The 124,673-nt window shown below is 39.4% G+C and overlaps 6 protein-coding genes across 6 annotated transcripts; 4 read left to right on the top strand and 2 right to left on the bottom strand.

Annotated features, from left to right (window-relative positions):
* Positions 1–17,097: 17,097 nt before the first annotated feature.
* LOC139741509 (uncharacterized protein F54H12.2-like) lies at positions 17,098–18,366 on the bottom strand. Its single transcript, XM_071652092.1, has one exon. The coding sequence runs from the start codon at positions 18,364–18,366 to the stop codon at positions 17,098–17,100; it is 1,269 nt and encodes a 422-aa protein (XP_071508193.1).
* A 12,286-nt stretch (positions 18,367–30,652) lies between these two features.
* Positions 30,653–32,644, bottom strand: LOC139741508 (uncharacterized). Its single transcript, XM_071652091.1, has one exon. The coding sequence runs from the start codon at positions 32,642–32,644 to the stop codon at positions 30,653–30,655; it is 1,992 nt and encodes a 663-aa protein (XP_071508192.1).
* A 2,386-nt stretch (positions 32,645–35,030) lies between these two features.
* LOC139741507 (adhesion G-protein coupled receptor G2-like) lies at positions 35,031–69,034 on the top strand. The gene is made up of 13 exons (XM_071652090.1): positions 35,031–35,045; positions 36,506–36,734; positions 38,024–38,145; positions 38,815–38,961; positions 39,374–39,559; positions 41,422–41,574; positions 42,926–43,192; positions 43,530–43,739; positions 45,293–45,408; positions 45,850–46,127; positions 47,408–47,474; positions 48,086–48,618; positions 68,781–69,034. The coding sequence occupies exons 1-13, from the start codon at positions 35,031–35,033 to the stop codon at positions 69,032–69,034; spliced, it is 2,577 nt and encodes an 858-aa protein (XP_071508191.1).
* LOC139741506 (IgGFc-binding protein-like) lies at positions 64,383–84,035 on the top strand. Its single transcript, XM_071652089.1, has 4 exons — positions 64,383–64,515; positions 80,714–80,849; positions 81,321–82,376; positions 83,932–84,035. Exons 2-4 carry the CDS (start codon positions 80,789–80,791, stop codon positions 84,033–84,035), a joined length of 1,221 nt encoding a protein of 406 aa, XP_071508190.1. The 5' UTR covers positions 64,383–64,515; positions 80,714–80,788.
* A 7,987-nt stretch (positions 84,036–92,022) lies between these two features.
* Positions 92,023–96,278, top strand: LOC139741505 (uncharacterized). The gene is made up of 5 exons (XM_071652088.1): positions 92,023–92,037; positions 92,295–92,480; positions 93,297–93,437; positions 93,994–94,260; positions 96,222–96,278. The coding sequence occupies exons 1-5, from the start codon at positions 92,023–92,025 to the stop codon at positions 96,276–96,278; spliced, it is 666 nt and encodes a 221-aa protein (XP_071508189.1).
* Positions 96,279–96,668: 390 nt separating this feature from the next.
* Positions 96,669–100,998, top strand: LOC139741527 (adhesion G-protein coupled receptor G2-like). Its single transcript, XM_071652109.1, has 4 exons — positions 96,669–96,773; positions 97,317–97,594; positions 98,878–98,944; positions 99,948–100,998. The coding sequence occupies exons 1-4, from the start codon at positions 96,751–96,753 to the stop codon at positions 100,447–100,449; spliced, it is 870 nt and encodes a 289-aa protein (XP_071508210.1). The 5' UTR covers positions 96,669–96,750; the 3' UTR covers positions 100,450–100,998.
* The last annotated feature ends 23,675 nt before the right edge of the window (positions 100,999–124,673 follow it).

Below are 124,673 nucleotides of genomic sequence, written 5' to 3'. Positions count from 1 at the left end.
GTCGGAGGGAAAAATTCTTACTTTTGAGGAAATTTGTAAAAGAATAATAAGTTTTCGGGATGAAGAAAAAGAAATTGCTTTAAAAAGAAATAAGTTGGGATTACATTTGTTGAAATGGGAAAATGTTTCTGAAAAGAGAGCTTAAGTATTGTTTTGTTTTGTTTTGTTTTGGTTTTTTAATACAGTGTAGTTATCAGTGGTGAAGGCAATATAATGTGTCATTGGCCGCGCGCGGGGAGGGGTAAGTTTTTTTTTTTTTTTTGGCATAAAGGTTATAGGATTCTATCAGCAGTTAGGAGTCTGATGAGTTTTGTTTGATGAATTTGAACGTGTATTTGGAGCGGTATTTGGGTGCGGGCGGACGATGCTTTTCTACATACGGTCCATTACACGCTTGTATGTTTTACATATCAATCAATATTTGGAAGTCGTTTTCATTAGGAAGGAAGGTGGTATCGCTTCGGGTGTGTTTGTGTGTGGGGTGTATGTGTGTATGTGTGTTTGGTGTTTGGTGTGTATGTGTTGGTGTTTGGGGTGTGGTGTGTATGTATGTTTGGTGTTTGGTGCGTATGTGTGTTGGTGTTTGGGTTGTATGTGTGTGGTGGTTGTGGATGTATGTGTTTGAGGTTGTGGGTGTGGGTGTGGGGTAGGTTTAAGTGAATCGGGGTTGGTGGGGATGGGGATTTGATTTCCAATGAAATGATTTCATTCTAGTTTTGTATAACGTATTTTTGTTGCTTTTTGATGTATATACCCTTGTGAGTGTGAGTAACATGATTAAGTATAGTCAAAGAATATATATATATATATATATATATATACATATATATACTGCGTACATGTCAATACTTTCTCGTGAAGAAATGGTCAGTAGGATTGATTTATAATCGAGTTGTTATGTTGAAGAGAGATGATTGTCAGTATAAGTACACACCTACGTACGCACAGTATAAGTTGATAATGGACTTGTGTTTTGAATGGCATTTGTACCGTTTTATGTTCATGTTACACCCAGAATGGGTTGATTTATGAATGGTTTGAATAAATAAAAACAATATCATTGAAAAAAAAGTGTGTGTGTGTGTGTGTGTGTGTGCATGTGTGTGTGCATGTGTGTGTGTGTGTATGCATGTGTGTGTGCGCGGATGTGTGTGTGCATGTGTGTGTGTGTGTGTGTGTGTGTGTGTGTAACGGCATACATGTGTGCGTGCGTGCGTGCGTGGGAGTAATGGCAGGGTTAGATTTTCGGGTTGGTGCACCAACGTGTCTGCGCCAAGTGGCCTGCATTGTGTGTACGTACGTAGACGTGTGGGTTTGTAATTATTATTTTCTTTGGGGGGGGGGGGATGGGTCATTTCACTTTTATTCTATGTAAAGACATATATTCATTGGGATGATTTTATTTGATTCTGATTGTTTGTATTATGATAAGTATTCATGTGTGTAGATTTTAATGTTTTACTGTTCAATAATGTATGAAGGTTAATTTTGTGTTATGATGAATGTTTATGTATTTTTATCATGGGCAGGGCTCTCTGGAAGAGCAGGACCTGCTTGTCTTGATGAGACTACCCTGTGGAAATAGAACTGAAATAATAAATAAATAAATAAATAAATAATAATACCTGTATAGATGATCATGACCAACATGATCATGAAGCTTTTTCCAAAAATAATTATGTTAACTGGTTTTGTGTAAAGATGTCAAAGGTTAGAATAAAAAAAAAGATACACAGGAAAAAAAAGTAAAGGTGAACTAATTAAGAATGTCAGAGGTTATACATGTGTGCATCAAAATTAACTTTCATTCTACCAGGTGCTGTTCGTTATTCCGAAGGTTCGCTATTCCGAAGGTTCGTTATTCCGAAGGTTTGTTAATCCAAAACACGCAAATTCCCTATACCTAGAGGTTCATTAATCCGGAAATGAAAAAGGGTTCGTTAATCCGAATTTTTGTGGCGTTATTCTGAAGGTTCGTTATTCAGAAGGTTCGGTAACCCGAAAATGAAATAGGGTTCGCTATTCCGAAGGCTCGTTTATCCGAAAATGAAATATGGTGCGTTATCAAATGAAATAGGGTTTGTTATTCCGAAGGTTCGTTGATCCAAAGTGATATAGGGTCCGTGACGAACCTTCGAAACAACGAGTTTTGTTTTATTTTCAGATTAACGAACCTTTGGAACAACGAACCTTATTTCATTTTCGGGTTATTGAACTCTCGAAATAACAAACCTCATCAAATTTTCGGATTAACAAACCTTCGGAAAAACGAATCTTCGGAATAACGAAACTTCCGAATAACGAAGCTTCGGACTAAAGAACCGTCGGAATAACGAACCTTCGGAATAACGAGCTGTAACGCATGCGACCCATACATTAAATGCAATGACGGTGATGACTATACGATGTCAATGACTTCCATGTCCTTTCCTACTTATCAAGAGGAAACAAAAAAAACTTTAAGAGAGGGGAAGGCTTAACATTTATTCGACAATCAACAAGGGAATCACTGTCAGGTAGAACATGATTTCATAATGCCTTGATTCACATTCAAGATATGGAAGAATAAGTGAAATATGGCTCTTTCATCAGAGCTTTGACCTTTTGGCAGGGAATTTCCTAGAGAATCTCCATTACGTAATACATGTTTATATTAAATTTCAAGAAAAATCCTACAAGCATTGCAAAAATATGAGGGAAATAGTGAAATCTTGAGGGCCAAATTGACCTTGATCTTTGACCCCCTGACCTTTTACAAATGACCCCTATATTCCCCAGAAAATCCCTGCTAGTACCAAGGTCATGAAGAATAAGCATTTGCGTGATGCGGAGATAAAAGGCAAAATTTTAACGTTTTCACCTGACCTTTGACATCTTGACCTGAAACTCTCTGGAGAATCTTATTTTTGGTAGTACGTGTATCCGGTCATTATTTTTCAAGAAAATACCTCCAGGCATTGCATAGATATGGGGGAAATAATGAAATTTCAATCATTGACCTTGAAGTTTTTGCCCTTTGACCTCTTGCTGATTTTACTTAAGACTGCTTGATTAATTGCCTATCATAGTTATACGTCATCCTTGGACAAAGTGTGGTGAAATTTGCTTTATCCAATCAAACTGATACAGTTTCTTAAGTCGACCTTTACCATTCTGGTAATTTCGGGTATTAATATGCACAATATGTTAATTAGATATTATTTGCATAGAGATATAGTGTTTTGATATAAGAAACCATTTCCCTTTGACTAAATGATATGCATACTACTTTGGTATTTTTTATCACAAAATTCGAAGTTCTTAGACTGTAAGAAAAACTTTAAGAAATATGTTTTTACTTCACTTTCTTTTGTAATTATGTAAATTAGCTGGTAATGATGGATCAATTATTCAAATTATTTTCTCATTTTGTTTCATAGAGTGTTTCTTACGGATTATACTTATCTAAAGTGAGATTTTAGAGTGATTTCATTTTTTAAAAATCAATTTGCATAACTTGCATAATTATGCAAATTTTATGTTTATTTACATAGGTTTTGAAATCAGTTTTGACAGGAATTGTTTCCACTTACTCTATAGAATACTTCTACCAAATTAGGTATTTCTGCTGGATGCACATATATTTTATAAAATAATTTTCATATGTATTTTTGCATAATTAAGGCTTATTTGCATAGATACAGATTGTCTCTTTAGATGAAAAAATTCCAATTGTAACGAGGAACATGTGTGCCAAATAGGACATTTGTACTGTAAAATGCAGTGATTGCCCCTTTTTTCGCCATTAGCAAGCCTATTATGGGAATAGTAAAAATCATTATTATTTGAACAGGTAATCACCAACATGGGAGGCCAGAAACTACTGAGGGTGATGTGCGTAGGATTGCTGTACTTTCTCCGAGATTGTGTAGGAGTTCAAAGTTGTAAGTTTAATGACAGTTTATGTGATATCCGCAACGAGATATTCATAACTAAACACTAAACAAAAAAGTAAGTTCCCCCGAGAACAAACCTCTATATTTTATGAATCAGGACACTTTGAGGAAATCTGAATACAGGAACTTGTAGCTGTATTTCTCGGCTACCTTTCATGTGAAATTCAGTGGACATCACTAGGTCACGCTTGAGAGAGAATGACTTAAAGTCAAAATGGTCACTTTTTGAGTTCACAAGCCCAATTTTGCAACTTTGATGTGGTGATATCGGAACAAATTTCAATTTTCCAGGATAAAAATTCATGCTTTATCATTCGCATTATTTACATTCACGTTCACGTTCACATTCACATTCACATTCACATTCACATTCACATTCACATCCACATCCACATCCACATCCACATCCACATCCACATCCACATCCACATCCACATCCACATCCACATTTACATTCACATTCACATTCACGTTCGAATTCACATTCACATTCACATTCACATTCACATTCACATTCACATTCACATCCACATTCACATTCACATTCACGTTCACATTCAAATTCACATTCACATCCACATCCACATCCACATTCACATTCACATTCACACTTTACCATTTTTACTACTAAATTACATTTTACGTAAAAGTTGGCAGAAATGACCAAATGTAAGTTCTGAAAGTACTGTTCTAAGTGAGTAATTCATGAATAGTTAATTTGAAAAAAAAAGAATAAACGTTATTTATATAGATAAATATCATTAATTCATTATTATAAGTAGAGTGTGTACCACTGCAGCTAACCCCAATCCATAGTCTCCCGAAGATATTGTCCCTTCGGAGCTTTCCGAGCAAATTTGAAAACTTAATAGCCTCCCGTCCATAACCATTTTGAATTTTACGCTCATAACAATTACTATAATAATTACATTTTGTTACAATTGTACCGATTAGTGATAGGGTGAGAGTAAGGATTGGGGTTAGGCAGGGCTCCACAGCAAATTTCATTTTTTGTGGTCCAAAGGCAAACATCCGACCTTATTTTGTTGGCCCGATCAGCCACCAAATTCTTCATTTCTGAAATTTTGGTGGCCCGACGTGCGTTTTTGGTGGCCCCGGGCCACCGGGCCACCGTTAGTGTCGAGCCCTGGGTTAGGGTTAGGATTAAGCAGGGAGACCACCTCCCTGGGTTAAGATTTAGATTTAGGTTAGGGTCAGGGGAAGGGTCTGGGGTTATATGTGACCGTGCATCACAAAACGAACAAAAAGTCGCACCCCCTGATTTTACATGAGGACTCAGAAAAGGTGAAATGGGTCAACTGAGTCAATCTTGAGTTTATCATATTTTCTGAAAGAGCTATCCTTCTTCTACATTATTATTCAGTTTGGAATCTTAACATGAATGGGAAAGTGTGTTTTAAGCGGGTTTTTTTACAACCCTTTTGGGGGAAGAGTAGAATGATCAGGTATGTCTTAGAGGCCATTTTCATGTCTTGAAATCTTTTACAACTCTTCAAATTCAAGTCTAATTACTTTTGAAAGGATGAGGCTACTGATTTGAAAGTCAGCACTGATCATGGGAAGAATGTGTTGATAGAACGTGCTCAATTTCAGCTTAAGCTGATAATCCCTTCATTGTTGTTGATCCAGTGGTTTATATCCTGTGTTTTGTACCTTTCATGACACAGCTACCATGGCTTGGTAAAGATTAAGCGCTTGAATAGACCGGTACTTCAAAGCCTCTTTTCTCAGTTCACACTTTTCCAGAGTGTGCGCTTTCTTTCCAGTATTTAGGGGGGTTAGCGGAGTCCATTTGAATTGAGTTATACACCATTTTAAAGCTGAGAGTCTGTTCGTTCAGAATCTGCCCCTTAACTAAATATCCATGTCTGGCGACTTTTTGTTGGTTTTGTGGTGCAGGGTCACATAATATGTCCAGGGGTTATTTTCCTACAACCGTTCTCGAAAATGTGATTTTATTTGTCAATTTACCAACTTTGGACTCCTGTGCGTAACAGTTACCAACTGTTTTATACGCTTTATGACCATACCATTATTTTCCTATTTAGCCTACATTGATTAGCGTTCGGATCAGATTGTTTCAGAACAGTAATCATCCTTTTCACATCTTCCTGTGTTTGTTCGCATGACCTCATAGCAGAAGACTCTTTCTGACCATTATTATAAGCGATCCACTCAGAAAGTAGGAAGATTACGTCATGAATTAGCCTCGCTGACGGTCACTTTCAGTTTCTCTTTCCTAGCTGTTAATTTCATCAAGTAGTAGCAGTAAGCTTAGGAAAATTCCAACATTACATATTTGAGTTTTGGGTTTTACAGCACGATTACATCGTTGTAACGGCGAAGGGTTCCGACTGGGAGAACAATGCTTCTGTAACCCGGGATTCTTCGGCAACACATGCGAAAAAGGTATGCTATGTATTGTAAGCCACACCGGCAGCATTACTATCTCACTGTTTATTGATGACCAATGGTCGGTACCTGAAACTTCATCATGAATTATTAGGTGATGTTCGTTATTCCGAATGTTTGTTAATATGAAAATTAAATAAGGTTTGTTATTCCGACGTTTCGTTTTTCCAAAGTACTCAAATTACGTATACTTGCACATCTGTATAGATGTCCATAGTAGTATAGGTGTACGTATAGCGTCATAAAAATATGATTCATATTTCTATTGTTCTAGAACAAAAGAAATATGAAAAGACAAAAGAATTATGAATTATGAAATATGGATTATGATATGATTTATGATAAAAAGATGGATTATGATATGATTTATGATAAAAATATGGATTATGATATGATTTATGATAAAAAGATGGATTATGATATGGATTATGATAAATCGATGAATTATGATAATAGATATGAATTATGGATATTTACATAACAATAGAAATTGGAAAGAACAAAAGAATGTATGAAATATGAAAAATGAAAGATGAATATTCATGAGATATGAATTATAGATATGAACGATGAATGATGATTATGAAATATGAATATTTATGGATCGATATGAAATATGAAGAATGAATTATGAAAAATATGCTATTGTTTTAAGAATCCGCGTCATTGTTTCATCATATTCTTTTGTTCTCACATCGAGAGATATTTTCGAAGGCAATGGTCGAAATGGTCATAATGACGATTGCAATCGTATTCATGACATTTGTTTGTTTGATGACGTCACTCCGACAAGTTCGGACCTGTCCTCTGACCGACGCTCGCCCGATCGAAAACAAAAGAACTTTAAAAAACAAAGAAATACATAAAAATGGGGGCGTGTCCTCTGACCGACGCTTGCGCAATGCTTGCGCAATCGAAGACAAAAGTCAGGGCGTGTCCACTGACCAACGCTCGGGGACTTAAAGACAAAAGACTGGAAAAACAAAGAAATACATAAGACTGGACCTCAAGTTCACGATAAGTTCGGACTTGTCCTCAGACCGACGCTCGCACACTCAAAGACAAAAGACTAGAAAAACAAAGAAATACATAAGACTGGACCTCAAGTTCACGATAAGTTCGGACTTGTCCTCTGACCCACGCTTGTACGCGAGCGAAGACAAAAGAATTTTTAAATAAAGAAATACATAAACTGGACCTGGAGCCAGTGACGGGTTCGGACTCGTCCTGCATAAAACAATAGATGCCTCATACATATTCAAAGAGATGGTGGCGTCCTTTGCAAAGCAAAAGAATAAAAACTCGAAGAACATGCGAGAGGGACACATTTCAATTTGAAACCTTCCGAGAGCATCACATGTTACAGAATGTCTCAGCCGAATATCGCCAACACCTGGTGTCCCGAAATGCAGAGGACGGTGGAGAAGGTGGACTTGCTGATGTTGACGGAGTATCTAACTCTCATCGAAGTCTTGAAACGGGTGCAAAACGTGCCAGATTCTCCAATAGACGGTACTCCCGAAGATCCACAGCGCAAAGTGTTCCAGGCGGTTCATCATTTGGACCCAATGACTGTGGAGAGAGTGTACCCTTACGTTGGCAGGGTGCTCTGGATGAGACCAGATCTCGTCGAGTGCGGTTTTTTCCTGGAGTACATCAAATTTATTCTGAGGGGAGAGACTCAACAGCAGCTGGAACAAAGAAGAGTCAACATAGGGAGACACGTGGAGGGGATAGAGGCCGCTGTGAGAGTGGTCTACAGGGCCTTGGGGCTCGAGACCGGCCTGCCCGACATTGTCTTGACGGACCCTCAGTGGAACGTGCTTTAGACGAACGACTGCTATTAACGGTGATAAAGGACACATTTCCTTCCGACTTTCACGCCGTAGACACCGAGACAATCTTACGCGCATGTCGGACAATTGCAAGCGAGGAACAATTTTCCCGTGTGCGACGAATCAAGCTTCGAGGCAATGAGAGGTTCGACGATTGTATAGAGGCCCTGCTCAAAAATTGTATAGAGAACCCCAATCATCCCAACAAGTACAAACGTTCGCTGATGGCTCTATGCTATTTTGTCAACATCTACCAATATGCCTGCATACCGGACGAGCGGAAAGAGGAATTTCGCGCGCAATTCGTGGAAGGACTCAAACGCTACAAAGTGCGCTGGTCGGAACACGCTCCGAAAATGACTGTTGGACTAATGTCGCGATACGTTTTACATTTTTGTCTGTATATGTTGTATAATGTATGGAATGTAGATGTTAATAGAATGTGAATTGATTCAAGCAACGAAATTCGCTGCACTGTGTGTATGCGTGTACAATAAATGATGCGTTTCATTTTCAAATGATTTTTTTTACTCGTTACCTTGTCTATCATTGATGCCTTTTATGTCATTGCAACGTGAAAGGAATGCCATTTCTGATGTTTGCTTCTGCAGTGTGTGGTTGCTGAGACGAATAATGTCTAATTCATTTGAGAGAGCGTTAGAGGAAATCTATTACGATCCTCAACATCCAGCTAGTTTCGGTGGTGTCAGTAAGTTGTGGAATGCGGTGAGAGAGGTGGAAACTGAAAAAGCGAGCTTGCAGGGTGTCAGAGACTGGTTAACGAAACAAGATGCGTATACAATGCACGCACCGGCGAGAAAGACATTTAAGAGAAATGTTGTGAAAGTGAGAGGAATCGACGAAATCTGGGAGGCTGATCTTGTAGATGTTCAAAATTTGAAAAGGTTTAATAATGGTTATCGCTACTTACTGACGTGTATAGATGTACTGTCGAAATATGCTTGGGTGGTTCCTTTAAAAAACAAAAAATCAAAAGACATTGTCGGGGCATTCGAAAGCATCTTGAAAGAGGGCCGAGTGCCTGTAATGCTACATACAGACAAAGGTTCGGAATTCACAAACAGACATTTTCAGAAATATCTCGAGAAAGAAGGCATTCACTTCTACACAACAGAAAATGAAACCAAAGCCAGCGTTGCTGAACGATTCAATAGAACGCTGCGAACAAAAATGTGGCGCTTCTTCACATTCAAAAACACTTACAGGTATCTCGGTGTAATAAAAGATTTGGTCAAAGGCTATAACAACACCATTCATTCTAGTATCGGCATGAAACCAAAAGACGTGAATATTGAGAATCAAAAGCGTGCCATAAAAAGTCTCTACGGTAGGGCAATGCGAGGGAAGAAGCGTACAGCTCCACGATTCAAGTATGAAATCGGAGATCAAGTTCGTATTAGTAAAAGCAAACTAAAGTTCGAAAAGGGTTACGAAGCAAATTTTTCGAGGGAGGTCTTTACAATCAGCTCCCGCGTCAATAGGAGGGTACCTGTCTACAGACAACACCGTGTGTAAGGTGCGTGGATTTACCTTGAACGAGGCAAACTCCCTCGTTATAAACCATGACTCTATGCGCGAATTGATACAAGGTGAACCGGGATGTCTGAAGACTATTGTGGAAAATAGAATTCTCGGAGACGTAAAAAGCAAGTCCGTGTACACTTCCGAGAGAAAAAAAGACTACAGGGTAGTCTTCACGAAACGAGTTAGATTACCAGGTGGCACGACACTGCCTTATGGACACGCGGACATTCCTCGCTTATAAAGACCTCAATGTGTCTAATTGCCAATCATTCGCTGTTTATACATTGTCGCAGAAGGTGGTACTTTCTCATCAGCTCTGTACCTACCGCTGGCATTGTCGTTGCTAGGAAATCATGGATAAGTCGCGCGCATCATATATGTCCACAGTGCTCAGAAATGTACTGAAAAGTACCAATGCTGGTACAAATGTATTTTGTTTGGCGCTTTTTGTATTTCTCTTCTTTCTATTGTTTTATCTCGAGTCTTTGCTCACTAGAGATGCCCATTTGTCAAATGGAACGGATGGGTTTGATTTTTCCTTAAATAAAACTGACGTTATCCCCGATGTCAGTTCTTTCGCGGGCGCTTGATTGCAGCGCATTATACCGTTATGTTGCTCTTGAATATACCGCGTAGTTTTAACAGTTTGCTTCATATCGTCGTCTTATTCTTTTAAGAAACTTAACTGAACCCACATCTCACGTATGATAGAGTATTCCGTTCACTTACTTCGTTTGACATTTGCTCTAATTTCATTTACAGAACTTAATATCTTATTGTGTTATTCATATAGCTATATTTGTACTATTTGATGCCGTTAATTACAATGGATGCCCGACTCAAACATAGTTTTTCATGTATGGTGGTCGGACCGAGTTTTTCAGGGAAAACCGAATTCGTGAAAAGATTACTGAAAAATGCCTCGGAAATGATCGATCAACCTCCTCGCAAAATTATATGGTTTTACGGGGAGTATCAACCGTGTTACGCGGCAATGACACGATCCTTTCCGAATATTGAATTTCATGAAAATTTACCAGCAGATTTCAATGATTTGACCGACCCCTCCCGACCAGTGTTATTTGTCATCGATGATTTAATGGATGTGGCTGGTGATGACAAGAGAGTAGCCGCCTTGTTTACTAAAGGTTGTCATCATAGAAACGCGAGCGTTATTTATATCACTCAAAATCTCTTTCATCGTGGAAAGGAGTCTAGGACTATTTCATTAAACACGCAGTACTACGCTTTATTCAAAAATTGTAGAGACAAACAACAAATTGCTTGTTTAGCTAAACAGATGTATCCCTCGAAAACAAAGTTTTTTCAAGAGGCATTTATGGACGCCACAGCCGATAAATGGGGTTATTTATTCGTAGACCTTAAACCAGACACGCCGGAAGAATTTCGTCTCAGAACGAAAATATTTCCCGGTGAAGTTCAATATGTATATGTTCCTAAGATATAAATTGTCGCGTTCGTGTATTAAGTCATTTATTAGTTAAAAATGTCGCGCCGAGTGAAGACCCACGCAGTCCTGCTCAAGACCCTCGCACACTGCTCTCCTGATCAACGGAAACTTCTCATCAAGACAGCTAACAAGAACTTCATTGACGCCATCTGTGAATGTGTTTTGAACGTGATCTGCGGTAATGTCAAGCTGTCGCAATCCCACAAGAAAACTTTGACTAAGCACAAGCGAAAACTCCGTAAATTAGCGGATCGTCGTACATCTCTGGCAGAGAGAAAACGAATCTTAAACCAACGCGGAGGATTCATTGGTCTCATTGCCAGGTTGATCACGCCTGTACTCGGAACTCTCGCTTCTAACCTCTTTGCATCGCCAAAGTAGACACTGTATAGAGGTACCGCGTTGATAATGGAGAATGCGCGCAAGATGGTGCTTGTGCCACAAACTATGCTTCATTCTCTCAAAAGTCAATCTTCATCACCTACAGAGCAGCGAATCAACGAATTGGACGATCAGATTCGTTCGGTGTTGGACAGGCCCGATCTACCAGAGTATGACAAGGCGTTGTTGTATTCGCAATACTTACAGCGGTTTTTGAAAGCGACGGACAACGTTAAGAAGCCATTGTCTATTGAAGTCGTTAGCGACAGCTCAAGAGACAATGACAGCACGCATCTAGTAACTCATGGACAGAGGGTCGCGCCAAAATCTGAGGACGCAGTGGAGCGTGACATCTTGCAGCACGTGCCTAAGAATTTTGTGAAAAGAGCTTCGCAGTTGCTGGAAAAGATGAAAAGGTGCGACGATGTGGGATGGACGGACAAAGGGGAGCTGATTGTGAGCGGGGAAAGTGTGCCTGGCAGTAACATTTGCGACTTAATGTACGACATTTTCAGAGAGCGAAGTGGTTATATTCCTACTGGTAGTGAACATTTTATTCGTGCGCTGGCTCGTTTGAACATTCCAGAGACTGCGTTGACCAATCTCAGCCGACGTGACCAACTTCAACGTGTTAAGAGGGGGAAAGATTTGGAGACCCCGATTCATCGTCGTTTAGATTCTCCAGACCCCAAAATGTACACAACCCCTACTACAACTAAAAGTTATACACGTACAAGGCGTACAAGAGCTAGTGATGCTAATGGTTCTCAAACCCCAAAGTGGCAATCTTTTTAAAATACGGCTTAAACGGTATGACCACAATCCTCGTTAACCCGAGCTGTTCTCGTTAATTCGTGTAATGATTTTATTGTATGTTAATTTACTACTCTTCTATTTCAAACAGTTATGTACAATTTTAAATAGTAGCCCTTACCATTATGATCTGCGTGTTGATCTAGGTGGGTGTTGAAGTACGCCATCGATGTTGCGTATGGGGTGATATGAAAGTGTGTACACAAGCATTTACATACTTAATATGTATCATTATATTTTACGAACGATGATTTTGATTGTATTAACGTTAACATCGTTACATATCCCCAACCAATTATTTCATCAGGTGACCCGCAATGTGTATATAAGATTGTACGGTCTATGTTCAGATGTGAAGGAGTGTATACATACATAATATTCTGTTTGAATGTATTTGAAATTTTGATGCTAGCTGTTCTTTTGAATTTGTCCGCATGATATAACGATTGACTATACTATCTTAACGTTTCTCCACTTCAACATTTCATCGTCTGAACATTTCGACTAGTTGCTATGTAAATATTGTAAATATAAGTTCGCGTGACGTTTGATTTTATCTGTGGTGTTTACCGAATGTGTCATACATTTTATCTCCTGGCGTAGTTGTACATAATATGTCTTACTTCATGAAACGATGTAAATAGTCAAATCCTGCCTGGTTTATGCATTAGTACATTCAGTGGTGAAAGTAGTTGTTTTTATTATTATTCGTAGTTAATTCCATAAAGACCGTCATATTGTACATATATCCACCACTTCGACGTTTCGTCGATTCGTCATTTTGTCATTTCGTCATTTCGTCATTTCGTCATTTCGTCATTTCGTCATTTCGTCATTTCGTCATTTCGTCATTTCGCTGTTTTAAATCTGTGCATGTAACGCATGCAAATTTCTTTTTTTTTTAATGTCTGTTTACCTAGAATTAATAACTTTGACGAAACGGAAATACACTGTAAAATGTCTCACGCAGATTCTGCAGATTGATGACTACATCACCTCAATGGTTTATAAGTTGTTAATTATTCTTTCATCACCATGTATGATTTAAGCCATGCTTGAACATCGAAACATAATTGAATAATGTATTGTATTTTTTATATGAGGAATAGTTCTTTACGTATCCAGTGGAAATGTATATAGTTTGTTCGTTGCACGGTGTAATGATTTTTTTCTCACAATCACAAAACGTAGAAGGAAGCAAAGAAAAACAAGTACAACAAGGAGTAATTTATTTACATATTTATAGTCTGTTGTTTTATTGGAGAAAATAAAACGGGTACCACGTACAATATTCTTACGATACAAAACGCACTCGTTACATCTTATTTTTGTTTTGTCCTGTGTGATATGTGTTATACAGCGTGACTGAGGAAAAGAGAAGCGAGAAAGAAAACGAAGAGCGAAAGAGAAAATGAGACATATACTCGTAACGAAAATAACAAAGTGTGTATTACTATGAAGAACGAAACCCAGCCCAAGTTTAATCTAATATATATATATATATATATATATATATATAGGTTACCTAATTTTACAAAGTATTCAAGCGGTTGTTACGCTAGGTACGCTAACCTAAGTAATATATGGTCTATGAATTGTAAATGATAATATATTCCATTGGTAACAAACTGTCACAATCACTCAACGTTTCGACATAAAGGTACAAACTTAATTCTCTTATTTTCAAACTAGCTTTCCCAGACATGAAAGAACATATATTCATGATTTGGAGTTATATGATATATATATATATATATATATATATATATATATATATATATAATAAAAGAGAGAGAGAGTGAGGGAGTGAGAGAGAGAGAGAGAGTGAGAGAAAAAAGGTAATAGTACAGGCTTGCACATACGATATATACAAATTACTACTAAGTTAAATACTGTTAGATATCTAGCAATCCACATCAAGAGAGAAGTTTACACTACGTTATACACGCTATTACAATATCTTCTTACAAACTATCGAAGCTACGTGCGATTTGTAATAGAGTAAAAGATGTATCATGAACACGATGGGAAACATCAGAACGTCGATTAAACCAATCATTCACTCTCTTATCATTTCTCGTATAATCCTTGCCAAACACATTTAATACACTTCGAGTTGTTTGACCCCCTACTCGTTTCGTCACGTAATAGATACAATATTGTCCGCAAACTGTGGATACAGTTCCTTGTAGCCGTTTGGAATTAGAGGACCATGCCGAGGCATTATTGTCCAAAAACTTTACAAAGTCAAGACTGTAAGTTAAGGGTTCATATCCGTAAGAGTCAAAGAATTCGCCTTTTCCGTTGCAAAAGTAGAAAGCCACCCAGTGTGTTCCTGGTTTATCGCTAGGATCGGTATTCGCGATGAAGCATTGCTTCGCCCCACTAATTGATCGCGGTAGACAATTTGACGCATATACTCCTTTGAAATAGGGCTTGACAATAGGATCGTTCTCTAAGAAACGTTGAATCTGCGATGTATCCATAGTCGATTAGAATATTTCGGCAGTCGGTTGTCCGGAAGAGGTTTTATTGGTAATCGTAGATGATGTTTCTGCTTTTATCAATCTGAATCAGTCCTTGTCCTTCCGAGTAGACGATACAGTTGACGGTGTTTGGAATGGCCACGTCGAATTGTACCCAGGTCGAAAAACCAGTAGAAACCAGTAGAAACCAGTAAGCATTTTTAACTGGTCTTTACTGGTTTTAACTGGTCTTAACTGGTTTCAACTGGTACCAGTTGAAATCAGAAGTTAACTCCAAATTTCCAGTAACAAAATAAGCAATTCTAACTGAAACCAGTTGATACCAGTTGAAGATGTACTGGTACCAGTTGATACCAGTTTAATCATACTGGTACCAGTTTATGCCAGTTGAAGTTGCACTGCTTACAAGTTGAAACCAGTACAAGTCTACTGGTACCAGTTGTAGTCTTACTGGTACCAGTTTATACCAGTTGAAGTTGCACTGCTTACCAGTTGAAACCAGTACAAGTCTACTGGTACCAGTTGAAGTCTTACTGGTACCAGTTTATACCAGTTGAGGTTGCACTGCTTACCCGTTGAAACCAGTACAAGTCTACTGGTACCAGTTGAAGTCTTACTGGTACCAGTTTATACCAGTTGAAGTTGCACTGCTTACCAGTTGAAACCAGTACAAGTCTACTGGTACCAGTTGAAGTCTTACTGGTACCAGTTTATACCAGTTGAAGTTGCACTGCTTACCAGTTGAAACCAGTACAAGTCTACTGGTACCAGTTGAAGTCTTACTGGTACCAGTTAATACCAGTTGAAGTTGCACTGCTTACCAGTTGAAACCAGTACAAGTCTACTGCAGGGCTGCCAACTCTCACGCATTGAGCGTGAGACTCACGCATTTTGGTCCTTTCTCACTCTAAAACTTTATTTCATTTGCATGCATTTCTATTGATCTCACTCACTTTGACTCCTAAATTATAGCATTGGCCAATGGGAGTCTCACTCTCAACTAGTTTCCAGTGTTGGCAGCCCTGTCTACTGGTACCAGTTGAAGTCTTAATGGTACCAGTTTTATACCAGTTGAAGTTGCACTGCTTACCAGTTGAAACCAGCACAAGTCTACTGGTACCAGTTGATACCAGTTCATATCTCATTGTGTACCAGTTGACACAAGCTGAAGTCTACTTTTTTGAATTCGATTAGTTCATCAATTAAAACTGAATTAAAAGGTTAACAAAACTTAGTTAAAACGTTACATTAAAAAGCAAACAAAACACAATCAAACAAAACGTTTGACGTGATTGAACTTGGACTCTTAGTGACTTCAACTAAATGAAACTGGAACCAATTAAGATCAGTTGACTCTTTAATTGACAGACTGTATTTTGACCAGTTTGTGCGTGTGTTTGTGTGTGTATGTGTGTGTGTGTGCGTGTGTGCGCATGTGTGCGTGTTACGGTGTGTGTGCAAATTAGTTTACACAATTTGATACCAATGTAAAAGACTGGACTTGCTTATAACTTCATTGCATATAAACACCCACTAAATCATTGAAATTCAAATACCAGTTGATACCAGTTGGTTTCTATTGGTTTTTACTGGTTCTTTTGCTCGTGAATATTCATAAGCTATTCAAATTATCTTCGTGAAAATGAGAAATTATTTGTTAAATTTATCTTTTTTATGATTTGAATAAACATAGAAATGTCTGAAATGCATTAGAAATTTATCTATTATTATTGCCGTGATATTCACAATTTCAACTTGTACCTCTGATGAGGTATTTTCATATTTTTATAATAAAAGTTTAATCTACTTGGTAACCATGTCTTAAATCATTACAGCAATATAGCCCTATATATATGAATGAAATGTCCCTGATACTAACTATAGGTCTAGGATGTAGGCTAAGTCTAAATGTAGTAGTAGGTATATGTTTTAAGACTAGCTGTAGGATTATGTTAGGTTAGATATTAACAATGTCCTGACATACACCAAACACCCATACACCAAATAATTCAACACCAAATTAATTTTGTCAACTGGATCCCAGTTGATTCCAGTTGATATCAGTTGACAACTGGTACCAGTTGATACCACTTGGACGAATACCAGTTGATACCAGTTGAATGAATACCAGTTGATACCAGTTGATTTCTAGTCACTCATTCCAATTTCCATATTGAAACCAGTTGCCTTTACTGGAATCAACTGGTACCAGTACCAGTTGCCAACTGGTTTTTCGACCTGGGTAGCTCTAAGCGCAGATTTCCTTGCTTGATGAGATTCAAGTGACATCCGTCAGATAGGTCGGGCGTAAGGTCGAATGCAAAAAGGGTATAACCTTCGCAGTATTCTTCTCGATTGATGTTAATTCCCTTGTCTACAAACAGTCGGTTGGTTCCCATGAATAGTGAATTGTAAGCGTGAATGTAACTTTGTCCAGCTCCCGCTGCAAAGCTAGGACGTAATGGTCTCATCGGCACCGTTTCTCCGTCAATAGTGAGGGAGATGAAGTTGAGGCGTAAATGTTTAAAGTTGAAGGGGTTCTTGCCAAAAGTACCGTTAAAGGCGTCTGTGTCAACGAATCCTACGACCACCCGATTTGGTAACTGTCCGTGAAATAGATTGTCTTTATTAATCGACATGCTTCCTGCAGGAATGGAAAAGGACTTCACGTCTACTTTGTTGACGGGGTATTTCGCGGTTGTCTTCTCCAAGGCCTTGGCGTGGTTTAACATGATGGTAGGACTGGTCTTTACTCTGCGAACGTAGAGGGCAGCAGATTCTATTTTAATTTTATATCGGGCATTCTCCGTCGAAGACAGAAGACAAAATGCGTCTTTGCTACGATTTAACTTGATTTTCAAATCAACCCCCGGGAGTAACAGTCTTTCTTGAAAAAAAATGTCGGCGTAAATCGGACCAAGTAGAGAAAGTAATTTACTCTCGACGATGAATCCATGTCTTTTCGCCAGACCGGGATTAGCTTCTGCAGAGCTTGCCAGCGGGTTAACGGCATCCATTTTCCCCGCTTTGTCCTTGTAATATAGTTGTTGAGTGAGTTGAGACTCTTTGGTCTCTCCTCCATAGTGCAGCAGAGATTCGATGTACGCTCTGTAAGGGTATGTATTCGACGGCTGAGACACTAGTTTTTCATTGAGCATGATATCAACTTGTGCAAAGAGAGATGGGAGAAACAGGTTTACGGGACCAACTGGGGCATCAGCTGGTAAAGCCGTGTTATCATTGTTCGTAACTTTGACTGTCACTTGAAGCATGGTCTGAGAGAGGTCCAAGTATTCTTCCGACGTGCCGAACACGTTGAATTCAATGGGCCCTTCATCGGTGATGCTGCTAACGGGGTGATATTCTACCCATGGTCCTTTAACGATGCTCATTTGAGTGTGTGGTACCGTGAACAAATCCAATTCGGACTTGCAGCAGACATCGCTCTTGTCGTGTAGAAGCGCCATGTTCAGCAAAGACAGCAAGGAGTGTATGAGACTGGTAAACGAATAGTCCGAATTAATCGAAGATGTCGCGCAAGCGAGCTCTTTTCGCTGGAGAATTTCGAGACCGAATGATACGCTTCCTTCCTCGCCTCCTTCTTTTAACTCTTCCTACAACTACTAATCGCGCTCCTCCAGTCTGATTCCCAATTTTTTTCTTTACTGCTCGAACAGTCTTTGAGGCCAGGTGTTTTCCCGCCCGAGCCACATTTTTTCTAGTTGCGCTTTTAAAAGATTGTCCGTTGATGGTGTCCTGAACAATGTTCATGCCTGTATGCATAGCTTCTTTTCCCAAAGCAACAGCCCCTCTTTTTAAGAGAGGAGTTGCAACTTTGAAGAGCCCCTTCACCAGACTACCCAGCCCGTGTCCTCTCTGCATGGATGCCCCGCGGAAGACGGGTAATCCCGAGCCATATTGGTCGTGAAAAATCCTTGCCGGTGCGCGAAATACCACCATAGTTAGACGTATCGCTGTGTAAATTTAGCGTCCAGCTAGTTCGTAGAGCGCTCTCTAAAGTGTAACTTCACGATCACTTTCCCGCGTTCAAATGGTACCACTTCACCCGATTCGGTTGTTAATATAATCTCTATCGTTTCAAAATTGTAAAGCTTAAGAGGGACGTAATGCGGAGTGATATAGGTATTGACGATATTATCGCGATCCTTGTCCGGAATGACTGCTATCGTCCTCAGTAAAGGTACAGCAGCGTCACCTACGTGTTGAAACTGAACGATATCAGAATAGACATAAAATGTATGAAATTTCATGTGTACATCCATTGGCATGGGACTCAGTGTTGATTCCGTGAGATGGCATTCCCCTTCAAACCCGAGCATCATAGCCAAACCACAGGGAATGAGGAGCGCCGTATTTCCTTCTAATCGGATGAAACATTTTCGTTGGGTCCTCTTGTAATAAAATGTGATGCTTTTACGTAATTTTCTCCGGAACTGTTCGTTGATCGAGTCAATGAGTTCCTCTCCAGAATTATAATATCCCGCAGGAATCTCAATTTTTTTCATCAATGGAACAGCGTCGTCCTCTACTTCATTATCGTAAATAGTGAGGGTGTTGTTATCATGTCGTACATTATACCACGTGCACTGAAATTGAACTTCTGCCAACCCCACCTCGTAATCTTCGTTGAGTGAGAGAGGTGCGTGAAGCCGCGTCGTAAACTGACACGTTTTGTTATTTGGATAGTACGACATGGAACTATTACTGGGCAGCGTCACGTAAAATTGAGAAGCCATGTTCGATCAGCCTCTTCTCCTTTGTTCAAAGCGAAGAATGATAACGAGAGTAACGTGAATCGTGTTTTTAACGCGGAGTTAAGTGTCGAACCCAACTATCAAATTCTTTGCCATACCCTGACCAACGAACTAGGTATTCTTTCTGCCCATTGCGCATGCGCGTGCGTAAAACCTTGTCCACGTTGTAAGTAGTCTCCTTGTCTTTCGAAACTCTTATCAATTCCCTTTCATAGAACGTACCCTTCACTCGTTCCCCGTTGTAATCCTTTATTCTGTAGACAGGTACCCTCCTATTGACGCGGGAGCTGATTGTAAAGACCTCCCTCGAAAAATTTGCTTCGTAACCCTTTTCGAACTTTAGTTTGCTTTTACTAATACGAACTTGATCTCCGATTTCATACTTGAATCGTGGAGCTGTACGCTTCTTCCCTCGCATTGCCCTACCGTAGAGACTTTTTATGGCACGCTTTTGATTCTCAATATTCACGTCTTTTGGTTTCATGCCAATACTAGAATGAATGGTGTTGTTATAGCCTTTGACCAAATCTTTTATTACACCGAGATACCTGTAAGTGTTTTTGAATGTGAAGAAGCGCCACATTTTTGTTCGCAGCGTTCTATTGAATCGTTCAGCAACGCTGGCTTTGGTTTCATTTTCTGTTGTGTAGAAGTGAATGCCTTCTTTCTCGAGATATTTCTGAAAATGTCTGTTTGTGAATTCCGAACCTTTGTCTGTATGTAGCATTACAGGCACTCGGCCCTCTTTCAAGATGCTTTCGAATGCCCCGACAATGTCTTTTGATTTTTTGTTTTTTAAAGGAACCACCCAAGCATATTTCGACAGTACATCTATACACGTCAGTAAGTAGCGATAACCATTATTAAACCTTTTCAAATTTTGAACATCTACAAGATCAGCCTCCCAGATTTCGTCGATTCCTCTCACTTTCACAACATTTCTCTTAAATGTCTTTCTCGCCGGTGCGTGCATTGTATACGCATCTTGTTTCGTTAACCAGTCTCTGACACCCTGCAAGCTCGCTTTTTCAGTTTCCACCTCTCTCACCGCATTCCACAACTTACTGACACCACCGAAACTAGCTGGATGTTGAGGATCGTAATAGATTTCCTCTAACGCTCTCTCAAATGAATTAGACATTATTCGTCTCAGCAACCACACACTGCAGAAGCAAACATCAGAAATGGCATTCCTTTCACGTTGCAATGACATAAAAGGCATCAATGATAGACAAGGTAACGAGTAAAAAAAATCATTTGAAAATGAAACGCATCATTTATTGTACACGCATACACACAGTGCAGCGAATTTCGTTGCTTGAATCAATTCACATTCTATTAACATCTACATTCCATACATTATACAACATATACAGACAAAAATGTAAAACGTATCGCGACATTAGTCCAACAGTCATTTTCGGAGCGTGTTCCGACCAGCGCACTTTGTAGCGTTTGAGTCCTTCCACGAATTGCGCGCGAAATTCCTCTTTCCGCTCGTCCGGTATGCAGGCATATTGGTAGATGTTGACAAAATAGCATAGAGCCATCAGCGAACGTTTGTACTTGTTGGGATGATTGGGGTTCTCTATACAATTTTTGAGCAGGGCCTCTATACAATCGTCGAACCTCTCATTGCCTCGAAGCTTGATTCGTCGCACACGGGAAAATTGTTCCTCGCTTGCAATTGTCCGACATGCGCGTAAGATTGTCTCGGTGTCTACGGCGTGAAAGTCGGAAGGAAATGTGTCCTTTATCACCGTTAATAGCAGTCGTTCGTCTAAAGCACGTTCCACTGAGGGTCCGTCAAGACAATGTCGGGCAGGCCGGTCTCGAGCCCCAAGGCCCTGTAGACCACTCTCACAGCGGCCTCTATCCCCTCCACGTGTCTCCCTATGTTGACTCTTCTTTGTTCCAGCTGCTGTTGAGTCTCTCCCCTCAGAATAAATTTGATGTACTCCAGGAAAAAACCGCACTCGACGAGATCTGGTCTCATCCAGAGCACCCTGCCAACGTAAGGGTACACTCTCTCCACAGTCATTGGGTCCAAATGATGAACCGCCTGGAACACTTTGCGCTGTGGATCTTCGGGAGTACCGTCTATTGGAGAATCTGGCACGTTTTGCACCCGTTTCAAGACTTCGATGAGAGTTAGATACTCCGTCAACATCAGCAAGTCCACCTTCTCCACCGTCCTCTGCATTTCGGGACACCAGGTGTTGGCGATATTCGGCTGAGACATTCTGTAACATGTGATGCTCTCGGAAGGTTTCAAATTGAAATGTGTCCCTCTCGCATGTTCTTCGAGTTTTTATTCTTTTGCTTTGCAAAGGACGCCACCATCTCTTTGAATATGTATGAGGCATCTATTGTTTTATGCAGGACGAGTCCGAACCCGTCACTGGCTCCAGGTCCAGTTTATGTATTTCTTTATTTAAAAATTCTTTTGTCTTCGCTCGCGTACAAGCGTGGGTCAGAGGACAAGTCCGAACTTATCGTGAACTTGAGGTCCAGTCTTATGTATTTCTTTGTTTTTCTAGTCTTTTGTCTTTGAGTGTGCGAGCGTCGGTCTGAGGACAAGTCCGAACTTATCGTGAACTTGAGGTCCAGTCTTATGTATTTCTTTGTTTTTCCAGTCTTTTGTCTTTAAGTCCCCGAGCGTTGGTCAGTGGACACGCCCTGACTTTTGTCTTTGATTGCGCAAGCATTGCGCAAGCGTCGGTCAGAGGACACGCCCCCATTTTTATGTATTTCTTTGTTTTTTAAAGTTCTTTTGTTTTCGATCGGGCGAGCGTCGGTCAGAGGACAGGTCAGAACTTGTCGGAGTGACGTCATCAAACAAACAAATGTCATGAATACGATTGCAATCGTCATTATGACTATTTCGACCATTGCCTTCGAAAATATCTCTCGATGTGAGAACAAAAGAATATGATGAAACAATGACGCGGATTCTTAAAACAATAGCATATTTTTCATAATTCATTCTTCATATTTCATATCGATCCATAAATATTCATATTTCATAATCATCATTCATCGTTCATATCTATAATTCATATCTCATGAATATTCATCTTTCATTTTTCATATTTCATACATTCTTTTGTTCTTTCCTATTTCTATTGTTATGCAAATATCCATAATTCATATCTATTATCATAATTCATCGATTTATCATAATTCATATCGTAATCCATCTTTTTATCATAAATCATATCATAATCCATATTTTTATCATAAATCATATCATAATCCATCTTTTTATCATAAATCATATCATAATCCATATTTCATAATTCATAATTCTTTTGTCTTTTCATATTTCTTTTGTTCTAGAACAATAGAAATATGAATCATATTTTTATGACGCTATACGTACACCTATACTACTGTCCATTAATCCGAAATTAAACAGGGCTTGTTAATCTAAACAATTTTGCGGCACGAATTCCGAAGGTTCTCTATTCCGATTGTTCTGATTCAAAATATTATGAAATAAGGCTCGCTAATTCCGAGGGTTCGTTTATCCAAAGAAGAAATCATGTTTGTTACTCAGAAAATGAACAAAAAAAAAAGTGCATGCTTGCGAACCTTCGGAATTCTCCTCTGGATTGTAAACTTCTGCGTCTAAAAAATTTATTAGCTAAGATCTTGCATGACTCGCAGATCTTTGTGATGCAGGAATCATGATGACGTACATAATTTAACCTTTTTCATTGCTATAGTTATGTTGTGTGTTGTATTGTTCTATATCCGCTGAATAGATTTGCTCCGAACAGGCAGACCTATAATAATTATTTGTTCCATAACAAACTATGCATGTATTGAGAGGTCCCACTCAAAATCATGCATTCTGAGGTGACTGATAAAGGACTCTTTGATGAGGGGTGCAGCCCCGAAGAAAATAACGACTATTGACAGTTTACCATTTTTACTAATAAATTACGTTTTACGTAAAAGTTGGCACAAATGACCAGGTGTAAGTTCAGAAAGTACTGTTAAGTGAGTAATTCATGGATAGAAATTTGAAAAAAGAATAAATGTTATTTATGTAGATAAATATTACTAATTCATTATTATAAGTAGAGTGTGTACCACTGCAGCTGACCTCAATCAATAGTCTTCCGAAGATATTGTCCCTTCGGAGCTTTCCGAGCAAATCTGAAAACTTAATAGCCTACCGTCCATAACCATTTTGAATTACTTTTGTATCATTTGGTAGGTTGACTTTCAGGCATGCTTTTACTCGGTTTGTTCTTGCAGGACATCCTTCTTTGTTGTGTGTGAAATCACAACTAATTACGCTCATAACAATTACTATAATAATTACATTTTGTTACAATTGTACCGATTAGTGATAGGGTGAGAATAAAGATTGGGGTTAGGGTTAGGGTTAAGCAGGGAGACCACCTCCGTGGGTTAAGATTAAGATTTAGCTTAGGGTCAGCAGAAGGGTCTTGGGTTATTATGTCCAGGGGTTATTTTCCTAAAACCGTTCTCGAAAATGCGATTTTATTTGTTAATTTACCAACTTTGGACTCCTCTCCGTAACCGTTACCAACTGTTTTATTCGCTTTATCGCCATAACAATAATTAAAATTCCTAATTTAGCCAACAATGATAAGCTTTCGAATCAGAACGCGATTAATCATCCGTTTCACATCTTCATGTGTTTGTCCGCATGACCTCATAGCATAAAGACTCTTTCTGACTATAAGCAATCCACTCAGATAGTGGGAAAATTACGTCATGAATTAACCTCACTCATGGTCACTTTCAGTTTCTCTATTCTAGCTGTTAATCTCAACGAGAAGTAGCAGTGAACTTAAGAAAACCCCAACTTTACATATTTGAGTTTTAGTTTTGGGTTTTACAGCACGATCACATCTTTGTAACAACAACGGATTCCGACTTGGAGAACAATGCCTCTGAAACCCGGGATTCTTGGGCGACACATGCGAAATAGGTATGCTATGTATTGTAAGCCATATCGGCAGTATTATGATCTGACCATGCTCACTGTTTATTGATGACCAATCATGCCAATGGTCGGTACCTGAAACTTCATCATGAATTATCGGGTGATGTTCGTTATTCCGAATATTTATTAATCTGAAAATGATATAAGGTTTGTTATTTCCGACGTTTCGTTTTTCCAAAGTACTCAAATTGCGTATACTTGCACATCTGTAGATGTCCATTAATCCGAAATTAAACAGGGTTCGTTCATCTAACAATTTTGCGGCAAGAATTCCGAAGGTTCTCTATTCCGATAGTTCTGATACACAATTTCGAGGGTTCGTTTATCGAAAAAAGAAATCATGTTTGTCACTCAGAAAATGAAAAAAAAAAAAGGTGCATGCTAGCGAACCTTCGGAATTCTCCTCTGGATTGTAAACTTCTGCGTCTAAAAATTAGCTAAGATCTTGCATGACTCGCAGATCTTTGTGATGCAGGAATCATGATGACGTACATAATTTAACCTTTTTCATTGCTATAGTTATGTTGTGTGTTGTATTGTTCTGTATCCGTTGAATAGATTTGCTCCGAACAGGCAGACCTATAATAATTATTTGTTCCATAACAAACTAATCATGTATTGAGAGGTTCCACTCGAAATCATGCATTCTGAGGTGACTGATAAAGGACCCTTTGATGAGGGGCGCAGCCCCGAAAAAAATAACGACTATGAAAGCCACCGGAGAATCCATAATTTCAGTGGTACCTCGAAAGAGTACCAGATCAAGATAGATGATAATGATAATGATAAGTTACATAGCACATTTCTATAGCACATAAGGGCCCGCAGAATGTTTATTTGTTGTTTGTTTGTTGTTGTTGTTGGAGTTATTGTGGGTTTTTTTTTTTTTTTTTTTTTTTTTTTTGGGGGGGGGGGGAGACTGCGAGCCGGAGGATTTGTCAAGATTAAAAGAAAAAAAAAAGAATTGTTCATGACGAAATCTTTTGGCACCAGTGCATCTGTGTGTGAATGTGTGAATATTTTGCAGCACACGACCCATGCAGTTATCCAAACAACTGTCCGAAGATCAGCACGTGTATTTCAATCTCGCATGACCAATACTCATGCGAGTGTCCGTCTGGGACTACACTGCAGGACTACGCATGCTCAAACATCAACGAGTGCGCGGACGCTGCGCTGAATTCTTGTCATCGAAATGCCTTGTGCCGAGACACCTTCGGATCTTATTTCTGCGTGTGTGACGACGGTTACTCTGGTAACGGTACCCACTGTGAAGGTAGGGGAATATTGTGTTACTATACTCACAATTAATGCAGCATCCACTGAATGGTCTAATCCTTCTTTTTTTCAATATTCCGGAAGTAAATGTTACCAGAACCTATATAGTTCTTTTGAGCGTTAACATGTTTTCAAGGGTTCTGATTCAATCATCAGTATGTTAGTGCAGCAAAACAAAATAACGTAGTATATCCTAATACACAATTCCAAAGAGAGTAGGTCCTACAAAGTATGATTTAATACCATATGTTACAGCACAGTCAAAGACAATTTGGAGCAAATTCAGATACATATGTTAGATCTATCTGTCTATCTAAATATATATCAATATATTTACATAAATTTTGAATCAATAATGTGTTATAGAATAATACAATGCCTGTTAACTCTATGCACTCAAATGAAACATTGCAATTCTTTTGCAAACAGAACGTGCTTTCCATGTATCTAACTTATGAAGCATCTGGAAGTGAGAATAAAAATAGATGTTATTTACTGCAGTATACTAGAATTGCTGAACTGAAATAAATCCTTTATTGACTTATATAACCCATTCCAAAAGGCTAGCCGCAAATGTTGCACATTTCGTCTTTCGGTCTATCACATTTTCACAGTTTTTGTTTGCTTGCTTTTTGTTTTCTTTATTAAGCGCTGCCAAGCCCCTGCTCATCGCGCCCCTGTCTTAATGGAGGGACGTGTTTTGAATCCACTGGCTTATCATACATTTGTCAATGCCAGCCTCCTTACGAAGGCATAGACTGCAGTGACGTTAACCTACGTAAGTGTGCTGATTGACGTTTGCGCTCGTCAATCTACATTTATCGCAACAAAAAGAATCATGTTCTATGGTACTATTGAGAACAATGGAAAACACGGATATCTATTAAAATCGAATTAGGACAAGATATCGTAAGGCAATCTAGACAATATACTTGGATCAATGCTTAACGATTTTGCTTTTAAATAAGTCCCATCATATTCTTTTACACTGAAATTTTCGTAAAATGTCAATTTCATGTTACAGCCAAACTGCATATTACATTCTATAGATGGTGACTGGCGGGGGAGGGAACATACAGAATGTGCCACCCGAAGGGTATGGAATGCTATTGAGGGACTTATCTTCAAACCCTGAGGTTGGAACGTTTGGTACATGTTCCCGACAACAAAAGTCATCTGTTATATTATATGGGTTTAATAGTCAAATACGTCAAATACGTCAACGTCAACCACCACCAGCACAACGCGATTGCTCGTTCGCGATCGCGTGTTGCAGAATCAAATTCACTGTGCGCGCGCGGTCCTACTTCTGTCATGTGAAAATGTTTTCCCATGGGAGAACATTACAAAAATGTTCGCCTATGGGCGAACATAACCAATTTGCCTCCATCACGTGAATATGCTTAGCTAATCACTAACCGGTATTTGACTAACCCATTTAATATTATCATTCTATGTATCTTTTCATCGAGAACTTTGAACATGAATTAAAGGTGAAATAGAAACAGGTATATCACTTTTACGTAATGCTTTCATTATTATTGGGATATAACAGAGATAATCATTTTGTGTGCCTTTCTGATCGTTTTAAACTCAAAGTTCCTGTACAGGTCCGTCTGAGTCCCTTGAGCCAGGAAGTCAGTCAGTTCGAGAGAGTCGAATTGACGTGTGCCTTCAACCATGTTGTAAGCTTTGACTGGCAGAAAGATAACGTCACAATCGAGATGACGACAAACCGACAATCGTATGTCATCCCCGCCATGACGTCACAAGATATTGGATATTACCGATGCGTTGGGCAAGGAAGAGAGGGACCAAGCGTGGCTACCACTCAAGCAGCCGTCACCATTGCAAGTGAGAGTAAACGATATTACAATAGATTGAAGCAAACGTAGCGCAGTACGTTTTCTTGTGCAATCGCCTGTGATTTCTGATACAAAAAAAAAAAATGCTTACCTCGTAATCTCATCATCTACATTGTCAGTAGGTACAGTTTCTTTGTTTCCCTTTCACGGGAATGTCATTCTTAAAAGCTTCCTCGGGGTCAGTAAGTGCCATCATGTCTTGTATTTTTCCTGAAATTTCCCAATTTCTTCTCAATATCTTTAATTATAGTTGAGCACCATGCACATATTGGCTTAAGTAAAGAGAATGAAATCACAAGGAAAGAATGGTATACATCTCCCATGGCAATCGGTACTAAAATATAAGAGTTATGAAATTTGCAGTTCCATATGACTTTTTGTGTTCTTTGAAATAATTGGGCAGTAACAACTTCTAGGAGGAAGAAATTAAAGGGTTGTAGTTGCTCAATGAACAACCCAGAGAAATATGTGAATACATGAAAACACCACGGCAGCTAACATCTTTACTCAGTGGTGACCTGTATCAGCTTTCCCTTAACGCGTGTGGATAATATTTTCATGATTTCTGCAAGTCAGTTAATGATAAAAATGATGAGACTATCCGTTAGCGGTGAAATATTTCATTTTGTTTTGAATGTTGTTATTGTTACGGTTGCTGGAAGACGTTATTTGATCTTGAAGTGAATGATGAAATGGGTTCTAATACTTAAATGTTCAGGAATTAACACACTCCATCTCACCCTTTTCCCCAGACTTGTCCAACGTGGCCATCAGCAACCTTGTTTTTAACCAGCAAGTAGGACGCCCTCAAGACCTCTCCGACTCATCCTCCGAGACCTATATGAATCACAGCCAATTCATCACTGACTTCGTAAGCCGAAATAACCATCTTTACTATTAGGCAAAATGCTATTTATGATGGGATATGATATTAATACCTACATATGCTGGCCTCGGATTTCTAGGTAAAACTAGATCCTATCCAGTCAGCTAACCGCCGTACACACAATGTACAACAAGAATAAAATTGCAGACAGTCGAGTCGAACGTTGCACTCTTGTCTTTATTGAATTATCCTTCTTGCTGTGCATGCGCATGCCCAGTGCGTGTGCGCATGTATGTGATGAACGAACGAACGGTAAAACTGCAAATGAAACAATGAATGATACACTGTATGAACATATCAAACATACATTTCTTTGAATCACAATAAATTGAATGCATATGGATATAATGCTCCATTAACACACACACACACAAAAAAAGGTTTGCTTCTTCTGAACAAACAATAGTACACTGTCTTGTACTGCGTCATTATACGTACACATTTTGTATCCATGCATGTATTCACTACACATTATGAAATGGCAGCTTTATAATGTCATTATCCATCCATTGTTACACTGTATCAATGTTATTACACTTTGTAGGTGACACTGTGGCAATATTCATGTTCTATTGCAATGTCTACAAAAAAAATAATACATGTATTTAGAGGCCGTGATATGCATGTAAAGACCCTATACCAGACTTACAGACTTGTGATCTTCCAAGCCTAGAAGCTTAGCCCTTCTGGATGCATTCTGATTGCGATCCTGTCCCAAGCTGTGAAATAATACAGTAAGTTGCAAAGAATTGTATGGAAAATGCAAAATAACTTACATCACACATTATATGCCTACATATGTGGCACTACGCTTGCCTTCGTACATTTGAGCAAGGCATATTATACTTTCCCTTAAGCCAGAGTTGCTTAAGATGCCTTAATAACGTACGCTTCATATCACATGAAAATGAAATATTTCAGCCTGTACGCTACCATATACATCAAACCACATACATGTACTTATGAATGTAATACGTAAAGCACGTACCTCGAAACACAAAAGACAGTCTTTTATTCATACACTTGTATTGACGTCTAAATGCATTATTTAGACTGGAACTGCCTAAACAACAAAATTATCACTAGTCTTTATCATTACTAGTATCAAATCCAACCTCATATTTACTTTTGAATCTTCACCTGGCAATGTTACTCAACAAACTGAGTTGCTTAACTGTCATATTCTGTCTTACAGGAGTTGTGAATTAATTCTGAATGTATTACCACCATATAAATCAAGTTCTGCTTACTGCTCTACACATCATATCAGCTCACGGCCAAATGATAACACAAAGTCAATGCGAGTCTACGGCGCTACAATTACTACAATAACTCTTTACACGTAAAGTACAATACGCAGTGCGTAGCTGTCAATCCTACGCTATATCAATATGCACCGTACATAACCTACACTAGCGTCACTTACGCTAGACCGTTCATAATATCCGGACACACAAAAAACATTTAAATTCTCTTTTATCAAGAACTGTGAAGAACGTAATAATCGTAAACTTACGCAGAACCATCAGATGCAAGACTTCCATCCGGGATTCTTTGATCATCGTGTGATAATCTTACACATTTTCTGCATTTTGGCTAGACTCACGAACGAGCAAACCGTCGGTTCGTGCGCCATCTTTCTAGCCATTATGGAAGGCGCTATATATTGCGCGCGCGCATACATTTGACACACAATCATCGCTGCATTTGATGCGCTAACACTAGCCTACGTATGAGAAGCCGAAATTGCAAAAACAATTCAGCGCGAACAGCACACTCCCCCCCAACGTCCGATGGACGTTAAAATTTTCAAAACTTAAAATGTTACCTAGGATGTCCACAACACATCCACTATTGATTAAATACAAAGACACCTAACTTATGGTACACATTACATGCGAAATGTAAACTCTAAAACTGAACAATTGTCAACAAGTGGCCTTCAAACTGACCATGAACAGGCGTTTACTCCGCCTCAACCAACAAAATTAACTCCTGGATTGGCCTACAATAGGTTTTTCCAGTTGCAGGCAGACGGACTTCAACTTGACGGACTAAACCATCATCTCCAGAACCAACACTCTCAACGATCCCAAGAGGCCACTGGTTTCGTTTGACCTCCCTGTCCCTCAACAGGACTATGTCACCCTTCATGACATTCCTCTCCGTACTTGTCCATTTGCGCCTCTGCTGGAGGCTTTGCAAGTAGCGGAGTCTCCATTGTTTCCAAAACCTGTCGGCCAGGATTTGGACGCGTTTCCACTGAGCAGTGTACATGTTACGCTTGCAATCCTCGACAAGCACCTCTTCAATGCTCCCATGTTTCTGAGTCAAGAGCACCGAAGGTGAGAGGAAAGATGTGTCCTCTGGATCAGAACTCAGTGGAACAAGAGGTCTAGCATTCACGATGGCCATAGCTTCCATCATGAATGTGACCAAAGTCTCATGGGTGAAACTTTTCTCTCTAGTCTCGAGCAGAATGCCATTGAGAATTCTCTTGAATAGTCCTACCATTCTTTCCCAGGCTCCTCCCATGTGTGGGGCATGGGGTGGATTTAGCTTCCACTCTGTGTTGTTCCTCTCAAGAAAGGTGCGAAACACCTTGTCGTTCAAGACTCCCACAAAATTTGATCCTCTATCGGACCAAAAGGTTTCCACTTTGCCTCGCACGGCCATGAATCGCCGCAGTGCATTGATACATGACGAAGTGCTCAGTTCCTCAAGAACTTCGATATGAAGAGCTCTGGAGGTCAAGCAGGAGAATATCATTCCCCATCTCTTGCTTTTCGCAGCACCTCCTCTGGTCTTCCTGGTGACTACTTCCCATGGTCCGAAGCAATCTACACCAACCTGGGAAAATGGAGGTCCGATCTTTAGACGCTCTTGAGGGAGGTCAGCCATGCGTTGGAGCACAGTCTTCCCTCTGAGTTTGCGGCAGATCACACAACGGTGGATAACGGCAGATATGACTCTCTTGCCCCCGATAATCCAAAACCCAGCATCACGCAGAGAACCTTCTGTCAACTGTCTGCCAGGATGCCCGTTATTGTGATAGTGCATCACAAGGAGCTTGGCAATGTGACTCTTGCCGGGGATTAATACCGGGTGCTTCACTACCACAGGAAGTGAGGACTTCCTCAACCTCCCACCAACGCAAATCAAACCATCTTGGTTCAGAATGGGTGCTAAGTCCCGTATTGAGGAGTTAGAAGGTAGAGGTACTCCCTCTCTGAGACATTCATATTCCTCATGAAAGATCTGCTTCTGTACTTCCTTCAAGATCATCATCTCTGCATGACGTACAGATTCAACATCTGTGCTGCTACATGTGTGCCAGCCATGGCAACCATTGCCACTCCTGGAGCTGAATGAGTGAGCAATGTGTATGAGCAAACGAAACGCTCTGACTAGGCTTTTCCAGGTTGAGAACTTTTCAAACCTTGGAACAAGTCCTTGCAGTTCCACACTGGTTTTGGTGACCTGGATGTTCACATCTTGCTTTATCTCTTCATCTAGGTCAGGATCTACAAGTGTAAATTCTGACACTGGATTCACTACTTCCTGAGTAGCTATCTTCTGAGGACCGGTAAGCCACGATGAGCCTTTCATCTCATGATGAACCTTATTCAAGGAGTATCCCATGAACTCCGTTGAGGAATCGAGGACTCCTCTGATTTTCCCTTTCTTTTTGGGATGATAAACCCCAACTAGTGGTAGGTAACAGCACTCTTCATGTGCATTAAGAGGTGGTGACACCTCTGCATGACCTTGGGAAATCATCCCTTCCATGAATGTCAACATGTGTTCTCTCTTGATTGGATCCCTCTGCATATTTGTCTGGAGGAATTGAGCTCTTTTCAAAGCTTGTGAACGATTGTTGGGAAGACGATCCCTTTGCTCTTTGAAGGGTAGTGGAGCTGTCCACTTGCCATTTTTCAGGCCTCCCTTCTCTACCATCAAATGGACAAACTGTTGTTCCTTGATTGACAGACTGATACTGTCATCTTCGTTGTCAAAGAGGTGTTTCAACCTGACCTCGTTCGGACAGGGTTCAAGACATGTGGGCCGGCCCGTAGAAAGAATCTGAGTGCGCAAGGGAGAAATCCTCACTGTCTGTCCAGCACTCCGGTGGACCCCTCGAAGGCACACATCACCAATGATAACCCAGCCAAGGCATAACTTCTATGCAAATGGTGAGTCAGATGGCCCAATCTTTTGGTCTAGCACATGGTGCGCTTCAACCACATCCCTGCCTATCAACAGAGTTGCTGAGCAATTGTGATCAACTGGTGGGATCTCAACGCTCCTCAAATGATCATATGCCTGGACTATCTCCGGAGTAGGAATTTCATCCTTGAAATCCGGAATGTATGAACACTCTGTGACTGTTGGCAACTCCAAACAGACAGTGCCGTGGATGTCTTCCACCACAAAATCGTCAGCACATCTGCCGTGGGCAGACACCTCTCCACTGCATGTGCGTAGAGTGTAGCTAATTTCGTCATAGGCAACATCGAACTTATCTAGGAGTTTAGATGTGGCTATGGTCTTATTGCTTTGGTCATCTATGACTGCATATGTCTTGACCACAATACTCTTATCCCTCTTTGACCTCACAAGTACTGGTACAATCTTTGCACAGGATTTTCCTCCTATGCATTTAGAACCCTTCATCTTAGAGCATGCACTTGTGATGTTGGTTCGAGGATTGTCTTTGGGAGGGTCTTCAGGTTTCTGCGTACTCTTCGCAGGTTCGTTACTATTCTCCCAATGAAGAATCGTTAAGTGGCGTTGACTTCCACATGATTCGCATTTCACCCTTGCCTTGCACTCCCGGGCTGCATGTCCCGGGAGGCAGCACCTGAAACACAACTGGTACTGCTTGAGAAGATTCTTCTTCTCAGGTACCGTTTTTGCAAGGAATACCTTGCACTCAACGATCGAATGTGGCTTCTTGTGGATAGGACAAAACTCCTTTGAAGCCGAAGGACGAACCTCCTTCACGTCAGTAGCCCTGACACTGACCGTTTCCTTCGCAACCTCCTGATGCTTCATGTCACGAGGCAACATGAAGCTGGGATCATTGCGAATCTTCGCGTGATAGCGAACAAACTCGCTGAACACCTTGAAAGGAGGGAAAGTCACCCGGTACCTTTCCTTGTACCGGGATCCCTCCATTACCCACTTCTCCTGGAGATTGTACGGCAACTTCTGCACTAAGGCCTGCAACCCTCTGGCAGAATCCAGATGCAGCAATCCTGGGAAATCCCCATTCTCTTTAGCATACTCGATCTCCAGGAGCAAATGACCAAACTGCTCTAGTTTTTCGTTCTCCCTATGCGTTAGTCTAGGGAAATCTTCAATCCTCTGTTGAAGATCGTGTTCTACAGCCTCTGGGGAGCCATACTTCCTGTCAAGGAGTTCCCACATTCTACTCACACCAACATTCGGTCGGTCAACATGAATGTCATGAATGGCAGAGACCAGTTGGGAAGATTCCTTACCCAACCACTTCATGATCAAACCCATCTCTTGGGATTGTGTCAGCTGGAGCTCTGTGATAACGCGTCCGAGCGTAGCTTTCCAGGATCTGTAACTGAATGCACGGTCATTGAATTTAACCAAGCCACTTGACACCAATTCCTTCTTAAGCAATACATTACTTATGTCAGAAACTACATTTACAGTGTCTAAGTTAGGTGGGATAGCAGTGCCTTCCCTACGATTAACACTCTTTGTTTCATTGTCACACTTGGACATCCCAACATACTGGGATGAATACACACCATCTTCAGGAGGTACACCAAGTTTTGTTTGTACTTGACCTTCCCGATTTTCTTTTACAAACTTAGGGGAGGGAATTGAACTCCCCTGGTTGATGTGATTTCCATCAACTGGAATCTTACCATCTACATCAAGTGAGGACAAATAATCCTCCACACGTTCATTGACATCTTTTTGCATAAGATTCAATTCAACACCTTTTACAGACTCTTCGCATTCGTTTAAGCCTGCTTCGAGGACAGAAACCTGCACTGCTGCTACAGCAGCATCTCTTTCTGCCTCTAACACTACACGTTCTGCATCCTGCTTCGCAAGATCTGCTTCCTGAGCAGCCCTTTGTTTTGCAAGATATGCTTCCTTTCTAGCAAATTCTAACCTAACTCTAGTTGCCTCTGCTTTTGCACGAGCTAGTAGTGCTTCAGAGGCCACTGACGAATGTCTACTCGCATTAGACGGTCTCGATGACACGCTCCTCGTCTCAAGTCTGTCGCCCTGCGTGGACAGCGACGGCATTTGCGGTGACTCCGCTCCTTGTTGCCGAGGTTCTGTTTTTGTCGACATGATGAATCCTTGCGTACAGTAAGCGATGTGAAATCTCTTCACTCTGCCTGACGATTCAGTCCTTTACTTCGCCTAAAGATAAAGTCCTTTTCTCGGCCCGAAGAATAAGTCTAAGACAAGAGTGCAACGTTCGACTCGACTGTCTGCAATTTTATTCTTGTTGTACATTGTGTGTACGGCGGTTAGCTGACTGGATAGGATCTAGTTTTACCTAGAAATCCGAGGCCAGCATAGTAAAAAGACTTACATCACACATTATATGCCTACATATGTGGCACTACGCTTGCCTTCGTACATTTGAGCAAGGCAAATTATACTTTCCCTTAAGCCAGAGTTGCTTAAGATGCCTTAATAACGTACACTTCATATCACATGAAAATGAAATATTTCAGCCTGTACGCTACCATATACATCAAACCACATACATGTACTTATGAATGTATTGGAAAGCACGTACCTCGAAACACAAAAGACAGTCTTTTATTCATACACTTGTATTAACGTCTAAATGCATTATTTAGACTGGAACTGCCTAAACAACAAAATTATCACTAGTCTTTATCATTACTAGTATCAAATCCAACCTCATATTTACTTTTGAATCTTCACCTGGCAATGTTACTCAACAAACTGAGTTGCTTAACTGTCATATTCTGTCTTACAGGAGTTGTGAATTAATTCTGAATGTATTACCACCATATAAATCAAGTTCTGCTTACTGCTCTACACATCATATCAGCTCACGGCCAAATGATAACACAAAGTCAATGCGAGTCTACGGCGCTACAATTACTACAATAACTCTTTACACGTAAAGTACAATACGCAGTGCGTAGCTGTCAATCCTACGCTATATCAATATGCACCGTACATAACCTACACTAGCGTCACTTACGCTAGACCGTTCATAATATCCGGACACACAAAAAACATTTAAATTCTCTTTTATCAAGAACTGTGAAGAACGTAATAATCGTAAACTTACGCAGAACCATCAGATGCAAGACTTCCATCCGGGATTCTTTGATCATCGTGTGATAATCTTACACATTTTCTGCATTTTGGCTAGACTCACGAACGAGCAAACCGTCGGTTCGTGCGCCATCTTTCTAGCCATTATGGAAGGCCGAAAATCACACTACTATATATATTGCGCGCGCGCATACATTTGACACACAATCATCGCTGCATTTGATGCGCTAACACTAGCCTACGTATGAGAAGCCGAAATTGCAAAAACAATTCAGCGCGAACAGCACACTACATGAGGTCGGAAAGAAGTTGAGAAATATACTTGTCCTGGACTACTTCACCTCCAGATTTGTTATTATGATGGTGCTCCAATCTTTCACATTTTTTTTTCTTTTTAACTGTACGATAAAACATGCATATTGGGCGTGCACACTCGCTCACACACCTCATAAGATCGCCATCGACTATATACAACACGTCACATTATCTTGCATTATACAGGTGATAAATGGTCTTGTGAACAGTGACGATTTCGACAACACTTCGCCCTCCGTGGTCGTCTCTAGTCTGCGACCAGGCAGTGTCGTAGCCGACGTGGCGATTTACGCCAGCAACGATGACGGCGTGTCAGCCACAGAGGTTCAGCGACAAGTCAGCAGCTCTCTCACCAACATCGCCCAGTCCTCCGACGGTCTCCTTGATGCAACACGAGCGACGATTACCAGTACGAGTGAGTAGATCAGTCGCGGATCTACAGGGGGGTGGGTGGGTTCGGGGGTTTAAACCCCCTCCTTGGGCTGCCAAGTAAAAAAAAACAAACCTCACAAACAACAAATAATTAATCAATTAATCAATTATTTTAAGACCAAAATGAACATAAAGGCACTTTTCTTGTCTAAAAGTTGTCAATTTCATAACTGAAATGATTCACCCCGTTATGACATAACGGGGCGAAAATTATAACACACTGACAATATACATTGTCATATCTATACACTAATATTACTAAATTTTACTTATGAGTAAATTTAGTTTATATCAAGATGTAGCCTCGCGTCCTCGAGCGTGCCCCTTGGAACATAACTTTAGTAAACCCTACACTTTTCCTTTTCTTCTCTGCTTTCTAGCAATATGAGAATAATTCTTATTGCTCGAACAATGCGATTACGTCTTAGCTTTTAATGAATACATTTCAGACGAATGGCAAAGTGAGAGTGGCTCGCTCGTTCTGTCCGTACTTATACCGTAGTAAAATGAATAATTATAATTATCATTATCAAATTAGTTATTTTTTCCTAATGCAGCAAAAAGCAATAAGAATTGTATTTCTATTTAACACCTGTTCTTTGAAATACAGTGATTTGTTACCCTTCAACCTGGACTTCAGAGTATGGAGATGCGTCCTTCCCACAAGGAGAGCTTGGCTTTATGACGTCATCCAACGAAACGTGCCCGTTCTACACAACTAATGGTTATAGATATTTGCCTTTATACTGATAAGCCTTACTGTTACCGAAGGATTAGATGAAAATCACTAGAGTGTTCACGAAACTTCTAATCGATACTTTATCTACGGCATAAATGACACTACAAATGCATTTTGGCCGTAATCGTCTATCAAGTAATGTTTCGCTATTTCTCCTAATAATCTGTTTTTACCGATATCCATTCTTGTCTCAGATTCAAATGGATTAGTAGCATTACTGGAAAATTCTACCCACGCATTTTGGCTTGTAACTTTGATCTTCCTATTTTTTTTTTAATATCTACAGTATCTTCAGACCAATGGCGTCGATAATTTTGTTTGTACGTGTGTATGTCTATGTGCGTATGTGTGTGCGTGTGTGTGTGTGTTTTGCCTGAAGAGCACCTGTATTGTATATTCATGGAAAGTGAATGAAATATTGCCGTCACTGTAACAGCGGTGATTGCTTGGAATTTGTTAGTTATCTGGAACAACTTTGATCCTTGATTGTACATTTCATTGCCTATTTCACTCGAATGGATCCGTTATTTTAGCCGACCAGCCAATAGCTACAGCTGTCTGCACCGGAGACAAAATTTCTCAGGCAACATGGAAACCGTCCGAAAACTGCGGAGACGTTAGAAATGTTACAAAAGTTCTTACAGAAATCCAACAGGTAACTGTCTCTATCTGACGTACGCTCCGTTTTTTTCTAACCAGTTATCGCGACAACGTCCGGGCAGCCTCTTTTAAAACGGTCCCTGCAAAATGTTGCTAGGACATTATTTGCGAAAATTTTATCCTAGCGAGCTAGGGCGATTACCCCGACGCTACTTCGACATTACCGCGACATTACCCCGACAACCATTCTGTTAAAACACTCTTGTAGTAACATTTATTTGATACATTCAACATGCATGCGACATAGTCCAAAATTCCTCAAGAGTAGACCTACAAGCACACATCCCTTCCACTTGTAACTGACATAATGTCGAAGGTAATACCACCTCCCCGCCTTCTGAAAGCGGTAAACAAAGTGCTCTGCCACCGTGTCCTAGAAAACAAAATATGTTCCATATATGTTTTTACTCATATTATTGCCTTGTGTGACGTCACGAATTGCTCTAGTCTAGTTATCCCGCAGTGGCTTTATTTTAAGCTTTAAAAAGTCATAACTTTTGAACTGATCACCCAATCTTCCTCAAACTTCAGTGATGTGTTCTACCACTATTTTCTGCATTCACTTTATCGACATAAATGTTTGGTTTCGATCGCTTTAAAATCTGCAAAACTTGAAATTTCTATTAATTTACCTTAATCAAGGGAAATCTTTATTTACCCCTAGATTGGTGTCACTGGAGACACTGTAGATGAAGTGAGCAGTCACGTGGCCATTGTAACAGCTGATTCGAGCACGATCACAGCCAAGGATGTGGCGGTAGTCGCAAATATCATCGCCGACATCGCCAACTTGAATACTGGAGAGCCTCAGGTGTGAATGATACGAAATCATAGCAAATACATCAAACGCAAAGCATTATCCCCTCCTCCCCATCTCCGCCAAAAAAGAAGGAAATCAACTGCGATATTTTCTCGGATGTCTCAATATGCACACTACTGCGTATTTATGACGGGCAGTAAATATCTATCCAAAATCACCATGACGACGGTCCTTTACGCTTTATGGAAGATGCTAATGAAATAATGGTCAATTCGTTATGACACTTTAAGACTGTACGTCTACAATTACTGTATGCCAGTATAAACAGTTCCTTAGACGTTTTAAGGTCATAATTTCTCTGATAAAGTGTTGATGTATCATGATTCATGTTGACGTGGGTAATCAGCGCAACTCTAATAGAAAAGTCGTGTTTCTCTCTCTTCCTAATCGAATTGACACCAAGGTGACCAGGAAAGTAGTAAGAATAGTCAGCAACATCGCCTCCGTGGAAAGCTCTGAGCTAGAGAACGCAGAGGAAGACAACCACGCCATCTCCGACATTGTCACCGCCTTCGAACAGCTGCTGAGGAACACGGAGCTTGCTGAAGGAGAAGCACTGAACGTTGCAGAGGAAAATATTGTAGTCCAGGTATTATTGTAAACAAAATCTATAGTATAATGTAATGCACACAGTAGAGCAGACGCAAAACTACACGAACGCGTACCTATAACGTGTATAAGTCGGGTATCTCTATCGCTCCCCGCCTATCAACTATGGAACTCCCTTCCATCTTTTCTCCGTGAAATTGACAAACTGGATCACTTCAAAAGTCTCACTCAGAACTCACATTTTTCACCAGGCATTCAATTCCGTACTCTCTCGGAGGAGTCTGCGCCTTTGAATGTTTCTATAACAGATATATGGCGCTATACGCTTTGGATCATCATCATCATCATGATCATCATCATCTCACTGAGCAGCGAATGTTAGCGAGCGTTGCGAATTCTAAGGAATTTCAGGTTTCGTGAACAGTTGCAATCAAATTCGTAAACAATTGCCAATGTTCAAAATTTCTTTGTGACAAGAAAAATGTTAACGACACTGAAAACTGCTTGCAAATTTGTTTACAATTGTTCTATCTGAATATAGAAATTTTTGAAAGATTTTGTTTTCAATTGTGAACACGCATATAGAGATTAGCCGATGGTATTATGCGTTGTAAGAAATGTTATTATTATCATTATTATCATTTTGTTATTATTACAGGTTTCCCACTTTTATAAGATTTGCATTCGAATTAATGAAAAGGCGTTCAAATTCAAACAATTACGGTCACTGCTCTATTCTCACCATGCTCACGGTTGATTTTAATTCTTTGAATATTCATTTTTATGTCATTCCTTTTAGATTTTATTTCATTCAATTGAGAAAGAAATTCATTCAATATCAACCACTCGAAGTTGGCATTCAATTTCGCTCCAGCTAGATAGACGTTAGAATTCGTGCCAAAATACCAGTTTCAATTCCATTTACATGAACAGAACTTCGCACTTTGAACATTCGAATTCGATCAACATACACATCTTCTTCGGGGTTCTTTTTTTTCAATGCATATTATTGGATGATATGATTGCATTTTCATTTCAAAGTCTCATTTGATTATCTCCATCGTATTGGATGTATTTCATTCCTGTCGATATTTCTGTCACTTTCAATTCATCCCTAACATACCCAGTATGAATGTAACATTTAGCAAAAGTCATATCCCAGAATATTTTAGGGGTCCTATACGTCCAAATTCATATTGATACATTTTGTTTCTTGTCCTTAGTTCCCTGTATCCATATCATATGCAAGTTGCCGCAATCGGATCAGCTGTAAATAGACCTATAGTTCACCATAGGGTTATATCGCCACTTTTGCTGGCTGTCAAGGCCATGCTTCATCCACTAATTCTGTTCGTATTATTTTGATCAAGATGTTCACGCATACTCTGTAATGTAGCAGGGGCTAAATCGTGTATATGAATAAAGTGTAAATGTTTGTGTTTGAAAGTGGGGTTATATGGGTTATGAGCTAGTGTGATTCAAAAATTACATTTCAAGGTATATCAAGTTTGCATAAACAGCTGAGTAACTAAGGAGAATAAAAGCAACGACGAAAAGGACTGCCCATACTCTGTAGTTGTTTGCCTTATCGTGAATTTGAATTCCTTAACGCTCTCCACGGCAGTGCTGATGCGAATTTGAATGCGTTGCACTTGCATTTTTTAATTTGAATGCCCTTTTTAAACCCTTGTGTGAGAAACTAATGAAATCGCATGATGATGAAATTAAACTGAATGAACTAGTTACCTTTTTGAATGTCGATCTCGGTGGTAATTCAAATTCACTCGAACTTGAATGACCACATCGTTAAATTGAATGCAAATCAGATGAAATTGGGCTGGAAAATCTATATTATTATTATTTACTTATATGACTTGTGTATGCATGTACGTGTGTTTCCAGGTCGCTTCCGTTCACTCTGATACTTTGCAAGAGGGTGCTGTTTTGACAGTGACAGGGGACAGTGTGGCAGATTACAGCCAGACTCGGATCATCTTGAACACTACAGCTGAAATTGACAATAACTACGCAGACATCGCTGACTTGATTGCACAGGTGATGTAGGCCACTGAATGGTGGGGAAGAGAATGAGGCATAACCATGACTAACTGAAAGGACCGAAACACCTTGAAGGTGCAATTTAAGGTAGCAAAGTTCATAATTATGTCTATGTGGACAAGTCTCTTCAGTCCCGAAGGACGTACGGTCGAGTATAGTATAGTTTCATTTGTTTTCTTATGCTTGGTAGGGGTAGGGGCAACGTAGTATTTCCATGGTTTGTAGTCAAAGTATTTATTCTTCCATCATAGAAAACAATCTCATATCTATTCTAGAGAATGTTCTTTAAATTCATCAAGCGGCAGATGCCCCTTTTGTCCTCTACCTACTGGAAAAGCTATTGATAGGTGTATGATGTCAGACATTCTAAGTGACATCGCTTAATGTTAACTCAGCTCTATTTTTCCAGGGGTACTTATTTCTGGTGTTTCCCTTTCTTTGCCAAACTTCACTAATGTCCTGAAGCTACGGATTGGGTTCGTCGTTGTGTTAAAGGGACATTTCAGACGATTTTCATAATTTCACATCATGTAGTACATAAATCGACAACTCCATGTATAGATTTGTGGAATTTATTATGGTTCTTGAGCAGAGAAACAATACTTTGAAAAACAATTGCATCGAACAAAGATGATGACATAGGAGGTTCACATATTTCAGAAATGTAGCATTGTAATTCCATTACAAACCGCTTGCTTGCGAGTTCACCTGTGTATAATCTATGCATGCCTTCTTCTTTTGTTCTGCTTCCTGGAGTCCCATGCAACTCATGCATTCATATGGTGACTCTGCCATGTCACCATCCTTGTTCATTGGAAGTTGTTCTAAATTTTGAAAATATTCTTAAGCTTTATCCCAATTATCACAAATTCTGAAACTCTGTCCTCAATATAACTAATTTATAGTTGTTCAAATGTCAAAATCTGAAAATCGTCCAGAGTTCTCCTTTAAATTGTGTTACACCCAAGTAGGTACGTTTCCATCAAGATACGTATCTCAATTCAATTCAATTCAATTCATTTATTTCCATACTTCTCATTTATGGACATTATAATAGAAATCAAACAAGTTCTTTTACCTTGTAAACAATGTGCAGAACACAAACAATGTACATGGTGATAACACAGTAATTATGTGTAATGATTACTTTTCAAATCGAAATCGAAATGGGGTTGATCTGCTATTATCATTTCATCTGCTCTCGTTGATTGGGAATTAAGAGGATGCAAATACGACGGATCAACAAGTGAAACGAAAAGCATACGTTATACGTTCATGTACGTTAAATAGTAGGGAACATATACTAAACTTGTAGGTAGATTATACATGTTTATTGTTTCATTTGCAGGTGGCCCTCCCTCCGGAAATTTCGAGTATTGCAGCCTCCTCTTCATCTAATACTAGTCAAGGCAATTCTAGCGGAGAGAACATCAAGATAATCATGAACGTGTTCTCTACCCCCCGGCTGTTCATTTCCGATTCGATCGTTGCCTTCAGCGAGCAAAACGCCACGGTGAATCGTACTGCGAATACGCCCGTGATTTCATTGAGCGTTGGCGATGTCAAATTGGAGAACCTTGCCCAGCCCATAAATCTAACGTTCACCGCTCTAGAGGTATAGGAAAGCATAGTCATGCTTGAGTTTTTGCATAGATTGCTTACGATCTTCACAATAAACAATCCCTGATTTTAGTGGACCACTCCTTTTCTTCCACAACGTAAATACGTCTTTGTAATGCCAAATTTGGTTTGAAACCTTGTAAACGTACATTTACATTTTTAATTGTCACTTATTCTATGATTCTTTTCAACTTCAACAAATGTACACCCAAGATCATTTGCAATTTTCCTATCTTATATTATGTAGGAAAATATGAAAATGAATTGCAATTGATTTTTTGAGATTCTGGTTTTGTCGAGTTAGTGAAAATTCGTATTGATTCTGACTGCAGCCGGACTACGCGAACCAGACGTGCGTGTTTTGGAATTTCACCATCAGTGACTGGTCATCCAAAGGATGTGAGTATGTACAACAGACAACAGATTTTGACACTGTGACCCAGGGCCAATCTGCGGAACCTTCGACCGATCGCGGAAATTTGAGCAAACCGGAGTTCCACACCTGTTCCTGCCACCATCTCACAAATTTCGCAATTTTGATGGTGAGTTTCTGGAGGATGAGATGTAATCAAGCATATTAGCTTCATGTGCGTTCACACACACACACATACGCACATACACACAAGCGCGCGCAAGCACGCACACACACATACACACACTTCTTAAAGGACAAGTTCATCTTCATATACATATGGATTGAGAAAATGCAACAATATTAGTAGAACACACAAGTGAAAGTTTGAGGAAAATTGGACAATCGATGCAAAAGGTATGAATTTTTTAAATTTTTGTTTTGGAACCGCTGGATGAGGAGACTACTACAGCTTGTGAGTCATATGCGTACAACAGTATAAAGAAAATGTAAAAGAAAATTCAACATATTTTCACTTTTTCGCATAATAAAAGAGCACTTGACTTGCCTCTTTCTAAAGGCAGGGGGAATGATATTACCCATAACATTTGTCGGTAACGAGTCAAAGGAATGTGTACTTTTTTCAAAAGATGGAATTTTGTGAAATTCTCTTTATATTTTCCTTATATTGTTGTACGCATGTGACATCTAAGTTATTCATACACTGCAGTAGTCTTCTCATCCAGCGGGTACTGCACAAAAACTTCAAAAATTCATAACTTTTGAATGGATTGTCTGATTTTCCTCAAACTTTCAATGATGTGTTGTACTAATATTGCTACATTCTCTCAATCCTTATGTTTATAAAGGTGAACTTGTCCTTTAAAGAGTGGAATGCTGCCTCTTATCTCTGGAATGGGATATTGAATAATTATGTTAAGCAAACTGTTGGTCGAGTGCTTCGACGCCTCGTACGAAGTGGAAAACAATAAAGAGACGGGGTGATAAAGATTTTATCTACACTGCTAAAAGTCCGGTATTAAATAGTGAACACCGAGCTGGTGTTAAATTTTCGGTGCTCATTTATGGTGTTAAATTAACACCTACGGGTGTCATTTCCAAATTTTAAACTGTTTTTTGAAGAGTTTCTTAGTAACTGCACTTCTTGTTGATTTTTAATTCAAACAAGACGATCAAGAATTTTACATTAAAATACTAGATTTTTGAAAAAATGTGAAAATAAATTTACACCAAAGTAACACCAACTGGTGTGGTCTCTTATTGAAGCTGGACGGGTGTTAAACCATTGATATTAACACCAACAAATATCAAATCAACACCATGTGGTGTCATTTTTGAATTAACACCAGTACAGTGTCAAAATAACACCAGGTACAGTGTCAAATTAACACCACGAAGTGTCAGGTGAACACTTTTCAACACCATCACAGTGCATTTTTAACACCTGTGGGTGTGGTCCTTTATTGAAGTTTGATCGGTGTTAGATTTAACACCCGTGGTGTTAAATCTAACACCGATGATTTTACAGTGTAGGTTTAATGATGTTTTCAAGCATGAGGATTTAACTACAAATATTTTCCCTTCCATTTCAAAATGAGGATGCTTAATCATCTGATTTTTTTTTGTTCATTCTAATGTTTGCTGGTGTGTGTGTGTGTGTGTGTGTGTGTGTTATTTTTTTGTTTTTTGTTTTCGTTTTTTGTCTGGTTCTTCAAATCGTAGGACATTCGAGAGTCGTCGGGGCCGGGGCACCCAGCACTTCGCGCACTGAGTTACATTGGCTGCGTAGTGTCCATTGTATGTCTGGTTGTGGCCTTGGCTACGTATCTCGCCAACAAGTAAGAATCAAGTATAAAACTTTGTAGGCCTTTCAGATGACAGAACTTGTACCACTTATATCACTTGGTAACTCTTTTTTTTCATATCGGGTTGTCGTCAAGGTCAACACGAGGTTCGAACAGGCTGTTAAAATATCAAACTTTGATATATGTATAGATATCGGTATCCCGTATTATGGCCGCCAATCCACATTTTTATTCACTTTTTCATCTCCAGCAAGTCAGTGTCCATTTTGAAGCCTTTTTCCATAGCACCTGCCTTGAATAGTTTCACGGTAGGACCTATTATGGTTCGTTTTTCCCCTTCTCATAGCAAGTAGGTAGTTCAATTCAATTGTTCAATTCAATAGTTCAATTGTTTATGTACATTTGTTTAGGTATCCACATTACATGGCTTTCTAGGCTAAAACCTTTATTTAAACTATGTTTTCTCATTCCCAGAGAGCTTCGAGGAAAGCAGTCCCATCGTGTGTTCATGTGCCTGTGCGTCACGTTGATTGGACTTTACGTCACTTACCTCATCATGAGCTCTCTAGACTCTGAACAGAGCAGGGCAAATCCTACCGCTTGTGGCGCCCTAGCCGGACTGGTCCAATTCTTCATGTTGTCATCCATTGCTTGGATGGGCGTTGAGGGCTACAACACGTATCTCATCATTGTCCAAGTCTTCAACACCTACGTGCCAAATTTCCTGCAGAAGGCGGCTCTAGCAGCATGGGGTACAGAGTCATTATACAGTCAGGAAGGATTTTCCTTCTTAATCTTGACAAAATATTTCAGCACGTAAGGATTTCCTTAGGGTTATTTTCTGTTTCTTTCAGTAAAATTCGTACGGAAGTTTTACCAAAATTTGAACAGAATCGACTATAAGTTTGTCGATCGGAGTAAAACCTTTGGGACTTCGGAGTAAAACCTTTGGGACTTTGATGGGAGAGAGCAACGAGTGTGTGCCTGGGCCCCGTTTCATACAGAGTTAATATGATATTGATAGCAACTCTTGCTGGAATGGCAATTGTCATGACAACGACAAGAATCCAGCTTCCTGATTGGCTGTTGCTATTGGAAGTTGCCACTCCAGCAAGAGTTGCCATCCTAACCATCTTTTATGAAATGTGGCCCTTATGTGTTAGGTGGTTTTCATTCCACTTAATTGCATTACCTTTTCTCGTATAGTTCTATGTCTCCACCACGAAGTGTCGCACGTTGCATTAGGTTTTCGGGGTTTGTCGGTATAACTCCGTCTGTCCTTTCCGTCCGTAATTGATTTTGTGAACAGCGTTGAGGAATGGTCATAAGGTCAAATTCTAACATTTTATTTCCCTCTACTTCTACAATGCCTGAAGATTTTTCTAAATGAAGTTTTGCGTATGTATGAATTACCAGGTAAACATTCTCTAGAGAAAGTTTAAGCAATGGAATCAGATGTCAAAGGTCAAGTAAAAATGCTACAATTTATTTTTTTTTCCAAATCTTGGAAATGGCTAAATGTATCTTCGTGTAACAAACTCATATGTATTGACTCTCTTGGGAAGTTTTGCGCGATGACATCAAAGGTCAAGGGTCAAAGGTCGTTCTAAAATACTAAAAATTCGCTACTTACTGGTGAACTTACAGTATTTTCGTAATACAGCTTAATGCACCTTAAAACAATATTCAACGTATACGCCCAATTAAATTTGGTATTAACATGCAATAGTACTGCATAATGATTTTAGGAAAATATTTGTTTCATGGGATCAATGAAGTGTAAAAGAAAATGTTAGTATGTCACTAAAATTACGTTAAAAAGGAAAAGCAAAAAATGAGAAAGTGCTAGAATGTCAATATTCTTTTGTCCATGTTATGAAGACAGCTCAAAGTATTTGCCAATCATGTAAAACCATCGTCTCATATTGACAAGATATTCTATAGACCTAATTAGGAAAATAATGCGATATAGCGGAAGCAAACCAGTCGCATAGAGACATTTTTAGTTTTTTGTTCCATCACATTTACACAGGGATTCCAGCGTTGGTAGTCATCGTAAATGGCGCAATTGCAAGAGACAAATACACCAGGCATACAGTGTAAGTACATAAAAGATGTTGAGATTTTTGTATTTTGCTTTATATTTTCATGATCGTGGGCCCGAGAATTCTTAATAGGTAATAGAATTGCTCCATAATTCCGCCACTCAGTTCAACAGACCATGACATTGATACAGAAGACATATTGTGTAATGGAAAACGAGGACATCCAATCAAATCATCACTCAAACTGCAAAAAAAAAGCGTCATCCATATACCAGGAGACCTTCAAGGACGCAGATAATGACCTTATTATACATTTTCTTTATGTCGTTTGTGCCCATAAGATAATAAAATGAATAAAGGCCTGTAAGGGAGGCAATTTGGCAATACTTTGGTTAAAGGAAACAAGAGCGAAAATTTCCAAACCTCAGTAAAGGATACAGAAGGTTTAGCTATAACAATATTCTCCCAGTGAGAGTTAGTGTAAGGCATTTTTTGTTTTGTTCTTTGGCTTCAGTGGAAGCTGCAGTATCAGACGTTCGCCAGTACAGAGGTTAGATTTGCAGATGAGATTTGCATAAGAAAAATCACGACTAACATATCGCTCGTTGACGCACGGTTCGAAAACATAGCAATACAAAAATGTCTTCTTTATTCTGGTCATTCAGATGCTTTCCAGACCTGTGGTCGCAAGTAGGCGGTCTTCTCATCCCAGTGGCGGTCATCTTGCTTATCAACGTCATCATCTTCATCCTGGTCATCCGCCAGTTGGCGCTCTCCGCCAATGTGGGCGGAAAGGTCAAGAAAGACAAGCAGGCTGAGCGTCGCGAAACCATCGAACGCGTTCAGAACGCAATCACCATTTTGGTGCTGCTCGGTCTCACCTGGGTAACTGGATACCTTCTTCTGATTGACGGTATCCGTGACGTCGTCCAAGCCTTGTTCATTTTGTTCAACTCTTTCCAGGGCCTCTTCATCTTTCTAGTCTACTGCGTGCGCAAGCCGGTCGTGCGCAAACAGTGGGGATTGGCTTGCGGCATTGGCAGGGACGCTTCCGTGGACGGAAGTAGTCCCGGGTCACGCAAAGTCAGCACGGCCTCTGCCTTGAGCTCTTCTCTTACAACTGGGCTTTTCAAAACTCGCAAAAATGATGGCAAATATAAAGGACACAGTGCTCTTTCAGATTCTAGTCACAAAGAAGGTATGACACAGTCAACCAGTGAAAATGTGTTACAATGGTATAACAATCCCATTGTTATGCACAAGGGAAAAGACCCAAAATATGAGAACGTTAATGTTTAGTGTGTCCGTACTTCTTAAAGACAACCTATTGAAACCATTAAGATCCATAGATGAGTCTATGCCGTGATTGTCTTGAAAGAATTTCTTTGCGTAGCTGTACTCCTATAGGTCTTGGTCCTTTAGTATTAATAGAGACTTCTTTCTACTTTCACGAATTGCTTTGATGGGGGCGGGGGTGGAGAAGGAAATTGTTATACACTGTACTGCATTTTCATGACATGTGGAGATAGGACATACTTTGACGACGATCGAGGTGAATTCTGGAACCTTCAAAAATTGATTTTTTTTTAAGATTCTAGAATCATCTTTATTTGATTTGATTCAATTCAATTGACATTTATTTGCATTTATTCAACAAAAATTGAAACAAAATAAAAAGTATGCAGTACTCAATTATCATGTAAGCACTTTGTAAGAAATACAATAAGGCAGAATTCAATGAAACATACATGTAATTCATTCTGCAACAACAGAATATATACTTTCTACAGCCTGGCCTAGGTATAGTAATAGAGCTTGCGTCTAGGAATTTTGAAAGTACATAATGGGGAAAAAAGAGTGTAAGGAAATAAATATGCAAATGTTTGTTCTGTTAGATTAAAATTAGATAACAATTTAGGAACACATTTAAAAGTACATCTTGTGTAGTATACTAAGCTTTTAAGATGATTACAAAACAAGATGAGTGAAAAGAGATGATTATATAAATTTTCAATTGATATCGTTATCACATGAAGTCATGAGTTATAACACTTCTCCGTAGATCGTAATGGGTGTTTGTAAATTTGTACAATGTATTACTGATTAGATCGTTATTGAAAGACTCTAAGACGGCTTAATGACTGCAGAATTAATGTTCTTCTGTTCTTCCACCGAAACTACTATTTTCAAGTGTGGAGTTTGCTGTGTATGAGTCTAGTGCCACCAGTACATAATGAGTGTATTGTATTCCCTGCTGGAAAGAACACAGTGTCCCACAATGTTTTCACAGTGTGTTTACAGTGGGTTCTCGACTATGTGCAAACACTCGAATTTAATAGTGTAAAAATGATTTCACACTGTGTTGTGGTTTTTCACAGGGAGTTCACATTAAAATGTTCTGTTTCACACTGAATTAATGATTCATAATTTGTTCACAATGTTAAAAACGCTTGAATCTAACAGTGTGAAGGTACACGGTATTTCACACTGAATTTGCCATAATGGTACCACTGTGTTCTTTCCAATTATACAGAATGTGTATAGATACCTCTCGGTGCAGTAGGCTCGCGGACGCCGTGGCGTTGTGTACTGATGGAGATTAAATGTTGGTCTTTTAGTCTTTTAATTACTGTTATTTTTATGTGTGTTAGTTTTTCTTTTGTTTTTCTTTTTAGTGTCTTAATATATAAAGCTTATTGGCTGCTTTGTTGCTGCTGATATGGTAACTACATGTAGTTCACAAATGCTGTAAGAAATAATCCAGGATAGTGGAAAGTAAGATGCAATCATTGAGGTCTACATAAAAAACAAAGAAAACCGTGCGTATTGTACTCAGAATTTACCACTACAGTAATTTATTGTTGCCGCAAAGAATATGGGCCGCTATGCACGCATATATATCAATGTGTTATTCCTTTGCTGTTTACCACCAGTACTATCGTATCGCAATGCGTAATTTACTCGAACAGAATTGCCCGTCAGCGAATGATAATGTGCACCGAAGCGTACCCTCACATCGGCATGGTTCGGTTCCACTTGAGATTCTTCGGCTGCGAGCGTGCTGCTCATATTACTAGTAAAAGCTGTACACAATTCACTGCGGCGATTCCCGAATATATCCGAGTCGGGCCAACTTTTGCGATGCAACTAGCGCTATAGACCGGCTCTCTAACGTTGCGCAGAATTCAGCCATTCCTCATATACATTGTCATTGAAATAGCCTAATATTTGCACAAGTATGGGCAATTTTGTGGATTTGCTCATGCCTGAGTTTATATTGTTCATCAGAAGATATGTGAAACTATAAAAAAGTGATGTTTTTATCAGAAGGAATAAAACATTGCTACAGTGGAATTAATTACTTCCCTTCATGTATTCTTTGTAAACCAGAGATTGTCATTGTCTAGTTTCGTGTCTTGTTTTTTGAGAATGTGTTGATGCGGCAAATGCTGAGAAGCAACCTATGATGTGCAGCATGATGAATACTGTATAACTGTGTGCGGTGGGAACCTATATAAATCAGACACTTGAGAGAGTTGGTGCCCGTGGATGCTTAGGGTGTGCGGGATAACGACTGAGTGCATCTGCAGATATGAAATGGGTCGACTATTGATGCATAATAATGGAACATATGCAAAGTCAAAAATCAATTTCTTTGCTGAACAAAATTCGTATCCGTTCGTGGGGGATCCCGGAGGAACAATGATTAAGTTATAGAATGCTAGGAAAGAGGAAACAGACTGCAATCAAGCTGCGTCTTTCATGACGCCGATTTGAAAGGTCTCAACGATATTGCCCCCTTCTGCGCATCAATTGCCAAACTCAATTTACCTCGGTAGACAGCCTACTCCCAAACGGCCACACGATGGCGCACTTTTCTGAAAAGGGGGGAGGGGGGCACAACTAATATTTCTGGTGCCACTTCCGGGTTTCATTTCATTTTTTTTTCTTTTTATTTCTTTGTTTTTAACGAAATATAAAGGGGTGCGCCGGTTGCGCCCCCCTCTGACCACCACAGGTATAGATCACCCTGACCAATACAACGCTGAAATTCATCGGGCTTTTGGGGCGAAGCTACCCATCTACCTGGCTTGTATAATGGCCACATATACTTGCCAGCAGTTCAAATTAGGGTTATGAGAATGGGTCAGTTGGTGTAATACACAAACAAGCAGTCAGTTATCATCACATTTTGCTAACGTTATCAACTGTTTAGCTCACGAGCACTCCAAACGCAAGGCTTGTTCTACCAGTTGGTCCTAGCTATAGGACAGACCCAGGCCGTATTATCGGCCGTATCATCGGCCATATCATCGGCCGTTCCTCGCACTGACTGTCATCTCCTGAGCTGACGCCCAGCTATCATACGATTTATGAAGGGTGCATTGTGCTTCAAATATAAAACCTGAATATTCATTCTATATACAGAAGTTTCGCCCAGTGTTTGCCATCTCAATTCCACCCATGGGGACAACAACTCGTCTTTGACACCAGTCAAACAAACAAACAAAAAATCAAACGAACAAACAAGCAAAACAAAACACAAACACAAACACAAGTTATAATGACTATCCATGTAGTTTTGATAGTTATGTTATGAAGATTTTGATCATAAAACATGTTAAACGTCAGTTTAATTGGTTTTACAGTAAGCCATCATCGGATGGAGCAAAACAAAAACATTCTGATCTTTTGTTTGTCTTTAGCAGATTTAATTTCAAAGTCTCACATTGGAAAAATGGAGTTAAGGCCTATTATTGCGATTAAATTCCTTATTGTTTTTTGTGCCTCAGGTTTCGTAACAAAAGTAACAAACATCCGGCGCCTCGATATTTTTCTTTGTGTTCCCACAGAAGACAAATATTTTCAGTGCATTATTTTAGATTTGTTTAAGAATCTACTAACAAAAAAAAAAAAAAATCCGGTGAGTAAAAAAAGGCACAATTCGATTCCACACTTCTAGACTAATAGTTGTAATGAAACCCTTAAAGGAACAGGTCAAGCGCGTCGCTCCTCTCAGCGAGACAAAGAAAAAAAAAATACTATAGACGGTTTATTTGCATGCGAAGTTCTCTGGCTAGACGTATGACAGACATCTTTTGCTTTACAGGACAAGATCTATTGAGCCACGTGATTGTCGCAGTTTGTAATTTGCCTCTGTAATTCAGTTCCTTGAGTCCTTGATGATTGCAAATATTTGTTGGGTTTTTTTTTTTTCATGAGGATAAGTCTCTAATCCGAATGTATACCTATCAAAGAATGATTCATGTTGATCGACAATGGAGTCTAAAGGCATTGTCAATGAAAGTTACGTGAAGGAATGTAACAGCTTTTCATAGTTTTCGCGCAACTTTATAAATCGGCTTTGTCACAAGTGATTAAAAGTGGAGGTATCATTTGTCTAATAAAGTCAGTTATATACCGCACCGCATCGACAATTTATTTTTTGTTCATTGCATGATATACTGAATATCATGTACCTCCTATTGATTCCACTAGGTTGTATATTCGCCACCTTTAAGATTTGGTGCTCTCTTATTGCCATTTGTTTCCTTTGTTTGCAAGTGTCTTGTCGTGTATCAGTCATTTTCTGTCATTTTTCAAACTTATATGTGACAAGTTGGCGTCATGTGTTATGTGAGAAGGGGACTCTTAAAGGTATAGTATAGCATTGGTTGAGATGGGGCTTCAGGTTTTCAATTTTTTTATGACATAATAAGATTCCCTTTATAAGATATGAAAAACATAATTTTAAGAGGAATTCAAGGTTTATTCAATAAAAATCGGCTTTGAAACGATTGAGATATCCAAAAACAAGAGGTCCTAATAAAAGATGGGACCAACCTTTAAGTAGGACCAATTTGTTTACTGTTTTCATATCTCAGCTGTTTCAATATCGATTTTCATCAAATAAACTTTGAATAACATATCCCTCTTTTTATGCTCTTTAACATAAAGTGCCTTCTAAATATCGCGGGAGAAAAATATAAATCAAAATCCTCTATATCTCAACCAAAACTATACCATTCCTATAAGGGAAAATCACCAGAGTATAGCTTTTATGCCTGTATGCCTGACCATTTTTTTTTCTATTCTTAATTTCTCCTGTCAGTCTGGATGTTTGGGAGCAATTATACCAGACTACGTCTGAACTAGCAATTATACTACTTGTTCAAGTATGCATACTAGATAAGATTTAAGCATTGTCAATAACTATAAAGATTTCCCAGTTTTAGATCCCACACGTTCCAAGTTTGACATGTGTTTTTGTAACCCTGTAAGAGATCTGAATGCTGGAATCACATCGCACCTACGCTCAATATCCAGAAGGAGAAGAAACAATCATGGGCGAATCGAGAAATAAAATATATCATAATATAAACTCAGTTTTTAGCAATAACCAGTTTGCATAGTTTATGATGGACCTACTAGACGAAGAACTGTGCTTAAACGAAGTGAGCATACACTCCTTGTTTAAATCACCTCATTCATTGCTGCTAGGCGTGTACAGTGACCCTAACTATCCGTTTTGGACCTCATGAAACCAGGAGAAACAACTTAACGCCGGTGTGTAATCCTTGCAGAGAATTGTGGACTGAGATCTTTAATAGCCAGATTACTCCCAATACCATAGAAATATAGTAAGCGAATAAACTGTATCTGAAACAAGTCAAATGCTAGGAATAATCCAGTCTCCTCTGGATACTTGCCTTTCATCTCAAATATTCGTTCGAATTTAGGACTGGATCGCAAAAAACGTGGGTGACAGCTCACATAAAGTGTTAACTTTGTCTTTTCAGGCTGCATTTACTGTTTACAGTCAGAGCCAAACGTGGCAGATGTCTGACGTTATGAAATGTGAACGAAGCAAAAGCTAAAAAGAAAGAATATTTAGATTTACAACATATTATACAAGAGAATGATTATCTATTTGAAGACAAGAGATCCATCAGCGGCATGGTAATAAAGAATCAGAGATTCAGCACCCACGGACAACCACGAGACAATTCTCATTGTAAGATTCCACTCTTTGAATCTGATATTGATGTATTGATGACTAAGCAAATTTCAGACTGACTTTTATCAGCCATTACATTTTTTAATCTCCTTCCCCTTACCCCCCCCCCCCCCATGCACCGCCACACTTGACGTCCAAAGAACAACTGCAAACAAACAAAGATACAAGTAACAATCAAATACCAGCTTTCCTATAGATACATACAAAGGAAGATGCCAATTATTTAATTCCTTATGAGACAAAGTGTGGAGTGCAGAGAATTTTCAAGGCTATTTATATAACATCATTGGATAAATTAGGTTGAATTAATGTTCTTGTAAACCCATCTAATCCGATAGTCCATGGGCCAGGCCAGATATTGGTACCACCTGAGGTGGCAAAACTTTTTTGGTGTCATTTTGTTTGTCGGGCATAGATATGCTTGTCAAGCTATGATAGCATTTCCAAATGAGTAGCTTAGTCAAAATAAATGAATTTTTAACAATTTGGTCTTGTTGTTATATCCCTATACTTCTGCATCGAAACTAACCGCTATACAAAGAAGAGTACTGTTTTCTGTATGTTCCATAGAGCTGTAAAATGCAGCTCTATGTTCACAGGTGTTCTGTTGTAAACGCGGTGCGCTTAGTCTTTATTCAAGGCAGCGAAGGGAATATCCAAAGGTTATGAAGTCCACAGCGCTTAGTCTTTATTCTAGACGGCGAAGGGAATATCCAGAGCTTATGATACAGTGTATATCCTTTTATCTAAAAACAACAACAAAACAAAAGCAATTTCTCGTGAATTTTACCGTATTTATCAATTATTTATCATCTTCCGGCAAAAACGCTACGGTGAAAACACTGACACGACGCCAGTGTCGCTTTATTGTCATCCAACAATAAATGATAATGCAAAAACAATGTACCAGTACACTACAATACATTATAATGAATAATATTGTAAATAAACAGAGTGCTAAAACTGATGTATTTTTTGAGAGGGTAGTATACGTATAGATAATCCCTTTTATGAGGAACTTTAGATATGATAACGGTACATTGGTCTAAATAAAGACTAAGCGCACCGCGTGACAGCTGTGGACATCATAACCCTTTGGATATTCCCTTCGCTGCCTTGAATAAAGACTAAGCGCACCGCGTTTACAACAGAACGCCTGTGGACATACGGAAGACAGTGCTCTTCTTTGTACAGCGGTTAGTTTCGATTCAGAAGTATAGGGATATAAAAACGAGACCAAATTGGTTTAAAAAATCATTTATTATGACTAAGCTACTCATTTGGAAATGCTATTATAGCTTGATAAGCATATCTATGCCCGACAAACAAACTGACACCAAAAAGGTTTTGCCACCTCAGGTGGTACCAACAACCCATTTTTCTGGTCTTGGCCCATGGACTACGAAGTGTAAATCACAAATTTTGCCAAACTTTTTCGCTGAAGCAATATAGTTGCCATATCACACATGGAGAGGAGAAGGCATGGCAAAACACACTCCGATCAAAATAGGAAAGGGTCCTCAAATAATTAACTTACCTCGCTATTTTTCAATGAATCGGTTATGTAATATGATGCTGTCCTACATGCCTACAAAATGGCATAGTGGGCAGTAAGTAAGTAGGTATTCATTTATGATGTGTGATAGGAATGACATGATCGCAACATTTCAATCATAAACGGTCTACTGTATGGATGTGGGACCTCGTCTACATCCGTGAATCATGATTATCTGTGGATACCCTGGGTGGTATTCTGAAAATCTTCCTAAGTTTCTTCCTAAGTTTCAGAAACTTAGGAAGTGCCTAGGAAAGACAAAATTGGTATTCTGAAATGTCTTCCTAGGCACTTCTTAATGCAAATTAAGCCATCCTTATCCCCACCCACGTCCTTTCCTAAGCCAATACGAAATGCCGTATCATAAGGAACTAACCAATGTCTGCCAATGACAATCGCATATTACTAACCCTGCGTTCAGACGATCCCCCGCTGCGAGGGGAATCTCCCGTTTGCCAGGACATCCCCCGGCAATCCCATCGTGTGGACGCTCGGTGGGACATTCCCCTGTCCCCCGGAAAGCTTGTCGAGCCCGGCAACAAATTCTGGTGGGGGACAAAGCGCGCAGCTCATGCAGCTGTTTTTCTCCTAAGTGCGCATGCTCAAAATGCCATTTTGTACGCGTATACGGTGCCTAGCCGTGATTTGTCCCCCGTTCACCGGGGGATATCAAGACACGTGTGGACGGTCGATCGTAAAAAAGATACAATCTCTCTACGCGCTCCCCGCGAAGAGGGGGATCGTCTGAACGCCGGGTATGACGTAGGGTCAAATACACGAGTGCGCGGCATGTCCCCTTTCTCACGCTCATTTCGCGCATCAAAGTACATGTGCGCGCAATGACTGACAAGCGTGCCTATCACGATGCTTGCAGTTTGCTATTCTTAACAACGTACATTGTACTTAGGACAGGGGTGGAGCTTTCCTAAATACTTTCCTAAAATTCTTTCCTAAGTGCATTCTAGAATACCAACTTCTTCCTAAGTCAGAAATTTGCATATTCCCGCCCCCTTCCTAAGTTTCTTCCTAAGTCTACTTAGGAAGAAACTTAGGAAGATTTTCAGAATACCACTTAGGAAAAAATCCTGACTTAGGAAGAAATTTCTTCCTAGGAAGGATTTCAGAATACCACCCAGGGTGTGTAGTGTGTGAGGGTCTGAGGAAAGTCGTTCGAATGGAGTGCCACTGTTGATGGTGCACATCAAGGTACCAAACTTTGATTTCATCTTTGGTAATTTACCTTTATTAAGATAACAGACTTTCGTTAAAGGGATGGTACAGTATCGGTTGAGATGGAGTTTGAGATTTCCACCCTTTTTTGATGACTATCCTATCCTTTGAGATAAAGAGAAACCTCTCACAAAATATGAAAGATCATTTTATTACAAGCGAGATTCAGTGTTGATTTGGTGAACATTAGTTTGAAATGGCTGAGACAGCCAAAGTAAAGCCATCCTAAAGATGTAACCCACCTTTTAGGAGGATCACTTTGTTTTACTTTGTTTTTGGATACCTCAGCCATTTCAAAACCGATTTTCATCAAACAAATGTGGAATTTCTCTTAGAGTTTGAGGCTTCTTAACATTTCATAAAGTGGTTTCTGAATATCTCGCAAAAAGATAAAAGCTGCAATTCTGACCTCAACCAATACAATACCATCCCTTTAATCGTACTGTTGGTAAAGATATTATGTTTGCTCAGTCCAATGACTGAGATTCACCGATGATTATACCTTAGAACTGAAAACTATAGACGCTTTTTCAACAAATTGCATCCAGTCTGCACTGGATGATTATGATAAAGTACAAAATACACAAACAAGGATAATTAATAAAAACTGAGCCATTTGCATGGGTGCTACTCTGACCATGGACATACATGTCCATGCTCTGACGAACGTGATGTCTATAGTGCGACGCCACTGACACGGGGTGCACGTTACGAGTCCGACACCTATGATTCATACAGCCCACGAGCGCGACACTATAGGTAAATAAAGCCCATGGGTCCGACACTGGGCAAACAAGGCCCACGAGTCCGACATTGTAGGCAGAATGAACCCATTTGAGTTCGACAACATGATATAGGCAAATTCAATATATCACGAGGTGCTACATTAATCAATGCACCCAATGTCTGTCTCGTGGGACTTATTTTGCCAAGTGTTGGACACGTGGGCCTATTATAGTTTCAGACCCATGGGTCTGTTTTGCCTAGCGTCGGATTCGTGGACCTTGCCTGCATACTGTTGGACTCATGGGCCTTATTTGCCCATAGTGTCGAGCTTATTGGCCGTATGACGCGTTGGTTATTTATGATTCATATACACCGTTTTTTCAATGTCGAGCTTGTTGGCCGTAGACTGCGTGGTGGGTGTCGGGCTCGTACGTGGGCTGACTCACTTCAACGTAACCCTTACTTCATTAGACATCACGTTAAGATGTGTACTTGTATCGACACCAGAATCTTATAGGTATCATAGTGCAGTCAAACTCGATATACAGTTGCCCTGCTGTAAAAGAGAAGAAAAGGTGTCGAAGAAAACTCTGGAGTGCCGCATTGTCGTTTCATCATTTTGTTCAGAATGCGTTATGATCGGATTCAGCAGGAATTATTGAGGGAACGCAGGGTTATTGAAAAGGTACCGTCTCAATGGTTCCCATGAGAGCGTTGGGGCGGAATCATTGTAGATACCAATCTTCATATCTATCAAGAGAACATGTGAATTGTAGTTTTACATGGATAGTTTTGTAGGAAAGAAATCTAAAGCTTAATCTTGTGAGACCCCAGAAGATACGGTTAACTTTACTTTCTGACGTCACAATCAGTCATGTCATCAAGATGCATAACCAGAAGGATGCTTTGTAGTTGACTATGTCGGGTGGCCATATAAGGTGAATGTTAAACCTACCGAGGCAAAAAATGTAGCTTCATATTAAAGGGACTGTACAGTACTGGTTGAGGTGAGGATTCAGGTTTATATACATTTTTGGTGAGATAATGAGAAACCCCTTACAAAATATGAGAGATCATGTAATTTCAAGAAGGATTCAATGTTTATTTGATTAAAATTGGCCATGGGATGGCTGAGATATCCAACAAAAAAAAAGCGATCCTAATAGAATTGACTGGCCACGACTTTTATTGGGATCTCTTTGTTTTTCATTGTTTTTAGATGTTTCAATCATTTCAAAACCGATTTTCATCAAATAAACTTTTGATTCCCCTTGGAATTGTATCCCTTTTACATTTCATAGAGCCGTTTCTAAGTATCTCACAAAACGCTGAATCCTCATCTCAACCAGTAATGTACAGTCCCTTCAAACTTGTGAAGATCCAAGTAGAAAACAACGTGACACGTTTGGCATAATCATGGGTGGATCCAGGAATTCCGTAAAGGGGAGGCACCTTTACAAAATTAAAGGGGGGGGGGAGGTGCACGCAATCCCCCCATTGTTTTGTTTATTTCTTTTGTTTTAACAAAAAAAAAAAGAGGGGGCGCGCGCCCGGTGCACCCCCTCTGGATCCCCCATTGATAACATGGACAATGAAAGGAATGCACTTTGCAAACCCCTTAGATTGCCTGACTTCACGTACTTTAACATTTCGACGAATAATGGTGTCTAGATTAAACAAGGTTATGCTTTCAGTCGTTATAAATAAGCACACTTTGATGACAAAAGGCATAATTATTCATTCAATCCCTTATACAAGACAGGAAGGCCAAAGTTCACGTTGCTGTAAACAATACAATTCTGGGAGTTGCAGTCTGCGGAACAAAAATTGTAAGCTGCTATTGATATTCAAATGACACGACTTAAAAGACGAGGCACATGAAAGTCTTTCTACTGATAGAAGAGTCATGAATTCCATTTACATTGTCAGCTATACAATAGTGACAGTCTCGTCCAGGTTCTAATGTTGCATACAAATATATCAATAGCAAAAAAAAAAAAAAAAAATTGCCATAATTTTTAAATGCTTTTCAGACAGTTCTTCATCTTCAGTAATTCATTCAAAGAGGAAGTAACTCAGCAAGTGTGCTCTATACTTCACATTCAATTCAACTTTTATTTCCATCTACCAAAATAATGCATGATACATAGTATGAATTTGTCAAATTGTTATGGAGCAACTGGAAAGAAAAAAGAAATACAGATCTTGTAATATGATACAAAATATATATGTACAAAGAATGATATATCGGGAAAACAATGCACAATATGCAATAGGAACAAAGAATAAATAAAACAACGGAAAAGAGTCATCTGCTTGAACTAAAGCTTTGAAAACGTAGACCACTCCAAAATAAAAACAACAATGTTCAAATGACATGCATATCAAACATTGATGTTCCATTAAAATATTTGGAATTGAGATATCTGATGCTAATAATGCATTTGATCATAAACAGCACAAAAATATGAACATACGCTAACATAATAATGTATAATGGTACGGACACTTCATTACGCCGTGTGTACCACGAAAAATGGCGATGAATACACGTGGTGTATGGTGTCCCACTGAAGAAAAAGAAAAAGAATACGTAAGGAAACGCATGCACTATAAAGAAGACTTTGGCTTTGATTACACCATGATACTGAAAATTGAATGTTGAAGGCTGATGTAACAAAACAAGTCAGGAGGAATGCAATATTTAATTGAATTTAATTGAATTGAATTTACTATCATCCGCAAATATGAATGTGGAAATGTGTTCCACCAGAAGACCAGCGTTACATACAAGAAATATACACAATTATTCAATTCAGAATAGCATAAGCGTATTATAATACACTGCAAAGGACGTAGATAAACAATACTCGTTTTACTATTGGTTGTTCCAGAAACTTGTAATATTATTGTAATATTCAGAATACATCTTACATAAATAATGTGACTCAATTGGGTATATCAAATAAGTCTTTTATGCGTAAATGTTGTTTCCCATCTTATGCAGGCTTTCAATTGCAGTTACAGAGAGAGAGAGAGAGAGAGAGAGAGAGAGAGAGAGAGAGAGAGAGAGAGTTGGAGAGGGAGAGAGAGAGGGAGATCCGGGAAGGTTTTTGAGGATTTTTGTGCTGCTCAGTGTTGTGTTTTTTTTTTTTATAGGTCAGGCGTCATTTACTCAGAAGGTGTATTAGTCATCCGTAACGGGGATTTCCCTGAGCGTTTGTTTCCCAAGATTCGTTCCACTCAACCACGTCCACTTCAGGCACTGAGGGTTGTTTCATTGTCCGCACTCCCACGCACACATACACCTACACTTAACACACGAAGAGGGTGGGGAGGGAGAAAGGATGTAAACTCCCTTATTCCAAAGTTCGATTACACTCTGAGTATAGGCCTACTTATAGAGGAATTAAAGGGATGGTACAGCAATGGTGGAGATGAGAATTGGGATTTTAACTTTTTGCAAGACACCAAGAAAACACTTATATGAAATAGTACCAAGCATACCATTTTAAGAGGAATTCAAAGTTCATTTGATTAAAATCGGGTGTGGAATGACTGAAACATCCAAAAACAAAGTAAATCAAAGCGATTGTAATAAAAGGTGGGTCCCACAGTTTGTTAGAATCACTCTGTTTTGGATATCTCAGCCATTTTAAAACCAATTTTCATCAAATAAACCCTGAATTCCTCATGAAATTACATGCTCTTTCATATTTCATAAGAGGTTTCTCATTATCTCACCAAAAAAAAAAAAGAAAAACGAGAGATTGTAATTTGTCATCACTGACAAATTAAGGTGATCCGATTTTTTTTTTATCAATGATCCGAGTACTGATCGCAATAGGCATGACCATACAAGTTTCATCTGTGTTTAGAGACATTGGCCGTGTGATGTTTGGATTCTCATTTAGCAAAGGGAGTCATATCTGCCATGTTTGGTACCAAATTCTGTATACACTATAACGAAGAAACAGCAGCAAGTACATATGACCTTTGACCCACCTTTGCACTCCCAAGATGGCATCTGATGAAATAGTGGTTATTTTGTAAAATGATTCTTGCGACATCGTCTATACATGTGAAAAATATGGGAAAGATAGGACAGGTATTCACCAAGATACAAGATGAAACATTTATGACCTTTGACCCTAATTTACATACCCAAGATGTTGGCCGATTAAGTAGTTGTTATTTTATGAAATAATGTACGTGACATGAACTAAACATGTGCAAAATATAGGGGTGATAGGGTTTTTTTTTTTTCTTGAGTTATTGCAAAGAAAGTAGCAGAAAGAAAGAAATATCTCAATACATAGAAGATAAGCTTTGATTTCAACCAAGTTTTTTAACGTGATCCCGACGTCGTATGAAAAACAAAGGGCACATTAGCGATAGCGCAAAGTCTTAGCTACAATATATTAAAATCTGGGAGAAAGTCACCGAAGGGTAAGTGAGCTAGTGCTCGATAAAGACAATCATGTCAATTTTCACATCTAGAGAAATTCCCTCCCGTAGAGATAACACGTCATAGCGAAAATACAGAAAGAAGTACATATGGCCTTTGACCCCAATTTGCACAGACAAGATGGCATCTGAGCAAAAAGTGATTATTTTGTGAAATGATCCTTGTAACATGGTCTTTGTGTGTGCAAAATATGGGAAAAATAGGACATGTATTCACCAAGATACAGGATGAAACATCTATGACCATTGACCCTAATTTACATACCCAAGATGGGGTCTGATCAAGTAGTTGTTATTTTATGAAATAATGTTCGTGACATGAACTAAATATGAGCGAAATATGGTGGTGATAGGGTATATTTTTCTTGAGTTATTGCACATAAAGTTGCAAAAGAAAGAAATATTTCAATACATCGAAGATAAACTTTAATTTCAACCAAGTTTTTTCACGTGATCTCGACATGGTATGAAAAAACGAAGGGCACACCCACGATAGCCCTACGTCTCAGCTACAACATATTAAAATCTTAGAGAAATTCACAGAAGCATAAGTGAGCTGGTGCTCGATAAAGATAGTCATGTCAATTTTCATTTCCATAAAAATTGCACTCCCATAGAGATTACACGTAAACTGGTCAAATTTGACAAGGTTACCTTCAATCCATTTTTTCGAGGTGATGTCGTCATCTAATCAAAATTGTGTAATTACACTAATGAAAGAACATTTCATAAGCTACAACATATTAAAATTTGGGCGAAAATTAGCTAAGGATAAGTGAGATACGCTCGAGTAAACTTGAAATTTGATGACGTCATTTTAAAAATTTACTTTTTTTACTTTATTAAGAAATTTGATATCTTTTAATCATTTTGTCAGCGTAGCCAGCCCATGAAATGATATGTACAACTCACCAGCTTTGAGAATATGTAAAGAAAATGGGGGGTCACCGTCCATCCTGACGAGTAAAATCCGATTTAAAATTGGCGTTTTTTTTTGGCATAGTTGCACTGTGTATCCCCATTGACGCACGCGCGGAATTTTGAATTTGACGGGCCCGTATGACGTCATATTGAATCGGATCGACTTGAAACTTGGTAGAAATATTCCTTGACATTTCGGACATCCGATCCGTGTGAAAAAATTGAAAATTCCTATTTCATATTAGCTGTGCGTGCGAATATGTGCGCGCCCGTACGCGTCCGTCCAATTTTTTCAATTTTTCAAAAAATACTCCAAATGATCTGAAACGTGTGCAAAACAAAATTGAGCTCGATTTGAGCATACAAATATTTCAACGCGTGCGTACGCGCGCGTTTTGAGATAAAAATGAATTTTGAGAATATGAGTAGAATCCGCTTGACTTGAAATATATGTGACGTAAATTTCATTGAAATATTCCATTCCATTAATGAGATATGCATGAAAATGTGTTTTCATATAATGACGTCATAGTGACGTCACGGTCGACTGATCACTATGATTTTACTTGCGCTGTCGTCTTTGCGCCATGATACATATATGGTATAAGTTTGACATTGAGAGGCAATACGCTTTCTGAGCTAACCTCTGCACAACTTTTGTCCAGAAATAAACAATCAGTACAGATACAGAAGGTGATCCGAAGGATATTCGGATCACCCAAAAATGTGAGAAACCTGAAATTAAGTCTCAACCAAAACTATACTATCCCTTTAAAGCAGAAGACATTCATAATAGATGTGGAATACCGTGAACCCGCTAACCAATTAGGTATAATTATCACGAGAATCCGGATGGTTCTATGGGTGTTCTGTTTGGATTTCAACTATCTCGTTTGAAAGATTGGAGTCAGCAGTCAGCTCGTTACGAGCGAGTGAATACGTTGCGTTGAGGTGCATTGTATTTCGGTTTGAATAAACATGAATAGTACATTCATCGAAGCTGTAGGTCACGTGATTAGTGAGGCATACAAACCGTCGTGAAAATGTTCTGCAACTCACACATCGACCGAGAGGCTGATGCGGACTGATCTGGGTACAGGAACGGCAGCGTTGCCTTTCTCTGAACGGTCATACAACATCCGCTTGTGGTACCCCGAGTCTGTTTTAACCAAAAGGAGGTAAGCACGTTCCTTGCTCAAGTCTTCTTCTTCTTCTTCTGTCGTATGATGCAATACAACAGGATTGGTGAGGGGATTTAGCCTAACAGGTTGATATCTAAAGCTGCGGATCCTGTGCAGGACAGCACCACTTCCTTGAACAACGAGTACCTCGGGGGGGGGGGCAAAGGGGCATTTGCTCCTCCCCTCGCTTCGCTCGCTCGCATTTAATAGTTATGCCATTATCCTGATGTTGCTGCCAGAAATTGCCAGCAGTTTTCGTCCGGTGTGCGACCTTAATTTCCAGAGCGAAAAATTTAGCCACAAACGACTTTTTTGTGACTGTAAAGTGTCAACATTTTCAAGCTCACTCGCTTCGCTCGCTCGCATTAAATCATTATACCATTCTCCTGATGTTGCTGGCAGTAATTGCCAGCAGTTTTCCCCCGATGCGCCCCTTTGATTTCCAAAGCGAAAAATTTAGCCACAAACGACAGTTTTTGGGACTGTAAAATATCAACATTTTTAAGCTCACTCGCTTCGCTCGCTCGCATTTAATCGTTATGCCATTCTCCTGATGTTGCTGCCAGTAATTGCAGGCAGTTGCGCCTGGTTGCGCCCCCCTTAATTTCCAAAACGAAAAAAATGCAGCCACAAACGGCAGTGTGGGGACTGTAAAATGTCAAAATTTTCAAACTCGCTCGCTTCGTTCGCTCGCATTTAATCGTTATGCCATTCTCCTGATGTTGCATGCTGCCAGTAATTGCCAGCAGTTGTGCCCGGTACGCCCCCCCCCCCCCTTAATTTCCAAAGCGAAAAATATAGCTACAAACGGCATGACTGTACGATGTCAAAATTATCAAGATCACTCGCTTCGCTCGCTCGCATTTAATTGTTATGCCATTCTCCTGATATTGCTGCCAGTAACTGCTAGCAGTTGCGCCCGGTGCGCGCCCCCTTAATTTCCAAGGTAAAAAAATACAGCCCAAAACGGCAGTTTTTGGGACTGTAAATTGTCAAAATTTTGAAGCTCGCTCGCTCGCATTTAATTGTTACGCCATTCTCCTGATGTTGCTGCCAGTAACTGCCAGCAGTTGTAACCGGTGCGCGCCCCTTAATTTCTGAAGCGAAAAAATACAGGCACAAACGGCAGTTTTTTTACTGTAAAATGTCAAAATTTTCAAGCTCGCTTGCTCCTCTCGCTCGCATTTAATCGCTATGCCATTCTCCTGATGTTGTTGCCATCTAGTGATTGACAGCAGTTGCGCCCGGTGCGGCCCCCTTCATTTCCAAAGCGAAAGTGTATAGCTACAAACGGCAGTTTTTAGACTGTAAAATGTCAAAATTTTGAAGCTCGCTCGCTCCGCTCCCTCGCATTTAATCGCTATGCCATTCTCCTCATGTTGACAGCAGTTTCACCAAAAGTGTGCACCAGATCGCTGAATTTCAGATCTGAAAATGCAAAATCTTTCTCGTATGGAGCAGGATACCCCCACCACTCTGCTCCCTCTCACAGATATTTCAAAAACAAAAAATGTCTTCATACTTTTAAGGTCTGATTTTCCGCCGAAAGTCATCTGACAAGCAAAAAAAAAGCAACAACAATAACAAAGAGTCTTCATATTTTTGCTGCCACTTTCCTCCCACTTTATATTTCATGCAAAAGAGTGGGACATCCGATCCCTGTTAAGTGTGTGTGGGGGGGAGGGGGAGGGGGCACCAAGCTCCCCCCCCCCCCCCCCCAAGGCTGCGCCGGTCCGGTTATGGGCTTGTAATCGTGGTGATGGTGACCATCCCCCCCCCCCCCCCCCCCACTCCTCAGTACGGATTCACGCCGTTGGTGTGTTTGTTTGAGTATGTGTGTTTCTATGCACAATCTGAAGAAAAAAGGTGGCTCATACATAATACCCTGCAACCAAATGAGAGAAAAATAAAAAGCTCCTTCAACAGGAGTGCATTGCCTTGTTCAGTTGAAGTTTTTAGCTTGAGTAATACTCTTCAGTTTAGGTGATTTCGGTTATTTTCAAACCTAGCTCCATCATTATGTGATTCTTTCCACCATCCGCTATTAAAGGTTTTCCTTCCTGTTAATACACGGCAAGCAGAACATTGGAATACAACTTATTGTCCCACTGACTCACGCATGATTAACAATCCATAATGTGTACAGTGCAGTCATGGTACACAATGGCAATGCCTCAAGGACAACAGTGTGTCATGTCCCACGGCTTGTTTTCATAGTTCTTCTTCCTGAAAAAAAATAAAGAAAACCCTGATCATTTTTGAACTCCAACACATGTATTGTGCTTGTGCATCATGTGTGCAATCGGTATGTCCAACCATTCCCAATATGCCTATGAACAATATCATACCCTATTTTCTAAAAGTAGGGCCTACCACGTATCAACTTGAATACAGATGTATACCAATTTAAATATCCATGACATTGATATCTGTTAATTCAACAACATAAAAAAGATAATCATTTACATGGAAGGAAGATGTTAACTTTTCCATCTAAACTACAAGTTGAGTGAGACCTTGGATTTTACATTGAATATACCCAGTATATTACCTGAATATTACCTGAATATTGCCTGAATGTTGCCTGAATGTTGCCTGGAATAGTCATCTTTATGGTCAGCTACACCGAAATTGCTTAAAGGTGAATCTAAGTGAACTTTGAGCATAAGCCTCTGGTCATCATCAGCATCGACTGACTGCGTATATACCTACAGTGGTCCCACATATTACGATCAGTGTGAAACGGATATCGGGTGACACGGAATCGAGCAACAGACGGAAACGGTAATGTTGATTCTATCGCCGATATACACTGTATTGATTGATGATATTGGTATCCAGATTTATGACAACTTCAGTTAATCTATGGCAAAATCGAAACAGAAGCAAAAACTGAAAACTAACACTTGTTTTTGCCTGAACGCCCGGCTGCAATGACTTCAAGTACAAAATGCCCAAACATATAACTGTCAATAGTATTCAGTCAGCGTTATTTCACATCACCAAGAACGATATTTCATTCGCTGTACTTGACGGTGAAGAACATTTGACCCCAGAACTGAATACCATATACCCTAATGTCAATCGTGATATTGCTCGCCATTTCTGTCTTCAAGCAATTCAAGATGGCCGCCACGAGACCAACTCGACCACATCCATAGATAATAGTTCTTCGTCTCCGAACAATAGCTCAGTACAGAATGCCCCAAATGACACCGAGTGGGGAGGAGATCCTATTGACCACCCTTCAGACGCCGATGAGCGGAACAAAACACCGATCACACCTCTCTCGTCTGAATCACACCGATCACACCGATCACACCGATCACACCTCTCTCGACACGTTAGCAAAAAACGCGCTAAAAAACACTCAGGAAACGGAAGTCTGTAGCAGCATAAGTGAGACGAATATTATTATATTCAATCATTATATGAAACAGTGGCAATTACAATGGGAAAACTCAGAAAGAGGTCGATTTTTATTTCACATACAACCAACATAACGCAAACATGTAAAAGCAATCTGTATTGCAGACGTGATGAGAACATTCTTCACAGATTAAGAGTAGGAAGCTGTTTACTGAATGAAACATTGTTTAAATTAGGAAAACATAATTGATGGTAAATGTTCTCAGTGCGGTACATTAGAAACGGTGCAACATTTCCTCCTAGAATGTCCGGGTTATAAAGAATACAGAAATCAGTTGCAAAGTTATTTGGAGTAAGTAATCTTACTATAGGTAATATATTGAATCATCCTCAACAAAAATATATCATATGTTTTGTTAGATGCACTGGTAAATATTGGATATTATAGTTTGTATTGATATGTTAACACTAGTTGTTTATGGAATAGCATGCATAATGATAAAAGTGCCCGGTGTGTATGCCTCAAAACCAAAATCTGTTTCAGGTTGACAGCAATTTGTTTTAATTAACCACAAAAATAAAGTTATTTATGCTAATACAAGAAACAAAATATTTGCCGGGAGCTGTTGCGCAGCAAGGACACAGAATAAAGAGCACCATCAAACGACTTCAACCAGCAGTGACGACGTGACACACACGAACCAGGACTCGACAAGCCAACCCATACACCCCCCAGCCTCAGCACAGTCAGTTAGCCACTGTACAAGCACAGCTGCAAACGCACCGTACAGAGTGGCGTAAGTATTCAAGTCTGACTGTAAAACGCCAATAAACTCAACAACAACAACAACAACAACTCTCGTCTGAATGCGCCAACAATCTCACGCAAACAGTGTTTCAACTAACAATAGACGTCGAAGACCTGAGAACGGAGGTCAGTCGCCTTAATGAACAAAGAACACCAGGTAGAAAACCAGAATCTACCCTCGGCCCAGTAAAAGCACAACAAACATCGACTAGCGATTTCACAGAGGATAATGTCCCGTCCTTTGAAGCCCAAGGAGCGACTATATCCGCAGACATCATACGAAATGGGAGGAAGAAAGATCACCAAGCCGCAATCCAGAACCCATCGTCAAACCAGTAAGCACACACAAAAGATTGAATCATGAAATCGCAGAAGACTCTGTCCCGTCCTTTGAGTCGCAAATGGGCGACTACATCTACAGGCATCAAACACAGTGTGATCAAACAGGACCAAGTGAAAAAGTCGACGTCCTCATTGTTGGGGACTCGATAACAAAATACATTCAGCCTTCAAAGTTGTCTTCAGTGCTCACAATGAAAAATAGATGCTTACCTGGTGCGCGCGTCTAAGATATTTTCGACGCAATACAACATGAGGAGAGATCAAAACCACGGCATCTGCTTCTCCACGTCGGAGGCAACAATATCAGAGAGGATGATGAAAATGAAATTATGGCGAAAATTACATCTCTGTGCGACGAGGGCAAAACCAAAACGACAATCGACGAGATAGTGCTTTCAACCATAGTGCATCGCAATGACGAAAGCCCGTATGAATCAACAATGATCGAGAATATCAACGCCCACCTGAAACATTTCGCCAATCAGCGAGGATACTCCGTGATTGACAATGGAAGTATTCGACCTCGCGCTCACCTGGCCAGAGATGGCGTTCACTTGAACAGAGCCGGTGTTGTACAACTTGCCCGTAACTTCATACGCCACCTGAGGAGAATTTCGCTACCACAGCTGCAACAACAGGGTTTTCACGGGCACCGAAACCCTCGACGAAGGCAACCACAGGGCCGCGTGTTTCCACGGGATTGGATCGACAGCCTGGAGAATGCGAGAATGCTCCTCAACCAAAGACGCCAATAGAATCAACTAGGAAAGAAAACAGCGTAAACCAATGTCGTGATTCTCGACAATCTTTTTCTGATACTGGATGCCCGAATTCTCACTGTAATACATTATAAATTTTCAAAGCCAGACATTAGGACTCTGTATAGCTCATTTAAATTCCCAGAGTATTCTGGTATTTGCCCAAAGATAGAACATGTGGTATATACGCATTTTATTATCTGAGGCTAAGTACGACGTAATGGCCATTAGTGAGACATGGTTGCGCGATGGCATATTAGACAACGAGCTTCGAATAAATGGCTATAATCTTGTGCGATGTGACCGCCCAGGGAAAGACACTCATGGAGGTACACCTCTCTTCAAATCGGACAAGATTTCATTCACAGTGATCAATATTACAGATGTTACTGACATTGACTTTTAGTCTTGCTGGGTAAAAATATCGCCGACATCTAGCAAATCTTTTGTACTGGGTGTAATATATTTCCCAAGAAAAGATTATATTTGTTTAGACCAACTGAGAAAAATATTGGACTCGACTGAAATGATATCTAATGATATTCTAGTTGTCGGAGATTTTAATTATAACGTATTATGTGCAAGCGAAAATACTAAAAGAGATGATTTATGTTGTGAATATCAACTGAAGCAACTAGTAACATCTCTAACAAGAGTTACTGAAAACTCGAAGACATGCATTGACCTGGTGTTGTCTTCTCGCTCCGAATCTATCAACAAAGTGGATGTCATTCCTCTTGGTCTGAGAGATCATTTAATGGTGGTTGTAAGAAGGAAGACAAAATGTCGTAAAAGTAATGCAGTGAAATATGCTCGTATCTGTAATTTTAAGAATTTTGATGAAGAAAAGTTTCTCCTAGATCTGCTGCGGAAACCATGACACAGAGTTGAGGAATGTGAAGACGTAGATGAGGCACTAGAATTGTGTACAACTTTATTTAATGAAGTTTGTGATATTCATGCTCCTTTCCAGACTATCCGTGTACGCACGAATTATACAGCCCCATAGGTATCTAGGGAGATGATTGAACTTGGAAGAAAGCGAGATTTATTGTTTTCTAAGGCTCGAGCTGAATCTGACTGGAGAGAAGCGAAGAATTTGAGAAATAAAGTTAATAACATGGGCAAATATTTGAAGAAAATGTTTTACACTAAAGAGATCACTGAAAATAAAAATGATTCAATCAAATTGTGGAATGTAACAAGGGAAGCCAGAAATTTACAAAAAAAAGAAACACAATGCCCATGTCAGATGATAGAGAAAAATTAGTCAATGAGTTCAATTAATATTTCGTGTCTGTTGCAGATAAATTAGCAGAAAAGTTTGACATTGATTTTAATGATATGTCTTTTTACATAAAAGCAATTTCACATGAATATCGCTTCCATTTTCAACGTGCTCATGTGTCATTTGTTGATAAGCAGATTCGCACAATGCCAAGTAAAAAGGCTGTTGGCGTTGATGGTATTACGTGTAAACTTTTAAAAGCAGGTCGTCCAGCCATTACACACTCTTTAACTCACGTGATAAATGTATCATTGATGACGGGTAAGTTTCCTGATAATTGGAAAACTGCAGTAGTCACTCCCATACATAAAAGTGGTGATCGTGACGAAATTGAGAATTATAGACCAATATCTGTTATGCCTCTAGTGTCGAAGGTAATAGAAAGAGCGGTCCATGAACAACTCTATGCTTATTTACAGACTATTAATTTTTTGTGTGATCAGCAATCAGATTTTCGGCCAAAACATAGCACACAGTCAACGGTATTAGATGTTACCGATTATATTCTAACAAATAGGAACAGAGGAAAGGTGACTGGTGCACTTTTTGTCGATCTTAAAAAGGCGTTCGACACAGTGAACCACAACATATTATTACATGTCTTACAGAATGTCGGTATATTAGAGAAAGAGTTTGAATGGTTCTCTTCTTATCTGACTGAAAGGAAGCAGAAAACCAAAGTTGGTAAAGACTTGTCTGACTGTATGATCATTAAGCACGGTGTACCACAAGGTTCCATTTTGGGACCGCTGCTCTTTGTCATGTATATAAATTCGCTCCCGGAAGCGGTGACAGAAGTCAATTGTAAAATCCACATGTATGCTGATAACGCAGTTTTACTATTTGAAGGTTCATCAACAACGGAACTACAGAATGATATGCAGAAAAGTTTGAGTGCTGCCAATGATTGGTTGAAGACATTTGAATTAACAATGAATGCCGGTAAAACAAAGTATATGCTTTTTGGATCAAGGCAACGCACTCAAAACTTTCCTAATATGAAACTTTCAGTTGACGATACAGAGATCGAAAGAGTAACAGAGTTTATGTATTTGGCTGTACTGCTAGATGAACATTTAACATATGAAAGACATTACTTATACCGCAAAAAACAGATATCTAAGAAGATTGGTTTTTTGAGAAGGACAGCTAAAGAATGTGTTCCAAATGAAGTTTGGGACACATTCTTTTCATGTTAATATGATTTGTGTACACTGATTCACGGCCCCATTGAAAAACAGCATATTTGCTGATTGGGCTTTTTATCCGTGGTAAAATAAAATGAATGAAATGAAATGAAAAGTGTTTAGGATATTGTGCAATGCGCTCATAATGTCCCAATTCGATTGTTGTGATCTTGTATGGTCAAATTGCTCGTTGGCTCTATTGAGAAAGTTGGATTTGTTGCATAATAGAATGGCGAGGATGATACTGGGTGCTCACCCTAGAACACATATTGTTGATATGTTCAGGAGTCTAAAGTGGCAGAACCTTGAAGAAAGGAGACATGTTCATAGAATGTGTGAGGTATTTAAGTGCGTTAACAACATCGCGCCTCCATATCTGTCACAACGCTTTGCAAAGCCCTCACACATAGTGGGTACTAGGTCAAAGACAAATGCATCTTTATCTGAAGGTGGTTGTCAAATTTTGAACAATAGTGGCAAACGCACTTTCCAGTACGTGGGTACCAAAGAATGGAACAACTTCACACCTGAGCGAAGGCAACTAAATACAATCAGTGCACTACGAGTATCAATGAGAGGACCCACGCGGCCCAGTGTACAAAACAGTGTAATCCGATCTATGTGCTTTGTTTCTTGATTGTACCAGATTTTGTTGGATTTTGTTGGATTGACGTGTGTTTGAGAGGCGTTCAAATTTACTTTATCATGCTTTCGGAGTGCCTTCCCTTCTTACCCCCTCCATTAGTTATCTCTTTCTTTTCTTCTACTGCCTTTTCCTTCATGTTTCTTCTTCCTCTGCAAATCTTCTTCTTCTTCTTTTCTTCTTCGTTCTCCGCCCGTTTAAGATATCTGTGTAATGACAGGAGTGATTCTTGGAATAAGAAATGAAATTAAATATTTCATCTGTTTATGCATTGTGCAATTGTTTTTTAAGGAAAATTTCATTTTATCATACTCATGGAAATTAATATATGATAATTTTAGATATGTGTGTAATATAACCTATATTTTTAATGATGTAGTAATGATTATGTTTAAAGACATTCTAAGTTTGTTGTTATCAAATGTGTAATTATCTTTTGAACTTATGTTTTGTCAGTTGCAGTTTTATCTGTAAACCTCTGTTTTCGAATGTCATGTGTTGTATTTGAATGTTTTTACCCATTTGCAGGGCCCTCATTTAAAGCAGTTTTATAACTGACGAGGCTACCCTGGTTGAATAAAACCGGAAATAAATAGATAAATAAATAAATAAATAAAAGATAGACAAATAACTTTGTATTACTATACATACGTGTTAAATTACATGGAAAGGAAACAGGATAGAAGGTATTAATTTTGGCGATTGAAATTGTCATTGTGGTAGCGCGTATAAAATTGGTACAAATTTTTCCTCTGAGCTATAAAGAACAACAAAATTATATAAAAAGAAAATATAACGAGTGAAATTGTATGTGTTGCAAATGCTCTTTTGGTGCAGCTGGAGAAGAGACAAAATCAAAAGGATGAATGTGTTTGATCGGCAATTATTGGCTTCACGTTTGGGCTCATATCTTATCAATATATCTTTGTAATAATTTAGAATAGGGATTTGAATAGGGACAGTTAGAGGGATTTTGCCAACCCGGCTCAAGTTTAAAGTTGTGCCTAAAGTGTAGTGTTTTTAGTATAGATGCTTCCGGGTATATGGTTCTTTGAGTTGACCTTTTTCATGCTCGCGCGTTATGCCCAAATCAGTCGACGGCGTGTAACTTCGCATTTTCTACTCAAACGCACAAAACCGCGCGCGCCCAAACTGGTCAATCAATCGCCAAATGCCGCAGTACAATGAACGCGTTTCTCGTGATTCTATTCCTGTCACCGCGTCATGTATCTTGCAGCTTGGTGACTATCAAGGGATGTTTCCCCCTGGAGTTTGGAGTACATTCTGAGTTTCCGTCACTGTTTTGTGTGCATAAGTCATGCCTCTACAATAATGTAGCTAGTGGTCAATTGAAAGAAAAACAAACATAGATTTTCAAATTCATGAAATTCTTCCGTCGAGATGTTTTCATTGCAACTGATTGACAAATTGCCCTACATTGACGTAAATAAGCACTGAATAAACACTGATCAATTCAGTGCTTATTTACGTCAATGTAGGGCAATTTGTCAATCAGTTGCAAACATAGATTTGTCACACAATAAAGCAAAACTTTGCTTATTACGTTTTCAAGGTAACAAAATCTATTAAAGTTGCATAGATTCGAGAGAGGGAACTTTTCCCTAAAGCATGCATGGCTACGTTGCTGTCTCGGAGTGATGATTTACACTGTGGTGCATAAAGAGTTAATGACCTTGTTGTCATTTGTACGCACTGATCGGGAATGGAGAGTGAGTCCTCAAGTACTACACACGTACTAGGCCTATATGGTAGAACTGACGGTGATAAGCGCAATCATGGCAATGATCCCGCGCAGTCTGCATACAGGGCTAACTGTATACCATTGAAACAGCACTCTCACGCTTCAGAATATGTGCACGTCACGAGACCGACACGAGTCGCCCCGAGTTGTACAGCTCACGAGTCATGCAGCCCAGGAGTTAAGCTGGCAAGGCCAACGAGACCGACACATAAAGTCCTGTCGAACTCGTGAGCTGTTTTTACCTAGTGTCGAACACATGGGCTGTATGACTCGTGGACCTGTTTTCAATGTCGAACTCGTGGGTGCCGGTCTCGTGGGATGACTCCTTCAGAAAGGCATCAATATTTATTGCTTGCCCATTCACAGAGACATGTGTTTTTTGTACTGTTGATCACGCTATTCTTGTAGCTCGTCTGTTAGAAAGTGGTTATAGAAGCAAATTTTAATATTTGTGACCTAACCTTTAAAGGGATGGTATAGTTTTGGTTGAGTTGGAGCATCAGGTTTCCGTCCTTTTGTGAGATAATGCAAAACCTCTTAAGCATTATCAAAGAGCACATACAATTCTAAAGGGCTTTTTACACTTGTGTTTCTTAACCCCGGACTTTCTCTGACCCAGGACTATCGTTAGTCCCGTACCAATTTTTTCAGCTTTTTACACTCGCCAATTAGTCCCGTACTATCTCTTGTCCGGGGCTAAGGAGAAAACTGACCTTTTTACACTCGTATTTCTTAGCCCCGGACTTTCCAAACCACATGAATATTCATAATTACGCTGTATACTGTACACGTACACGCACGCACCGGCAGCACTTGATTACCTCGTTTCTGATTGGTCAGTGAGGGTCGGACTTCGTCTCCGTCGCTTAGCCCAGGATTATTTTTTCGTTCTGTTTACACTCACTTGCTTGGCACCGCAATTGCGGTGCTAACCCCTGCTATTTTGCAGGGCCAGATAGTACCGTACTATCGGTGGGGCTAGCCCACTTTGGCAAAAACGAGTGTAAACAGAAAGTGGGCTAAGGATAGTCCCGTACCAACGGTGGGGCTAAGGCCCCCCCCCCCCTTAGCCCCACCGTTGGTCCGGGGCTAAGCAAAATTTTACAAGTGTAAAAAGCCCTTAAGAGGTATTCGATGTTAATTCGATGAACATCGGTTTTGAAATACCCGAGATATCAAAAAACAAAGAAGTCCTGATAAAAGATGGGACCCTGCTTTCATTAGGACCACTTTGTTTTACTTTGTTTTCAGTTATCTCAGTTATTTCAGAACCTATTTTCATCAAAATGTTATTACAAACTTCGATTTTTTTTTAGAATATGTATCCTGGTTTCTAATTATCTCGTAAAAATTTAAAATACGAATCGCCTCTGTATCTCAACCAACACTGAACCTTCCCTTTAAATAAATGCATTCATATAAGCATCAGGATGGGCACCTCGTGTAATTATCGATGACAAACTCTCACAGTATAGCTTGCACAGTATCTATATTCATGTGAGGGATTTCAATGCAAAAACAGATAATCGCTATGTTCAATATTTCTTTAACATAATTTCATTAAAGAGAGTAATATCTTTTCATTGATACTGCAAGAAGATTATCTTTAGAGATATTCCTAACATCATCCCATATGTTTTAATGAATGTTATTGGTTTTTTTTTCAGCTGCTTGAATCTCAAATATCTAAGAATAAAAGGAAATGGAAATATATCTTTTTTATCATTATCTAAACTCTATATTGTGTGTGTACATTTTGTTACAAATGAGTCAAATATCATGTTTCTTCAACATTATCATGTACACAATTATAAGTGAGTCATTGTATGTATCGTTTTCGTGCAAACAGACCGAAATTTAAGTTAAATAAATTGTACAAGCATCGCTATATCCACACTCTCCTTCCTCTTTTCACATTGTATGTAGATGTTTATATAGCCTTCAGTGATCGAAAGCTTGCTATCGATACGAACACGAGACGTCCGTCCTCACAAATATGCGAACTTATAAGCCATAGCCATTCAAGGGCGAGACCATGAATACGAAAACGTGTTAAGATTAACATGATCATAATAATAATCAAAATCATAATAATAATCATAATCGTAATCATAATCATAACCATAATCATACTCATAATAATAATCATAATCGTAATCATAATCATAACCATAATCATACTCATAATCATAGCATAATAGGGTCTTATACCTAGGGTAGCCTCTTCAGTGTTGCCACTGCTCTACCAGAGGGCCCTGCCTTTATTATTACCCTAGCGTTGCCAAGTACCCAGTGGCGTATCTAGGGGGGCAAGGGGGGCACGTGCCCCGGGCGCCACTCCCCGGGGGCGCAAAAAAACGAAGAAGAAGAAAAAAAAAGGAAAAAAAACGAAGAAGAAGAAAAAAAAAGAAAAGAAAAAAAAAGAGAAGAAGAAGAAAAAAAAAAAAAAAAAACTCGCCCGGAAAAGGTGGGGGGGGGGGGGGGCAGAAAACCAAATCAAACAAGACCAAAAAAAAAAATGATGCCGCCGACAAAATGACAATGTTTATTGTGTTCACACAAGAATTCCATGTTCTGTAAGTAAGCTGAAGTACAAAAATTTTCGGCTCGCTCGATGCGCTCGCTCACCAAAATTTATATAAAAAAGAAGGTAAGAACAAAACGTGATGATGACATGGACAAAATGACAATGTCTATTGTGTTCACACATGTCACTTTATATTTAGCAGGCAAATGTTTCACGGAGCAGCGGCTGCCATTTCTTTCGTTCTGAAGCGATCGCCAATTGGATCAAAAGAAGGGGCCAACGGTTTCGAACATACGGGGGGGGGGGGTTGGGGGCGCAAAAAAAAAACCAAACAACCCAAGACAAACAAGATAAGAACAAAACGTAATGATGATACGGATATATACAAATTTCGGCTCACTCGCTCGTACTAATTTAGAGTATTTTTTAAAGTCTTCAGTTTGGGTCGTCACTATATCTTGTAAGAATTGTAAGACTTAATAAGCAAAAAATGACAAGAATTTCATGTTTTGTAAGCTGAAATACAAAGTTTTTCGGCTCGCTCGCTGCGCTCGCTCGCCAAAATTTATCCCCAAAAAAGAGATAAGAACAAAACGTGATGATGACGCAGAAATATACAAATTTCGACTCACTCGCGCGTACTAATTTAGAGTATTTTTTAAAGTCCTCAGTTTGTTGGTATAAATCGTTATCGTCGTCACTATATATTGATTAGAATAGTAAGATTTAATAAGCAAAAAATGACAAGAATTCCATGTTTTGTTAGCTGAAATACAAAAATTTTCGGCTCGCTCGCTACGCTCGCTCGCCAAAATTTATTAAAAAAAGAGATAAGAACAAATCATGATGATGCCGCGGAAATATACACATTTCGGCTCACTCGCGCGTACTAATTTAGAGTAGTTTTTCTAAGTCCTCAGTTTGTTGGTATTAATCGTTATCTATAAGGCCGTCACTATATCTTTATTAAGGGCTTTTTACACTTGTGTTTCTTAACCCCGGACTTTCTCTGACCCAGGACTATCGTTAGTCCCGTACCAATTTTTTCAGCTTTTTACACTCGCCAATTAGTCCCGTACTATCTCTTGTCCGGGGCTAAGGAGAAAACTGACCTTTTTACACTCGTATTTCTTAGCCCCGGACTTTCCAAACCACATGAATATTCATAATTACGCTGTGTACTGTACACGTACACGCACGCACCGGCAGCACTTGATTACCTCGTTTCTGATTGGTCAGTGAGGGTCGGACTTCGCCTCCTTCGCTTAGCCCAGGATTATTTTTTCGTTCTGTTTACACTCACTTGCTTGGCACCGCAATTGCGGTGCTAACCCCTGCTAATTTGCAGGGCCAGATAGTACCGTACTATCGGTGGGGCTAGCCCACTTTGGCAAAAACGAGTGTAAACAGAAAGTGGGCTAAGGATAGTCCCGTACCAACGGTGGGGCTAAGGCCCCCCCCCCCCTTAGCCCCACCGTTGGTCCGGGGCTAAGCAAAAATTTACAAGTGTAAAAGGCCCTTTAGAATTGTAAAATTTGACAAGCAAAAAATGACAAGAATTCCATGTTTTGTTAGCTGAAATACAAATTTTTCGGCTCGCTCGCTGCGCTCGCTCGCCAAAATGTATAAAAAAAGAGTTAAGAACAAATCGTGATGATGCCGCGGAAATATACAAATTTCAGCTCACTCGCGCTTACTAATTTAGAGTATTTTTAAAGTCCTCAATTTGTTGGTATAAATCGTTATCGTCGTCACTATATCTTGATTAGAATTGTAAGATTTAATAAGCAAAAAATGACAAGAATTCCATGTTTTGTTAGCTGAAATACAAAAATGTTCGGCTCGCTCGCTGCGCTCGCTCTCCAAAATTTATCAACATTCATTACATTCAAATCACCCTCAAAAAGACCCCTTTTAAGTGCTTGAAAAAGTACATCATGTGGACTGTCTTTAAAGTCCCTACTGGGATGGGGTTGGGGTGGAACACTTTTTCAGAAATTAGGGGCGCAATTTTCGCGCTTGCCCCGGGCGCCGTTTTCCCTAGATACGCCACTGCAAGTGCCCATTCACACACCTGGGTCGAGAGTGACGTAATGGGTAAAATATCTTGTTTAAGGACATAATCACTATAGGCGGGATTCGAACTCGAGTCCTCCGATCTCCTCCGATCGGGAGTCGAGAGTCTTATCCACCTTGTCCACCAGAGCCCTTCATCAAAAAGGCTCTGTTATCCACTATGCCACAGCGCCTCCACATAATAGTATCAATAGCTGCTCTGAAGTCCAAGAGAGGTCCACGAGTAGCCTACTAGCACACCTATCTTTGTGAATATCAAGCTGTGATAAAATGTTACTCTGAAGCTTCTAAAAAAAAAGTTGTTTCGGCGCAAATGTTTGCCCTGTCTGCAGCCTGTATGGGATCAATGAGCTGCGACAGTCTAAATAGTATGTCAGTTGTAATCAGAGATGATTTTTAAATGATTTTAGAGCAATATGACCCAATTGGCTGAGCTCAGATCCTGGCTATAGGTGAAGGCTTGTTTAATTGGCGGAAAAATTGCCTGCCGATCCGTTCTGGAAAGACACTCAGAAGTTCTTTGTTATGCCTGCCTGTTCCATCCTGGCTTGTCCTTGTTATAGTCCTTTCTTTCCGTCAGTTTGTCCTGACATCATGATGTCTGATTTTTTTTATACGTGGATTCCTTGACCAATCTTAAGATGTCCTTATCTCCTAGAATAATTCACAAAATTTACAAGTTATGCTTCTCTTGCGAATTTCTCTTTTCCATATACAGTTAAAAACATACTGTTGCGTATTGTTCATTTATCGAAATACAAAGATGCTTTTAGTATAGTCATGATAGTTGCACAATGTGTCGTTGAAGTTTATGTTATTTGACATTCTTTGAAGAATTCTTTACCCTTGTAAGTGCAGAAGCAAATTTTGCACACGGCACGCTCAATTACCGGCCGCGTCGTGCTTGCAAAAGCTCGCAATTGTGGGTGATAGTTTGAGGGACAATTCAGGAAAGTTTACCACTGCTTGATCCATACGGGTTTTTGTTGGTTTGTTTGTTTATCTATTTCTTTGTTTGTTTTAAACTCCATTTGGGAAGATGGCTGGATTGCCGCAAGACCAGCTATAGGTGGTCATCGAAGAGATCCAATTGGATAACGGTGATCCTGAGGTAGACCACTTATCCGGGTTATGCATCTTGCTTTTTATGACATCGCATCTCTTTATCATCGTCGTGCATACCAGGGTACAATATGAGTCAAATAACTTGCCAACATGTTGCTAAGTGTCACTGAACATTCACGTTGAATATGTGCTTTACTCGTTGTAGTAATTCAACGAATTCCTTAAAGTTTAAAAGATACAATGTTTCAATATCAGACAAAACATCAGAAACATCAGCTGACATCTCTTTATCCAGAACGGGTGTAGGCATCATACATATGATGGAAAATCTACATATTCTATGATACTTTTTTTACCATTTTTTTTTCAGACTATACTCGGATATATCCCACGTCTTGTTTGGTCCCACGCTACAGTGTAGGTGAACACACAGAGATCCGCTAACATGGAGATCACCCTGTTGACTAGATTTGTCGGCCTATTCAGCTTCTGCATCGTGATGAAAGGTAAGTCACCTTTTGAATTTCTTTGATAACATTCGTATTTCTGACTGAACAAAGGTATATGATTATCGTTTTCACAGACCTAATACACAACTCTTTCGTCTTCGAATTTGCATGACTGCTTAGTTGGCTTCTCTCTCGAGTCTAAATCGCATGTTATTTGAGGTTTGACTGTTGGTGTAGTCACTTCAATATCCATTCGGTAATTAAGTTGTAGATACATATCATTCCATCATCTTCTTGTATTTTCCCAAAGTGGATATTTTTCATTCCTTATACATTGTTTTGAAGAAGAGGTATGACGTGAAAGCTGATTATGCACTCCGTAGACGTGTGCGTAATACCGGTATAAAGACTTTGCAGATTTAGATTTGTTTATTGCTGTATATTTATTCAGATATGAATAATTAGTCATGATTCCACGTAATGCAATTTTTGGACGTTCTGAGACAGTCTTTTTTATCTTTATTTTAGGCACCAGCACTTTTGCAGCCGACAATGCCGGCCGGGAGTTTGTTTTCGCGTTTCCACCAAACTACGAGTTTCAGGAACCAGGCAACCTCAGACTTCTCATACATCCAACAGAACAGACAACACAGACGCTAATGAATGTGACCATAACATATCGAGGTACCTCCTATTCCTTGGCATTAGACCTCCGCTCGCCACCATATAATGTGTCGCTGCCCTCTGACCTTGCCCTTACAAGGATTTCCGGTTTAACGAACTCGACGGTAGTCGTACAAACAGACCACGACATCATCTTGGTGGCTGCGAACTTTGAAACTCGGTCGATGGATACGTTTGTGGTGCTTCCAACCTCTTATCTCGGCAAGGAGTACTTTGTCGCAACGACTCCGCAGCGAAACTCGTGGGCAATCTTGATTTCGGCGTCTTCCGAACCAGTGACGGTTGAGGTAGCTGTGAAATATCACGTTACATTTCTTGGTAAAGATTACAAGTCGGGGGACGTCATAAAGACCTCATTGAGTCCCTTTCAGACAATGCAGCTCGAGCCATTCGTGAACACGACCTCATCGGTAACGCGAATCCTTGCAAACGCGTCGGTTTCGGTGACAGTTGGCTGCACGTGTGCCACGGTCCCCAGCCTCGAAGTCGGAGGATGCGATTTCATCGCCGAACACTTGGCCCCCTTCGATCGATGGGGGCAGTCCTTCGTACTGAGTCCATTCATTAACCGGCAGAGTGGATACATGTTTCAGGTGATATCCGGGAGGAACAACACGAAGGTGTGGATCGGGGGAGATGTGCTAATCCTCCATATAGGAGAATACTACACACGAATCGTCACACGACAAGAAATGACGTCGGTTACATCGAATCAACCAATAATGGTTTTGCAGTACAGCATGGGTACGGAAAATGATCAAAGACCCGGTGATCCCGCTCTCCTCATGGTCCCCCATATGGATCAATTCAAGTCTTTCGCAGAATTTCCAATCATTGATTTCTCCTCTGCAGCAATCAACGACGTTTACGTCTCTGTCACCACGGATTGCAATGCGACAAGTGAAATCCTACTCAATAATAGTATCATCAATCAGGTGGGCCTCAGGGTTGACATTGAAGACATAATTTACCATTTGCAGAAGAAACAAAAACACAGAATTTTAGTGCTTCAAAACAGTTCTAAAATGTGAGTTAGGGATAGAAACAACCACTGTGAAAATTTGAATCCGTATAATCGATGTTAAGTATTGTTAGATACACTGCATGTGAACAATAGCTATAATAAGAATGTTTCCAGACTAGATTGTCTACAGTTACGGTTTAATGTGAAAAATACTGATAATAAATCTTCTTATATTGTAGGATGTTTTGAGATACAACTGACCTACACATATGCATTAAATGTGATATCTTGAACACCTTTTAAATCATTGCTCCCAAATGTAAACAGGACCTTTAACTTGTTTGTCCTTGACGATATAGCCCTATTTTCATGATACTCTTAGTTCTTTAGATCACTCAAAACACAATTTTTTTTGAAAGATTCGCTCAAGCATTGCAGCAGCACCAAACTTTTTTTTTTGCATAGATAAAGCACAACTTTAATATAACATTACATATAACTTGGCATAAAGCAAGAAATACGGAAAGAAGTAAAACTAAGCAATGGCATCATATAGAGTATAATTTATTAAGGTATATGTTTAACAAGTGCCTAATATTGGGGACCGCGGCCGTCAGATGCAGATGGTAGAACGGTCTATCTCGCAAATTGCTGTTCTGAGAAAAATTACTTTAAAGTTTAGAGGTTTGAGTTTTTTTAGGAGATGGGTATAATGCATTTTAGCAATGGAACAAGAAGAAGCATATTAAACACTGATAACTGAAGAATTTTGTGCTTATTTGGGGTTTTAATTATAAAATAAATGAGACTTTTGTGCAGATAGACTGTTTAACCACAGCACATGTATACACTCCCGCTACACATCATAAGATGGTAAAATGGTCTATCTTCTAGATAGACCACAAACACTATATGTAAACTGGTCTAACTCGAAGATAGACCATTTTACCATCTGACAGCGATGATTTAAAAAATCTCAGTTTAGAAGGTTATATGGTTTATGTAAAAGATAGCTCGTTTTACCTCCAAACGATATTACCAACAATGGGCTAACTCAAAGATAGACTATTTTACCATCAAATCTGGAGGAAAAATACAAAAAAGTACCAAGATAGCGGAAATTATCTCTAAAACAAGACATGATGGGATTTTCTCCTATCGATAGCACCATTGGAAAGAGCACCCTCACATGTCCCGGAAAGTTAATTTACCTCAAAAAGTCAAATTTTCGAGTTAGACCGTTTTACCATCTGACGGCCGCGCAGCGGGAAGGTGCAGTTCTGGCATGGTCTTGACTTTAACCCATTCTGTGTCAGGGGTTTTGGACACTTTTTAGAAGGCTGTGTGTTTTCATTGCCAATAGGCACTCAAAGCACACACACTGTTAAAAGTGCGATCTGGACACCACGTTAATTGCGCAGCCACATTACTCCTGTATTGCTGTTGCTTCTCTTTTATTCCAACTTTTCATTTTCTTTGTGGTGTACGTAGATTTCTTGGCTGGAAGAATACAGCGTCGAAACATGGAATCACAGGAATATATGCACGGTATGGATGGCCGTAGAGGGCGGAGGATATGTGCTCCGTTCACGTGACAGCGGAGATGCAAACTCTCCGGTGGCGACATTCATGTCTCTCGTTTATGGCACTGGAAACCGCATAGGTTTCATCTATACTGCAGGCAACTTTTTTGACGAATTAACCTGCTCAGATACAGGGGACACTCTAACCGGGAACGGGCAAGAAGTGGTCCCATGCCAGCGTCTCCAATCGCGTAAGTTTTACTACGATGACATATGACAATGCCGGGCATTTTGCTAAGTGTACTTGACAGAAGGATCGAGAGGGAAATGCCAACCTGGCGATTCAGTCACAATACAAAAGAAAGGGGATCTTGACAGGAACTGTCAAAACCTCCAAAAGTCCAAACAGAATAGTAAAAGGCAATCTGGTGAAGTCTACAAATACATAATAAATCATTTGAAACATCGACATGATAATTATATTACCACATCACCTTTCCGGTAGTCTCCCTCCTCCTAAACCAGAAAGGGATATCATGAAGGCACTATGGCATTGTGAATAAGATTCTAGGCTTGAAATCGGATGACCCGAGTTCAAATCCCGTCAAGTGCCTATATATTCTGTAACCACACGCTTTTAAACACCGTGTCCCATCCGACCCAGATGTACAAATGGGAACCTTGGCAACGCTGTAGGATAATGCTAATGGCAGGGCCCTCTTGTGCAGCATTGATAAACTTGAGCACAGTGTGTACAGAGTCAACTGTTTGTTTGTTTGTTTGTTTGTTCATTTTCCATCTGAGAAGATGGCTGGATAGCCCATATTCAGCTACGTTAAGCTGGTCTTCCGTGGGGTCCAGTTGAATTTGTCTGAATACACTGGTGAAACAGATTGCCCATACAGTTCGACACTGTGTTCACAGAGTTAACTGTGTGAATACACTGTGGAAACAGATGGTCTAATATGTTAGACACAGTGTGTTCACTGAGTCAACTGTGAATACACTTTGAATACACTGTGAACATAGTAATACTGTGGAACACTATCAAAGTATCTCCCCGGCAGGTCAGATCAATACTTTTAACATATTATGGCTGCAGTAGACCTTATGCATTCGTTAACATAAAATCAGATTTTCCCCCTGTTTTGCTAAAAACGAAATCATTGAAATATATGATTTCATTAAAGCAGAATAATCATCAATCACAAAAGAAATGTAATTCTCTTCCCCTTATTCAAAAGCAAAATGTATGTTTCATAGGTTAGACAAAACAAAATCTCGTAAATACTTGACTAGAGAAAATACGTGTGTATCACACCTTCCCTTATGTTCTTTTTCCAATGGTCACCTCATTCATTTATCAAGCGTGATTCAGCAAACATAAACAAGTATAGTAAGTGTATATCAATGAACCATATTCAATTCGTTACTCTCTAGCATCTATCACAGTACAAATCAGTCCTATTAACCAGGAGGTGAATAGGCTTGAGAGAATACAGCTGACATGTGCGTTTAACAACGCGCTTTACTTCGAGTGGCAGAAGGACGGTGCCCCCATTCAAATGACGGCGATGCAGAGAACGTACTTCATCGAAGTCGTGTCGGTAGCTGATGTCGGCTACTACCAATGTCTTGGACGTGGAATACTCAACGACACTGCAGCTACCGCCTCGGCGGCGGTTGCAATAATAGGTAATAGTAGCTTTTACACCAAAGAGTGAACGAAAAGCATGGATTGTGTATTAATTCATTAACCACGGATGTGCTTTGAGTGCATTATTGGTACAGAAAACCAGTAGCATTGTGCACAGTGCCCAAAAGTCCCTGGCAGGATAGAAGTCGTATCATCCAGCATATTTTCGTTATAGATAGACATCAAATTTCTTTGATTCTCATTAACCAGTTTGCCTGATTCATTTCGAAGTGTTTTCGTATTATCATCCTTCATCCTCTCTTTCATTTAATCTATTCTGTCCGTGCACACTTGAAGGTATACATATATATATATGATACATTATGGCTACATTGTTGACAATTGACTTATATTGGTTAAACATAAACCCACAATCTATAACTAGGTGTAGGCCACGAGTTCGACAACCACGAATCATACAGCCCGTGAGTCATAGAGCCCAAGTTCGACACCAAGCAAATAAGGCCTAGAGCTATGAGTCCGACAATAAACAAACAAGGTCCACGAGTTTGACACTAAGTAAAAAAAAAGGCCCGCGAAACCGACACATTATTAAGCCCCGTGATTTAATGTCGACCTTAGGGTTCGTTTTTACTTAGTGCCGAACTCGCGGGACTTTTTTTACTTAGTGTCGAACTCGTGGGCCTTGTTTGTCTAGTGTCACACTCATGGGCCTTGTTTGCCTGGAGTTGAACCCATTGTTGTATGACTCATGGACTGTATGTCTCACGGAACTTTCTTAAGTGTCGAACTCGTGGGTGTGGGACTCGTGGGATAACCCCATCTAACTCCAACATAATTGAAATAGTTGCATTTTATTTTCAATCGGAATTAAATATTGTACTATTGAACCCGTCCTCAATAGCGATATATCTTTGTATTGTATACTGCGACTATTTGTGACCGTGCACCTCAAAACGAACATAAAGTCGCACACACTGATTTTGCGTGAGGACTGAAAATAAGTGAAATGGGTCAACCTAGCCGAACTTGATTTTTTCATATTTTCTGAAAGAGCGGGTCTTCTTCTACATTATCCTAAAATTTGGTATCATAAAACGGGCAGGAAAGTGTGTTTTTTTAGCAGTTTATCTCGAGCATTTTTGGTAGAATAGTGTGATTAGGTGTGTCTTTAGAATCCCTTTTTCATTTCTGAAAAACCTTGTCCACACTCTCCACTATCAACTCTAATAACTTTTGAAAGGATAGGCCTACTGCTTTGAAAGTTGGCATTAATTATGGACAGAATGTGTTAATGAGGCATGCTTAATTTCAGTTTAATCTGATAATCCCTTCATTGTTGTTACTCTGGTAGTTTACTTCCTGTTTTTTGTCCCATTCATCGCACAGCCAGCACGGTTTGGTAAAGATTAAGCGCTTGAATAGACACTTCATACTTCAGAGCCTCTTTTCTCAGTTCACACTTTTCCTGAGTTTGTGCTTTCTTTCCAATATTTAGATAGGTTAGGAGAGTCCATTTAATTTGAGTTATACATCATTTTAAAGCTTAAAGTCTGCTCTTTTAGAATATGGTCTCAACTAAAAATTCATGTCTGGCGACTTTTTGTTTGTTTTGAGGTGCAGGGTCACATTTTATGCCAAGTAATAAGAACCATATAATTCTTATTGTGCTATACCTCAGATGTAATTAATGTGGCTGTCAGTAACCTAGTGTTCAACTACCAAGTAGGGCGCCCTCAAGAGCTGTCTGACCCGTCCTCTGAGACATACAGAAACCAGAGCGAGATCATCCGCGACTTCGTAAGCAGTTAACCTTTTTTTATCTGATTTTTATTTGATTTGATTTATTCATTTTCTCTATGGCATCATTTACAATTCTTTTTTATTAATATAATCAAACATAATTATATACAAATATGATACTCATTATAACTATAGTTTCTACCATTTTAACAATTTTCATTACATATACATCTGTGACGTAATTGCAGCACATGTGTTATGAATTACCATACAGTTTTTGTTTTGTTTTGAAAGAAAGATGAATATATATATATATATATAATAAAAATGTACTTAAAACTGATACTTTAATGCATTTGACTGTTTATTACACATCCATAAAGATACTGTACCTAAGATTGGGAATGGAGAGTAGACTACTAGTATGATTCATCCCTGAACTGATCATGTCAGTACAGGCGTGCTTATTTCATCTAACATAGTCGGTGATGTGTCATCCAACTTTATTAGCATCATAATGATACGTACTTCGTGGGCAGATCGCCTAACGGTCGGGTAGGGCTTCAATAAGATTCAAAACAACCGACCAACAAATCCACTATGTGGTATCTATTATAAAGGAGAACATAAAGATGAACACCATCAATGAACGCCAAACTACTTTCGTTGAATTTACAGAATCTAGGTACATGTATTCATTTCTTTTTATAACTGCGATTACAGTGGACTGCTGTTTTAACGAAGTCCTCGAGGCCGGCAGTTTTCTTTCGTTATGTCGAAATGTCGTTCTAACCATTAATGAAGGGGTCGGTGCAATATAGTGCTAATCCACACTTTTGTCAAAATTGAGTTACATGCATTTTCATAATCCTTATCCTTTACTTTAACCTCCATGAAGGTATCATGTATGAATTCAACCAACAAGAAGGTAAAAAATGCATGCATTCATGTTTTATTAATGTACGATGTATGGACTTTCCAAACATTCAACAGCGATTATCTCAAAATGACTACCGTGTGGGTTAGCACTATACTGCACCGACCCCTTCAAATGATAAACAATAAAAAACAAACAAACAAACAAACAAGCATAAAGCGTGTAATGATGGGACCTGAATCTTTCACTTCGTTGTAACCGGAATTTCGTTAGAACCGTGTTCGTTTTAACGGCAGTGCACTCAATGAAATATTCCCTTATACTTTTCCTATTTTGATTCATGCTATAAGCTGGTAACTAACCTTGTACTCGCTGATGAGTTCGAAGATATGTCGACCTTCGTGGTCGTCTCCAGTCTCCAACCAGGAAGTGTCGTAGCCGACGTTGTCATTTACGTCAGCAGTGATGGGCGTTCTGCCACAGAACTTCAGCAGCAAGTAAGCGACGCTCTCACCGTCATCGCTCGATCTTCCGACGGTCTTCTCAATATCTCACGAGTGACGGTATCAAGTCCATGTTAGTATGCACCGACGACGTAGCCATTTATGATGCATCTTAAACCATTAAGCCTTTTAATTATGATAAGATCACCTTGCACCGAAGAAGTGATTGTACATAAATAATATGCCTGCCACATGTTGTGTATTTATGTATAAGGTGCCTTGAAACACCAGCGTAAAAATAAAAGCGATGACACTTTTTATACGGTCAATACCATACTATAAACCTGCAAAGTACAAAGACAGTTGGTGACAGAAAACCCTCCATTTTTGTTTTAAGGGACAGGGCAGTTATATCATGTTGGAAAGATACGCATAGTTCATAAAAACAATGTGACTTGCAAATAAAAGAGTAGAAAATAGAATCCACTGGAGAACCGTAACAGTTTATGTGGATCTTCTAAAGTTTACCGCAATTTGATTCTAGAATCTCCCTATAGGCACATTCCATTTGTTCTCTGCAGGTAAAATAGTATTGCCACAGAATAATAATCCGACAATGTAGATTTGGGTCGAAATACAGGGTGTCCAAAAAATTGATACAATTTCAAAACAGCCCCCATCCCCATTAAAGGAATACTGAATTCTTGGGAAATCTGTATATATATTAGGTGGAGGTCTCTTCGGTCATATGGAAAGAATAAGTCTGGAAACATTTCATGTTTGGGTGAGCACTGCCCACTTTTGTAAAAGATATTGAAAAAAAAAATGCTGCGCAGGAATTAACTATTTGGCTGCTGAGGTAGGATAGACCTGTGCCTGCGAGTGCCCCTACAACAAAATGGTAGTTTTGGTCTAGGAAATATGGAATGAATGTTTCGGAGTGGAGCAAAATGCTAGATATTGACCTACGACAATGAAAATCATCTAACAGTTTTTGTCATTAATATAATTCGTGACAAGTTTAAAAGTGTATAGTTTTATTTGAGACACCCTGTATAGCAATACCTGGATGACATGTGTCTTGTGTGCTTCCATTGATCGGAATGCTGTGCTTTATAATCTTCCACGTTTCATTTTTTGCACATATCTAACATAATGTTCTATCTTCAAATATTGGAAAACAAGGCAATTGTGAAACGCTCAAGAGTTTCCTTTCAACATGTTCAAACGCCTTTGATATGAACGTTGACGACATAGGGCCTATGATATATATATATATATATATATATATATATATATACATATATATATATATATATATATATATATATATATATAAAGATACGATATTTGACAGATTGATTAAAGGAAAATATAAACCTTCCCATCAAACGTTTAACATCACAATGTACAAAAGGGGAAGCTAAATAAACAACTGCAATTGTGCTATTGGGGTATAATGTTCTTTAAAAGTTAAAGATAATGACTCGATTTTTTTCCAGTGATCTGTTACCCATCAAAGTGGTCGACCGAATATGGCGTAGTGTCTTTTAGACAAGGAGAACTAGGATCCATGACGTCGTCCACTAACATCTGTCCATACTACACTTCAAATGGTATTTACCAGTTTTTTTGAAAACGTGTTTCTTTACTTGGATGGACTGTAAGAAGTATAGGCTTTTTTCTCTTTTAGTCACAGTTTTCTCAATTTTAATCTTCTCTTGTTATACTTTTTTATCTCTCTTTCTCAAGTATATTTTCATTAGTTTTCTATTTTCCTTCCTTCAATGTGCATAGAGACATTATTTTATATGTATTTGTGTGCGTGTGTGTGTGTGTGTGTGTGTGTGAGTGTGAGTGTGTGTGTGTGTGTGTGTATGTGTGATATGCGCCCTTTTATGGTTTAAGTAGCATTTTTTTTTGTAGTGTGTATTTCTCATTGAAATAGATTTCCTTTCTGTATCACACAGAGATAGCTATTTTCAACAACAGCAGAAGGGGCATTTACTGCAAAGCTGGCCCGAGGTCATCCCACAAGCCCAACACCCACGAGTCATACACTCTACGAGTCACACAGTCCCGAATCTTACGGCCCACGAGTACGACATTGAAAAAAAAAAGGGTCCATGAGTCATACAACCCATGAGCTCGACACTACTCAAAAAGACCCAAAAGACCGACGAGACCAACACTGCGTACATTAAACACCGTGAAATTATAATGTTGGGCTCGTGGGCCTTTTTGGCCTAGTGCCAGACCCGTGCGCCTTGTTTACCTGGTATATCGTACTCATGAATCTATTTTTGGACTGGTGGACCGTATAGCTCGTGGGCCCGTTTTATCGAGCCCATCATTTAGTGTGTATATACCTTAGTGTTGACCTTGCGGACTGTATGATTCGTGGGTTGTATGATAGTGGGCTGTATCACTCGATCGTGGGTGTCGGCCTCGTGACGTGCACCCGGCTGGCCCTTGCTACACTCCTACACAATTGCATCAATGCAAGAACTCCCCTTTTTCGCTAAGGAATATGCGCCCTCGATGCTTGATGCTCATACCTACTTACCTCCCCATTTCATTTGAGTATATGCTCATAATCACAAAGAAATATCACATATTTTTTCAGCTGGTCAACGTATAGCCACGGCCATGTGTTCAGGAGACAGAATATCCCAAGCCCAGTGGGAGCCGTCGGAAAACTGTGGAGAAATCACACGCCCACTCTCGAGAGTCCTGGAAGATGTCCAGTCGGTAACGTGCTGATATCTTTACGCCTCGTTTGATGACATATCTTCATTTTGTAGAAATATAGCTCGCATACTACCTCATTGTACATAATATACAACACACTGAAAATTGGTTGCTCTTTAATATGGGGACAAAAACTAAAAGCACATGGCAGACTATTATTACGTGGTGATCGGAAGGCCCAAATGCTCTTTTCATTGAACAGGGTGGCATTTCTGAAGAGACGGCAAACGAAGCCAGCAGTATCGTGGCCAATGTGACTAAAGATACACCCTTGATAACGGCAAGAGACATCAACACGATCGCAAATATCACAACCGTAATTGCCAACTTGAACATCGGAGATCCAAAGGTAGGAGTTGAATTAGGACGTAAGCTACACCAATTCATCTTAAGTTCGCAGATGATTTTGTTTTCCGCCAGTTAACCTGTCGGATCTGTTTAGGATCCGTTTTCGTAATGAAACTGTTAAAGTATGTATTGGTTGTATACGTTGAGAAATAATAAATGCTGTGCAGCTGTAACAAATTTTTACCGTACATCCGCGAAAGTTCTGCCGAGAATAAGTTTTAGGATGTATTTGAGATAACAATGTTCGATGGAACAGTTTCCTCATTGCAATAATGCTTAATTTTGCGTGCTGGTGATTCTTGATGTTGCATTAATGTATACAATATTGTTAGGGGATATGCTTTGTGTATTTGACAATACATGTACGAAGTGAATTAACACAGTTGAGATTCCACAAACTGTTTTGTGATAAAGCAATTCAGCACGCTAACACTGTTTTACCACGAGGTGAAATAGCACGTCAAAAAATAGAACGTCAAATGCAAAACCTTTATTCTTGAAACTGGTTGCAGGTAACTGAAAACATTGTAACAATCGTCAGCAATGTGGCAGCGGTGGAAAACTCTCAACTCGAGAGAGCAGAGGAAGAAAGCAATGCCATCTCCGACATCGTCATCGCCTTCGAGCAGCAGCTGATGAACACGGACGTCGAAGTCGGAGAAGCATTGGACGTTGCAGAGGAAAATGTTGTGGTTCAGGTACAATCAGCATTCATCATGAGCATCAGAAAAGTAAAATCACCCTTAATGTTTTTATTTCGACACACACTCATACAAATGGACGCGCCCACTTACAAATACTGTGTATGCTGGACCATGATACGTCCTAGGGCCCCATTTCATAAAAGATATTAGGATAAAGATAATGATAATGATAATGATAATGATAATGATAGTTTTATTTGATCCTAGCAGGAATGCTAATGAATGACACTTATATAGCACTTAATACCGATGTTTCTAAGCGCATTAATCCGGAAAATGTTAAGGTAAGATACAGAATATTGTACATGTAACAACAGCAACAACATCAACAAAATTCATATTGAGTAAACAGGTAAGTTTACTAAAGGATAAAAAGATAAGGGTAGTAACTCTTGTTGGAATGGCACCTTCCAATAGCATCAGCCAATCAGGAAGCCGGATTCTTGTTGTTACCATGACAATTGACATTCCTGCAAGAGTTGTTATCATATCAAATGGTTCCAAGAACGCATTCTCACAACAAATACACATAACTTTTGGGGAAAAGTGGGAATCTTATTCAAATCACGCATTGACATTTCATTTCATTTCTGATCATGTAGTTCATAATGGATTTAAGATAATCTGTATTCAGGTACTTTAATTTCCAATGTGTAATGAAGTGGGATGAAATGATTGAGGATTTGAGATAGGTCCATGTTGTAATATCCTAGGGAACTTTAAAAATGTTACATCATTATTATTTGGTGACTTGTCATCGTAGTTACACAAACACTTGACACCACTTTGTAACTGAATGTTGTTCTGCAGGTGACGTCTGTTCCACCAGACAGACTGCAAGGAGGCGTGGTCTTGACAGTTCAGGGAGAGGGCGTGTCTGATTTGAGCCAATCGGAAATCAGATTTAACGCCACCGGTGGAATTTCTGGCTCGGAGGACGGTATTGCCCAGGTTCGTGGCATAATATGCCTACATAATTACGATAAAGCTCCTACACACCATAAAAATATAAGGCTCTAATCAGGACCCATTCATAAAACGTTGTTGTGACAGCAACTTCTGCTGTGATGGCAATGAAAGTGCCATGGTATAATGACAAGAATGCTGCTTTCTGGTTGGCTGTCGTTACAAAAAGATGCTTTTCGAGCAAGAGTTGTTGCTGTCGTAGCATCTTTCAGTGTCTTTCATGAAGATTACGTGATAGTATCATTCATTTCTTTGTAGAATTGGAATACCGTGTAGTTAATCACTTATTGATTAGTTGATTGATTGATTGATTGTTTGATTGATTGATTGATTGATTGATTGTCTACATGTTTTTTATACTCGTAAAACAAACTCAATCGAACAAAATTATTGAGTATAATTATGATAGTTTGGATGTAAGTGTAAGTGACTTACTGAAGTACGATTTTAACTGGAATAAGAGTAATCCGATGATGCTCTTATTTCTACAAACACATCTCAAAAGTGGATAATTTTCTTCCCTCCTTTTTCCCCGTGACAGAGCGTCATTCCGCCTGATATTGTGGGCACCGTGACACCTGTTCCAGCTGGTACTAACCAAACAAACTCCACCAGTGAGAACGTGCGGGTGATCATGAGTTTGTATTCCACACCAAGTCTGTTCATCTCCCAATCGGTGATAAGGTTTAACCGAGAGAGCATGTTGGTTAACCGCAGTGCAAACACACCCGTGATTTCGCTGAGCGTCGGGGAATCAAAACTCGAGAACCTGGCTGAACCAATCACTTTGACTTTCGTCGCTTTGGAGGTACTTACGGTTTATATTTATTTCCAAAAGACAGGGCCGGCGCAGTGTTTTCAAAAGTGTAGGGGCCCACTTCCGGGTTTCATGAGCTAACAAGCAAAAAAAAAAAAAAAAAAAAGGTCCTCAGCTCATCTCTCCCCGTCCACTTCCGGGTTTCTTTAGCTGACAAGCAAAACAAAAAAAAAAAAAAAAAACACAAAAAAAAATACACACACACACAAAACAAAAAGGTCCTCAGCTCATTCTCTCCCCTCCCATTTCCGGGTGTTATTAAAAAAAAAAAAGGTCTTCAGAGAAAACACATAGCCTTACCGCCGCCATACTTCAAGATCTCTATCTATTTCTATTTTAGTGCCACTTACATACTTCTGGGTTGAAAAAAGTGTGGGGGCCCTAAGTGATGACACCTTATGTATTCCTTTGTATGGTGCACAAAAAGTGTGGGGGCCCGAGCCCCCACGGCCCCCACGGCTGCGCCAGCCCTGAAAGAGATTCGTTCAGAATCGAGTAATCGGTTTGTTTAACATGAATGTTTAAAATTGATCGCTGAAAACTTTGTTGGATCATCATATCGGATGACGTCATGACAAAGACTTAGATTAAGTAAAACATTTATCTCTGAGAGCAAATGTTTCCATCAAGCTTATCATATTGTTTCATATTTTCAGTGCTCTGATATGCAATGGTATCTTTCCTCTGGCATCCTCTCTATCTCCACCTCCCTCTCTTGCTCTGCTTACAATGTGGAGTTTATGTTGTCGTGATGAAATTTGTGTAATCTTGTCATGAATTGATTTATATATTGTTTATATGAAAAACAAATAAAAATTCGAGATGAAAACAAAAATAATCTATTATTTTTTATTTTCATTTCTTAAAAGGAATCTAGATCGATTCTGACTCTATTCTGACGATGTTTTAGTTTTTAATCGGGCGGTTTTCAGAGAAGGAAAATAAAAGGATTTTTTTTTTTTCGAGAAAGAAGTTTCGGAATGTGCCCAATTGCCATGAGCAAACTATCGTGTCACTGTTGCGGACATTTTGCGAAAATGTGCGTTAAAAAAGGAAAAACGGATTTCGTTTCTTCGGTCAAAAAAAAAAAGTCATAATGTAAGATTGACATCATTCTGTACAATATTTGTGTATGATGCATTTTGTCTTTGTATAATGTTTTGTTTTTGATTTTGTGCATGTGAGTTTTGTGGTATTGGACGAAATTCGAATAAAGAATTAAAAAAAATCACTAATAAATACACGTATTTTCACACACACGTCGCGGAAATTTGTAGGGCGGATACACCAACCAAACCTGCGTCTCATGGGATTTCCTCACCTCTGATTGGTCGATGGATGGATGCATCCTAGTCAATATGACTGAAGAATTCAACCTCCCTTCTGCACCCGCTACGAACGGAGAGGAGTACTATGCGTGTTCCTGCAATCATCTCACGAATTTCGCAATCCTTATGGTGAGAATACAGGAGTTACAGAGACGCCTATTTTTATGATGATAAGTCAAGTCAATTCATATAGTTTGTGGTATATTATGCGACTCTGCAACTTTCTTTTAGTCCGGGAGGAGCATGATGAAGGAGGGAGTATCGTTCCATTGATAAAATGAATAATGATAAAGGGCCAGAGGTCCTTGAACACCCTATACTGGAAAGAACACGGTGCCCCACAGTGTGTTCACAGTGTGGTCACATAGTAGACTACGTGAAAACGCTCGAATGTGCGCAAAGATGATTTCACACTGTGGTTTGTTTTCACAATGCGTTCACATGGTAATGTTCTGTGTCGCACTGTGAATTGATTATTCACAATGTGTTCACATTGTTAAAACACTCAAATTTAACAGCATGAAAGATTTCACACTGTGTTCGCAATGTGTTCGTAATTACTGTGTTCACATTGCGTTCAAACTGTGTTTCTCACACTGTGGGACACGTTGTTCTTTCCAGCAGGGATATACATACAGTACCAATGCCCTCAAAATATCCATCGTCATGCCATGGAGCTAAGTAGTTCCATGGTCATCTACGAACACACACACACACACACAAAAGAGTCATAATGTCCCCTTGATTTAGATGATAGTAGATGATTCATGAAAACACCAATCCATACTTTATTCACTCAATGTAGCAGCGTCCACTTTCTCATGATGAATGGAGTGACCTGCGTTTTAAATAGAATACTCGTTAACGATGGTTATACGACATAATCATAACGTCGCGATTAAAGCACTTTAATCATGGGGCGGTATGAAGTCGCTATCTAACACTCATAGTAAGTGAAGGGAAAATTCAACAAATGGTTTTATTTAGCAAGAATGTTTATCGTATAATGAGCTAAATGCGAAATGATCTGACTCTTTGCCAACGTTATTATTACTGTCTTATACAGGACATCCGACAACGGGAAAGTCCGAGGGTATTTGGCATACTCAGCTACATTGGCTGTGCAGTATCCATTGTATGTCTGGTGCTAACCATGGCTACGTACCTCTGGAACAAGTAAGACAAAAAAAAATCAAATAAAAATGAATGTAAAATGTTAGCGAATCATGTCACATAAAGTGAAACTGACATTTTCATCCTTTAAAATTCATCAAGAAGACTTTAACCGACATGATATTCTGACACACTTTTTAGTTTCATTTCAATTTATTTTCATGTTTCTCGATGAAAAAATATATCAGATAAAACGAAATAGAATAATTCATATTCCATGTATCCAGCTTGGATGGATAATAAAATACTACTGACATAGAACATGGATCCGGGAGGTCAATGTATGAAAATTTGAATCTCGAAAGTAAAAGATATAATATTAAAGGAATACCATGGACCCTACCTAAAAAGCAAACTTATTATTCAAAGCCACCGAGTGCAAGGAACAAAACACTTTTGGCCGCTCTGTCTAAGCTGTGGTGATTATGGCTGGCTGTGCTGGCAGCTCATACTGTGACCAATCTCTTCATGGGTATGATGCCATTGTGTCCATGATGTCATTTACAACTTCGGTCAAATTTGGTTCAATTTTCCTTTACTATGCAGAAAACTTCGCAACAGGCAATACCATCGTATATTCATTTGTCTCTGCGCCACTTTGCTCGGCTTCTACGTCACGTACGTCGTAATGATTTCACTGGACTCGGGACTGAGCGAGGCAAATCCCATCCCGTGTAGCGTCCTGGCGGCACTGGTTCAATTCTTTATGTTGTCATCCATTGCGTGGATGGGTGTAGAGGGCTACAACACCTACCTCATTGTTGTCCGTGTTTTTAACACCTACGTGCCGTACTATTTGCTGAAAGCGTCCCTCGTGGCATGGGGTGAATTAGTAGTAATATCATATCCTCTATTGAGTTTAAGTCACATTATATTCAGAGTGTACAGGCAATTGAAACGCCGTTGTGATTAGGATTTATTTCTGGTCATTTATAATTGCTTTATGAAATTGGCCTCGTTTTAGGCCTACTTACAACAACCACAGTACAGCGCACTCCAATTATAGCGAAGTCCTCGGGGCTGGCAGTTTTCTTTCTTTACGTCGACAGTTTGTTTAGTCGAACAGTAAAGCAGGCCTACATAAAGATAGGCCTATATTGATGTTAATTTTAGGACCTGAATTTTTACTTCGTTGTAACGAGTATTTCGTTAAATATTCGTTATAACGGGAGTGAACTGTATTGCAGATTAAGAAATCGTCCAAGTTTTAACTTTTTCCTCTGATCGTCGCATTTCTTATGCTTTTATTAAGATTTTTTCCTTCCGAATTTCTTTCCGCTGACTTGCAATGATGACAGGTGTCGATCTCCTCTTTCGTTATTATGATCATTGTTATTTTTTATGATGTTTTCCACACATTTTCATTTTTTTGGTTATTTAAGGCACTAGGTAAAAATGATTAACATTATGTCTATTGAATCGTGGGTGTCAAGCATTCGTTCGAGTATCTTTATAATGCACTTCTTTCCTAAATTTCTATAAAATCAATACGATTTCTGTATAATACGTGGTTGACCTTTTTATTGATATATTACATTTCGATCGGGAAGAAAAATATTTAAAAATTGCTATCTTGGCAAGAAAGTATACAAAATAATAAAGGAGTAGGCCTATAAATAAGAATGGAAATTCGTAATGGGTATACCACACAATATTTAAAAAGAGTTATATTCATGACTGATGGTCATTATCAATATTACCTTCAGATTGTGGGACAAATTTCAAGATATTTCGCAAGTAACATGACAGTAGTCCTACTATGTAATGATGAATAGAAAAGATCTTAAGATTATGTTATTAAGGCAAAAGAGAGCCCACGTTCGCGATATCAATTTGGTGTTAGGGAGCCCCTTCCCCAATCACCCACCACCATCACCACCATAGTCCTTTATCCTCCCAAAATATTGATGGGATATACGTCACGCTAAATGAGTGAAACATATTTTCCTTAAAAACATTATTCTGTCAATCACTGCGGACAACACTTGCAAAATAAAGAGGCAAATAGGGTGTCTTGTTTTGCACTCTCGTATCTGGTGTGGTATCTGGCATATTCAAATGATAGAATTCAGCTGAACCCTATTTTCTGACCATTTTGGTGTTACAGGGATCCCAGCCGCGGTAGTCGGCGTAACCGGCGGTATAGCACGCAACGACTACGTGAGGGACAACCTGTAAGTATTATTGGACAGTCGTTATAACTACCAGCAATAAAATGCGGGTGATTTGAAGTGACACGTACTCCTCTTTGTGTTAAAGTCGATTGTTCGGAATAGCAAGGTCGAGTTAGCAGAGCATGTAAAAGCTTCATACACTCTCAAACATTACTAGATAATTCACTAGAATATTATCCTTTCCCATTTCTCAGTTCTCACCAAAAAAAAAAAAAAAGCGAAGACAAAAACTCATATACAGTATAAAAAGTATAAAAGTATAAAAACGATCAAGCTAAATCAAAAGCTTTACAATTCTATAATCATTTTCTTTTGTGTCATTTGATTGACCTGAAACCGTCTCTGTTTGTCAGATATTATACTCTTTTATGGTTTTCTTTTGCGGTAACATGTGGATAAAATAGATTACACTTTATTGATTGTTGTTCCTACACCTGAAAGGTGCTAGGGACCTTCAGCATCCACCGTACAAGACCACTTTACTGTTCTTATTTGATCAAGACGAGTGTCTCCTGCTTTTATGTAATAGACATTCTAAGACATTACAGCAGTAAGGTGCCTTGAAGTTTGCATGATTCAGATTTTAACTCGCACGAACAGCCCTGGCATTGGTGGCGAAGGAACAATTATTAACCATTAACTGTCTTCCCGAGCGTCCGTGATTGCGAAACTTAATGGCAAAATATGGCATATTAACTGGACATAATGCGGGATTTTTTCTCTGTTTCTTGTGTATAGATAGTGCACCTGCAGGTTAGATCTGTTGACATGTCAACCTCGTGTTTCTCTAATACATGTATAATCTCTTACTGTTGTCGATCTCGTGCTGCTACACATTTTATATTAATTTCCAGCTGTAATACGTAGGCCCTACCAGGGGCTCTGGACCCTACACCACAGCATCGAGCAGGTATCAACTGCGCAATCAACTGAGCAACAGTGATCCTGTGCCGAACCAGCCAAAATCTAACATACCGTCACTTTTTCCTCTCTTTCTACAAAGGTGCTTTCCAGACCTGTGGTCGCAAGTAGGCGGTCTTCTCATCCCAGTGGCGGTCATCTTGCTAATCAACGTCATCGTCTTCATCCTGGTCATTCGCCAGTTGGCGCTCTCCACCAAGGTGGGCGGAAAGGTCAAGAAAGACAAGCAGGCTGAGCGTCGCGAAACCATTGAACGCGTTCAGAACGCAATCACCATTTTGGTGCTGCTCGGTCTCACCTGGATTATCGGATACCTCCTCTTGCTCGATGTCTTCGTTGACGTCATCCAAACCCTGTTCATTGTGTTCAACGCTTTCCAGGGCCTCTTCATCTTCCTACTCTACTGCGTGCGCAAGCCGGTCGTGCGCCAGCAGTGGGGGTTGACCTGCGCGACCCGCGGGGGCGCCACGGATGATGGAAGTAGCTCCGAGATGCGACGCAGGTCTAACCCAACCCCTGCTCCAACCTCCTCCATGTCACCAGCAACTGACACTCGTGCAGACTCTCAGGACTTTAGTAGTTGAAAGCACAGCTTTGGAAAAAGCACTTTTAAAGGGATAGTATAGTTTTGGTTGAGATGGGGATTCATGTTCTCACTTTTTGCGAGATAATTGGAAACCACTAATATGAAATATGAGTTATATACACTATTCTAAGAGGGATTGAAAGTTTATTTGATGAAAATTGGTTTTAAATGGATGAGGTATCCAAAAAGCAAAACAAAGTGGTCTAATAAAAGATGGGACTCACATTTTAATAGGACCGTTTTGTTTTCTTTTCTTTTTGGTTCATCATAAAATAGTTATTTTTTAATTCAAAGCAGAATGTATAAAAATAAATAGGCCTTACTTCTTTATTGATACACAGGGCTGGTCTCCGATGGTATTGTATGTGAAATGCATGTATGAGTGTGTGTTTGTGCATGCGTGTGTGTATATGTGATAGATAACTAGAGAGAAAGAGATTCAAGTATGTATTCATGATAATTTTGTGATTAGATATTGCCTAACACAGAAATCATAACCTCACATTACTTAGGCGAAAAATAAATTTTGTACACTACTTAACTGTCTTTAAATTAGATAGCTACGTTGTTAGAAATAGTAGCAGACATGAAATGGATAGTTTACAAAACAGAAGTTCAGAATGCTGAAAGCATTCTAAAATATTCGGAGACGCACTTTTATTATTGTATCCCCCTACCCAGGGAGGTGAGAGGAGTGGAATCTCTTCCCAAAATTATTTGTGCAAATTTATGCGTAGCTTCTTTAGTGTGACAATTAAATGCTTAGCATTTAAGCCTCTCTTCCATATAGAAATTTGACATGAAGGCCAGAGAAGAGGATCTCGATTGTAGAAATTTTGTGCTGTACTTCAAATGGAATGTTGAAATCTTGTACGGAACTATCTGGTAATATAATCGGAATAAATCCTTATCAGTTTTTCTTTAAATCCTGAAAAAAAAATAAATATAGAAAAAGTTAACATCATGCGCACATAATATTGTGCATAATTTTGTTTGCCAAGTTAAGTACATGCTTACCTGAATGTGAACTCTTGTGGATTATGTAATTGGCTAAATGCATGTTTCTGCGTGTTTGAGAATTTTACAGTAACAAAGAACCACAATTAATTGCTGCCAAAAACGCTAAAAGGGACGGCAAATATACTACAGCTCGTTTGTTGTGTTGTGATTGAGGAACGGTGCATATTCTAACAGATTTTTGTTTTTTTTTAGGTGATCCGAGTATCCTCTCGGATCACCTTCTGTATCTGTACGGATTCTTTCTTCTTCTTCTTCTTCTTCTTCTTCTTCTTCCTCTTTCTTTATTTCTCCCCAAAAGTTGTGCAGAGGTTAGCTCAGAAAGTGCTATGCCTATCAAGTTCAAACTTATACCATGTATGTATCGTGTCCCAAAGACGACAGATCTAGTTTTCTTTTTTTTTTTTCCTTTTTTTGTCAAAGCAATTTATTGTTACATCTGCTATAGAGCACGTAGCTTCTCAGCGGCACGGAGCATGGGTGCAAAGGAGAGATTCTTGTTTCTTCTTCTAACTTCCTTGCCTTTCCCACACGTTCGTATGAACCCAGATATCATTACTCGAAGATCAGGTTATTGCGATGTTGGTAAGAGATCTCATAAAGATGAATATCCGACGGTAGTAAATTGGTAAACATTAGTATCGCTGCGTTTTTCTCTTTGCTCTGTTACTCCGATATCGCGAGTTGTTGTAGAGTTTCTTTCCCGCGCTATAGATGGAATTAACAAAGAAATACAATGTATCAACATATAGGTCGTACCGTAAATTTAATAATTTAGTAAAAATAGAAAATTTAGTTTGATAATTATTTAAGTATATTTCGAAGGCTGCCGTCTAATATGCTTTGATAAGTTGGTTAGTGTAAGCGGTGTGTGTATGCAATGACTGTATACCCAGCGATCTACAAGCTAGTACAGTGCAGTACAGGTGAACCTATATAATGTGATAAGCACAAGGTATCACCACTCACCACAGTATGCGCAACGTGTTATGTACTGTATGACCTCTGTTGTCCATTGTTCCGAATAACAAGCAATCAACAACAACAAATGGGAAGGGGGGGGGGGGGTGGGGACCAAACGGACACCCAACAACAACTATCGTATACAATCTAGCTAAAGGGCTCACACCTGTAAATAAAATGGAATGTCCCAGATCCCTTCACGATTTCGTACCAAAGATACCAAAATAAATGAAGAAAAATTTTGATTAAAAATAAAATAATGCAGTTTGGCAAAAAACTGAATAGCTGCAGATATTGAGTATGAATTCCTCTATAAACTGCTTTTTGGTTGGAAGATGAAAGCTTTGCTCATGGGATTTCAAGGGACTATGTTTCATTGGGTGCATGTACAGAAAATATGTGATATTTTGAGTGAAAAGAACTCGTAGTCTGGCTTTGCGGGCCCTTGGACAGAGTTTGAGCTGAAGAACCAGCCTTGGGAATTTGATTGATGAAAGGAAATATCTCACTTGTCCAGGTTAGTGAAGATGAAACACCTCATTCCTCCCAGCTTTTTTAGAGAATTTTTTTGAATTTTGAATTTTAACACACGTCTCTATGGGGAATTATTTACCCGTGTGAACCCTAAACTGTGTGGTCTTGTTCCTATCACATTATCTGTCCCTGGTTTCAGTGGTGTCGGCATAATACAACTGTCATATTTCATTTTGATATGATTTTCAAATAAAACTTTTGAGCTTCCACAGATCATTGTGCTGATATATTCAATATGTATTATCCAACGTGCCGAAATGGAATACCTGTGTGTGTGTGTGTTTGTGTGTGTATGTGTGTGTAGTGTGTGCGTGTGTGTATGTGTGTGTAGTGTGTGCGTGTATGTGTGTGTAGTGTGTGCGTGTGTGTGTGTGTGTATGTGTGTGTAGTGTGTGCGTGTGTGTAAATAACTGCGTGTGAATTAATAAACACAAACAGTGCATGGAATACAAACTTCCATTGTTACAAGTGAGCTTTTTTTTTCTGATGAATTCTCCAAGGCTTTCTCCAAGGGCTTCGACACGATTGACCAATTCTTCTTTGCAAATTGAATTATCATGACACGTTTGGGAAGACCTTTGAGTGGTTCAGAAATTACATGAATAATCATTACATCACAGATGCTTAAAAAAACCAAACAAACAACATGCTCGTTGTTACGAATGACCTTTCTTCTGCTCATGCGCAAAGTGGAACTGCGAAGTGGCTTATTGTCATCGTTTTGAGCGGGGGGGGGGGGGGGGGGGGGGTAGTTAGGCCCTCGTTGTAACGATGTTTCCTGAAAAAGTACACGTGCAACTAACATGAAACCACTACCTTTCCGAGAGTCATCACTGTATATCAATAACACAGTGCGACATAATGACAGATTGAAAATGCCAGCGAATTGAGAAAATAACGTATAGGGTCATACCGTACTGTATTAGTATTGGAAGGTTCTATGGCATCAAAGTTTGTGTCCTATCAATTCTCTCTTGGAAAGCGTAGTCACAAATATAAAATAAAATAAAACTTTCCTACTTGGAAAATTGAACGGCATTGTATGAAAATGAAAACAGGTGTAACGTACGACCCACTTACCAGCATTGTCCTGTTTTATTTCTATATCTAATTTGAATAAAGTTATGTTTTACAAAGTGTTCTGATATCCACACTCTAAAAAATGCGGGGTTAAAAGTGACCCCGAACGGGGTTGAAAATGACCCCGCATACTTGGTCAACTATGCACTAACCCCGTGCGGGGTCACTTTAACCCCGCATTGCGGGGTCACCCAAAATGACCCGGCAGCGGGGTTAAAATCTAACCCCGGCGGGGTTAGAATTCAACCCCGTCGCGGGGTCATTTCTGGATGACCCCGCATGATTGCGGGGTCATTTAAAAAATAACCCCGCATGACTTGCGGGGTCATTAATCCGACCTTTTATGGGAAGCCAAAAATGACGAATTATTTTCACAAATGTCAAATTTTCACATCAAATTTGATAAACAGATTTACATGAAGCTTATTTGTTTTTTCTACCCAGAGCAAAATGTAAAGTACATATCAACATGATACGGCATTCCATGATCATTGAAAAGAAAGAAAAGAAAACGAAAGCGTACATTTAGAGTCTAGCAAGCAGTCTTGAAGAATCATCGATCACTGGCGTAATTTGTATGCTTTGTAGTGATCAATACCAAAATATAAGAATCAGCTCTGCAATGATTCCCTCCTGCTTATGCAGATTTTGGAGAAAGTGGGCGTGTGTCAAAAGATGTTATGATTCTAGATATGACTTGTAATTGTATAGATAATGATTATGAATAGATAAGTACATCAGTTTTCCTGGGATTAGAATAACGATTTTAACTTAGCGTAAAATGTAAAAATAATTTCAGTTTTATACAACTAACACAAAAGCACACAAATCACTGCAAAGTATTCGTTTCTCTCCCAATTTATTTAGCACTACAATTCTATCAGAAGAAATTCAACATTTGATCGTGATCATTTCATTTTATTATTTGTTACAAGCATGCGTTTGTTTACAGTTGGATTTAAAAAATAAAGCTAACCAATTTACAATTGGACGAAAATCAAAGCAAACTGTTCAATAATAGGGTTCTATAGTGCCCGGGGCCAGAGTTGTCTATTTCTATAGCGAGAGACCGCCGATGTGTGATAAAACTAGAGAGTTAGTCTGAAAGTCTGCTAGTCCTTAGACTTTGATTCGAGAATGATAGAGCCAGGACGTCCAATACTAAGTAACTGAAACTCACTTACGTGATTAGGAGAGTTAAGCTGCGTCTAGGCGATAGGTTTAAAAAGTACATAGATGAGAAGATGATCCGTTCGATATAGCCTACATTTATAGAAATTTTGATTTATTCCATATTCCAAGTTGGTGGCGTTGATCAGAAGGATGATGGCCTGGAAAGGTGCCACGATGTCAGTGAATTCGTTCCAGCTTGGCTCAGTGAAGAGCTCGATCGGCGGCTAGACAAGATTTACATGTTCCTGATTTCCCTGGGCCTACCTGTTTACGACGACGATGATGACAAGATGTGTCCAGCCCTACCTCGACGATGACCTACATGTAATTCAAATTTCAGGCGCAAAGACAAACATCTCAGCAAAGTTCGATCTCGCGACGAAGAAACACCTACAAGAGCACGATGATTAAAATACACCTTCTGTTGCAACAAATCTAGAAGTAGAACTCTCTTTACCTTAGTTGAAGCTGACGATGTCGATGTCGATAAACAGCAACCGTGCTTGAAGTGGAAAACCGGCGGCGGCTCCAACTATACAGTAGCTTCCGTATCTGTACACTTTCGTCTGAAATGAGAACAGTGTATGGTTTACGTAGGTGTAGGATTCAAAATCAGAATAGGAGCCCAATAGTTCCGTAAAAACAAAGTTGAGTTATCTGCACGTTGTAGTAGAGCGGTTAAACCCTCAAAATCGTGAGAATTGTGCAAAATTTGACTAAAGTATGAAACGTTCACCAGTGTTAGTACATACCATAAGATTCATTTTAAGATCAGGAGGTAAGTCTGATTTGACCTCTGATGACCTCCAGAGGTCAATGAACTTTAAATATCAGAATATTGATGTTTGGAGGCATTTGTGAATGATAGGCTTAGATCTTGGTTACGCTGCACTAAATATGCATTTGTACTACAAATCTTCTGATTCCACAGGGTATTGACAGGTTTCTACCTTTGACCTCTGATGACCTTTAGAGGTCAATGACCTCAAAATACCATAATATTGATCTGTGATGTTATTAGTTAATGATAAACATGGTTAAGATGTGCAAAACAAGCATATCTGTTTTGCAATGAAACTGTCTTCATATTCCAAAGAGCAAAGACAGGTTTCTAACTCTGACCTCTGGTGACCTTTTAGAGGTCAATGACCTCAAAATATCATAATATTGATCTGTAGTGTCATTAGTTAATGATAAACATGGTTAAGATGTACAAAACAAGCATACCTGTTTAACAAGAAATTGTCTTTACATTCCAAAGAGCACAGATAGGGCTCTACCTTTGACCTCTGGTGATCTTTAGAGGATGTACAAAACAAACACAATTGTAGCCCAGATGGCTACTAGCACATGTTTATAATAAAGAATAAAATAGAATAGAATAGAATAGGATAGAGAGTAAAAGAAAACAGAACACTGCGGTCGTTTTCCTAGACACCCTGTGAGGTCAATATATGCTCAGTCTTTTCTCCTTCTTGGAGTTTACGAAACCGTTTATCTTCCTTCCAGTTAATTCCTTTCTTTTTTTTTTCTTTTCTTTTTTTGGTCAAAACCACCTCTTCCAAGAAAATTCTATGGTCATAGGAATTTATGAGTTTGATGTTGGCTACTTTCCGCGCTAGTGGTCAGCACTCTCCATCCCAAAGCCCCGCGCCAAATTACGGGGAATGACGTGATGACATGTTTTTGCCCTCTGATCCCCAAACATAAATGACCCTCTGAGCTGGAAGGTGGCCCTCCTGCCAGAATTTATCCCTCTATTTTAGCATTTATTGTTTAGTGGAGTGGGTCAAACAGGAACTCCATAGACAAATTCAGGGGTAATGACCCAGAACAACGATGACGTTGGTTGCCATAGCCTAAGGACACTAATATTCATTTGGTTTATCATTTTGATATCCAAGAAACAATAAAGTCTTTACCAGTGGTTACAGAGAACAAGTGAATGAAGAAACTAAAAGAGAGTGGGCGAGTTAATCAGAATTAGAGATGAATCATAGAAAATTGAGTTTTCACAGAAACGAATAGGAGGAGCAAATTGAACATTTGACCAGTTAGGAATTAATTTCTAGTGAACGCCACACCCCATTATAAGATTGAGCCAATGAAATGCTTTAGGGAAAGGAAGTTTGTTAGTAAATTAGTTATAAAAAAACATGTCTCAGCCGAGAAATAAGTTAGAGTGGCAAGCACAGTGGGAGCGGCTTCACACTAAGTCTATGTAGTGAAGCAAAGGCAGCAGAGTATTTTGGAATTTTGAGGAACTTTGAGAATAGTTGGAGACTACAGAGATAAAGTCAGGAGTTCCCCTTTCTTGGTACATCATGCCCCCCCCCCCTCCAAGTCAACCAACTAATCTTTAACGACGCTGAATGCACCATAGACCTACGCTGTGAATGTGATGAGGATCTGACTGTCATGACTGAACCGGCGAGCAGCAGGACATTAGGAAAAACTATGAGTCACGATAAGACAAAACTTTGGTTTACGCCAATTTGGAGTGCAATTACAAACTCCAAACAGTCAACTGGTGTCATCGGAGATGTTGAAGCGCCCTGTCAGACTGATACAAAGTGGAGAGTGATGGTGACGAAGAGAATACTGACAGCGTGACGGCAGACCGCTCAACGGACGGCCCAGTCACACTGAAGAGATCGACAATGACATGCAGACGAGGACCTCATTCGTCGACCGAGAGTAATCATTTAAGAGGAATGACTTTAATTTACGTTTGAAGACATTTCAAGAGATGTAGTAGTCTGATATGTTAAGGGGCAAATCATTCTACTGTTTGCAGGCCCCTATAAATCACTCTGTCGAGTAAATGTGACCGTGCACCTCAAAACGAACATAAAGTCGCACACACTGATTTTGCGTGAGGACTGAAAATAAGTGAAATGGGTCAACCTAGCCGAACTTGACTTTTTCATATTTTCTGAAAGAGCGGGTCTTCTTTTACATTATGCTAAAATTTGGTATCATAAAACGGGAGGGAAAGTGTGTTTTTTTAGCAGTTTATCTCGAACATTTTTGGTAGAATAGTGTGATTAGGTGTGTCTTTGGGATCCCATTTTCATTTCTGAGAAACCTTGTCCACACTCTTCACTTTCAACTCTAATAACTTTTGAAAGGATAGTGCTACTGCTTTGAAAGTTGGCGTTAATTATGGACAGAATGTGTTAATGAGGCATACTTAATTTCAGTTTAATCTGATAATCCCTTCATTGTTGTTACTCTGGTGGTTTACTTCCTGTTTTTTGTCCCATTCATCGCACAGCCAGCACGGTTTGGTAGAGATTAAGCGCTTGAATAGACACTGTACTTCAGAGCCTCTTTTCTCAGTTCACACTTTTCCTGAGTTTGCGCTTTCTTTCCAATATTTAGATAGGTTAGGAGAGTCCATTTGATTTGAGTCATACATCATTTTAAAGCTTAAAATCTGCTCTTTCAGAATATGGTCTTAACTAAAAATTCATGTCTGGCGACTTTTTGTTTGTTTTGAGGTGCAGGGTCACAAATTATATATGAACCAAATGGCTTCTATTGAACATGTATTGTGTTGAAAAGTTCATGGTAATTCTTTTCCAGGCAAAATGTGTACATGAAAATTCCGATGTTAAAAGCATGTGATGGGAAATGTAAACAGTATGTGCGAATGCTTCTGTGTTTCCTGCTAAACTTGTTTGTTAGTGGGGAAAAGAAAAGAAAAGAGAAGAGAAGTCTCGCTCTACCACGTCTACAAACCACAACGCCTACGGATATCTTTGTTTCACATTGTTTGTGGGGAAAAGAAAAGAAAAAAGAAGTCAAGCTTCATGAGAGATGTTCAGATCCCGCTAGACACCACAACGCCTACGGATGTCTAGGCTGAAGGTGGGTTTGAATGTCTTATAGGGCCGATAGAGCACCAACAGTAAGTGCAGATTAATTGGCACGCTATCTTTTGAAGAGAAACAATACTTTGTTTCACACAAGATGAAAAAGCAGAAAAACAACTGATAATCATCCGCTCATGTAAAATCAAGCAGAAGTTTTTCAAAACATTTCAAGAGGCATCTTGGTGAGTTACAGTCTGTTAACCCTATAAAGCCCAAGGGGGGGGGCACATTGTGCCCCCCCCCCTACCAGATTTTTGTTTGCCACTCCTTCGTCCTTAATCCGATTTCAACCAAATTTGGTGACTTTTCCTAAAATCTTATTGCAAACATTTTGATATATAATTTAGCTATATTTGATGTTGCTGGTTGCCATGGCAACCATAAACTGACAACCATGTCAGTCAGATTTTGCATCTTTTTTCTGTTCCCATTTCTTTTAACAGCATTACAGTGTATGAAATAAATAAATTAAACGAGAACTTACCTGTTTGAAGTTTGATTTTTATTATTTGAGTAATAGGAGTGTGAGTTAATATGAGATCCCACTCGTACGCATGCGCAGTCAATATTCGTCGCCCAGGCAAATCTCCACCTAAGCAATCGGACTGTCTTCCGACGTCTAATACATAATGTCAACTTAGGTGAGAGAACTGAACCAAAGACCCAACTGGGTCAAGTGAGATTTGCCTGATCCATGAGGAAATGCGACCACTGTCACAATCCCACAATCTGGAAATACACTGTAAATTGACGGAGTAAGAACATTACCTTGAAGTTTGAATTGAGGGTGGGAGTGGAGGGCATATTAACTCACACTCCTATTACTCAAATAATAAAAATCAAACTTCAAACAGGTAAGTTCTCGTTTAATTTATTTATTATTTTTCGTAATCTCCGTTGTTCGTTAATATGAGATTTTGAAGCAAGTGGTCGCATTTCTGCAAAACCAAGCAATGTATGGTGATAAGAATGACATAGTAGCTCACCAATAATACTCTTTCTCTTCAATGATTATCCAGTACCGCCATGGAGAACCTACATGTAGGTCCTGCCCTGATCGACGGCTTATCATAGAACCTGTTGAAGGTTTCCTCATTAGACCATCCGGCCTGTTTCAGAATGTCCGCTATGGGCACATCTGCTGTCTTTGCAGTAGAGACTGCTGCAGCCCTTGTAGAATGCGGTTTGAAAATTCTAGTGTCGATACCCGCCGCACTCATTGTCTCCTTTATCCACCTGGAGATGGTTTGCTTACTGGCTCGTTTGTGAGGTTTCCTATGACATATGAACAGGTGCCTTTCCGTATCCCTCATCACTTTTGTACGCTCAATGTACTTTTTCAGGTAGCGTACCACACAGAGTCTCTTCTCTGAAGGATACTCTTCAATTGTAGTCGTACTCCCTACTCTGTCGGAGGTCTTGTTCTGTTTTACCAAGTCACTGACATGAATCTCTACGCTATTATCCTTCCAAACCAGGCCATCAATATGAATGTAGAACAAAGTCTGTGCCCTTTGTGCCGAAGTGAGTGCGAGCAACATACACAGCTTATGAGTAAGTTCACACAAAGATAGCTTACTGGCTGGTGACATTTTGCGGAGATGATCTAACACGATTTTAACGTCCCAGATATGGTTGTACCGTGGTAGCGGAGTTCGTAAATGAAATACACCTTTCATGAATCTTGTCACCAAAGGATGTGTACTAATTGTACAGTTGCTGTTCTCCAACAGCACCAACGAGGCCAAAGCACTTCTGGCACAGTTAATAGCACTGTAACTCAACTTATGTACATGAAACAGATAACTCAAAAATTCTATAACACTTTCTACAGCAGTGCAGTGACTGTTCAAAGTTTCCTGTCTGCATTACTCTTGCCATTTCTTAATGTAAGTTCCATATTGTGTGCGTGTAGACAGTCTCCAAGATGCACACAACACGTCCACAGTCCTGTCCTGTAGTCCCTTTATCTCGAACTGTGAACGCCAATCCTGCAACAAAGAAGATCGAGTTTAGTGCAGAGTGGGTGGGTAGCCTTAGATACTGGTTGTGTCAGCAAGGATTTGCTTCTTTTCAAGATCAAAGGTTCTTCACTCATCATACTTGTCAAGAGAGGGAACCAGGCCTGTGTAGGCCAATTTGGTACCACAAGCAGGCCATGTGCATTGTCTTCTTGTATTTTCTGTAGGCATTTTGCTACCAAACAGAAAGGAGGGAAGGCATAAAAGAGTGCAAATTTTCCCCAGTCTAGTGTGAATGCATCAACTGACTCTGCATTGGGATCTGGCAACCATGAAATGTACCTAGGTAGCTGAGCATTTAGTCTGGATGCAAACAAATCAATTGCTGGTGTACCATACTTAGCCACAATCTTCTCAAAGCTATTCTTATCTAGCATCCACTCTGTTCTGTCATTAAAGTGTCTAGACATGAAGTCTGCCTCGTTGTTCTGGCACCCAGGTAAGTGAGCTGCTGACAGCCATATATTGCGTTCTAAACACCAATGCCAGATGTCTAACACTACCTGATTGCACGTTTCTGATTTCAGCCCTCCCATGTTATTAAGGTAGGCAACAGCCGTAGTGTTATCAATCCTCAACAGGACATGTACATTTCTCTTATCTGCACAGAAGGATTTCAGAGCCAGTCCAGCTGCCAGTGTTTCTAGGTAATTAATACCCGATGTTTGAGCTGAATGTACTTCCTCTGTGGTCCACCTGCCACCTGTGTGAGAGGTTAAGTCTGTAGCACCCCATCCCTCTGCACTGGCATCTGTACGTAGCTCCAAATTGACCTTTTGTCTGACAACATGATTAAATGACTCATGAATATGTTCTTTCCACCATATCAATTCATGTCGTGCCTCCATGGAAAGAGTCATGGGCCTATCAAAATGACCACAAGCTGCCTTAAGGGCCTGTACCTTGTCTCTCTCTAGATATCTGTAATGCAGTGGGCCATACTGTACTGCAGGGAACGTGGCAACTATTTTCCCTATGACCCTAGCAACCTTTCGAATGGATGGGGTGGCAAGGGATAAGAGGGAGGTGCAAACCTCATAAATGTCATCTTGTTTTTCCCTTGGCAAAGTAATGTGCATTGACCTAGTATTCAAATGAAACCCAAGGAACTCTAGGTCTAGGCCTGGGCTAAGTACTGACTTCTCAGGATGAATTAAGAACCCCAGCTCTGTTAGAAGCTTAGTGGTAGCTGAAACAGCCCTTTGGGTAGCATCCTTAGATCTCCCAATTATCAAAGTGTCATCAAGATAACCCATAACTACATGTCCTTCTGTTCTAAGCTGGGCAAACACTGGCTTCAGCATTTTTGTAAACAGTCTGGGAGCCGAGCTGAGACCATTAGGTAAGGCCTTGTATTGGTACAGTTTACTTTGCCAATAGAAACGCAAATACTTTCTCGATGATGGATGGACGGGAACTGAATAGTATGCATCTTGTAAATCAATAGATGCAATGTAGCAATTTGGGCCGAGCAGTGACAAGGCTGTATGTATGTTGTCCATTTTGAAATGCTGATAAAGGATGCCTGTATTAAGATCAGAAAGATCAAGGATAACTCGTAAGGAACCATTCTTTTTGGGTCTCGTGAAAATATTGGAGATGAATTCTCCATTCTCATGATCGCAAAGTTCAATCACATTTTTAGCTAAGAGGCGAGAAATCTCTTCCTCTATTTGACTGTTAAGCTCTGAACTGCGAGATAAATTATACAACTCTTTCCCTCTTACAGTAGGGAATTCATTAGGATCAAATTCGAGTTTGTATCCTTTGACAGCATTCAAAATGTATGGATCTGAAGTCAGGCTTCTCCATTTGTCATAGAAATTTTTCAGTCGTCCACCCACCATTGAACAAGCAAGATTTATGAGAGGGCATGTACTCACCTCTGCAGAGGATGAGGAGACTGTTGGTTTAACATGCTCAGTTACTTGCGGGCCCCCGCAAACCCCCGGTATTGAGGGCTCTGTCGGCCGCTGCCCTTGTTGGGTCTGGTCATCGGGGTGGCAGTGTGTGGCTTCCACGAACGCTGGCCTAAAAAAGGCCGCTGTACCGACCCAGCCTGTACGGTTGGCGTGGTCCACCCCGCTGATCTCATTCTACGGTAATTAGCTTCCGTCTGTCGGCGGTAAGGGTGATAATGAGACTGTGACTGCGAATATGGACGCTGACGGGAGTTACCTGTTGAGAAAGGTTTTGAGCCTTTCACAACACCGGCTGCTGCTCTTTGTTCTTCCTGGATGTCTTTGACTTTCTTTCCTAAGTCATCACCAAACAGCTGTTTGGTCACAGGGTTCTGAGGCTTGCACAAGTGTGCAAATTTTGCATTCAAGCCAGGTTTAATGAGGTCCTTCCTCAAGGCGTTCAGCTCAAAATTAGAGCTACACAGGAGTCCGAGAGCGTCCTGCTGTTTTTCTGACAGCTCCGAAGCAGAAAGGGTCTGCGCAAAAGCAGTGATGCCTTTTACAAGAGCGCTCTGAATACGCTGTAGCTTCAGGTCCCTAGCACGGGTAGTAGGGTTGAGATTCTCCCAAATTGTCAAGTTGACTTTGGGCACGTCAAGTAGTGGACAGTTTTCTGGGCTAGTGTACTTCTTACCAGTCTCCTCTAGGGCAGCCTGTTCAAGAGTGTGGCTGACAAGGTAGGATACCGACCCAGCAATATCCTCATCTAAGGGTTTCCCCACGCTGAGAGGTACTGCGAATTTTGCTGCGATAGCTGGGATGGCTACATTCTTGCCAGAGGCAGGAGTAGCATTACTATCTTCAGTGCTTGTTTCAGCACTGAAATCAGAAGTCTGTGAGTCAGACGCTGGTGTAAGTTTACAGCCAAAAGGCCCATCATCTTGATCGCAGTCATACTCATAGTCAGATAAAAGGAGATTATCATCCTCATCTCCGAGACTTCTCGTGTCATGACTACTACGAGTCTGTGGATGAGAAAGTGGCAAATGATCCACCAATTTTCCCAGCATCTCTTCCAGTTTATTCAGACGATGTTCAAAATTTGAGCCACCAACACTAGTGCTTGGTCCCGACTTCGAGGTCGTGGTCTGTGGAGGCTCTGCACGAATGCAGGCCTGACTGTCCTTCTTTGAAATAGGATCTGCACGAATGCAGTCCTGGACAGCCCGAGAATCTTTGGCTAATATCTCAGAGTCAATCATGATCGAGGGCTTCTTAATCAAAAGGTCTGAGACCTCAGAGGTAGCAGCCGACTTGGCGAACTTCCGTGCAATCACGGGAGGAGGAGAAGTAATCTTCGCCGGTGCTTTGCCTTTGGCTTTCCCCGTGCCTTTACCACCGCGGCTAGCCGAGCTCGCCGCTGCCGTCTTACCCTTTCCCCCCGGATCGCTGCCGGGGGAGGGACCCGCTCGCGGTCCGCTGGCGATGCTGGTGGAACCCGCATCGCGAACCAGCTTCTCGTGCGGGAAATTCGGCTTCGTGGAAGAACCCGAATTCGCTTCCATCACTCTCCAAAAATACTACCAAACGATCGGGGAGGTAAAATAACCTATTAAACCCCGAAAACTAGAACGCGAAAGATCGCAAAGTGAAAGAAAATCGGCGAAATTTAGAGCTCAAAATGGCGACTTGACCGCTAAGAAACACACGCTACGAATGAATTTGACTGCGCATGCGTACGAGTGGGATCTCATATTAACGAACAACGGAGATTACGAAAAATAATGGGTGTTTCTTGGCTGAAATTTGTTGAAGAAGCAACATTTGACGTAATTATGGTCCTGGAAAGTTTTTCTTATTATTTCCTTTGTTTTTATGTGACAAAGGCATAAAACAATAGATATAATAGAGATAATTGAAAACAATAATATTTTCTACAGATTGCCCCTATATTTTGAGTTATTTTGATTCCTTCATCCAAGTTATGCCTCTAATATCATTAGTTTATCATATTATCAATTTGCAATCTCAAAATTCCACTACTATGCAAATATGAAATGTCATAACTATACGAGTACCCATCCCAAACATTTCATCTCAGGTCTCATAATGTATCACTATGTTGATATGAATAGCGCCCCCATGTGGTGACCTTCAGAAATTTCAAACATAAGAAATAATAAAATTCCACTTGCTTATCATTTGTGGCAAATATGAAAATGATTGGTCCATAATAAGACATATATAATGGGGATAAAGAAATTATACCGAAAAATCATGTTTTTAGCATATTTCCTATGTATTTCTTTATATTTTTGTAAATAGCGCCCTCCGTGGGTGACCTTGTGAAAATTCAAATGTACAGTCATGTAGAGTATGAGTTACTCTACCCACGTGCCAAATATGACGATGATACATCAAATACTAAAAAGTTATATAGGGGGGGGGCACAATGTGCCCCCCCCCCCCCCCCTTGGGCCTGCGAGGGGTCAAAATAGCTTGGGCTTAATAGGGTTAAACATGCCAATATACTGTGAAAAACAAATTGAAGGCCACCTGCAATAGGCCACCTGCAATACAGCCTCGCATTTTCCGACATCACAAAAACTTTGATCAACACGTTCCATATATACTCGTGATGGAGAGGGAAAATAATAAACAACAACATTGCAAGATTAATGCATTTTTTCCAAGACAACAGACAGGAACTGATTCCACGTAAAATAATAAACATGTATTTTGATTTTTTCCATGCATTTTTCCCATATCATTACACACAATCATTACACACGTATACTTGATATGGTGTTCAGCTCACTGTGTGCAGACTGAGCACGACCCGATAATTCAGAACCTCTGCCTGAGAAAGGATTGTAGCCTATCCCGCGAGTCAAAAAGAAGCTTTCTTATCATCTCGTGCACCCTGTACTCTATGTGCAATGCACTCATCATAGAGACAAGCTTGCCTTCACCCAAACTGTTTAGATATTGCCATTGGAAGATTCTGATGATCGCATACAGTGGCTGTGCACCTATAAGAACGCTGGTCTGACCTCAGGATGTCTATCCAGTTTAGTCGTGGAGGAGATTTGTGTGCCGATCTGTGCAATGTACGTAGGCTCAATCGCGTGCTTCACTGAAGACGCAGATGCTGCCCTGTCTTGAAAGAGATCGAGGGTATAGATCTAGACCAATTTCAGCAGGTTACACTAAATCATCACTTGCTGGCAGAGAGTCTTAACCGGATCATGCAGGTGATATTACCCGCTGCCAGCGTACCCTGATTCACACATTGGATGCAAACCGGATGGCGGCCATTAGTGGAAACAACCAATATTTGGGCATGGGGGCACAACTCTTGGCCAGGCCCAAGTGTTAAGGAGTATCGAGCATAAAGAAGACAATTAGAGTACTAGTAAATAGTAGTTCCACTCCTATTTGGAATTGAGGTTCCTAAACAGGTCATTGAAAAAATGCCCAAAATTGCCTGACGTAATGACCCAAACTTAATTGGATGACAATAGCAAGTTGCAAGACACAGGGTTGCTTCATGAATGTGGAATGCATGTTATGCCTCACAGTATGTCGCTTTCCAGATGGTCCATGACGTCACTGTATGCTTCAGGACCATGAGTCATTCACCGGAACCATACAGCCCACGAGCTTGACACTGACCAACACAGGCCCGCCAGCTCGAAACTAGGTAGCATTGCCCATGAGCTTGACACTTAGGCAAACCAGGCCCATAAGAGTCCGACACATGGGGGGAGGGGGAGGTCCACAAAGACCTCAACTGAATGGATAAAGCTTTCTGATGTAATACATATATTAATCTCGTGGGCCTTGTTTTCCTCGAGTGTCGAGCTCGCGGACCGCACAGCTTGTGGGCCTATTATATTTGATGTCGAGCTCATTGACCTTGTTCATCTAGTGTTTAGGTCACGGGATGTATGACTCGTGGGCTGCGTAACTCATGGGCTGTACGACTCGGGTTGTTTGACTCGTGACGTACATCTGATCTGATGAGGTGGGCCTGTTGTTTTCTGGTTAGCATCTGTCACCCTTTCATCCAGTTCAAGGGGCTTTGCCATATGCCTGTTCACAAACTATTAAGCATCAACCCAAAATATGGTACTCCCCTCCCCACCTTCCATGTTTAAGCGTACAAATTTTGTCCAGTGCAAATTGGATAATATTAATTGAATTGAATTGAATTGAAATGGTGTTTTATTAATCAATATCTTTCGCAGCCCGGAGGCTGAATTACAGACATTGTTATCAATGGCCATGTATACATTAAAAATGCTCACAAAATACAATGTAGCGATGAAAAAAAAACAACATTAAGATAACAAAGGGTCAATCTTAATCATCAGAACCATTGCACAATTAGATTAACCTATAATACAAAACAAAGTCAGATATTACAGATACAATATATTACTGTTCTCAATGATTATAAAAAAACACTAGATTTATGTTAATTATATATACCAGTCATTCATACTTAATAATTAATACAGATGTTGTGTTGTATAACACGTGATTAAAAAAAAAGAAAAAATCCTCACAATCTTCTCTTCGTAATATACATAAACTCCCATATCAGAATACATTCAATCTATACACAGCGCATTACATCAAATCAGTCAATCAATGATTCGCATTACATATGTGCATTGTAAATACGAAAATAGCATTTGATAATTGCACATCTCTCCCCCTCTTTCTCCCCACTCTCCCTCTCTTTCTCTCTCTCTCTCTCTCTCTCTTCTAACTCTCATTCCACTATTACACACACTCTCACGTATGTATAGGGCCTATCTAACAAACAAATATATACTATTGTTTCCATGACCAACACTCTGTGTTATATTATTGCATATTTTACACCAAAATTCGATCTCACAAATAACCAACACCAAAACGCTAAAACATAACGTTATAAAAAAATCCAACCGTTTTTGAGACAACGCATACCATGCACATCATAATTAAAACAATATGTATATATACTTTCAAAAATTACATCTTCACATAATGATTGAAATAATGAATGCTCTGTGGCATTTTATGAAGGAGACATAAACAAAACAAACAGACAAAGAAACAAAACACTGTACTATTCATTAATATATGTATGAGGTAGAGAATTGCACTATTTGAAACCATTTTGTTTGAAACCGTTTTAAGAAAGTCTGATATTTGCACATCTATCTCCCTCTCTCTCTCCACCTCTCCCCATCTCTTTCTCTCTCTCCACCTCTCCCCATCTCTTTCTCTCTCTCTCTCTCTCCTAACTTTCATTCTACTTATACACACACTCTCTCGTACATCTAACCAGCAAATAAACACTATTGTATGTAACCAACACTCTGTATGATATAAATTGCACATTTTGTACCAGAATTTGATCTCACGTAATAAAACACCAAAACACTGAAAGATAACATTATAAAATATTTTGAACCGTGTCCGAGAATAATGGGATACAATTAGGCATGTACTCTTTCAACTTGTCATTAAACCCTTTACCCTGTGGTCCACAATTTTTTTTTTATATTGATGGTATACTCTCTGGCAACACAAACCATGCACATAATAATTTGTATAATGAGGGAAATGATAAATACTCTGTGGCACTTTATGTAGGAGACATAAAACAAAACAAACAAACAAAACAAAACAAAACTAAGCTATTCACATAATTTCATGCAAGCTAGTCTGCATAACTAACCCAAACATAAATATTATATCTGAGGTCACTGCCATCACTGAAGACACGTAAGCTTCATTTCTGAAGTAATTGACCGCTCACATTCCTGAGACTTGTTACTATGAACCAATGCTTTGTGGAATGTGGATACATACTTTGATTATAACGTCAAGGCGTGATTTGTACATGATTAAACATTTAGGATTAAACCATTGAAGCCAAACATCAATATTTGCAATCCTACACAAATTTTTAGTGATATTCTAAAAGTCTGACCTCACATTGTCCTTAGAGGTCAAAGTTGGATATACACAGGGTAATGACCAATGTTCTGTGGAATGAGAAGACACTTCTTGTAGTATAAATGCTAATAGCATAATGCATGATTGCACACCAGGTATACAGTTAACCACTGAATATACATCAAATATCAATATTTTGATATTTTGAGGTCATTGACCTGTCACAGTCCTCAGAGGTCAAAGGCAGAGACGTGTAAATAATTTCCCTTGATCTGAGGAATAGGAAAACGATTCAGTTGTAACACAAATGAATTTTTAGGACATCGTTATGTTTATCATCAACAAATTGCACCAAATATCAAAATTCTGATAATTTGAGGTCATTGACCTCTGGAGATCATTAGAGGTCAAAGGTAGAAACCTGTCAAGGATCTATGGAACATGAAGACAATTCCACTGTAACAAAAATGAGTTTTTAGTACATCATTACCATATTTAACATTAATCAATGATGCAAAATATCAATTTTTATCAAATTTTGAGGCCATTGACCTCTGGAGGTCATCAGAGGTCAAAGGTAGAAACCTGTCAGGGTTCTATGGAACATGAATACAATTCCACTGTAACAAAAATGAGTTTTTAGTACATCATTACCATATTTAACATTAATCAATGACGCAAAATATCAATTTTTATCAAATGTTGAGGTCATTGACCTTTGGAGGTCATCAGAGGTCAATTCACACTTACCTCCCGATCTTAAAATGAATCTTATAGCATGTACTAACACTGGTGAAAGTTTCATGCTTTAGTCAAATTTTTCACAATTTTTCGGCTTATCTGTTCTACTATTGTAAATAGATCTGTGTCATGATTTTCTAGTATCTAGAAAGATGTAACGTTAATGTTAGAACTCTCATTCTTTTTTTAAGCACCCATTCTCATTCACGGATTCCAGCACTGGAACTACTAGTAGGCCTAGGCACTAATAGAATCAGAAATGCGCATTCCACAGCGCAATGCGAATGTAGGCCCCTAGGCCCTGCCTGGCTATAAAACGGAGGGAATTTTTGCTACGTTGTGTATAGATAGTTTCTAGGCCCACCTAGTTAGAGAGTTTCTAATTTTTATTTCTTTTCGTAGGCCTAACATGTTAGATTTATTCTACATCTGAACTTTTGCAGTGTTGGTCTGACTGGCTGGGACCAAAAATGAATACAAACAAAATATAGAAAGCACCACTGTCTGCTTATTTGCCGGGGCATAGGCCTACCGGTAATTTGTTATTGTTAAGGTACCGTATCGTCCGTAGTGAAACAATGAAATAAAATCTTAGGAGACAAAATACATTTGTAACAATAAACATCCGAACTTTCACATGAGTTATTAGTTATTAAGACTAAAATTTGAGATCTGCATTCCGTTTTTTCTAGTGGGCTAGATCACGAAACTGTTTATCTAACTTTAACATGTTCGGCCTAACGTTAGACAGCTTGATCCTACGTAGTATAGGCCTAACTACATTAGGACCTACTTGCATATTACAAGTCATTTATGTAGGCTACATTGAACAAATAACAAAGGTCATTGTTCTATCTAAAATTCAGGGTTCTCTAACAATAACATGTTAGAGTCAGTCACATTAGGGGGGTAATACCCCCAGTATTCGGTCATTTATTAAAGGGTGTGCCTTAACAGTTCTGATTGAGGTTAACTATACAAAGCCCAGTCGCTATAGGTAGCGACTGCACAGCGTACAGTACTTACAGCGTCTGGTCGGGCTAGATTGAGGCGAGGATTTAGCTTTTAACGTTTTGCGAGATATTTACAGAGACCACTCTATGTATGACTAGCGCTTCTATGAGATGTCAAAGAGCATGCAATTGTAAGGAGTAGGCCCCTATCAAAAGTTTATTTGAAGATAATCGTTTTTGAAATGGCCGAGATTTCCAAAAACAAGGAGAAACAAAGAGATTAAAAAAAGGCGTGGCCTTCGTTTTTCTTGTCATCACTTTTTTGGATATCTCAGCCGTTTGAAAACCAATTTTCATCAAATAAACGTTGAATCCTTCTTAAAATTACGTGCTGTTTCATATTTCATAAGCGGTTTCTCATTATCTCACTTTATGATATGAATCTTATAAACGTGAATCCCCACCTCGACCAGTAACATAGCCATAGGGCCACTGTATTGGCAACAACAAGGTCCTACAGTCCTTAAGCTTTTCTGCAATATTTTATGAACTAAAATAATACATACATACATCATATCTACAGCAACGTATGTGAAATATATCAAATTTCTTTAATCTCAATTTTCATATTGTTAATATCTCAATCCCAAAAGATATCATTTTGAAAATCCCCCAGAATACGGTCACCGCGATCAGAATTCGGTCACGAGATATGCTTGAGTAGGGTCTAACATTAGGCCCTACCATTGTATTAATGATATTACGGTTTCATACTCTTATAGAGTCTTAATAGCCTGGAATTACAAACGTTGCAAAAATGATAATGTAGACAGGGGGTCTATGCATTATACGCCAGTTAATGTGAATGAACGACATAGAAAGAGATATAAGAGGAAAATAGTACCGATAATTGCTTTTCTAAACACATAGTAGTCATTAAAAAACCGAAAGATTCGCTCCAGGCTTACCTTTCGCTTTGCACTTCTTATCACACATCCCCGAGGCCTCATCCCCATGGGAGGCCCGCCCAAAGCTGTCCGTGCCCGGCCGGCGCCCCATCTACCCGGCCGGCCAAATACATGAGGGGCCTCGACGCGCATCGCGCAGTTGATGTACTGTAGGCCGGCTGTGCGTGCAGCACACATATGGCCTTTTTTACGATCAGTGGTGTAACTTTTGTACTCAGAGGGTCAAAATTTCAAACAAAATATTTTTTCATTATTCTGTTTGATTCCTGTTGGAAAGTATTCAAATTTTTGAAAAAATGACATTTCAGACCTTAAAGCTGAAGAGTTATTGGTGTAATTTTAGGAAAACCCTGGCACCTGAAGTAAATTTAAGCAAAATTTTGTTTTCATGCATTGCACCATAATGACAAAACTCTGTAGTCAAACTTCACCATGCAAAGTTTATATGGTTAACAACAATACATAGTTTGTGAATCAAAACTATTTGGGGGTTGAATATAAAGTGAATTTAAAAAAAAATACATGAGATTTATAAATTTTTGGTAAAAATACCAATTGACATGCAATTGTTAAGATTTTAACTATTTATTGGAGGGCAAGCCAGGTCAAACTCTATATACTATAACAAGTCTTTAAGAAGGGCTACCTTCCTATGTAGGTTAAATGAAATTCCAATCATTTCTTTAAATCTTGGATTTTTCACACATGGATATTTCGGAGGTGACAGTTAACATAATAGAATGTTTCGGAGGTGACATTAATATTAACACTCAGTTTTTCTGAGAATAAGTGACAATAACACAAAACTTCTTCTATTTATCAATGTTTTTAATAATTATAACTTGAGAACAAGAAATTAACTCCTGTTTCAAGCAGATAAACCACACAGAACAAGTGTTTTTTACACTTCATTAATTAGCATGGGCACCGGTAGTTTGCCTTCCATTTGGACGAAGGTTGTAAGCTAAATTTTGTAATCTGATAAGAAACATGGCATTCCATTTTCTACCTTAAATTGAGATGAGGGTGTGAGATCATTTTAGTAATGTTTCTTTGCTCTCAGAACATTTTATTCCACAACACCAGGGAAGAATCACTTCGTTTCGGAGGTGACATTCAATGTTAACATTGTAAAGAATATGACGGACATAAGCTAGATATTGTAACCTGAAGAAACATGGCATTCCATTTTCTACCTTAAATTGAAATGAGGGTGTAAGATCATTTTAGTAATGTTTCTTTGCTCTCAGAACATTTTATTCCACAACACCAGGGAAGAATAACTTTGTTTCGGAGGTGACATTCAATGTTAACATTGTGTTCAAGTATTCATATAGAATGCCCCCCCCCCAAAAAAAAAACAAACAAACAAACAAACAAACAAACAAACAAACTACAATTAGACTTTTGAATTGATAGCACCCAATATGATTAAATCAGCTAAAATCTACTTTGGGGTCTTAAATTATAACATCTTAGCTCTATTTTGCAGAAAGCCCCAGTCAATTTGGTTAAGTGGTCTCAAAGATATGTGGATTGTTATAAAGGATGTCAGGAGTCTGATTCTTCCAAGTTTAGCACTTGGATGCTCTTGGAACTGCATATTAATGTGTAAACACAATATACAGAACTTGGAGGGAAGGGATTCCTGACATGCTCTACAAAAATCCTCATTTCTCTTTGACCTCTGAAGCAAATTGAATGGGGTTTTCTGTAAGGTGTGGGCAGTGAGTTGTAGTTTCAATCCCTCAAATTGTATTTTAGATTGATTCATTATCTTTAAAGTTATCGTTGCAGAGGGTACCATTGTAATTTTTTGATGGGGACATAGGTTATGAATGCCAAAAGCAAAAATTCTTATTTGACTTGTATTATGTTTTTGTTTGCACATAGTATTATAAATAGATTAATTCAAGGATGTTCATGAATTCTTCATCATTCTTGATAGCCACCATACAAATGTTATAATACTGGTGAAAGGTGTTTGGTTCATCTGGGATAAATTTTCTATATACCAGATTCATTTAAACTGTTGACATTACTAAAATATATTTCATGTATCTTTCTGAATTGCTTGAAAATTACCAGCAAATCATATATATTAATCACTTTTGAGAGTAAAAAGTATAAGATAAGAAAAAATCATTTTATTGTTTTGGAGGTGACACAACACAGAGACAACCCAACTTCTCAGGTGTTAACTAATATATTGTGAACATTCATGTCTTTCCTCATGGCTTTAATTTTCAAATATAAGCTCTTTCTTTCAGTTCTTACTTGTTATTTTGTTTCGTTATTCTCTTTCATGATAGTGGATACCAGCTCATATTTTGTTTTAGATTGTAATTCATACTAATCTTTAGCAAGTTTTTACAGTTTGGTTAAGACAACAGTTTGTGTTTCCCAGCTGAAGAGAGCAGCATAATGCTTTTGTGTGAACTTATGGGGAAATTTTTTTTTTGTTCAGTAATTTTACCCATCAACTTCACAGAAGGTCCCGGACACAAACTGGTCTCAAATAACCCTATAAGAGACCGAAAAAGGACAAGTTCACCTCAATAGACATGAGGGTTGAGTAAATACAGCAATATTAGTAAAACACATCAGTGAGAGTTTGAGGAAAATAAGGCAATCCGTTCCAGAGTTATGAATTTTTGAAGTTTCTGCTCAGTCAAAGCTGAATGAGAAGACTTAGAATAGCTTGTGATGTCACATGTGTACAAGGATATAGACAAAGTATCAAGAAAATTCAACATATTTTCACTTTTCTTGCATAACAAAAGAACACTTGACTTCTCTCTTTTGGAAGGCAGGGTGAATAATATTGCCCTAACATACATCAGCAGCAAGTTGAAGAAATGTGCACTTTTTTTCAAAAAGTAAAGTTTTGTGAAATTCATTTATGTATTTTTTTTTATATCGTTGTATGCATGTGACATCATACACTGTCGTAGTCGTCTCATCCAGCAGTGATTGCATAGATACTTTAAAAAAAAACACATAAATTTTGAATGGATTGTCAAATTTCCCAAACT

This window comes from Diadema antillarum, unplaced genomic scaffold, assembly GCF_040938485.1.
Source record: "Diadema antillarum isolate AM-2024a unplaced genomic scaffold, OU_Dant_1.0 seq00000932_RagTag, whole genome shotgun sequence".
Taxonomy (NCBI): Eukaryota; Metazoa; Echinodermata; class Echinoidea; order Diadematoida; family Diadematidae; genus Diadema; species Diadema antillarum.
This window is presented reverse-complemented; position numbering and strand designations above follow the sequence as displayed.

Excerpts from the sequence above, each read along its gene's own strand:
- LOC139741509 (XM_071652092.1), bottom strand. The coding sequence starts at position 18,366 with ATGGCGCTTCTACACGACAAGAGCGATGTCTGCTGCAAGTCCGAATTG.
- LOC139741508 (XM_071652091.1), bottom strand. The coding sequence starts at position 32,644 with ATGGTAGAGAAGGGAGGCCTGAAAAATGGCAAGTGGACAGCTCCACTA.
- LOC139741507 (XM_071652090.1), top strand. Across the intron at positions 46,128-47,407 it reads GGCGGCTCTAGCAGCATGGG|GGATTCCAGCGTTGGTAGTC; the intron begins GTACAGAGTCAT and ends ACATTTACACAG. Across the intron at positions 47,475-48,085 it reads AAATACACCAGGCATACAGT|ATGCTTTCCAGACCTGTGGT; the intron begins GTAAGTACATAA and ends CTGGTCATTCAG.
- LOC139741506 (XM_071652089.1), top strand. The coding sequence starts at position 80,789 with ATGGAGATCACCCTGTTGACTAGATTTGTCGGCCTATTCAGCTTCTGC. Across the intron at positions 80,850-81,320 it reads CTTCTGCATCGTGATGAAAG|GCACCAGCACTTTTGCAGCC; the intron begins GTAAGTCACCTT and ends TCTTTATTTTAG. Across the intron at positions 82,377-83,931 it reads CACGGATTGCAATGCGACAA|ATTTCTTGGCTGGAAGAATA; the intron begins GTGAAATCCTAC and ends TGGTGTACGTAG.
- LOC139741505 (XM_071652088.1), top strand. Across the intron at positions 93,438-93,993 it reads CGGAGGACGGTATTGCCCAG|AGCGTCATTCCGCCTGATAT; the intron begins GTTCGTGGCATA and ends TCCCCGTGACAG. Across the intron at positions 94,261-96,221 it reads TGACTTTCGTCGCTTTGGAG|GGATATACATACAGTACCAA; the intron begins GTACTTACGGTT and ends TCTTTCCAGCAG.
- LOC139741527 (XM_071652109.1), top strand. The coding sequence starts at position 96,751 with ATGGCTACGTACCTCTGGAACAA. Across the intron at positions 97,595-98,877 it reads AGCGTCCCTCGTGGCATGGG|GGATCCCAGCCGCGGTAGTC; the intron begins GTGAATTAGTAG and ends TTGGTGTTACAG. Across the intron at positions 98,945-99,947 it reads GACTACGTGAGGGACAACCT|GTGCTTTCCAGACCTGTGGT; the intron begins GTAAGTATTATT and ends CTTTCTACAAAG.